We start from the raw sequence: 144,179 nt of genomic DNA, 5'->3' as shown, positions 1-144,179 counted from the left end.
TGCCAAAGAGTGTTTCATGCACCCTGACGACTTGACTTTTTACATTCTTGTGCTTACTACAAACATTTCTTCAGGTAAAAGTAAGCTTGAATCCTCAAAAAGAGGATTAGTGAAGGACCAAGTTGGCATTTAAGGTTTCTTTTGCCATACATGTTTTATCATCTTTGAATCTGCATTCACATTGGTTGGGTTGTCCTTCTTTGAATGTGAAGACTCCATTATTTGTTTGATTATCCAATTTGGCCTATTAATAGGAGTCTTTGATGTTGTTGTAGGCATCTGTTGACTGTCGACATTTGGCTTTTGAGTAGTAGCATTGGAAGACTTAGGAATCCAAATCTCTTGATGACCTTTCTATCTCCATTGTTGACTTTGTTGAGCTCTAGGTCTTGTTGAGCTCTTGAGATCTTTATGCAGGTCCGGTGTAGTTGTAGTTGGCTTGTGGTTGACTGATAGCCAAATCTTTGTATACCCTGTGTAGAATCCTTGTCTAAGAGGAAGATTCTTTGAGATCCGTGTCTGTTCTGTATCCTCTTGAGATTTGTGGTAGACTTTAGCATCTTTAGATGTTGTTCTGTTGTATATCTGCTGCTTAGGTATCCTGGGATATTGTCGAGATTGATCTTGTGGGCCTTCTTTCTTGGGAGGGACTTGAAGTTACTTCATAAGACCTAACCTGCGGTTTTGGTACCCAATACTCCTATTCCTTTAAGCTTCATTGTGATGCTATCCATCCCATGTGTTTGTCTTTTTGTGTTGATTTCCCGTCTCTAACCCAAACCGGATCATTCACTTTGACTAAACTGCTTGGAACAAACACTTGCTTGACTATCTTTTTCTTTCTTGAGTACTTTGGTTGACATATCTTTGCTTTTCTGGGTGGCTCCTTATAGGTTTCAGTTGGGTCAGCAATTGACTTGAAATTTTGAAAGCCTGACTTGCTTGAAGAAGCTGATCCATGAGGGTTCTTTGATATAGAGGCATATGTTGCCACATCTTTTGTGCTAATCGAAGGAGGTTCCACTTTAACTTTACCTTTGTCTATCAGATTTGTCGATGAATCTTGTGTCGTTTGCAACTTTGATTCCATCATTAATGGTACATGTAACTGTTGTTGGCTACCTCTTGGAGAAGAGAGTATTAGCATTGTATCTTCTTTGTAGGCCTCATGTTGGTCTAACCACTGATGTCCAAGGATGACATCTGCCTGCATGTCTTTTGAAGGCTTCACCTGAAACTTTACCTGCTCTTCATGATTTTGGATGCTAAGGTAGCAACCATTTCTTTTTGACTTGCAGCCTTACCCATGATTTCTTTATTACGCGGCTTGCCGTGAGTAACCTCTAGAATCCTCTGGATGTTCTCTGCAACCATAGTGCAATTTGCTTCTTTATCCAGTAGAGCATTTCATCTGACACTCTCTCCTTTTGTACTACTGAGAACTATAGCTATTCTCATTGTTGGCTCTATTGAAGATTTCTATCCTGCTCTTGCCATGGTCTCATCTTGATCTAACTGTGTGTGTATGGAGAGTGTCTTGAGACCCTGTTTTCCAATCTGACCAGTGACTTGCATCTGCTGATTCAACTGGTACAATCTGATTGATCTTTGGACTTCCTATTTCTTCCTGGTTGTCTGCGACCTCATTCTTCTTAACTTTTGGCTTTGGTGGCATTCTTTGCTCAATAGCTTTCGTGGAACTTGCTCTTCCCGAATTTTCTTTAAGCTCTTCTGAAGTTCTCATTGATGGATATGAATCATCTTCAATAAGATCTGCTTCGATATAAATCTCCATTTTAACTATGCTTGAGGACCTTGTGCTGTTGTCCACGGGTGACCAGTCTTGATCTTCATTATTTGTTGTCCATGATGACTCCGTCATGTTCACATTCTGTCATAAAATATAATATCTAACTTTACCAAATGATTTTCTCATAACTAATCACTTAATATGGAAAGATAAAAGGGAAACAAGAGTTGGTATATATATCTATATATATATATATATGCTTCTAGAATTATCTCAATAGGGGGCCGAAAGGAGAAATGGTTGCATCTCAATAGGGGTCCAAAAGGAGACGGTCTACCAAAGAGCAATGTGCAATAAGTTCTTCTAGATTTACCTCAACAAGGGGCCAAGAGGAGAGATGGTTACATTTCAAAAGGGGTCCAAACGGAGGTAGTCTATCAAAGAGCAACGTGCATCTAATGGAGCTTAAAAGACCTTAGAGTTACCTTCATTAAAGACCTCCAAAAGTTAGTGTTAAAAAGTCCTTTGACCTTACGCAAGCTAGGGCTAACCTTAAGGTGGGAATCGTACCCAAGCATGAGGTGCTAAGATGCTTAAAGTGGTTGTGGAAACCTTGCCCAAAGCTTGAGGTGATTTTTATGATTAAATTACTAAGCTTTTTGAAATGTTAAATTCAAAGATAAATTCTCAAGAGGCATGAACGTCTATGCTTGATTGACTAAGGCTTGAAGTATTCAATTCAAAACAAATGACTTAAGAAGAATAAAAGACACATGCTTGCTTAATTGACTAAGTCCTTGAAATATTCAATTTAACCAAATGACTTAATAACCGTAAAAGACATATGTTCAAATGATCCTCCACATGTGGCCCTCATGATATGCCTGAATGCTATTGCTTAGGTTTTAACGGGGTCCAATGAGAATTTAGATACATAAAAATATATAATTAAGTTCTTTCTCTCAAAGAGGAAAAAGAGGACACATGTCCAAATGAAGTAATAAAATAATACGAGAGAGAGAGAGAGGTGTGGACCAAGTATGAGAGGGGGGGGGTTATACTCTCCCACACACACACATACACACATATTCTCTCATTGTGTGAAGTGAAAAATGCAAGAGCTCCATGGATCTCCTTCTCCAAGTTTGTTGAGAAGTGGAGAGCCTACACCAACACTCTTGGCTATGGAATGCAAATCCAACCAGGAGCCATGCTTCAATGCTTAAGCTTTGCCATCTTCTTCATCTTTATTACTATGCTATTATGCTATACTAAGCAAGAAGAGTGATAATAAGTGAGGAACTATTTTTTTCTCGTATGAAATGTTTCTTCTTCCTCTTCCCTACCCTCATTCCCCACTAGCTCTCTCCACCTTTGAAGGTGTTTGAGGCCTTGGGACTGAGGCTTGGGATAGTTAATGTTTTTTTCAAAGTTTATGTTAAGCTCGTTATACATGAATCTTTCCATCTTCATAGCATCACCAAGGTCACAAGGAACACAAAGATTGTATTGTAACAAAGTCTCTTTTGTTGATGAGAGAATCTATAATACAAACGCCTTTTGGAGGGGGGACCGGCTCCAAGTAATTCAAGTCCTCATCTATTATCGTGTTCTCTAATACTGTCTCTCTTGAAAAAGTATTGTTCATGCCAAGTTAATTAAGTACTATGTTTATGTTGCTACCATCAATTAAGTTCACCCTCAAGTTCTCAAAGTAATCTCATAAAAATGCTCACTCTAATTTTCTTAATTCCGATATTCTCAAAGTTCATAGGCCATTTCCATTACAATAGTATCAGAGCATTTGGTTTCTCTTTTCTTGCTTAAGAAGAGAGGTCCTTAAGTAGCCTATTAATGGTTGATTTTGTTAATTATATTAGGGTAATGGAACTTTGATCTATTATCGATTTCGTGATTAGCATGGCTGACAATAACCAAGAGAGTAGAATGAACATTGATAACTTTGATTTTGCACATGAAGGTGCTAATGATGATGCCTCCATGTTTATCAATTATCTTATTACTAGGTTGCATCAAGCTATGGGCAACCCTACTTTGCAAGCTAAGGTTACCCAACAACTTCGTGCTTACGGGATTTCCCTTCCTCTCCAAGAGGAGAGAGAGTTTAGGAGGTCTCTTGATGAGACTCCAAAAGAAGACTCTCTCCCATAAGAGAGGTGGAATCCAAAGAACGAGAAAGAAGTGAATCCCTAGCTCCTCTATAGATGTGGCTCCATGAAGACGGCGGTTTATACTATCACAAACTCCTCCCAAGAGGAAATGGTCAACCCATAGTCCTTCTCCTCGTCACTCCAAAAGGGAAGAGATGAAACAAAGGAAGAAAAGGTCAAGAAAGAGGTCACCCTCTTCTCCTCCTTCTTCATCTTCCTCCTCTCTCGACCAAAGCTATGGCTATTCTCCTAGAGAATACAAGAGGGGAGGACATTGCAAATCATACTCTACATGTCGAAGATCACAAAAGCTCAAGAAGTTCAAAGAGGGAGGAAAGAGTATCTCTTTTCTAACCTATGATGTAACCTTTGGTGCCACTGACAAAGTATTGGCCTTCATCCAACAATTTGATGCGGCCTTTGGAGACGAGGGTTTCACGGAGTCCTCCAAGCTATGCCATGTAGCTCTGCACTTCCAAAAATCGGCTCGTCAATGGTGGGCTAGCCTTCATGGCAACAATGAAGCCCCAAAGACGTGGAAAACTCTACGAGTCTCCATCAGGAAGGAATTCCTTACAAGTGATGCAAAGGAAAAAGTACTTACCGAATGACGCAGTCTGAATCTTCTCTCACATAAGTCTATTCACAAATATGTGGACAACTTTTGTGATTTACATCTCAAGGCTACTGTCTTCCAAAAGATAGACTTTACCGAGCAAAAGCAACAATTTTGTGTGGATGTCAACTCACAACGGCCTAGCACTACGACCGAAGCCATCCACCACACTATGGTTGCTTCAAGGATCAATTTCCAACAAGGGTGAGAAGAAATTTCAAGCCCATGGAAAACAAGGATCGAAATGAATTGTAAAGGGAAGAGCAATGCTCAAAACTCTTCTCAAGGCAACACCAACACCAACAACAATAAGGCCAAGGAGAAAGGATCTTAGAAAGGTAAAAAAAATAAGCTCTCTCTCAAAGAATTAGAGGCCTTTCGTAAAGACCATAAATGCTTTAAGTATGGGAGCAAGGGCATGGTTATCGTTCTTGTCCCAAAAGAAATGTTTGCAATGACACTCCTAGAGCTTCCATGGTTGAAGCTCCAAAAGAGGATACTCATTGCAAAGGCTCATTCCTCTCCTATGCTTGGGGGAAAGTAAGGGAGCATGATGCCTTCATCTTGTTTGACCATGGCCCTACTCACAACTTCATATAAACGGAGTTGGCCACCAAGTTGGGCATTCAAGCTTTTGAGATGGGAGATACTGTAACTGCTGACACAGATTTCAAGGGATAGCAAGCCTCCGTTACTCCCTTGATTGGGAAGTTGAGGCTTCATGTCCAAAGCTACGTCGACAAAGAAGACTTTTTTGTAATCTCTCCTCTCCAACATAAGGATGTTATCCTAGGGGCACCATGGTTCAATCGCATGGCTGCCAACATGAAGCTCCCTGAAAGGAGAATCTACTTCACCTACAGGAAAAAGAGCATGTACATAGATGCTAACGAGTTGGGGAACACCATATCCCTGGTAAATACTCTTGCTTTTGATAAGTCAATGAAAAGATCTATTTTTAAATATATGTTTTTTGTTAGAGAATCTGTAAATGATTCTAATGTTTTCACAAGTAGCAATAAAGGGAATCAAGAGGAATTAGAGTTATCTAGTTTCCTAAATGGATTCCAAGATGTTTTCAATGATGACATCCCTAGTGAGCTACCTCCAAAATGAGGGGATGATGAGACCATGCAATAGAGCTTCTACTAGGAAGCTCGCCTCCTAATAAACCTCCTTATTGAGTTTCACAAGATCAACAAAAGGAGATCATGAGGCAATTGCATGAATTGATGGAAAAAGGGATGGTGAGGCCTAGCTCCTCTCTATTCTGTTCACCAGTACTTTTAGTGCAAAAGAAAGATGACACATATCACGTGTGTTGACTTTAGAGCACTAAATACGACCACTGACAAATGCTCTAGCTGCATTTAAACTTACGATGGACAAAAATCTTCAGGCCACTTAAATTCTCTTGAGGAATACAAGTGAAACCTCCAGGTAATCTTTCAAGTTGTGAGAAAGAATACGCTTTTCATTAATCAAAAGAAAAGTGAATTTTTCCTACAAGAGATTCAATATTTAGGTCACATTATCTATCAAGATGGTATATTTATGAATCCATCAAAGTTGGAGGTAATAAAATCATGGCCTAATCCAAGGAATCTACATGAGCTAAGAATCTTTATTGGTATGTATGCATACTATAGAGCTTCATAGAAAATTTTTCTCAAATAGCAGAACCATTTCATGAATTAACAAAGAAGAACGTTAAGTACTCATGGACTGCTAAAGAACAAAATGTTTTTGACAAGCTCAAAGAGAAGCTTACGTCTCAACCAGTCTTTATGCTTCCAGGTCTCTCAAAGCCATTTGAGGTCCAATGTGATGCTTGTGGTGATTGCCTTGGAGTAGTTTTGCTTTAAGAAGGGCATGCCATACCATATGAGAGACGAAGGCTCAATGCCGATGAACAGGTCTTGGGCATATACAAAAAAGAGCTTTTAGCTATTCTACATGCCCTAGACACATGGAAGCCCTATCTCTTGGGGGCTCCATTCATCCTACGAATGGATCACAAAGTCTCAAGTACTTCATGACAAAAACCAAGCTTTCTGACCAACAAATGAGGTGGGAAAATTTTCGTTCGCAATTTAAATTTCATATTACTCATATTGCTGGCAAGCACAATCAAGTGGTTGATGCACTTTCACAATGGCCAAGGGTAAATGTGGTGTCTATAGCAACTCATAATGATCTGTCTTTTATGATAGATGAGTATGCTACCGACCAAGACTTTAAGTAGGTAATTACAGCCTTTGCATTAGGGAAGAAAAAAAGAACCATTCACCTTGAAGGATGGTTATCTTCCAAACGGCAATAGGCTATGTGCTACTCACCCATACAATAAGAAATTCATGTATGAATCCCATGCTTCTCCTTATATAGGTCAAAGAAGGATTCCATAATCTACTCTTCAAGGAGTAGAAATGTATTTCTGTTGGTCTGCCATAAAAAGTAAACATACAAGAGTATGTTTCAAAATGCATGGTGTACCAAAAATTGAAATTTGATCGAGGGAAGCAAATTGGATTGGTTCAATCAACAGGCTTAGCAAGAAAACACACTCTATGCATGTCAAAAAGACTATTAAGGCACATCAAATAATAACCCTCTCTAGATCTCAAATTTTCAAGTATCATGGCTTGCCAACATCCATAGTGCCGGACAAAGATCCTAGAATGACCAGTAATTTCTAGAAGGGTCTCTTTGAAAATCTAGGAGTAGACTAAATTTCTCTTTTGGCCTATCATCCACAAATGGATGAACAAAGTGAAATAACTAATCTAACGATTCTTGAATTTATTAAAAGCCTGTGTCATGGAAGTAGATCAACGTTCTCAATAAGAGAAGTACCACCTCATATAGAATATGAGTACAATGACATTATAAATACTTCTATGGGGAAAGCAGCTTTCAAGGTCAAAGAGGGAAGATCCAAAACTCCCTTACTACTTAAAGTATATGGGAAGATCTTCGTTGCTGCTGAATATAGCTGAGACTCACAAGAATCTTTTCCAAAGATTAAAGAGGTTATATTCATCTCAAAGCAAAGGCAAAAACGGCTGCTGCTAATAAGCATAGAAGAGCCTTAGCCTTTAAGAAAAATTATTGGGTCTTGCTAAAGTTTCTCAAGGCTCATCTAAGGTATACTACGGACAAAAATCCTATGAGCCACCAAGAGTATTATGCCAAACTAGAAAAAAGATACTATGGTCCTTCCTTTTTAAATTCTTAACCCAATCAATGAGATGGCTTATCAATTAAAGTTGCCCAACCATTGGCTCATTCACAATGTTAACCATGTGACCCTACTCAAGCCTTACAAAGGAGAGCCACAAAAAGAACCAACATGGAGTACCCGCTAGAGATCAAAGACCAAGAAAAGGTGTTGCAGCCCGAATTGATTCTTCGACACATGAAGACAAGGTACTAAGAAACGGTAAGATTATCCAATGATATTTTGTTAAGTTTAAGAATTATCCTTTTAAAGATGCTAGATGGATAAGAAACCTAGCTTAAGGATAATATGAACCTTGTCAATGCTCACAATGCTACACTAGAGTAAGCCAATGAAAATGCATTTTAAATGAACAACATTTTTGTCTTATAAGACTCGTTCTCTTTCTTCTATTGTGCACAAAATTTAAGAAGTATGCATTCTTAGGATCATGTTTCTGGTGACGACGTCTCCCAAACACCAAGTAGAACTTGTCACTCTACTTTGGAAGTATGATATGAACTAAATAGCAGACATGCTTGCAGCAGGTAAGTCTCCCTAGCACCAAATGGATTAGTCATCCATTCTGGAATGATGTCGTAGGGTAAAAAGGGATCCTCTACCCACTAAGAAACATAGACTAATGACTAGGCTTTATTTTCTCTACCTCATAGTAGTCGAGGACAACTATGATTTCAAGAGAGAGGTAATGTCATAAAATATAATATCTTACTTTACCAAATGATTTTCTCATATTAAACTGATCACTTAATATGGGAAGATAAAAGGGGAATAAGAGTTAGTATATAAATATGTGCTTCTAGACCTATCTCAACAGACGACCGAAAGGAGAAATGGTTGCATCTCAATAGGGGTCCAAAAGGAGACGGTCTACCAAAAGAGCAATGTGTAATTAGTGCTTCTAAGTTTATCTCAACAACGGACCAAGAGGAGAGATGGTTACATCTCAAAAGGGGTCCAAATGGAGGTAGTCTATCAAAGAGCAATGTGCATCTAATGGAGCTTAAAAGACCTTAGAGTTAGCTTCATTAAAGACCTCTAAAAGTTAGTGTTAAAAAGTCCTTTGACCTTACGCAAAGCTAGGGCTAACCTCAAGGTGGAAATCGTACCCAATCACGAGGTGCTCAGACACTTAAAGTGGTTCTGGGAACCTTGTCCAAAGCTTGAGGTGATTTTTATGCTTAAATGCCTAAGGCTTTTGAAATGTTAAATTCAAAGATAAATTCTCAAGAGGCATGAACATCTATGCTTGATTGACTAAGGTTTGAAGTATTCAATTCAAAACAAATGACTTAAAAAGCATAAAAGACGCATGCTTGCTTAATTGACTAAGTCCCTGAAGTATTCAATTCAACCAAATGACTTAATAAGCATAAAAGACACATGTTCAAATGATCCTCCACATGTGGCCCTCATGATGTGCTTGAATGCTATTGCTTAGGTTTTAAAGGGGCCAATGAGAATTTAGGTACATAAAAATAAAAAATTAATTTCTTTCTCTCAAAAACGAAAAAGAGGACACATGTCCAAATGAAATAATAAAATAATACGAGAGAGAGAGAGAGAGAGAGAGGTGTGGACCAAGCATGAGAGGGGGGGTATACTCTCCCACACACACACACATACATTCTCTCATTGTGTGGAATACAAAATGCAAGAGCTCCATCTCCTTTTCCAAGTTTGTTGAGAAGTGGAGAGCCTACACGAACACTCTTGGCTATGGAATGCAAATCCAACCAAGAGCCATGCTTCAATGCTTAAGCTTGCCATCTTCTTCATCTTCATTACTATGCTATTATGCTATGCTAAGCAAGAAGAGTGATAATAAGTGAGGAACTATTTCTTTCTCGTATGGAATGTTTCTTCTTCCTCTTCTCTACCCTCATTCCCCGCTAGCTCTCTCCACCTTCGACAGTGTTTGAGGCCTTGGGACTGAGGCTTGGGATAGTTAATGCTTTTTTCAAAGTTTATGTTAAGCTTGTGATGCATGAATCTTTTTATCTTCATAACATCACCAGGGTCACAAAGAACACAAAGATTGTATTGTAATAAAGTCTCTCTTGATAGGAGAATTTATAATACAGTTTGCCTTTCGGAGGGGGGACCAGCTCCAAGTAAATCCAGTCCTCATATATTATCATGTTCTCTAATACTCTCTCTCTTGAAAAAGTATTGTTCATTCCAAGTTAATTATGTACTATGTTTATGTTGCTACCATCAATTAAGTTCACCCTCCAAGTTCTCAAATTAATCTCACAAAAATGCTCACTCTAATTTTCTTAATTCCACTATTCTCAAAGTTCATAGGCCATCTCCATTACACATTTTGTATCTCTGACATCTTATGGGCCATTGGCATTCCCATCATGATGTCGTCTGGCATATATTTTGATCACGTGGAATTGAGCTATGATGATTTGTGAACTTAGTTCAATGGTGGTGGAGATGATTGCACAACATTCTGCTCGTTTGTCTCCTGATATGCTCACAAATCACAAACGCAGGAGCATCTTCCAGCTCTGGTTGGCCACGTCTTTTCCAAGTGCAAAAAGACATGAGGTTCTTGTTTAAGTGAAAATCTAGCTTGACTTTACTTGAGAGTTTTTCTTCATTCTCACCAACAATGTTGCACTTGATTGTCTCAGGATTTGTGTCTGAATTGATTGCTTTTGCTATGGCAGCATCCTTTGATTGAGCTTTATCTCTATTTTCTTTGCTTTGATCACTTGCTTCATTTTCTTTTGCTATGGTAGCATCCTTTGATTGAGCTTTATCTCCATTTTCTTTGCTTTGATCACTTGCTATGGCAGCATCCTTTGATTGAGCTTTATCTCCATTTTCTTTGCTTTGATCACTTGCTTCAATTGATGTTGACTCCATTGTCTGTAATATTGCACCTTTTTGCAATTGTTGAGCATTGTCCACTTGCATCTGAGTAAACTTTGATCTTAGAAGATCCATTGTATTGTCATGCAGAATCTGTCTCTTTGGAGGAGATTTTGGTTGTGACCTTTGTATAGCTTTTTGGACTTTAGCTTTCATTGATTTTGAATTTTTTGGCAGCTTGAGGCTTTGCATCATCTTCACATAGTTTTTGACTTCAGTCGGGCCATTCGTAGGGGTTTGTACAAGGTCATGATCTTGCTGATATTCGTTGCCATTTGCATCTAGATATGCATATTGTCAGGATAAGAGTCATGTAACCTAAGAACTAGGATGGTCATGGACTACGGCCAAGGGTCGGGCTAGACAGTGTGGACAGGGGATCCGTTTAGGGCAAGGGGCTAGGAGCCCGCCTATATAATGGGAAGTTGGGAGGAGGATCTTCAGTCTAGTTTCCCCTAGTTCTTACACTGGTATCAGAGTTTATGTTGGCTAGGAAGTCTCTCTTCCACTCTCTCTCTAAGCGTGCTCACTTTTGGCTCCTAAAAATAGGGCTTTAAGGTGTGAACCATGGCTTTTTAGGAGATTTTACCAAAAATAGCAAGTTGGCTTGCCTAAATCAGGTAAGTTTCCTGTTTTGGACGGGGGTGTCTGGTGCACAGAACTGCGCGCGCCCAGGCTTGACAGGAGCGCCCTAGTGAAGAGGTTATGGTTCCAAGGGCTCATGGCCTAGTGGTGCCTGAGCAAGCCGCACACAACCTCCTTCTTGCTCGCGTTCTTTGCTCCACGCTTCCTGCGACGTTTTCCTTCAAAAAATTGCCTCATTTCACATGGCAAGGCCAATTACCACAAAATTTTGAGCCTTGGACCTTCTTGGTGGTCCTTCCCACAAGCAAGGCAACTCACAAACCTCAAGCTCTGTACTCGGTGTAAGAATCAAGCCGTGTTGGCTTTCCCTCGAGCCTGACGGCTTACGATTCCGCTCAGTTCTTGCAGAAATTTCCAGATTTCTGCATATTTTTACAATTGCGACAGCTTCAATTGGAGTTCATGCAACATAATCGTTCGCCAATTACGAAAGCTTTCAATAATCAAGCTTCTGCACAACGGTGACAATTCGACCATCTCCATTACAAGATTTCAGTCGTCTTGTGAACCACGGGCGATTTTGCGAAGTTCGTTCTTTACGCCGCTTGTGCAAGTTCTTCCTTTTTTGACAGTCAGGTGCTACGACGCACAAGTGGAGTTAGCTATACTTCGCGAGTGCTCTCAACATCAAGTATTTTTTTCTGAGTACTTCTTTCACTGCACTGTGTAGCCATGGATTCGGATATCAACATGACATTCGATTTTGAGCAAAGTACTCCTGATCCTACCAATGACAGCTCGCGATCGGATCCTCTCAAGGAGAGTACCCGCGACGCTACGGTAGGAGAAGATACTTACGAATTGCTCGATATTCAAGAATTTCGTGCACTTCAGACACGCATGATAGTCATGGATGAAAATTTTACTAAACTTTCCACATTAGTCATTCAATTAATTCAACATCATTCTAAGAGTCCTGTTGACATCCACATGCATGAGCACGTTGCAACACAAGGGCAAGGCCCAATTAATGAAACACTGCATACTCTCACTGCCAAAGAGGTGGATGACTTGTTAAAGAACTTTAAACCACTAGTTTTCAAGGGCGAAGACCAAGACCGCAATAAGGATGCAGTGAACATCTTTCTCAGTAAATGGGATGGAATTCACGCCTTACGGTGTACTTCGGATGCAGTCAGAGCTCTGCAAACGAGCTTAACTCTGGAAGGCAAGGCCTACAAATGGTGGATGTCTCTCAAGGAGAAGAACATCATACCACAGAGTTGGGCAACCTTTGGAGCAATGTTTAGCAAGGAATTTTTGCCTACAAATGAGGCCGATCAGAATTGGACCGCTTGGGACACATGTTCCATGCGCCAATACCCATCACTCCTTGAATATATCTCTCACTATCGGGGCGTTATGCTCAAGTTGGAAGGCTTGGATACCTTTCAACAAGTACGAGGGTTCATACACGGTCTGACTCCAGAGCTTAAGAAGTATGTCAAGACCCAAGACCCTAAAACACTTGAGGAAGCCATAGTGAAAGCACATATTCATGATGACCCTGATGATAAGAAAACACATAATCGTAGCGTGCTTGCTAGTATACTTGGTAATACAGACACTCAGTACGAACACAATAAAAGAAAATTTCTAGTTGCTAATTCAGATGCATCTAAAAAACCAAGGGTCCAGGGGTCCTCTCTCTCCTGAGGATTTTGATAAAGCCAAGAAAGAGAAGCTATGTTTTCAATGTTTAGGAAGAGGCCATGGCAAAAAGGATTGTCCCAAGGGGAAATCTGCTGCTCAAGGGAAGGAGAAAGCAATGCACACGGTGCAACTACTGCCTCTTGAGTCTTCCTCAAAATTCTCCACAGTGGAAGTAACACACACTGAGGTGGTGCATGAATGCTGTCTCACGGCTTCCATGTGGCAACAAACCTTTGGGTCACATGAGTTCGTACGTATGCACGGATATCTGCAAGGGCACAAGGTGCGCATCTTTGTAGATGACGATGCTACTCACAATTTCATCAATTATAAATTGGTGAAAAAGCTCAAACTGCCTCAAACTCCGAGTACCCACCGCTACAAGGTAGAAATGATGAATGGACATGATACTGAAATATGGGATACTCAATGCCGAGCTGTTCCATTGGAAGTACAAGGGTACTCTACTTGTTTGGATTTTCAGGTTATGAACATGGAAAGGGTTGATGTGATTCTTGGTAGGGAGTGGTTGCATAGCCTAGGACCATCACTAAAGCGTAACTATGAGCACAACAACTTGATGTTTGATTCCCATGGCACACATGTGTTGTTGTTAGGAGAAAAGGATATACCTTCATCACCACCAATTTGTATTGCTGAGCTTATGCAACTCGTTTTTTATAATGAAATAGAACATGTTTTTTTGTGTTACTCACTGTCTCATTTTCTTTCTAACACTGAGTCTGTTGAACATTCCTCAACGCCACATGCTTCTCTCTCCTCTATTCCACCAATTGCTAATTCTAAACAAGCAAACGTTGCTAATCAATTACAAAAATTATTAAAGGAATTTCAATATGTCTTTCCTAATGATTTGCCATCAGGTTTACCGCCGACACGCTCAGTACAACATGGCATTGACGTGACTGCAAGCTGTAAACCTGTTAGTAAACCACCTTACCATATGAGTTACTCAGAGGCTGTTGAGGTGGAAGGTCAGCTTGCTGACTACCTTAGCAGAGGGTTTATACAACCCAGCTCTTGACCATGGGCTTCGCCTATCCTTTCAGTGAAGAAAAAGGACGGCAATATACGCACGTGCGTAGACTACCGGGGCTTAAATGCGGTTACAGTTAAGAACAAATACCCATTGCCAAGAGTAGATGAGTTATTTGATAAGATGACTTATGCTCGTATTTTTACAAAAATAAACTTGCGGTCAAGATATCACCAAGTCCGTATGCGGCTTGCCGATATACCTAAGACTGCATTCCGAACACGGTTTGGACACTACGAGTTTTTGGTGATGCCCTTTGGGTTAACCAATGCGCCCGCAACATTCATGACACTTATGGATAGTGTCTTGAAGCCATATTTGGGAAAATTTGTCATTGTTTTCCTCGATGACATTCTAGTTTATAGTGCTTCTAAAGAAGAACACTTACAACATCTCAGGCAGGTATTTGAGTTGTTACGCACAAACAAGTTATATGTCAAGGAATCTAAATGTGATTTTCTCAAGGATGAAATTCATTATTTAGGGCATGTTATTTCAGCTAGGCCTCTACATGGATCAATCCAAAGTGGATACCATCCGGAAATGGCCACCTCCTAAAAATCTGGAAGAATTACATATCTTTTTAGGCTTTGCAGGTTTTTACCGAAGGGTCGTTAAAAAATATGCTCACATTGCTGTTCCTATGACGGATCAACTAAAATGAAAAGGTAAAGCTTTTCAGTGGGGTTCCGCTCAATAGCACAGTTTCGAAACGCTCAAAGATGCATTAGCCACAGCTCCTATACTGGCTATTGTAGATCCTTTAAACCCATTCATTTTGGAAACGGATGCCAGTGATCGTGCTATTGGAGCAGTCCTGTTACAAGACGGACGGCCGATTGCATTTGAAAGTAAGAAGCTTGATGCAGCTCAGCAGAACTATTCTGCTTACGAACGTGAACTCTATGCAATAGTGTCTGCCTTAAAGACATGGCGACACTATCTGTATGGTGCTCAGTTCGAGATTGTGTTTGACCATGAAAGCATCAAATGGTTTACACAACAAACAGATTTAAAGGGTCGAAACGCCAGGTGGGCCGAGATCCTTCAGGAATACGACGCCAAATTAAGGTATCGCAAAGGCCGATACAATGTAGTGGCAGACGCTCTCAGTCGAATGCCAGAGATCAATTCGCTCTTGTCACAGAACTTCGTAGTGAATTTTCAGATTCTCTCAAGGGAAAATATGAGCAAGATGAAACATATTCCAAAGTGTGGAGCCATGTTCAAAAGAGGAATCCTTCTCACTCCAATACAGGTAGTGTATAGTTAACCTCCACACCTAGTTCTCCTTTATCAAGTGATGAACTACCGCGATGGAAGCATTTTACCATCAACAATGGGTACCTACTCCACAAGGGGAGAGTTTGTGTACCGACGGACACAGACATTCGGCGCCAAATTCTTTATGAATGTCATGAGAGTCCAAGTGCAGGGCACCCGGGGATTATAAAAACTTATTCTCTTGTACGAGGAAGTTTTACTGGCCAGGTCTACATGGCTTTGTTCAAGCTTATGTCTTGCATTGCCAAAAATGTCAAGTTAACAAGGAGGACTCTTACATCCTTGGAAATTCCCAATGGAAAATGGAAAAGTATCTCTATGGATTTCATTGTAGGTTTACCAGCCACTACACGAGGTCATGACTCAGTATGGGTGGTCGTAGACAGGTTCACTAAACTATGTAAGTTCATTCCGACCAAATCAACGGTTAAGACACTGGAACTAGCCAAGTTATTTGTGGACAATCTATACAAATTGTATGGGTTGCCAAGTAACATTGTTAGTAACCATGATCCCAAGTTTAACAACCACTTTTGGAGAGCTGTATTTAAACGATTGGGTACACAACTCAACCTCAGTACAGCTGATCATCCAGAAACGGATGGTCAAACGGAACGGGTTAACCAGGTGCTAGAGGATATGCTAAGAGCATACGTCAATAAAAAACAGTCAGACTGGGAAGAATACTTACCTATTCTCGAGTTTGCCTACAACAGTTCTAAGCATGTCACAACAGGTTTTAGTCCTTTCATGCTCATATAAGGGTTTCAACCTAGGTCACCAGTTACAATGGGGTTGGCAACCGAAAAACTCCAACAGGCTAAGGATTTTCTCTAAGACCACATGGATATGCTGAAACTTGCTCGTGAGAATGTTCGGCAAGCACAGGATCGGTATAAGAAATACGCTGATGAGAAACGTCGGCAAGTTACCTTCGAAGAAGGAGAGGAAGTATTTTTACGTGTGCCAGAACATTCAAAAAGTCTGAAAATTGGACCGACACCTAAATTATCTCCCCGATATTGTAGGCCTTTCAAAATACTCAAGCGAGTCGGTGATCGTGCCTACAAACTATTACTACCATCACATTCTTGCATTCATTCGGTGTTTCATGTAAGCCGTCTACGAAAGCGGTTACATGGGGACGACAACGTCATTGACCAATAGGATTTGGTTGATTACATTGAACCTCCTACCTTAACGCATGAACCTGAACATGTCCTGGATTATCATGAGTTGCGTACACAACATCACGTACGACAACAAGCCTTAATCAAGTGGAAAGACCGACCTGAAGAAGGTGCCACTTGGGAAAACATTAGTGTTCTTAAGAAGAAGTTTCCCGCTTTTGTTTTCGAGGACAAAAACTCTTCTTAAGGGGGGAGTAATGTCAAGACAAGGGTCCTGTAACCTAAGAACTAGGATGGTCATGGACTACGGCCAATGGACTACGGCCAATGGACTACGGCCAAGGGTCGGGCTAGACAGTGTGGACAGGGGATCCGTCTAGGGCAAGGGGCTAGGAGCCCGCCTATATAATGGGAGGTTGGGAGGAGGATCTTCAGTCTAGTTTCCCCTAGTTCTTACACATATGTAAGCTTTGTCACATGTAACTATTTAAACACTATTGGATTTGTCGGCTTTTGACTCTAACTTGTGGAGACCAGCTGAAACTTTTGTCCTTGATGATCTTCATAGAGGCATTTATCTGTAGATTCTGAGGGAACTTGGGTCAATTGGAAATTTCCTACAACCATATGATCTTTCAATGGTTTTTGCTTTGAAGAGGTCTGCTGGTTAAAGGCTCTAGGGCTTCTAACTGGTGTAGCATTTCCTGGTACATACGCTGAGCTTGATGAATTTACAGCTCCCCCCTTCCTAGGGTGATCACTATAGCGTGCTTCATTGTAAGAGTTCAAAATTGTCTGCCTGTGGTTTAATCTCACCTTTTGGGACTGTGAAGGTACACTTTGGGTGGCACTGTTGATGGTTGGTATCTGCAAACCTTCTACATAGTTTCCTATGTATCTTCGTGAAACATGACAGATTATTCCCCAAGTTAAGTTGTAGATAGAATTATCTTTGCCCTGATATTGTCTATCCCATGGGTCTCCTATGATATGAGATTTTGTGGTTTCAGGACCCAAGGCATCATAGATGCTAGACTCTCGTCTATATCTACCACTATTTTGGTCAAAGTATATGCTCGTTTGGTCACAATGTCGAAGCTTGATTTCCGATGGAGGAGAGTTTGGCTCTGAACAGATTTTTGGGTTCACTCGGGTAATATCCTTCAGCTCTGAGGAGATGGGCTATAATAGATTCTTTCCTCTGAAATGAACCATCCTTTCTAATCTATCACTGGAAACACTTCTATGAGCTAGTATGTGGGCCGTTCAAACACTGGTTGATCCTTTTTGTACAGTTTCCCTTTTTGTTCTGCATAGTGTGCATATAAATTATGTGTACCATACAATGCTATCATCATTGTGTTTGATGTGTCCCTTAGACTCGTGAGTGATTTCACACTTGTGGTAGTGGATGCAGAATCATTTGCAAACCTAACAGTCTTTTCAACATTTGGTGATATCTGGACACCTTGACCAAATTCATGCAAGAATTTGTTGTTCAAAGAATCAATTTTAATCTTTTCAGGTTACTGTACATCCTTATGCTGATTTTGAACTTGCAGTTCTTTTACTTGTGCTTCTAACAATAATGCAGAATCATCCGATTGCATTAAAAGTGACAAGTTAGATGCACTTACATCGAGTTGTCTGGATTTCTTGGACAACCTTCAGAAAAATGTCCACCTTTTCATCCACAATCTGAGCAATATGCCATGACTGATGGTATTTCATTTGGTTATGTCATGTCAAGCTCTAGCTGAGAACTTCTGCTTCTATGTTTGCCAAGTTGTCGGCATCTGCTTTCAGAACACTGAGCATCAAGTTGTAGATTGCTGCGTCTTGACCTTTGTACCGTCCTTGGCTTGGTTCACCAATTAGAGCGGCTTCAATTGGTTGATCTGTTGGATCTTTCATTACTGGCTCTCGACTACAGATCTGACCAGTGTAATCCATGTACAATGTCCCTGATTGCATATGCACCAATTGTATGTTTTGTTGGCTTATGCATATTTCTAGATAAACACTTGGGTTGACTTTTTGAACTTCTATCTGCACTTCATCTTTGAGCTTGCAATACCTGGCTCCACTAAGGTCTGTGAACATCTGGGAGTTCTTTGAATCTGGCTTCACTGTGATCAATAGGATCTTGGTTCCTGTGCTACTTTTACTGCACATAAGATACCTATGACCTTCTGTATCTGCATACAAAACCTATCCCCATTGTAGCCATATAGTTGTAGAATCTGCTCTGTTGCAGTTGTACCGAAGTTGCCACTGCTACTAGCTTGCTCAGTTGTACTAGAATTCTCGGCTCGATTTGAGTCCATGTTGACTGGTTCTGTAAAAACTGTCTCCTAGCAGATTTTGGTATTGATTAGCATAATTTTTTATGCTCATACTAGCCTAATTTGCAATCGCATGTGAATTGTGTCTCTGTTCGTCTGATTAGAAGCTAATTTTCAATGCAATTGCTTGCACTAGCCAATTTATAGCATGCACGTTCATTTCTAGCTTCTTGACTGAATTCTAGCTGCTCTTTCCAAACACGAGTACGAAATTTGTTTCTGATGCTCACAGCTTCGAGTTGGTCGATTTCAGTTGTTCTTCTACTGATTTGGTTCACTTTGCGTGGTTCGCTCGGGTTTGCGGCTCTTCTGGCTTTTTTCGCGGTTTGTTCGGTGTGCGACTCTTACGAGATGTTTTTTTTTTGCTTTTCTGGATCTTTCTGGCACTCTCGATGACTTCCTTTTTATTTTTCTTAAATTTTTATGAAATTTTGAATTTTCTATTTTTTTGTATTTTTATAATTCATTATGATTCTTTTGAGAAAATTTTGATTTTTTACAAATTTTTATGAACTTTCTTATTTGTTGGATTTCTTTTGAAGGTTTTATGAAATTTTTTATGATTTATTGTGTTTTTCGGTCAGTTTATGAAATTTTTGTCAGTTTTTTACTATTTTCGTGATTTTTTTTTAAATTTTTAGAAATTTTTATGTTTTTTTTTAATTCTGTTTTTAATGTACTTTTTTAATTCCTTTTTTGATTGACTGTTTTTTTTTTGAGTTTTTTACTCTTTTTTATGAATTTTTATTTTTATTTTTAATCCCCTTTTTTTGTGGTACTAAAAATTTTAAAAAAGGTTACCTGTGGTCTTGCGCTTACCTGGCTGACGAAGTGGCGATGGCGGGCGCGTTGACTTGTAGGGGCTGAAGGGGTAGAGTCCAGGCCTGCATGCGCTTGAAGGCGAGAATCGAGGACAACGCGTGGGATGCACCGCTGTTGCAGGCGGCTTGGGAGAGAGCACTCAAGAGAGAGACGAGACAGTTGATGGCAGCGCTGACGTGGCAGGGTCCGGCGCGCGCTGATTACGACACTGTGAGAGAGAGCAAAGAGTATGACAAGCGGGAGCAACGCACTGATGTGGCAACATGTGCAGGAGGAGAGAGAGAGAGAGGCGCGCGCATGCAAGCAGTGAGGGCTACATGACAGAGAAGAAAAAAAGGGGGGTGTGTCAGCGCAAAAGAGGGAGAGTCAGCGCCTTTGTAGGTTTGTGTGCTATAAAACAAGGGAAAGGACGCACGCGCGTGGACAAAGGCAAGAGAGAGAGAGAGAGAGAGCAGGCACGCTAGAGAGAGAATGAGAGAGAGAGAGAGAGAGAGAGAGAGAGAGAGAGAGAGAGAGAGAGAGTGGGGAAGAGAGAGAGAGAGTGGGATGATAATCGCTAAAAGGAAGAGAAGGAGGAGAAAGAGTTAGTGAGAGAGAGACAATAATCGTTAAAAGGTAGAGAGAGAGAGAGAGGAGAGAGAAAGTTAGAGAGAGAGTGAGGGTGCTGGGTGGGTTCACACGGAGAGAGAAGAAGAAGAAGAGAATTTTAATGTCTACAAAAACTATCGCAAGAGACCGTAAAGATCTAGTCGATGAGGAAATATTATGCGCCGCAAGGTAGACGCGTCAAAACTTGAACCTTTTATAAAAAATAAAATAAAATTATTCAATCATCCAAAACTACCAAAATTAGGCCGAAAATTAGCCAAAAACGATAAAATTCATCCAAAAATGGCTAGAAAAATCCAAACAATTCTCGAAATATTCTAAAAACCTTGGAAAATCATTGTCATTTACAATCGAACATTTTCGACATGCAAAAGCACACCAAAAATAGCAGAATTCGACAAAATCCTCAATCCGGCTTCCGGAAATAGTGAAACGCTCAAAATTTTGCGAATGAAAGCCCAATTGCACTCAAAATGATGCAAAAACACACATTCAAAACAGCTCGTAAAGATCGCAAAATATCAATTTTTTATAAAATTAAGCAAATATTAATGCAAAAATTAGCAAAAATTCACCAAAAATTTATAAAAATTATCCGAAAAATACCCAAAAAATTTCTAATAAATCTCCGCACATAGGGGAATAGTACAGCCAAATAAAATTACAAAAATCACATTAGTTTAATCGCCAATTAATTTGATCAATAAAATCCAGACGAGGCAATTAAACCGACAAAATTATCTACAAAATTATGTTAAAATCGGACGCAATTGAAGTGTGTAAATCCCTGTTTTGAGTTCAAAACGCAGCAATTAACCATTATACACATCAAATATGCAATAAAAAATGAATCAATCATACACATTAAACACTTTTTAGGCACACACACACTAATAAAATTGACAGTTTTTACCAATCTTTAGGTGCGCACACAAAAGGGTTAATCTTGTTGAAATTTAATGTGACTTCACAAATCATTAGTTGGACATGACCACAACACAAATCAATCATTACAATTGAAAATTCATTAAGCACACATTGATCTTTAGGTGCACAAACATGGGCATAATAGTGCACTCATAAAATCAAACATACACACACTCAATTAAAATGCACACACACTCGATTTTAGTGCACACACACTTGCAATTGACCATTCAAGCATGCAATTAACTCAATTAGGCACCCAATTAGCAACGCACATTCACCAATCAACAATTAAACGTGTCAAATTCATACGCCACCAAATCTTAAAAATTTCGGCATTATGATTGCATGTGAAAAGGTTATGTATGAATCCCATGCTCCCCCATATGCAGGGCATAGAGGTATTCAACCTACTCTCCGAGGAGTAGAGACGTATTTCTATTGGCCTACCATGAAAGTGGACATACAAGAGTATGTTTCAAAATGTGTAGTATGCCAAAAGACCAAGTATGATAGAGGGAAGCAACCTGGATTACTCCAGCCATTGCCTATTCCAAATTCACCATGGGAGAGTATATCCATGGACTTCATCTTTGGATTACCCAAGTCTATCCATGGGAATACAGGAATATGGACAATAGTCGACAGGTTTAGCAAGCAAGCACATTTTATTCCTGTCAAAAAGACTATTAAGGCACATCAAATGGCAACTCTCTTCATATCTCAGATTTTCAAACACCATGGATTACCCACATCCATCGTGTCAGATAGAGATCCTAGAATGACCAGTAATTTCTGGAAAGGTCTCTTTGAAAATCTAGGAACAAGATTGAATTTCTCTTCGGCCTATCACCCACAAACGGATGGCCAAAGTGAGATAGCCAATCTTACGATACTCGATCTACTCAAGACTTATGTTACCGAAGTAGATCAACGCTCACAATGGGAAAAGTATTTACCGCTAGTAGAGTATGCCTACAATAATACTGTACATACTTCTACGGGCAAAGCACCTTTCGAGATCATAGAAGGAAGACCTAAAAGTCCCTTGCTACTGAAAGTACATGGGAAGATCTTCGCCGCCGATGAGTATAGCCGTGACCTACAAGAATCTTTTCAAAAGATTAGGGAGGCTATAGCCATCTCTCAACAAAGGCAAAAAGCTGCTGCTGATAAGCACAGAAGAGCCTTAATGTTCAAAGAAAATGATTTGGTCTTACTCAAGTTTCCTAAGGCTCGATTAAGGCAAACGACGGGCAAAAATCCTACGGGCCATCAAAAGTATTATGCTAAACTAGCAAAAAGATACTATGGTCCTTTCCAAATCTTGAAGCCTATCAATGAGATGGCTTATCAACTCAAGTTGCCCAACCATTGGCTTATACACAATGCCTTTCATGTAAGCTTACTTAAGCCCTACAAAGGAGAGCCACCAATTGAACCAATTATTGAAGACCCTCCCGAAGTTGAAGACCAAGAAGAGGTGCTACAACCCGAAGCTATCCTTCGGCATGAAGACAAGGTACTACGACATGGTAAGATTATCCGACGGTATCTTATTAAGTTCAAAAATTATCCTTTTGAAGATGCTAAATGGATGCAAGGAGTAAACCTTAAGCCAACATCAAGGCACGGTTTTTGCCAGTCATTTGTGTCATTGTTTTCCTCAAGTGTAGGTATGTTTTCAAAACATATGTAAACGGATTATTTCAAGTCTTTGTAATTAGGTTTTTCTTTGTAAGTAAATAGGTTTTTGTTTTTGTGTAAAGAAGGTTTTTTATGTGAAAAGGTGTTTGTTTTTGTGTAAACAGGTTTTCGCTTTTGAGTAAACAATTTTCTCATGTAAACAAGTTTTTGTTTATGTTTAAACAAGTGTCTCTTTGTAAACAGGTTTTTGTTTCAACTTAATTTAGTCTTTCTCTAATTCAAACCTACTCTAGTTATTTCATGAAATGAAATGAAAACAAACAAAACCAAATAAAGGCCTACCTATGTATTGTTGTTGGTGTGAGAGAAGTTGAGTGAGGGGATGTCATAAAATCTAATATCTAACTAACCCAAATGATTTTCTCATATTAAATTGATCACTTAATATGGGAGAATAAACGGGAACAAGTGTTAAGATATAGGTGTGTGCTTATAGATCTATCTCAACACGGGGCCAATAGTAAAGGGGCCCAAAAGGGAGATGGTCTATCAAAGAGCAAGGCTAACCAATGGAGCATAAGACCTTAGGGTTAGCTTCATTGAAGACCTCCAATAAATGTATGTAAAAAGTCCTTTGACCTTAAGTAAGCTAGGGCTAGCTTGAGGTGGGAACCCGGCCCAAGCTCGAGGTGCTTGTCGTGCTTGCGGTGTTTGTCATGCTTGAGGTGTTTTTCATGCTTGAGGTGCTTGATTAAGATGCTTGAGGTGCTTGACTGGCTCCATGCTTGAGGTGCTTGACTTGCTGCATGATTAAGGTACTTGAGGTGCCTTGAGAAGCTTGCCTGAGATGCTTGTGGGAACACCCCCTAGTTCAAGTGCTTTGTCATGCTTGATGAGTAAGGTGCTTGATCACCTAAAGTCAAAATCATTCCTACAAGAGGGGGGGCGAGCCCTTTTCCTAGGAGCTAGAGAGAGAACACCCACTCACACACACAAGGGAAGCCCCAACTTGAAGAGGCAGCAAGGACACATGTCAGGCCCCTACCCATGTTACCTTCATGTGTTGCTTGAAGCCTATTGGCTAAGCTTCAAAGGGGTCCAATGATAAATTACTTGAATTATCTAATTGATTTTTCATTTATCAAGTCCTCTCTCTCAAAGGGGAAAGGGGGACACTTGTCCCAAGGCTACCCATGTTGCTTGTAATGGCTCCTGCTTGTGATTGGCTAGGCCTTGAGGGGTCCAATGAGCTTCAAGCATGAGCTACAAGGGGGGGTCGACCCAAGCTAGCTAGGGCCTTGCTTGAGGGGTATACTCACCCACACACACTCACAATCACTCTCATTGTGTGCTATGCAAAGTGCAAGAGCTCCCTCTCCAAGCAAGTAGAGGTTGAGAGCCTACACCAACACTCTTGGCTATGGAGTGCAAATCCAACCAAGAGCCATGCTTCAATGCTTAAGCTTGCCATCTCCTTCATCTTCATTACTATGCTATTATATATGCTAGCAACAAGAGTATGATAAGTGAGGAACTAATTCTTTCTCCTACGAAATGTTTCTTCTTCCTCTTCCCTACCCTCATTCCCTGCTAGCTCTCTCCACCTTCGAAGGTGTTTGAGGTCTTGGGACTGAGGCTTGGGATAGTTAAAGCTTTCTTCAAGTTTATGTTATGTTTGTGGTGCATGAAGCCTTCCATCTTCATGGCATCACCTAGGTCACAAGGAACACAAAGACTGTATTGTAACAAGTCTCTCTTTATGGGAGAAATCATAATACAAATGCCTATTGGAGGGGGGACCGGCTCCACATAAATCCGGTCCTCAATTGTTGTCATGTTCTCTAAACTCTCTCTCTTGCAAAAGTATTGTCTATGCCAAGTTAACTAATTGCTATGATTATGTTGCTATCTTCAATTATGTCTACCCGCTATGCTCACAAAATCATTTCTTGAAAGTACTCTCATTAAATTCCGCTATTCTCAAATTGAATAGGCAAATTCCATTACAGGGGATGTCGTTGTAATAAGAGGTGGTATGAGAGAGGTCGAGCAAGGGGGCGATGTAGCAATAAGGGATCAGAGTGTAGGCGAAGTCGTGGGAGAACAGATAGTGACCAAAGACCTCCCAATTTACATGCAAGATGAATGGAAATAGAAAACTTATCATCAAAATAAATTTTTTATGTATACCCATGGGAGCATAGGGTATGACATGGGTCATTGGGTGGCATAGGTCCTTATGTAGAGCATCTTTGTTGATATTAATTTATACCCTTAAAATGCACCTTGATGACCCTATGGCCTTAGCTTCACTTAAAGTGCACCTTGACTACCCTATGGCCTTAGGGCTATTGAAATTCTAAAAAACAAAAAGAGCACCATATGGCCTTAGGACCATAGAGTTTCTAGCTAACAAAAAGAGAACCATGTGGCCTTAGTGCCATACGGTTTCTAGCTAACAAAAAGAGTAGGGCCATAGAGTTTCTACCTAACACAAAGAGCACCGTGTGGCCTTAAGATCATAGGGTTTCTAGCCAAAAAAAATAGCACCATGTGGCCTTAGGACCATAGGGTTTCTAGCTAACAAAAAGAGCACTTTGTGGACTTAGCGCCACACGGTTTATAGCTAACAAAAAGAGCACCTTGTGGCCTTAAGGCCATAGGGTTTTCCAACTAACAAAAAGAGCACCATGTGGCCATAGGATTCATCACTGACTAACATACAGAGTACCATATGGCCCTAGGGTCACAGGGTGCTAGAGCATAGTCATTAATGTGAGCTTTACATGTAGTAAAAAAGTTAACTTCACGACCATATGGCCTTAGGGACATAGGGTTCCTTGTTAACTAACATAAAGAGCACCTTATGGACCTAGGTCACTAGTACAAAGGTGAAAAGGATGACCCTATGCTCCTTAGATTAAAAAAAGAGTACTTTATGGTCATAGGACTATCACCCTTGGGCCATTGGCTGTTGATATTGAGGCTATACATAAGAACCTAGGCCACCTTATGCCCTAAGAGACATTAGGTGTACTTTGTAGGCAGTACAAAATGCATATGGTCCTTAAGTACAAAAGAGAGAACCTTATGGTTTGGGCTTATAAGGCCTCTTTAATAGAGGCCATCCTATGCACTTAGGACCATAGAGTTCCTCACTAACATAGATAGCACCCTATGGCCCTAGGTTCTAGAGCCATTAGTACATAATTCTCTTGTATATATTACCTAAGTCAAATTGACAACCCTATGTCCTTTGGGCCATAGGGTTCCTTTTTAATGTAAGGATGCAAATAAATGAGATTATGATGATGGGGCTAAAAAATTTCAGTAGAGAGCCATTAGGTAATGTTTGTATGTAGTACAAAATTATTTTGTATGTAGGAAACTTGACCACCATATGTTTCTTGTTAACATAAAGGTGCAAAAATATGAGCATATGGTCCTTAGGTACAAAACAAAACACCTTATGGCCGACGCCTATAAGGCCTCAATAATAGAGGGCATCCTATGACCCTAGGGTCATAGAGTTCCTCACTAACATAGATAGCACCCTATGCCCCTAGGGCCATAGGGTTGTAGTACACAATAATGCTCTTGTATGTATTACCTAAGACGAATTGACCACCCTATGGCCTTTTGGGCCATAGGGTTTCTTGTTAATGTAACGATTCAAAAAGATGCGATTATGACCATGGGGCCATAAAATGCCAGTAGAGAGCCATTAGGTAATGTTTGTATATAGTACTTAAGGATTTTGTATGTAGTGCACAAGGAAACTTGACCACCCTATGGCCCTAAGGCCATAGGGTTCCTTGTTAACATGAAGGTGAAAAAATCTGAGCATATGGTCCTTAGGTACAAAAAAAAGCACCTTATGGCCTAGGCTTATAATGCCTTAATAATAGAGGGCATCCTATGACTTTAGGGCCATAGAGTTCCTCACTAACATAGATAGCACCATATGGCCCCCTTACGCCATAGGGTTCTCGTACAGAGGCACTAGTACATATTGCTCTGGTATGTATTACCTAAGGCAAATTGACCACCCTATGGCCCTAAGGCCATAGGGTTTCTCCCAGTTCTTGAACTTGTTTTTTAAAATTTGAGTTTACAACCTCTTCAAAAGCTGCAATTTCGGCTCTTCATCTTGGCTTCATAACATGCAATAAAACCTTCTAGATCATATCCTTGAAAATTGCGATACTGCTCCAATACTTCATCAAGTGCTAGCTCTACAGCATCATCAATCTGCCTTTTCATCTACATAGTTTTTGCTTCCTGTAGACATTCCTGAACTAATTCCAGCATTTTTGGTAATTCTTCAACTGCTAGATTTCTATCAAATCCATTGGAATTGAAATCGTCAATAAACTGCTTCAGTTGTTATGGCATCTCTATCTTTACCTCCCACCCTGGCTCGGTTTCACGTCGGGTTCACCAAAGATATCGGGGGATATGTGGTTGAAACATGAGCCGGGAAGGCACCGGGCCTCTGTCTATGAGAGGTGTGAGAGAGAATAAGAAAAACAGATGCATATGGCTTTGGCAGTCACCGTAACCTTCAAGTAATCGATTCAAGCTCGAGTACATTTTAATCAGTAGCCAAGGTGGGATGTTAGGAGCACCGTCAATCGGATTAATTGAAAATTAGGAGTTTAAGCTCCCTTTTTACAAGATTATCCGGGCCGTTAATGACACCAGCTAGTAAGATGATTAATCGATCTTCAAGTTGATGACAATGATGGAGTTTTCCTCCATGTCGCTCTTCCTGCTTCAATTTCCCTTATGAGCTCTGCAAACTAACTCTCTGTAGCATTCTTTGATCGCCTCTATCGTCCTCCTCATGCTTAATTGAGGAAAGATTGAGAGAGCTCTGCAAAATTCCCCCGTCTTTATCCTTGTTTAGCTCCTTCATAGATGCTCACTTTTACTCCTTCAATTTCCCTTAAGGGATCTCCCAAACTCACCGATAGCTTAGGATTCCATAGTTCTTGCTCTCATTCTTTGCTTGCTCTCTCCTTTTCTTAACCTCAAGGATTTACCTCCCCTCATCTTGTTCATCCTGCTCCTTTTTTCTTCTGTGTCCTCGCTTCACTAAGGTTGAGAGAGAGCATACCCCTTGCTTATCTACAGCGAGAGAGAGAAATCTCTCTATTGGAGTGAGAGATAAACCTTGCTTGTCTCCTATGTCGACAAAGAGAGAGAGAACTCTCGAGCTTCTTCTTCTCCGCCTTCCTCGCTTCACCAAGGTCAAGAACTTGCTTTGGATACCCTTTCTCCTCTTCGTAACCCTTCGTTCTCTTTTTCCTCTACACACCCTAAGTGCTTTTTTCTTTTTTGCCTCCGCCCTTCAGTCACGACGTCGTGACTGATGTGGCACATGAATAGGGGCTGATGATGTGGCAAGCTTGAAATCCAACCTGCACGATTTGTGAGGGGACTAGTACCAAATGGGGCACCCTGGCGAGCTGAGCAAAATTTGTTTCATAGTCACCACCGTCCGAGCTCGCTATGAGCCACTACGAGCTCATGTCCCCCTTCCTGCGCTTGTCCTCGCTGCCTGCCGCCATCTTGCCATGCCTTATGTTTCTTTTTTCTTTATTCACACCTCTTGCCTAATTTAATCAATGGGTGGCCAAGTCTTTGGCCCTTGGGTGGCCTCCCACATTTGGTCTACATGTCAACCAAGGCATTGCCTAGCACCTCATTCGGCATACACGTAAGGGCTTTCTGGTAGTTATTGGGAGGTTTGCACTGCTTGTTGGAAGGTTTCTAGCTATGACTATGTGGTTTTTTGCACTGAGTAGATGATTGGTAGTTCTATGACAAGGTGATTTCTAGCAAATGGTTTCTAGCTTTGACTAGGTGGTTTCGAGTAGCAGTTAAATGGTTATCGATAGTTCTTGGGAGGTTTCTAGCGGTAGATTCTTGTTTTCCAGCATTTCTTGGAAGGTTATTAGCAGCTCTTGAGAGGTTTCTAGCATTTCTTGTCAGGTTTCTAGCAGTTCTCTAGTGCTTTGTAGCATTGTTGTGCTTTGGTGATTGGACTACCGGGTTTCTAGCACTGAGTAGGTGTTTCTTAGTAATCCTTAACAGGTTTCCACGAGTGTTTTCTACTAGTCCTTGACTTGTTTCTAGTTTCTAGCACTAAGTATGTGATTTTAAATAGTTATTGGGAGGTTTGTATTGCTTGTTGTTGATAGGTTTCTAGCTGCGACTATGTGATTTGTTGCATTGAGTAGATGATTGGTAGTTCTATGACAAGGTGGTTTCTAGCAATGTGAAATATGGTTTCTAGCTTTGACTAGGTGGTTTCAAGTAGCAATTAAATGGTTATCAATAGTTCTTGGGAGGTTTCTAGCGGTAGATTCTTGTTTTCTAGCACTACTTGAAAGGTTGTTAGAAGTTCTTGAGAAGTTTCTAGCTTTTCTAGTCGGGTTTCTAGCAGTTCTCTAGTGCTTTGTAGCATTGTTGTGCTTTGGTGATTGGATTATCGGGTTTCTAGAACTGAGTAGGTGTTTCTTAGTAATCTTTGACATGTTTGTATGAGTGTTTTTTGGTACAGCTTATTGATAGGTTCTAGCTATGACTACGTAGTTTGTTGCACTGAGTAGATGATTGGTGATTCTATGACAAGGTGGTTTTTAGCAACGTGATATAGTTTCTAGCTTTGACTAGGTGGTTTCAAAACAACAATTAAATGGCTATCAATAGTTCTTGGGAGGTTTCTAGCGATAGATTCTTGTTTTCTAGCACTGATTGGAAGGTTATTAGCAGTTCCTAAGAGGTGTCCAACTTTTCTTGTCAGGTTTCTAACAGTTCTTGGGAAGTTTCTAGCTTTGATTGGGAGGTTTTTTTCATATTGATTGGGAGGTTTCTAGCTCTTTTTGGGAGGTTTCTAGCACTTTTTTGGTGGTTTCTAGCACTGATGTGCTTTGGTGATTGGACTACCTGGTTTCTAGCTTTGATCATTGTGTTGTTTTTTAGGTGGAGCTATTTGAAAGGTTCAAGGATGCTTATCCAGACGTTCAAATTCAACAATGATGTTTTGAGTATCTGAAGCCATATTTTGTGTGCAAGCTGAAGGAAAGAATTACATATTGCTGCATTGTGCATGTGCAAATGACATATTTAAGGGAAGCAATAAATCACATGCGACAGAAGTGTTTTGGCCTACATGGAGTTGCATGTGATTGCACATGCTCAATGTGTGCCCATGACTTACACACTACTTCTTGCAATGCTTCTAAACATACATACAAGAGTACTACAACTTTATGCGAATCTGTTTTGTGCCCCAAGTCCACAAATTCAGCTTTTCCCAAGCACAATTGTTTAATGGGAAACTGTGCTAATTGTGATACCAAAAAAATGGCCTTGTGTCCAGCAGATCTTGTCAAGAAGGATTTGCTGGTTTTCATCAAAGTTTTTGAGGATGTCAAAATAGTAGTCGATGTTAACGGCGTTACTGATAGCAATCAGAAAGGGAGAAAAAAAGAAAAGAAAGGATCTTTTGCACAAGGCGGTATATAACAACATGCCGATAGATCTTGAGGTAGACAATAGAGTAGCCATTGAGGAGGATGAGTGTTGAAAAATATGAACAATGTATTCAAATCTGTTCATAAGAATGTACTACATTTGGTTGTCGTCTCTTCTCTTCTCAAATCCGCTCATAAGAATGTACTGCATTTGGTTGTTGCCTCTTCTTCTCTCAAACCATCTCACTCTTTCTAAAAAATGTATGTTGTTTCTTGTCCATTTGCTTTCAAGAAGCTCCATGCAAGGTCTTCCGTCAATTAGGTTTCTATTGGTTTCTACTAGGACATGGTTTCTACCACAACCTGTTATGGTTTCTAGACTAGTTTCCACCAGGCTAGAACCAATGTCAGAATGCTTTCTACCACTCCATGAGTGGTTTCTACCATTAAAGAGGTGATTTCTATTCAAAAACATCGACAAAAGGAACAAAGCAGCAAACCTGCTAGTAGAAAACCTGCTAGTAGCCACATAGGTTTTCCCTCAAAAATGTCACATTGAACTGATGAAAGCTTTTGTATATTTAAAGGGTGATTCCCATCATTACAAAATCTTAAATTACATAAGCTATTAAGAGAGTTTACAAAAGGTTTTCTATTTTTGATGGGGTTCTGATTTTTTACTTTGCCGTGGCCGTTTGTAATTGACCTTTGGTTTCTTTGCTTCCTCCTCCCACCTGAGATGCTCTGTCTCCACTCTTTCTAGTCGTTCCATCTCATGCCTCTGAGCTTCTAGGTCTGCCTCCATTTTTTGTTGTCAGATCGCTTCCCTCCATTGGGCTTCTTCACGAGTTCTCTGATCAATTGCCAGTTGGCTTATGACTACATCAAAAAATGCATCCTTGCCGGTATCAAACACGAGTCTACCGTATAAGCATTACGGTCCTTTGATTTTAACCATAGAAACAACCAATCTTTTAAAGTGTCTGCCAAGAAGTCTTGTGATTGCTTTTTAGTTTGATGCTGCAACTTTGGAGCAAGAAGCCAAGTTCCTTCATCGTTCTGGTACACAGCCAAAACGCCCTTCTGCAATCTTGCTGTGACATAACACTTGATAGCAAAGGCTGCTTCGATTTGAAGACATTTTCTAGAATTCCTTCCACTTTAGGGGTCATGCAACTGATCCATATAAACACATTGAAAAATATGATGCACCAATTCAAGAATCTGTGGCTGTCTTTACAAAAACACACTTCTTGGGAGGGAAGACTACATGTGTGCTTTATCATTTCTCGTGCATATGGAGGAGGATTTTCACCAAAATGGGTCTCTACAATGGTAACTAAAATGCCATTCAAATCAATTATGAGGTCCCTCTTATCATATTCCTTCAGCTTTGGCACTTGTATTGGGTCTAGCAGAGGGTACCACTCGATAAAAATGACATCCCCAGCGGGATGTACATAATTATAGTAGGCTTCAATTTTCCTCATGCGCATAATAATGCGCTCCAGGCACTTCTTTAACTGAGTTCTCTCTCATTTATGTCGCATGGCCTTTCTAATTCTCCACGTTCGGGCCATTTCCTATGCAATGGCATAATTTACATCATGCAAGGGAAATAGTGTACGTTTCTCCTTCTTTGCAATGTCATCATTTCTTGCATCTCGGTTTACACCTTGAGCAAGATGGTGAAAACATAAATAAGGACAAGATGTATCTGTTGAGAACAACCAAAATTCCCATCTGTTCAGAATTAATTTCACAAACCAATTTAACAACACTTGAGTCAGACAAAAGAAATGGACAAAAAGTAGTTGTTCTATTCAGTTCCAAAAGGAACTACAAGGATAACACACATTGGAATTACAAGGCTTTTTAGTTTCACAATGGCATACAAAACTACACACTTATATTACAACACATAGATCATGCTTGCATGCTAATGCACAATGTGATGTCGGGCCTTTGCGTTGCACAACTACAAGCAGTTCTGTGTACAGAGATTTTGACAAGCATTTCACGCTTATGCGAAAAACTTTTTGCATGCACGGGTCTCGTGTGATTTGGATTTGCATTTTTTGTGGTCCGATGACGACTTCTCAGCCATCTCCACATTCGGCCCCTCCCTTCTTTAAGATCTCCTCCATGACTGTATTTGAGTGTCCTGTCCAAGCGTTGTCTCTTGGCTTCGCATGGAAAAAGAAAAACAATATTAAGTACATAACGCAATTTGTAAAGTTTTAGGGTAAAGGGTGGAGTACTGGTAGTACCACTATGCTGCACTCGAGTAGTGGTTGTCGAGAGATATAATTAGGTCCAGCAAAAGTATCAATTCTCATAGCATCACGACAATTCAACAAAGCTAAACATTTGTAGGCATTCACAACAGAATAAAATGAATGCATAAAAACCACTTATAACCCTCAATGAAAGCAACACTATTCACCTCAAATAACCTCCACAAGCATCAAAGCTTCTGCCTCAATGCCAATGAAAAGCAAAGATTGTGTGCCTAGGAAGGCTATTTGCACCAAGAGCCCCTGCTTTCGCAAAAGCTATAGGGTGACTGGCAGAGTTGAAGGTCAGTATACTTTGCGCGTGGCAGAAGAGATGGTGCGCACATTAGATTATTCACAGTCAGGTCTGGTAACTATTAGTAATTTGATTAGAGAGGAGATTTGTTATGCCGCATCACTTCAAATGACATTTCAAGATCCCCTCTCAGAGCTCTGTGAGCATAATATTGAGCCAACTGATAGGTTGTCCTCCATCTCGTCCACCTCATGGGAGCTCAGTTGCAAGGCCAATGAGATTGGAAATAAGAGGTCCTGTGAAAGGCTTCTTATCTCTGAGAGTTATCGAACAACTGAAGAGGATTCATGTAGGAAAGCTTCAAATGATTGTAACGTTGAGTTTTTAGCGTCATCAGAAGATGGAGGGAGCACAACTACTGTGTTTACATGGGTCAACAACTCCACTGATTCAATGGAATTTATTTATGAGAATGATGAAGAGCAAGGTGACTCGATACTTCCAGAGGGTGATTCAATTACAACCAGAGATTCCATGAACTCATTGTTGCCTAGTACTCTTTGCACAAAGCAAACTTCATTTGCGTCAAAGGAGGTTAAAAAAAAGAATGCAGCTTTGTAAGAGAATGAAGTAGTCTCGCATGATTTTGGTGCATTTAGAAGGAAAAACAACCAATTGGTGCCTTTTGGCAACAGGTAGTCTCCACCCCATTGTACCTCGAAAAGGTCTTCCAGGTTCAAGAAGCTTCATGTGGGAATTGACATTCTAATGAGGCTTAGTGAGCAGGGCCTTCGAAGGGCACGCCCTTCTTGTATAAATGCAGTTGCTACTCACCTCATCTAAGTCAACATCCACTTCACCATCAGCCTTCTGCAGCTAGCACACCGTGTCGTCCATGCCATGCAGCAACCTCTACCCTGTCCTCCTCAACGTGCAAAACAAAGCCAAGGCACAAACCATGTGCATCTCATTACAAAAGCACTAACTCCTTTGTGCTAACAACACTGAAAACATGTCCACGTGTTGCAAGCAAAGCACGACGTGCAGGCTTTGAAATGCCTGATCTGATGGAGTTTTGCTTACCTCTAGACGGGTGCATGCTGGAGAGAGAGGGCGTGTGGATATGCCCGTGGGCATGGAAGAGAGAGCTTGCACTGTGGTAGACAGAGATGGGCAATGCCCAGAAGAGGGCTTCCTATGAGAGATTGAAAGAGACAAGCTGCAACCACACGCGAGCTGGCGGACAGCGTCAGGTGACAGTAATGTAAACTAGCAAGCCTTCTCCACAGCGTTAATGCACTCCTCAATAGGCCTGCCCTTGTTTTCCTCCTCTATCACATCGAGTCATGTCGTCCTGTAGCCCCCGCCTTCACAAAAAGCCCTAAAAACCTACTGGCCGTCCACGTGGACACCATCCGTCAAAGGACGCCCAACCCAGCCAAACATTAAGGCCTTTCTTCAGCAGGCCAAAAATATAAGTATTTCCTGCTTGCTCGCTTGGAGCAAGGCAGGCAACCGCCATCTCCTTGCAGCTCCTCTACCCTGTGCGTGCGTTGGCTTCTCTCTACTCAGTCGCTCAAGCTTTACTTCTTCTCTTCTCTGCCTACTTCGACGCCCGACACCGGATCTGGCTTGATTCGATTTTTTTTCCCATTATTCCTAGTCGGGTACCCCCTACACATGGTTTACAAAAAATAAATTTAAATGGCCTTAGGACCTAGGGCCTAGGCCCTCAACTTTGTGTGTGTGTGTGTGTGTGTGCGCGCGCACGCGAGAGAGAGAGAGAGAGAGAGAGAGAGAGAGAGAGAGAGAGAGAGAGAGAGAGAGAGAGAGAGAGAGAGAGAGAGAGAGAGAGAGAGAGAGAGAGAGAGAGAGTCAAGTCAAAGAAGGAAAGGAGAGGCTGGAGAGCGCTCGAAAAGCTGCAACCCAATTTATTTATTTTTTAAGATTATAAAATTTGAGAGGAAAGGAAAAGTTAAAGATAGGAAGGATCTTGCTTTGTGCAAATATTCAAGTGGTTGGTAGAGAGAGAGAGCCTAAGTTGTGTTAGCGATGGCCTAACCCTAGACTAGACTAAGCAAGTCGTGTCAGGGGCATAACCCTCGAGGTTACGCCCACTACGTTAGTCCCCTCATGTCTTCTCCACTCAAGGTTGCATGCAACTTCACTTCGTCGTCCCCGAACGCTTGCCAACCCCCTTCCCCATCATAGCCTGGTGCTCGACAACTCCCCGCAGGATAATGTGCTACTGAAGACTGCCTTGTTTCACGAAGTACTGACAGCGCTTCCGCATGGCCTCACGTAGAAGCTCAAGGCGTCATTCGCAGCAGGCGACAATGGGCTCCCCTCCTCGTCACACCATCCCCAAAGAACTGCAGAAGGAGGTGAAGAAGCTCATCAAGCAAGCCCCTATCACCAAGAAGACAAGCTTCCTGAGGAGCTTTTCGGGAGAGAAGGCGAAGGAGCTGCTGGAGGTTGCTCTCAACGAGGTCTTGGAGGTAAGCCCTTCGTCACTCTGCCTGCTTCTTAGATAAGAAAGAAACAAAAAGATCTTGAAGAAAGGGCTCTGATAGGTCTCCTAGCTGGACCCCGTCCCCCTGTAGAGTCCCTCAGAAACTGGATTAGAAACCAATGGGGGCCCTTAGAGGCAGAAGTGGAAACGATCCAGGCGTTACCAAAAGGCCACTATCTGTTCGTCTTCAAAACAGCAGCCATGGAGTTTTTTCTGTGCTAAGCCATGGGTAGTGGGTCATTAGGTCTTCACCTCTGAGTGTGTTTCGCTGGCACAAAGAATTTAACCCAGAACATTCGGCTCTGGTCAATTACCCGGTCTGGGTCGAATTCCCAAACCTACCGATGCATTACCATGCACAGCTTGCTGAGATTGGGGCCCCCTTAGGTAAGATCCTAGGGGGTAGACAGAAGACTAACTATGTCCCCTCATGGCATCCCCAAGTACTAATTGAAATGGACATCTCAAGGGATCTCCCCACTGCCATTGACATCTTTATAGACGATGGAGAAATGCTCGACCAAGAAATCACTTATAAATACTTGCCTAATACGTGTTTTCACTGCGGGGACAAAACCCACTATGTCAAAAACTGTCCGATTAAATTTCCCCCAGATCCTGCTTCTGAACTAGTAGGAAGCAAGGATCAAGGCCCTCAAGAAGGGACTGGCAAGTTCACCACAGTCACTCACGGGAGAGGAAAGCATTCTCCTCAGAAGCAGAATAAAGAAAAACCTAGGCCCAAAACTTGGCAGCCTAACAGATTTTCGGTACTGGCTCCACTCAATGGGTTCTATGAAAAAGAGTTGCTTGAATCAGAGGTCTTCGAATCCGATGCTGAGGAATCTCTCCCTGCGGAATTAGAATCCCAGGTGAATAGAATGGACGAAGATTCCCTTATCGATCTTAATCTAGCCAACCCCCAACCTGCAGCAGCGAATAAGGAAAACATTCCCCCCTCTCCAGCCCCAGCACCTATGGAGATTCAAAAAGACAACAAGAGGACTCACGACCCTGTCGGTCAGAAGAATGTAAAATCCCCGGCCAACAAAGCCAAAAAAGACAAACTGGTGCATAGATGAGAGCCGTGAATTGGAATGTCAAGGGGCTAACTGACCCCACTAAATCCAAGAAAATTAAAGCCTGGGTTACTGACAATCCTGTGGACATTATATCTCTTCAAGAGATCAAGGTCACGGGTGAGGACTTGACCAGAAGACTCAACGAAATGTCGCAATCTTTACAGTGGTTCTCTTCATCGCATCAAAGGGGATCTGGAGGCACCTCGATAGGGGTTCCTCACTCCTTTCTCCCTCAGGTGCCCATTGTCCTAGGAGGGGAGCACTAGGTGGCTGTGAGTATCGTGGTGCTTGTTAAATGCATCTTGGTCTCGGTATATGCTGCAGGATCTACTGCCCAAAGAAGCAAGCTATGGGAGGAGTTGTCTCAGGTCAAAGGGGACATCCTCATGATGGGTACCTTCAACATGGTTGAATCATCTCTAGACAGGTTCCTTGGTAAAGGCACGGTCATCAATGGTAGCGAGAAGGCTGCATGGGACAGATTAAAAGATAGTCTTGAGCTGTGGGACATGGGAGAAGAGGGTTGCTTCTCCTGGCAGAATTACTTGAGAGGGGAGAATGCTAGGAAAGCCCGTCTCGACCGAAGCTACATTTCTCTTCCTTTGGCTAACTTGTTCACTAGGGTCAAAAGCAAAGTCAAGTACAACTCATGCATTTCTGATCATTATCCAGTGGTGTCCGTAATTGACCAAAAAGTTGGAAAGATTCGTAACCAATGGTTTCACACTGACCCTGCCCTTTTCAAGCTCCCGATGGTTCAAGAGGCCATATGCAAGGTTTGGCAGTCCAAATTTTCTTTAGCTAACAGGCCGGCTGCAACCTGGTCAGAAGCAGTCAGAGAAACACAAAAACTGCTCTCCAAATTCAGGAAGGAGGTCACTTCGATCAGGAGGAAGATAAGGGACCAGCTTTACAGCTCCCTAAACGAGCTTGAATCAGGGCCTTAGAATGAAACCATTCAGAATTCAATTTCCGAATTAAGGGATAAACTTAAGCAGGAAGAGGATCTTGCCCTTAAACATGACTCGTTTTTTTTTAGGGAGTGGTGGGCTGGAAAGGTAGACCGACCAACCAAAGAAATGTTCAAAATGCTGAGGAAAAAACATGTTAGAGAGGCCACCCCTCTTTTTAGTGACTCAGATAGTACAATTCAGACAGAAGAAGAAAACATCAGTTATACAAGAGGCCACTTTGAGCAGCTCTTCAGTCCCAAGGAGATGCTCTCTGAACCAGTTAGCCAAGCAAGGGAAATGGTGTGGAATCATAGGTGTAGAGTTATCCCTGAGACTACCAAACTGCAAGCCGACTCGCCTTTTTCTATCTCAGAAATCCAGAATACGATAGACGCCCTAGCCCCTCATAAATCTCCGGGGATTGATGGGCTCCCAGCAGAGTTTTTTCATATGTTCAAAGAAATCCTTTCCCCATTTCTTCTTCAGGTCTGGGAGGAAGCAGTCAAATTCAAAGCACTACCCTACTCCATCAACATGGGGATCATTAAACTTCTGCACAAAAAAGGTGCCAGGGAAAACCTTGCCAATTGGAGACCTCTTACTATGCTTAATACTTGCTACAAAATATTTGCTAAAGTGGTGGCAATCCGGATCACACCCGCTCTGATGAAGTGGATATGTTCGGAACAAAAAGGGTTTATCAAAGGGAGAAGGATCATTGAGGCGGTCATATCCCTCTGGGAGGGCATTGAACATGCCTAGAATATGGGAATCGGCTATGTATTTGTCAAGATTGACTTTGACAAAGCCTATGACCGCCTTGAATGGTCCTTTATCCTGAAAAGTCTGGATAAAATGGGATTTGGCCTGGCCTGATCCGGTTTTTTGCCACCCTATTTGGTCATGCTAGAGCAAGAGTTGCCCTCAATGGGGTCTTATCTGAAGTATTTGAACTGAACAGGTCCATTAGGCAAGGTTGCCCCCTGGCCCCTCTTTTGTTTGCAATAAGTGCTGATGGTCTTAACTGCTTAATCAAAGGCAACATTTCAGAAGGCAATATAAAGGGCGTCGCTCTTCCTAACAGTGAAAAACAGCAATGCCTCTCACAATTTGCTGATGACACGAATGCAGTGCTGTGCAATGATGAAAGAACTCTGCTGAATTTTTGGCAGGCTATGGAGACATTTTGTCTCGCATCGGGGTCTAAAGTCAACCACAGCAAGACAGGCATCAGAGCTTCTCTATCTCCCCTCCCGGACTGGCTTACCAGCCAGGGATGCAAAATCATTCAGGATGGAGAAGTGTTTAGGTTGCTAGGTATTCCGTTTGGTTTTAAGGTTAGTCTCAAACAGAGATGGGAATGGGTCATGGATAGGTTCAGATCCAAACTCGAAAGGTGGAAAGGATTTCAGTCTTCTTTAGCAGGCCGAGTATTGGTGATCAATCACTTTCTTGCATCCTATATTCTATTCTTTGCTGGAGACCTCCTGAGGGACACCTAGATCAGGTAATCAAATATTGCAGGAATTTTATTTGGGCGGGCAATCCCTTCAAAAAGGGTGCTGCCAAGGTCCAATGGGAGGTATGCTGCTTACCAGTAGAGAAAGGAGGGCTGGGGGTCAAAAACTTGACCAATTGGGCAGACAAAATAGCGGTTAAGGTGATCGTCCGAGCTTTGGAAGACCCGCAGCAGGAATGGGCCAGCCTCCTATTCAGGAAACTCCACCTTTTCTCACTGGTTAAATGTAAAAACTGGACAAATTTAAATTGGGTCACAGCTTAGGTGAATTTCTGATGTACTTATGTCAAGACTGCTTATGGATCTCATAGGATGGTATGTAATATGGTATGTAGGATGGTATGTAATGTGGGAGAGTCTCCCATCTCAGTCACCGTACTCAGTTCTGGGTCAATTGTAACTCTCTTTCGGTTAATATAATCTTCTCTGCTTTGTTGGAAAAAAAAAAGTTAAAGATGAAGAATATAAAATTATGGTATTCATTTATTTCCATACATTGAAGTTTGAACAAGAGAGAAAATGAAATTTGCGCATGGAAAAGGGTGTCAACTGTCCACTTCACTGAGTTGGAAAATCTAGAGAAGTCCACATTTTACCATGCACTTGTAAAGGATTAAAACAAGTGATAAAATCACGAGCCCTGCAAGTTAACTAAAATGGGTAGGTAGATGAAGTTGCCTAGGGTATCCTCATTAAATTTATACTCCCTCACAATTAAACGATTTCAATCCCTAGACACTCGAAAGAACCATATGAAGGTCAAGTAATATCCAAAAAGTTAAAAAGGCTTCAAATGTTTTCTCCTCTGCTTTCCCCTTCTCAATGTTGGCTTAGCTTGCGATCACCTATACTATTAACAGACATACACAATGCTACGAAATAAACATTTCTATACAACTCCTTGAGCAATCAATAGCTAAGCTACATCTGAAGTGCTTAAACTGACGTGGGTGTGTGCCATGGATGTTGATGTGGTCTACAACTTTGGAGAAGAAAGTTTTTTCAAATTCTGCACCGATCTTGAGTTATCGTTTGCGGACTGCGTACATGCCTGAAAAGCAGCTTCGCTTTTTGTTTTTGATTTTTCTCCTGATTGAAAACAATTTTGCAGAAACTACCCATTCAAGGCACTGGAATTGATATGGTCTACTACTTTGCAGAAGAAAGTTTTTTCAAATTCTGCACCGATTTAGAGTTATCGTTTGCGGATTGCATACATGCCTGAAAAGCAACTTCGTTTTTTGTTTTTTTTTGTTTTTTTCCTGATTGAAAATGATTTTGTAGAAACTAGCCATTAAGAACATCGGAATCGGTGTGGTCACAACTTTGCAGAAGAAAGTTTTTTCAAATTCTGCACTGATTTTGAGTTATCGTTCACGGACTGTGTACATACCCAAAAAGCAACTTTCGTTTTTCGTTTTTGTTTTTTCTCCTAATTGAAAATGATTTTGCAAAAACAGCTCATTGATACACCAGAATCGATGTGGTCTACAACTTTGCAGAAGAAAATTTTTCCAAATTCTGCACAGATTTTGAGTTATCGTTGGCGGACTGCGTACATGTCTGAAAAGTAACTTTCGTTTTTGTTTTCAATTTTTCTCTTAAATGAGAATGATTTTGCAGAAACAGCCTTCTAAGGCATTAAAATCGATGTGGTCTATAACTTTGTAGAAGAAAGTTTTTTCAAATTCTGCACCGATTTTGAGTTATCGTTGGCGGACTGCGTACTTGTGTGAAAAGCAACTTTTGTTTTTTTGATTTTTTGTTTTTTTTTTCATGATTGAAAACGATTTTGCAGAAACTATTTGCTTCAGTCCATCGGAATTGATATGATGTATAACTTTGCAGATGAAAGTTTCTCTAAATTCTGCAACGATTTTGGGTTATCGTTCTCGGACTGCGAATATGTTTGAAAAGAAAAATTTTACTTTTTGCTTTTGATTTTCCTCATAATTGAAAACTTCTCAATTATATTTTTTCTTCATCAATCATAAATTTGTTACTGACGTAACTTTGCTGCAGAAGCTAGTTACATATCGTTCCGATACAGTCGAGCCGTTGATGATTGTTCAAATTCTATCGAGTACTGTTGGTACATGATCTTTTATTATATGATATGCTCGTTCATTGATTCTTGTATAATTATTCTTCTAGAGATATAGTTTATGTCGTTTTATTGATAACATCTCGTTGATACCATAGTGATTTTGATGGTACCATGATGATGTTTTGTTAGTACTTTGGTCATGGTGATTTTCGTTGATACCATGATGATATTTCATTGATACCATGGTTATTCTTAGTGATGTCATGATGATATTTCGTTGATTCCATGGTTATTCTCGGTGATATCATTATGTTGTTTCGTTGATACCATGGTTATTCTCGGTGATACCATGATGATATTTTGTTGATGCCATGGTTATTCTCGGTGATACCATGATGTTGTTTCGTTGATACCATGGTTATTTTCGGTGATACCATGATGTTGTTTCGTTGATAACATGGTTATTCTTGGTGATACCATGATGTTGTTTTGTTGATACCATGGTTATTCTTGGTGATACTATGATGTTGTTTCATTGATACAATGATTATTCTCGATGATAGCATGATGCTTTTCGTTGATACCATGATGCTTTTCGTTGATACCATGATGCTTTATTCATTTTTATTGATACAATGATGATGTTTTGTTAATACTTTGATGATATTCATTGATATCACTACGTTCATAAATGTCGTTTTATTTAGTATATATACATGTCATTTGCATCACGTTATCACGCATCTTGTACTTTTACGTTCATACTTTATGTACTATATGTTGTCGTGCGTATATATGTCGTCAAAAGAGTGGCGTCGCGAACCATCTCTTATGGCATTGTGAACGTAATTATTTCAGTAATGATGCTAATAATTTTCATGACTATGTTTTTTGAGTCTATGATCTATGTAGGATTGATCAAAGAATTGATTTCATGAAGACAAACTTGGTGACAATAAAAGATTTATGAAGACATGTTTGGTGATGCCATATTAGTGGCAAGCTACACAACAAATTCACGGAGACACTTCTAATTACGAGCTAATCGATAGCCTTTACACCTCTTTATTGAACCTTTGTATTCATTATTGTATTTGATAGGATAGGAGTAATGTAGCTCCTCATAAAACATTCATTGTAAAAGGAGTGATATAGCTCCTCATGAACATTTGTACATTCAATGATTTTTATAATATAATAGAAGCTACTCAATATATGGCTTCTCTATATATGGCACCCAGGTCCCCTCTATATATACATCATCTCATGTGTGTATTCTACACACTTTGGGGTTCTATTTCTGTGCTCTCTCTTTGTCTCTCAACACTTCTGACCCTGCCATCTAGCTAGCGGCTCTTGAGATTGAAACATTGGCCCTACTACCAACTGATTGGGCTATCATGCCTGCCTTGAAGACCACGATCCATAGCATATATACCAAGAACGTAGCTTCATAAGCTTCCATAGCCACCTTGTATCCTGCAAATAATGATAAAGGTACTCATAGATCAGCTCAAGAGAATGAGTGCATGAAGCTTTGATGAGCTCACACTGAAAGATGGATATAGATGGAGTTGCAGGAAAACATGAGGTTCCAAAATGACTAGCTGGGGAATCAAACTTACGACATTGCAAAGACCTTATGAGAGAAGGCACCTTCCACTGATATCGAGCACACAAGGAAGTTGCAAGAAGATGGCTCCTGTGCCAATGTCAAAAGAAAGATCATTCCAGAGTATAAATAAATAAAGAGAGAGAGAGAGAGAGAGAGAGAGAGAGAGAGAGAGAGAGAGAGAGAGAGAGAGAGAGAGAATACAATGAGGTCAACACACTGATACACAACTCTCATTCTTTCTCTACATCTCTCTTGTGTCTTAGAAATAAAGCTCGGGCGAGCTTCCTGTGCAGCGAAAGAAGCTCGCGATAGGCATGGCTTGAATGCATAGAAGAGAGAGGGGAGAGGCGAGAGAACGTTGCAAATCAAAAAAGGGAAGACTTCCTAGGGAGCCATATTCGATGATAAGAAGGATAGTGATGTTCTCTGATGTTGCTATGTATTAAATGCCATTACAGGAGGGGTCCATATCTCTCTTCTATCTTCCACTTTCTCACTCTCTCTCTCTCTCTCAATCTCTTCGTGACAATCTCTATCGCAACGAGAGACTGAGCAGAAGAAGAAAGGCTAAGAGGGGAGAAGTTTGTGGCAGTGGTAGTCGGCCATGAAAGGCGGAGAGTTATTGGGCCTTCTGCTAACAAGGGCCGAGTCGCACCCTGGTGAATGGGGTGAATGGGGAGAAGGAGGCACAGGGGTCGGGCCAAGTGGGAGTGGGATGAGAAGAGAAGTTTGTAGAGATAAATCCGTTAGCTGCATGGCTTTCGATTGGTGGATTTTTTGCTACAAATGAGGAGAGATAGGCTCCTGCAGAAATATAGCTTAATACCTCGAAAAAGTGAGGTATTAACACAAAGCTAGGGGGGTTTCTACTTTCATGCAGGAGTTCTCTCCTTTTCTATTTTTGGAGAACTCCCTCTTCCCACTACCCCTGCTTGCACAGAGTGCGACTCAGCTATAAGACATGGCTGCCAGCTATGGAGGAAAAAATAGTGCAGCACAAATCAAAAGAGAGATAGAGAGAGAGTCTATATCTGTATGTCTGTGGTAAGTCTGGTGGACATAGAGAGAGAAACTTGGTGTTAAGTGAGAGACTATTATTAGTTAGTTGCGTTTAAGATGGGTGGACTCTGGTGAGAGAAACGCAAGGACACACAAAAGGTGCAAATGAATGGGGAGACCTGGCAAGCTCCTCGAGGAACGTCCGACTGAACGGGGAGACGCGGCGGTGGCAGGGCGACAAGAGCATGAGCAGGGACTAGAGTAGGCAGAAATAGAGGCCATCCCGTGCTGGAGTTTTTGAGAAGAGCACCGTCTACCAACTCAACTATGAGCGGCGGTGGTAGCGGCTTGGAGTGTACAATGTGCTTGAGCGTGAAGAGGTGGAGCACCTTCGTTTGCTTCCCATCTCCCTCCACACCCTTCTAAGGTGATTAGGTAAGTGATATTTCTAGGGGCACCAAATTTAGACTTGTAGGCACTAAAGACCTCACTCAGGATTCGTATCCCCTCCAACCACTAATTAAAATAAACGACCACTAACTTCATCGATCATGAGAAAGTGAATGAATTTTTAAAAATAAAAAAATAATTTTTTCTTTTTTCACTAACAAAAAGAGAACACATCACTATAGCCTTAGCCCTTTGCAAAGGCAAAAAAATATGATGAAATCTTACATTAGTGAGATGAACCCCCCTCTCCAAATCTATATCTATCTATCTATAATCTATAATATTATAACGGGGGAAGGGATTCCCCCCCCCCCCCCCCCCCCACCCCCCCCAAAAGACATGTGGCCTCACCTCGTGCATCCGGCCAGTGTGCCCTGCGTGAAATGGCGACAGGCGAATGAGCCAAGACAGTGTGCACAGTGCGATCTGTGAGCCGAACTTTAAAGGCTACGGACAAAATAGGAAATAAAAAAGCCCTCTATGGTGAGCACGTAACGACTGTCTCAGGTGACGAATACAACTCGCCTCCTTTTCTTGCAAGCAGGTAACGACTTAGTCTCTCTCTCTCTCTCTCTCTCTCTCTCTCTCTCTCTCTTTCCTTCTCTTTCTCTCTTCTGTTAATGGGGGAAGGGATTCACGCCCCTCCCCCTAGACATGTGGCCTCACCTCCTACAACTGGCCAGTGTGCCCTGCATGAAACAGCGACAGGCAAATGAGTTAAGACAGTGTGCTCAGTGCGATCTGTGAGTCGAACTTCAAAGGCTACAAACAAAATAGGAAATAAAAAAGGCCTCTATGGCGAGCATGTAATGACTCTCTCAGGTGACGAATACAACTAGCCTCCTTCTCTTGCAAGCAGGTAATGACTCACTCTCTTTCTCTCTTTCTCTTTCCTTCTCTTTCTCTCTTTTGGTCCTGTCTACATTTTGATACAGGCAAATGCACATTATATAAACATATGTGTTGCCACACACAACGTAGCGAGACAAGCTCTCTTGCAAGCACGTAACGACTCTTTCTCTCTCTCGTCCGCTCCTGTGTATTTTTGTTACCAGGAAGATGCACACTCTATATATACACAAACCACAAACTAGCTCACACCATTCTCTACGTGGATCTATATCATAGTGCTAGCCACTGCCACTGCTCACTACTTGCAGAGATCCTTATTGTTGGCCTATCACATGTACACACACACACACACACACACACACACACACACACACACACACACAGAGAGAGAGAGAGAGAGAGAGAGAGAGAGAGAGAGAGAGAGAGAAGAAAGTCAAGATTAGCAACTTGGCTTAGTTATGCTTGTGTGACATTGGGGTAGGTATTTTGTATGTGGCCATCAAAAAAACTATCACACTGAGCCTTTTTCAAAAGGTTGCCCAGAATATCCAAGTGGTAAAGTCGCATGCGGTGCACTAAATGGGATGTCATCTCTTGAAATGCAATGATTGTGAGATGGGCGGGGCCAAAGATCTGTGGGCGTTTTTCAGCGGATGAGAAGCGAGTGTGTCTCTCGAGATGCATGTTGTCTCATGGAGTGCATTGATTGCAGAATATGTCCAACAAGGGTTGTTGAATGAAAACATCTAGCTTGGCATTCCCTTGGTCGACATGTATGCTAAATGTGGTGCACTTCATAAAGCGCAAAAAGTGCTTGAGGTGCTTCCTGTCGTTTGGGATGTCGTCTCTTGAAATGCAATGATTGCGAGATGGGTAGGGCCAAGGAGCTATGGGAATTTTTTAGCGATGTGAAGCGAGGGTGTCTCTCGAGATGCATGTTGACTCATGAACTGCATTGATTGCAGGATATGTCCAGCAGGCTCAGGGTCACGAAGAAAAAGAGCTATTTTTAGCAGATGCAGAGAGAGGGCATCTCTCCAAATGCAATCACATACAATTGCACCTTGAAGGCATGTGGAATTACACAAGCGTGTCGTCGGGTTACACAAGCACTGCATGAATTGCAGGATATGTCCAAATGTGGCTTTTTGCAACGAATGCAAAGCAAGGGTGTCTCTTTGGATGCAATCACATATGCGCTCGATTGTTTTCGGCTGATGGAAAGCTAGGGTGTCTCTCCAGTTGCATGTTGTCTCATGCAGTGCATTGATTGCAAGATATGTCCAACTGGGGTTGTTGAAAGAAAGCATCCTTCTTGGCACTACCTTGGTCAACAAGTATGCCAAATGTGGTGCACTTCATAAAGCACAAAATGTGCTTGAGGAGCTTCCTGTCCGGGATGTTGTCTCTTGAAATGCACTGACTGCGAAATGGTCAGGGAAAAGGAGCTCTGGGCATTTTCAGCGGATGTGAAGCGAGGGTGTCTCTCCAGATGTAATCACATACACTGTGGGCTGTTTTTAATTGATGCAAAGCATGAGTGTACTCTCTCGAGATGCATGTTGTCTCATGGGTGCATTGATTGCAGGATATGTCCAACATGGTCAGGTTTAGAAAGAGAGATTTTTTTTTCATCAGTAGATGCAAGAAGGGATTCTGACCCCACCCCCCGGACACGTGCATCCAGCCAGTGTGCCCTGCGTGAAATGACGATAGGCAACTGAGCCAAAACAGTGTGCACAATGCAATCTGTGAGCCAAACTTCAAAGGCTACGGACAAAATAGCAAAAACAACGACCACACGCATTAACAGCATCCTGTCCTCTGGGATGTCGTCTCTTGAAATGCAATGATTGCGGGATGGGTAGGCCCAAGGAGCTATGGGTGTTTTTTAGCGGATGCGAAGCAAGGGTGTCTCTCGCGATGCATGTTGATTCATGGACTACATTGATTGTAGGACATGTCCAACAAGCTCAGAGGGCATCTCTCCAAATGCAATCACGTACAATTGCACCTTGAAGGCATGTGGCATTACACAAGCGTGTCTTCGGGTGACAAAAGGACTGCATGAATTGCAAGATATGTCCAAATGTGGCTTTTTGCCATGAATGCAAAGTGAGGGCATCTCTCTAGATGCAATCACATACGCCCTCAGCTGTTTTCAGCTGATGCAAAGCCAGGGTGTCTCTCCAGTTGCATGTTGTCTCATGGAGTGCATTAATTGCAAGATATGTCCAACTAGGGTTATTGAAAGAAAGCGTCATGCTTGGCACTGCCTTGGTCGACATGCATGCCAAATGTGGTGCACTTCATAAAGCCCAAAACGTTCTTGAGGAGCTTCAATGTCCGGGATGTTGTCTCTTGAAATGCAGTGACTACAAAATGGTCAAGGAAAAGGAGCTTTGGGCATTTTTCAACGGATGCAAAGCGAGGTTGTCTCTCCAGATGCAATCACATACATTGTGGGCTGCTTTTAACTAATGCAAAGCATGAGTGTCTGTCGAGATACATGCTGTCTCATGGGTGCATTGATTGCAGGATATGTCCAACATGGTCAGGTTTAGGAAGAGAGAGAGTTGTTTTCATCAGTAGATGCAAAGAGAGGGCATCTCTCCAAATGCAATCACGTACACCTTGCACCTTGAAGGCATGTGGGATTTCACAAGCATGTCGTTGGGTGAAACAAGGAGTGCATTGATTGCAGGATATGTCCAAATGTGGTGCACTTCATGAAGCACAAAAAGTTTTTGATGAGCTTCCTATCTGAGATGCCATCTTTTGAAATGCACTGATTTCTGGATATGCCTAGCTTGGGTAGGGCGAAGGAGCTCTTGGCATTTTTCAGCGGATTCAAAGAGAGGATGTCTCTTCAGATGCAATCACATACGCTCTGGGCTGTTTTCAACTAATGCAAAGTGAGGGTGTCTCTTTAGATGCATGTTGTCTCATGGAGTGCATTGATTGCAGGATATGTCCAATAGGGGTTGTTGAAAAAAAATGTCATGCTTGGCGCTACCTTGGCTGACATGTATGCCAAATGTGGTGCACTTCATAAAACGCAAAAATTACTTGAGGAGATTCCTTTCCTAGATGTCGTCTCTTGAAATGCAATGATTGTGGGATAGGCAATGCCAGGGAGTTCTGGTTTTTTAGCGGATGCGAAGCGAGGGTGTCTCTCCATATGAAACCATATACGATCTCGGTTGTTTTCAGCTGATGCGAAGCGAGGGTGTCTCCAGATGCATGCTGTCTCATGGAGTGCATTGATCGTAGGATATGTCCAGCAGGGTCAAGGTCAGGGCCAGGAAGAGAGAGAGTTGTTTCCAGTAGATGCAAAGAGAGCGCATCTCTCCAACTACAATCACGTACACGTGTACCTTGACGGCGTGTGGCATAACACAAGCATGTCGCCGAGTTACACAAGGAGTGCATTGATTGCTGGATATGTATAAATGTGGCTTTTTTCAGCTCGTTTTTCAACGGATTCAGAGGGAGGGTGTCTCTCTAGATGCAATCACATATGCTCTGGGATGTTTCTAGCTGATGCAAAGGCAGGGTGTCTCCCCAAATCCATGTTGTCTCATGGAGTGCATTGATTGTTGGATACTTCCAAAAGGCGTTGTTGCAAAATGGTCAGGGAAAAGGAGCTCTGGGTGTTTTTCAACAGATGCAAAGTAAAGGTGTCTCTCAAGATGTAATCACATACGCTGTGGGCTGTTTTTAACTAATGCAAAGCATGAGTGTCTCTAGAGATGCATGTTGTCTCATTGGTGCATTGATTGCAATATATGTCCAACATGGCCAGGTTCAGGAAGAGAGAGAGTTGTTTTCATCAGTAGATATAGAGAGAGGGCATCTCTCCAAATGCAATCACTTACACTTGCACCTTGAAGGCATGTGGCATTTCACAAGCGTGTCGTCGAGTTACATAAGGAGTGCATGGATTGTAGGATATGTCCAAATATGGTGCACTCCATAAAGCACAAAAAGTGCTTGATGAGATTCATGTCTGAGATTCGTCTTTTGAAATGCACTGATTGTCGGATATGCCCAACTTGGGTAGGGCCAAGGAGCTCTTTGCATTTTTCAGCGGATGCAAAGTGAGGATGTCTCTCTTTAGATGCAATCACATACGCTCTGGGCTGTTTTCAGCTAATGAAAAGCGAGGGCGTCTCTTCAGATGCATGTTGTCTCATGGAGTGCATTGATTGCAGGATATGTCCAATAGGGGTTGTTGAAAGAAAATGCCGTGCTTGGCACTGCCTTGGCTGACATGTATGCCAAATGTGTTGCACTTCATAAAACGCAAAAATTACTTGAGGAGATTCTTGTCCGGGATGTCGTCTCTTGAAATACAATGATTGCTGATGCGAAGCGAGGGTGTCTCAAGATGCATGTTGTCTCATGGAGTGCATTGATCGTAGCATATGTCCAACAGGGTCAAGGTCAGGGTCAAGGTCAGGAGAGAGTTGTTTCCAGTAGATGCAAAGAGAGCGCATCTCTCCAACTATAATCACGTACACTTGTACCTTGACGGCATGTGGCATAACACAAGCATGTCGCCGACTTACGCAAGGAGTGCATTGATTGCAAGATATGTATAAATGTGGCTTTTTTCAGCTCGTTTTTCAGCGGATGTAGATGGAGGGTGTCTCTCTAGATGCAATCACATATGCTTTGGGATGTTTCTAGCTGATGCAAAGGCAGGGTGTGTCCCCAAATCCATGTTGTCTCATGGAGTGCACTGATTGTTGGATACTTTGGAGAGGGGGAATGGGGAGCACGCCCAACGCGCCAACACGGAATGCCTCCTATAGCCCAGGGCAGACATTGCACCCCAATCCACTTTGCAAGCACCTTGGACTCGCTCTTTTCACCAAACCACCCACGCACATGCACTGACATAGACACACCCTAACTCACACAACCCGCGCACCTCAATGCAGTAGCTTTTATGCTCTCCCACACGCCCAAAAAGCTACACGCACTCTCTCTCTCTCTCTCTCTCTCTCTCTCTCTCTCTCTCTCTCTCTCTCTCTCTGTGTGTGTGTGTGTGTGTGTGCGCGCGCAACACTTCGTCGGGGCGGCACACACTTGTCGACACGCCCGCACGCACACACACAAGAGCAGAAGAGAAGGGGTGAAAGGGGAGACGAGACTACGCCAAAATCAACTGCAATGGGGGCTTTTCTTCTTCATTCACACCAGAAATAGGTACAACACCGTCGCCGCAACCGACGCACACCAAAAAAAACACCAAGGGAGAGCCCCGCTCCAGCCATACACAAAGGTTTTCATGATACCTGCTCCTCGTGAGCTTTCCCCAGCTTCTAACGAGCGAGCCCTCGAAGGCCTTTTCCTCTGCAAGGTGCTTGCTCTTTTCGCGCCGCTTCACGGACCATGCCTCTCGGCTTCGACTGCCGAGCCCGAGCGTATGAAGTTTTTCCCTTCCCTTTTCCTTCGCCAAGAAGCTCCTTCCTCTCGTGCGGCTTCGATTCGCCAAGCGTACACAAGAAAATCCCTTCACCTCCTTCCTCTTTCTTTTTCTCAGCTCCAAAGCCAAGGGCCCCAAAAAACTCAAGCCCGCTGCCCTTCTCTCTCCTTCTTTTCCAAGGCAAAAGAAAAAAATTAAAACATGCTTTTTTGGGCAATGAAGCCCGGCGCATCTGCTCCTCCTTGGGCTTTCCCTCCACCTTTCCTTTTTTCCCTTTAGCCTTTGAATTCCCTTCCCTTTCTTTTTTTCAACTCCAGCCAAGGCAAACTTTGCTTCTTTTATTTATTACAACCAAGGAGGTTCATGTGTTTGTTTCCCACATGGTCGGTGCTTTTGTGTGCACGGATTCTCCAAATAAGATTTTTCCAACCACGTCGGATGGGAACTTCGCCAGTAATTTCCAATTCTAGCTCTCGCCCACCACCCAATGTCACGCTAGCCTTGGACAACACATCCAAAAAAGGGAAAAAAACCGATTTTACCCCTGCCACAATATCCTACTGCCAAGCCCGCAAAGCTTGGATGGAAGTTTGCATCACCGACTTGCTTCAACACAATCACTATTGCTTCTCGACTCTTCCACGCTCGCAATCCGAGGCAACCCAAAATGGAAAAAATCATATATGGCCTTTCAGTACCCATGGCTCCCAACTTCATCTCGCTGTATTTGACCGACTGAGTATCCTATTGACGTGCAGTCGACTCGTGTTGACTCCACATAGCGCACACTATTACCAAGAACCTTGGCGAGGCCCAAAATATGCAAGACGACACATCCTCCAATGCGGTCAAGTGGGCTCAAACTCGACCCCCGGAAAATCTTCAAACGGCCATAACTTTCTATCCATAGCTCCGATTCGCAATCCGAGAAGACATGCATGCTCCGTAACTCGAGCTTTACGCATATATGCATTGACATCAGTCCGGGCCACCTGTCCCCAGCTACCTTGTCTGTCGGGGATCTGCTACACACTCGAGCTTTAAACCACAATATTTTGCACACCGGGGCTCCGTTTGACGAGCCGTCTGGACGAGCTTCTAGAGCATCTCGAACACTTTGACGTGCCGTGCCAATTAGGCTACTTCGGAGTCCCCCTGGCCTAAAAAAACACTTTAAGCCTGCATTTTCGTTGCCACTGTCCTGCCAAGGTCTCCCACACTGCCTTTAGCCCTCTACCATGCACCTGTTAGCACCCTTTGCACTGCATAGCATACTTTATAGCGCGGACCAACTTTGGCTGCACCATCATTGCCCACCCCCCTGTTGAACATTCATGTCCAACCAAAAGTAGCTTTATTGAACTTGAAACTTGCAACACTTGGCAAACACTCAAGCACGCTGGAAAACACACCACCATATGTACAATATGTACAATATATACAAAACTATATGTCTCTTACTCTTGAGTCTCTTCAAGTGGGTTGCACAACCCCCCTGGTCACCATTTGATGTACATCAGGCACCACTCCCCTATCAAAGTACAGCTTGAGCCGTACACCATTTACCTTGTGCCTAAGAAGCTTACCATTGGCTCTCACTAGCTCTGATAGGTCCCATTTAAAAAGGCCTTTTGTACTTTGTACGGACCCGTCCATTTATTTTTGAACTTCTTCTGGAAGGTGAAGTCCAAGTAGCTCTCATACTTCATTACTAGGTCCCCTTCTTCTATCTTTTTCTCTGGCAGACTCTCATTGACTTTGGCCATTCTCCTTTCCCGCTGCTTCACGTAGTAGTCTTCTCTGCTGCCTCTCTATCCATCTGCAATGCCTCAAGGTCGACAATCCTATCTTGTAAGACAGCTTGTGGAGTGGCATTGATGCGCCACATACCTTTCAAAGCACCCAACTGTGCATGCACTGGCAGCACTGCCTCCTTACCATAAACCAACTCAAATGGAGTAAAGTTGGTCGCCACTTTGTAGGACGTCCTGTAGGCCCATAGACACTTTTCTAAATTGATTTCCCATTCTGTCTCCTGCTTATATACATACTTCATGAGCATTTTGATGATTTGTCCGTTGGCACTCTCCACAAGACCATTGTATTGGGGATGATAAGGCGAAGAAAACTGATGCTGAATCTTTAGTTTTTCCACCAATGCCTGCATAAGCTTGCTTCTGAACCCTTGCGCTCTATCTGAAATGAGTACCCACGGCACTCCGAAACGGCAACAAATGTTATCGAAAACAAAGTGGGCCACAACCTGTGCATTCACTTCCTTCACAGCTTTGGCCTCGACCCACCTTGTGAGGTAGTCGATGGCAACCACGACATACTTCTTACCACTTGTAGACTTAGGGAGTGGACTGATGGCATCCAAACCCTATTTTTCGAAAGCATTTTGAGCAATAATCGCTCCCTGTGACTCAACTGTCAAACGCCTCTCTCCTATAGTCTGACATTCATGGCAGGTCTTGCACCAATAGTGCACATCGTTCACTACTGAAGGCCACCAAAAACCCGCTCTCAACACTCGAAACAGTACTTGAACTTTCCCCTGGTGTCCGCTCTCCTCATGACAATGCTCCAGCACCAAGTTAATCTCTTCTTTATAGAGCACTCTCCTTAGCACCCCGTCTCTGCCGTAAGTCATTAGGTCTTCACCTACTAGTGGAAATTTGCGTGCTTTCTGAACTATCCTCCTCCTTTGTAGTTTAGACAAACCTTGGAGACACTGCCCTGTATCCAAGAAATCTTCCACCTCCTTCAATGACTCCCTACCTGTGTATGTGGCCGGGGCCACATATATACTTGCAATATGTATATGCACCTTACTGCTTGCTAGTTGGTCTGCCTCTTGGTTGTGCTCTCTCTTCACATGCTTGAACTGGATTTCTCTAAAGAACTTCAACAACTTCTTGATGGAAAAGAACCAATGCTTTAAGGAATCTCGTTTTACCTGCCATTGGCCTAGCAGTTGCTTGATGACCAATAACGCATCACCTTTGACCACCAACCTGGAAATGCCGAACTCGACGCATTGTTTCAAACCTAGATGGAGGGCAAGATATTTTGCCTTATTGTTGGTATGAACATCCTCCAAATCATAGGCTTTTGAGAAGATTACCTTGCCGTGTGGATCATGTATCACCACACGTCCACTAGCTTTCTTTATCACCCTCCTATATGCACCATCAAACCACATGGTAAAGGCTCCAATCAGGTCGGGCTCCTCTTTGGCTTCATCTCGTACTACTCTTGGATAAATTGGCAAATCCACTGCTTTGCTGACCAGAATGTCTGCCAAATGGGACTGACTTGTGTGGTCAATTTTGAACTCAAACTCGAATTCCTGCAACTCTATCACCCACTTCATGATCCGCTTCCGTGGCTTCAAGTGTAGTACTATTTCCGGCAATAGATTGTTAGCCGTCAACACATAAAACTTACGCACAATGAGGTGCACTTTGAACTTTCTACAAGCAAAAACCAATGCCATGACCCACTGCTCCGCTTCAGTGTAAGCCACTTCTCTAGGACTTATCACCCTGCTTTCAAAGTAGATAGGCTTATAGCTCCTTCCTACCTTCTGCAGTAACACCGCCCCAATAGCCATGGTACCTACCGTCATTGACACATAGAAATCATCCTCTTGGCTTGGAGGGCACACAGCTGGCAGCTGACATAAAATTTCTTTCACTCTGTCAAAAGATTCTTGAGCATCTTCATCCCACTCAAAACCATGCACCTGTTGAGCCCTCTTTTGGAGAGGATACACATACTGTGACAGCATCCAAAAGAAACGCGACAAGTACTTTAGCTTATGTACAAAGGACGCCAAGCCTTGCGCACTAGAGGGAGGCTCCATCAAGACTAGCGCCTTGACCTTTTCCGGATTAGCTTCAATTCCATTTTGTGACACCACATGACCTAGCAACTGCCCTCGAGGTTGTGCTAGCTTGCACTTCTTAGGGTTTAATTGACCCCCTTCTTCGTCCAGCCTTTGAAAACATAGCCGGAGCTTTGACAGATGATCCACCCTTGAGCTGTAACACCCAATATCATCCATGAAAACCCTAATGGACCAAACACCCTATTCATCCAGTCTTGAAAGGTGGCGTAGGCATTCACCAAACCAAACGGCATCCTGCGATAGGCAAAGCACCCCCATGGAGAGATAAATGTCGTCTTCAGCTGATCTTCAAGAGCAATCCCTATTTGAAAGTACATTGAAAATCCACCCATAATAGAGTACCTCTCATGACCGGCCACCTGATTTAAGATTTCATCTTGGAACGGCAATGGGTAGTGGTTTCTCTTGGTTGCCGCATTCAATGGCTTGTAATTGACGCACACCCGCCATTTTCCATTCTTCTTAGGGGTGATAACCACTGGAGAAACCCACTCCGACTCCTTCACGGGGTACATGATACCTGCATCTAAAAACTGGTTAATCTCCTGCCAAAGAGCCTCCTTCTGAATCTCCCCTAACCTCCTTAGCTTCTGTGCCTTTGGTTTGCACCCTTCTTTAAGAACTATCTTATGCTCTACACCCTTTGCTCCTCGTAGATCCTCGTACTTCGTCACAAATAACTTCGGAAAAGAGGCACACAGCTCCACATAGCCTTCTCTCTCTTCCTTGGTCAAATCTTTGCTTAGCATAGCAGTTACCTCCTCCACACCTATGCCACCAACCGGTGGTTGTACCTCTCCTTTTACATGGGAGTCTTCAACAGTGACCCCAAACAAGTCGACATCTATCTTTAGCATATCATCCTCACTTTCCTCTTCTTCAGTATCTGTGTACCCATCATCATAGGCTGTCTCGGTCTCGTACTCATAGCTTGTTGTATCATCTTTATCTTTTTCTGCCACAGGGTGAAAACGGCTCTCTTTGGTCTTTAAATCAAGCACCACCTGTCTCCCTCTTTCCTTGTCAGGCAAGGTGAACACTCTGCTCCCCCAATCTTGCTTAGCCCCTATTGCAAGTAGCCATGGCCTACCCAAGATGATTGGATAAGCATTGTCACCCGCTTTCATCACAAAGAAATCGATCAGGCACTCAATGCCCATCACTTTCACTCTTACGTCTTGAGCCACGCCCAAACACCTGGCTTTGGTATGGTTAGCCATCCTCATGCGTACATTTGATTTAGCTACTGCTTTGACCCCTGTTTCCTTCATTGCAGCTTCTGTCATGACGCAAACTTGTGCTCCACCGTCTATATAGGCCTGAACCTGCATCCTCTTTTCAATGACCACATCCACTAGAGGAAGGACATCCGTTGGGCTACTCACTCTCAATGCCATGTTTTGTATTGCATGCAAATTCCCCTTAGCCTTTGGCAGCATCGTGCTGACACTTGTAGACCACTGTCTTCGTAGCTTGGAATTTAAAGCCAACAACTGAACAAAGGTTATGTTAGCCTTCTGATTTTGAACATCGCTTACCAAGTCATATTCGGGGTAGCCGTGCCCTAGCTGAAAGTCTGCTTGCTTGATTTTGCGACGCCTCCTCTTTTTGCTAGTTTTCGGCTGCTGCTTGCCTTCGTACACTTTCTCTTTACCTTTACGGGCCCTCGTCTCCCGCTTGGTTTCTGTCTCTCTTTCCCTCCTTGCTCTTTTGTTGGCCAAAACTTCAACATCCTGCTTATCCACTCCGATGATATTCACCCTAGGGACTTCACCACCATCCTGAGGAGCTGGCGGCACCTGATTCTCGACTACCTGCTCCCTCGGGACATTGAGTTGTGCTTGGCCTCTAACTCTGCCAAACAGTGGATAAATACCGCCTCTTTCTCTCAGCGGATGAGGGAAATCTGGCGCATAGTGTCCTTCTTCACCGCAATTGTAACACCGGCCAGGCAGTGGCCTTGCCCTGCCCCTTGCTCCTCTGGGTTGACCTCTATCCATCACGCTTAGCCGCAATTCCTGCATTTGCTCAGACAAATCCTGCACGGTTCGCACCCAATTTTGTGGCACAACGGCTACACCTCGATTTGCCTGGTTTTCATCATGAACAACATCCCTCGGACCACCCTGAGGTTGGACCACCGCTTCATAACCCAACACGCCTTGTTCAATCTTCTTTTTTATTTTCCTGCTTTTTGCCTTTCGATGGCCACTGCACCATTATAGTTTTCTGGGCTTTCAAAATCCACTTTCTCCCTCACTTTAGGATGCAAGCATGCCATGAATTTATCCAGTTTGAAGTAGTCGCCATTGGCCAATTGCATGGCACCCGCTAACTCTGCCCATCACACTTCAAAACGATCCAAAAACAAATTGAACTCTTCACTTACATCCTGCTTGAGCGCCTTCAGTTTGGCATCCATCTCGACTGGGGACGCCTCTTTGTGGAAGTCATGTAGAAAGCGCGCCCGCAGAGCCGGCCAAGCATGCCTCGGCTCACCTTCCAAAGCTTCGTACCATATCTTTGCCTTCCCGCGCATCACCAAAGGAAATGTCTACATCTGCTTTCCTCGTTCGGCATGCGCAACGACAACATATACAACTCAAAGTCTGCAACCCACTCATCAGGATTTTCTTCACCTGTAAAAATCGGCCCATAGCTTCGGGACGCCATATCGACCAACACCAAAATCTTCTTTTCTTCACTTAACTGGGAGCAATCAATGTGCTCCTTAGTGGGGGCACCAGAAGATGGAGAGGGGGAATGGGGAGCACGCCCAGCGTGCCAACACGGAATGCCTCCTATAGCCCAGGGCACACACTGCACCCCAATCCACTTTGTGAGCACCTTCGACTCGCTCTTTTCACCAAACCACCCGCGCACACGTGCTCACATAGACACACCCTAACTCACACAACCCACGCACCTCAATGCAGTAGCTTTTACTCTCTCCCACACGTCCAAAACGCCACTCTCTCTCTCTCTCTCTCTCTCTCTCTCTCTGCAACACTTCGTCGGGGCGGCACACACTTGCCGACACGCCCGCACACACACACACGAGAGCAGAAGAGAAGGGGGGAAAGGGGGGACGAGACTACGCCAAAGTCAATTGCAATGGGGGCTTCTCTTCTTCATTCACACCAGAAATAGGTACAACACCGTCGTCGCAACCGACGCACACAAAAAAAAACTCCAAGGGTGAGCCCCGCTCGAGCCATACAAAAAGGTTTTCATGAAACCAGCTCCTCGTGAGCTTTCCCCAGCTTCTAATAAGCGAGCCCTCGAAGGCCTTTTCCTCTGCAAGGTGCTTGCTCTTCTCGCGCCGCTTCACGGACCATGCCTCTCGGCTTCGACTGCCGAGCCCGAGCGTATGAAGTTTTTTCCTTCCCTTTTCCTTTGCCAAAAAGCTCCTTCCTCTCGTGCGGCTTCGATTCGCCAAGCGTACACAAGAAAATCCCTTCACCTCCTTCCTCTTTCTTTTTCTCAGCTCCAAAGCCAAGGCCCCCAAAAAACTCAAGCCCGCTGCCCTTCTCTCTCCTTCTTTTCCAAGGCAAAAGAAAAAAATTAAAACATGCTTTTTTGGGCAATGAAGCCCGGCGCTACTGCTCCTCCTTGGGCTTTCCCTCCACCTTTCCTTTTTTCCCTTTAGCCTTTGAATTCCCTTCCCTTTCTTTTTTTCAACTCCAGCCAAGGCAAACTTTGCTTCTTTTATTTATTACAACCAAGGAGGTTCATGCGTTTGTTTCCCACATGGTCGGTGCTTTTGTGTGCACGGATTCTCCAAATAAGATTTTTCCAACCACGTCGGATGGGAACTTCGCCAGTAATTTCCAATTCTAGCTCTCGCCCACCACCCAATGTCACGCTAGCCTCGGACAACACATCCAAAAAAGGAAAAAAAACCGATTTTACCCTTGCCACAATATCCTACTGCCAAGCCCGCAAAGCCTGGATGGAAGTTTGCATCGCCGACTTGCTTCAACACAATCAATATTGCTTCTCGACTCTTGCAGGCTCGCAATCTGAGGCAACCCAAAACGGAAAAAATCAGCTGTGGCCTTTCACTATCCACGGCTCCCAACTTCATCTCGCTCTATTTGACCGACCGAGTATCCGATTGACGTGCAGTCGACTCGTGCTGACTCCACATAGCGCACACTATTACCGAGAACCTTGGCGAGGCCCAAAATATGGAAGACGACACATCCTCCAATGCGGTCAAGTGGGCTCAGACTCGTTCCCCGGAAAATCTTCAAACGGCCATAACTTTCTATCCATAGCTCCGATTCGCAATCCGAGAAGACATGCATGCTCCGTAACTCGAGCTTTACACATATATGCACTGACATCAGTCCGGGCCACCTGTCCCCAGCTACCTTGTCCATCGGGGATCTGCTACACACTCCAGCTTTAAACCGCAATATCTTGCACACCGGGGCTCCGTTTGACGAGCCGTCTGGACGAGCTTTTAGAGCATCTTGAGAACCACATTTCGGGGCACATTCCACGCATCTCGAACACTTTGATGTGCCGTCCCAATTAGGCCACTTCAGAGTCCCCCTGGCCTAAAAAAACACTTTAAGCCTGCATTTTCGTTGCCACTGTCCTGCCAAGGTCTCCCACACTGGCTTTAGCCCTCTACCATGCACCTGTTAGCACCCTTTGCACTGCATAGCATAATTTATAGCGCGGACGAACTTTGGCTGCACCAACGTCCAAAAGGGGTTGTTGCAAAATGGTCATGGAAAACGAGCTCTGGGCGTTTTTCAACAGATGCAAAGCAAAGGTGTCTCTCAAGATGTAATCACATACGCCGTGGGCTGTTTTTAACTAATGAAAAGCATGAGTGTCTCTAGAGATGCATGTTGTCTCATGGGTGCATTGATTGCAATATATGTCCAACATGGCCAGGTTTAGGAAGAGAGAGAGTTGTTTTCATCAGTAGATATAGAGAGAGGGCATCTCTCCAAATGCAATCACTTACACTTGCACCTTGAAGGCATGTGGCATTTCACAAGCGTGTCGTCGAGTTACATAAGGAGTGCATTGATTGTAGGATATGTCCAATCATGGTGCACTCCATAAAGCACAAAAAGTGCTTGATGAGATTCATGTATGAGATTCGTCTTTTGAAATGCACTGATTGTCGGATATGCCCAACTTGGGTAGGGCCAAGGAGCTCTTTGCATTTTTTAGCGGATGCAAAGTGAGGATGTCTCTCTTTAGATGCAATCACATACGCTCTGGGCTGTTTTCAGCTAATGAAAAGCGAGGGCGTCTCTTCAGATGCATGTTGTCTCATGGAGTGCATTGATTGCAGGATATGTCCAATAGGGGTTGTTGAAAGAAAATGCCGTGCTTGGCACTGCCTTGGCTGACATGTATGCCAAATGTGCTGCACTTCATAAAACGCAAAAATTACTTGAGGAGATTCTTGTCCGGGATGTCGTCTCTTGAAATACAATGATTGCTGATGCGAAGCGAGGGTGTCTCAAGATGCATGTTGTCTCATGGAGTGCATTGATCGTAGGATATGTCCAACATGGTCAAGGTCAGGGCCAGGAAGAGAGAGAGTTGTTTCCAGTAGATGCAAAGAGAGCGCATCTCTCCAACTACAATCACGTACACTTGTACCTTGACGGCATGTGGCATAACACAAGCATGTCGCCGAGTTACGCAAGGAGTGCATTGATTGCAGGATATGTATAAATGTGGCTTTTTTCAGCTCGTTTTTCAGCGGATGCAGAGGGAGGGTGTCTCTCTAGATGCAATCACATATGCTCTGGAATGTTTCTAGCTGATGCAAAGCCAGGGTGTCTCCCCAAATCCATGTTTTCTCATGGAGTGCATTGATTGTTAGATACGTCCAAAAGGCGTTGTTGCAAAATGGTCAGGGAAAACGAGCTTTGGGCGTTTTTCAACAGATGCAAAGTAAAGGTGTCTCTCAAGATGTAATCACATACGCTGTGGGCTGTTTTTAAATAATGCAAAGCATGAGTGTCTCTAGAGATGCATGTTGTCTCGTGGGTGCATTGATTGCAATATATGTCCAACATGGCCAGGTTCAGGAAGAGGGAGAGTTGTTTTCATCAGTAGATATAGAGAGAGGGCATCTCTCCAAATGCAATTACGTACACTTGCACCTTGAAGGCATGTGGCATTTCACAAGCGTGTCGTCGAGTTACATAAGGAGTGCATGGATTGTAGGATATGTCCAATCATGGTGCACTCCATAAAGCACAAAAAGTGCTTGATGAGATTCATGTATGAGATTCGTCTTTTGAAATGCACTGATTGTCGGATATGCCCAACTTGGGTAGGGCCAAGGAGCTCTTTGCATTTTTTAGCGGATGCAAAGTGAGGATGTCTCTCTTTAGATGCAATCACATACGCTCTGGGCTGTTTTCAGCTAATGAAAAGCGAGGGCGTCTCTTCAGATGCATGTTGTCTCATGGAGTGCATTGATTGCAGGATATGTCCAATAGGGGTTGTTGAAAGAAAATGCCGTGCTTGGCACTGCCTTGGCTGACATGTATGCCAAATGTGTTGCACTTCATAAAACGCAAAAATTACTTGAGGAGATTCTTGTCCGGGATGTCGTCTCTTGAAATACAATGATTGCTGATGCGAAGCGAGGGTGTCTCAAGATGCATGTTGTCTCATGGAGTGCATTGATCGTAGGATATGTCCAACATGGTCAAGGTCAGGGCCAGGAAGAGAGAGAGTTGTTTCCAGTAGATGCAAAGAGAGCGCATGTCTCCAACTACAATCACGTACACTTGTACCTTGACGGCATGTGGCATAACACAAGCATGTCGCCGAGTTACGCAAGGAGTGCATTGATTGCAGGATATGTATAAATGTGGCTTTTTTCAGCTCGTTTTTCAGCGGATGCAGAGGGAGGGTGTCTCTCTAGATGCAATCACATATGCTCTGGAATGTTTCTAGCTGATGCAAAGCCAGGGTGTCTCCCCAAATCCATGTTTTCTCATGGAGTGCATTGATTGTTAGATACGTCCAAAAGGCGTTGTTGCAAAATGGTCAGGGAAAACGAGCTCTGGGCGTTTTTCAACAGATGCAAAGTAAAGGTGTCTCTCAAGATGTAATCACATACGCTGTGGGCTGTTTTTAAGTAATGCAAAGCATGAGTGTCTCTAGAGATGCATGTTGTCTAATGGGTGCATTGATTGCAATATATGTCCAACATGGCCAGGTTCATGAAGAGAGAGAGAGTGGTTTTCATCAGTAGATATAGAGAGAGGGCGTCGCTCCAAATGCAATCACGTACAGTTGCACCTTGAAGGCATGTGGCATTTCACAAGCGTGTCGTCGAGTTACATAAGGAGTGCATTGATTGTAGGATATGTCCAAACATGGTGCACTGCATAAAGCACAAAAAGTGCTTGCTGAGATTCATGTATGAGATTCGTCTTTTGAAATGCATTGATTGTCGGATATGCCCAACTTGGGTAGGGCCAAGGAGCTCTTTGCATTTTTCAGCGGATGCAAAGTGAGGATGTCTCTCTTTAGATGCAATCACATACGCTCTGGGCTGTTTTCAGCTAATGAAAAGCGAGGGCGTCTCTTCAGATGCATGTTGTCTCATGGAGTGCATTGATTGCAGGATATGTCCAATAGGGGTTGTTGAAAGAAAATGCCGTGCTTGGCACTGCCTTGGCTGACATGTATGCCAAATGTGTTGCACTTCATAAAACGCAAAAATTACTTGAGGAGATTCTTGTCCGGGATGTCGTCTCTTGAAATACAATGATTGCTGATGCGAAGCGAGGGTGTCTCCAGATGCATGTTGTCTCATGGAGTGCATTGATCGTAGGATATGTCCAACAGGGTCAAGGTGAGGCCAGAAAGAGAGAGAGAGTTGCTTTCAGCAAATGCAAAGAGAGCGCACTGCCTTGGTCGACATGTACGCCAAATGTGTGGCACTTCGTTAAGCACCAAATGTGCTCGAGGAGCTTCTTGTTTGGGATGTTGTGTCTTGGAATGCAATGATTGTAAGATATGCCCAACTTGGGCTCAGCCAAGGAGCTCTACGTGTTTTTTAGAGGATGCGAAGCGAGGGTATCTCTCTAGATGCAATCACATATGGTCTGGACTATTTTCAGCTGATGCAAAGTGAGAGTGTCTCTCCATATGCATGTTGTCTCATGAAGCACATTGATTGGAGTATATGTCCAATAGGGTCAAGGTCACAAAAAGAGAGAAAGAGAGCTCTTTTTAGTAGATGCAAATGCAATCTACAAATGTAATCAAGCAAAAGCAATGAGTTTTTCGTTTTCGATTGGACTAAAAATTTGTGTTCAGAAGAAGGATTTGTACCAAGCTAATAGGTTGGTACACACATTTGCTTGCATGTTTCCACTTATGACCTTGCTCCCTTACATATGTGCCTTTTGGAAATCTTCTGCAACAAGCCCCTACTCAATTTGTTTGCAAGCTTATCTATGCAACTACTTCAACAAGCCCTCCATCACCTATTCTAACTATGAAAACAACTCATTAGGGTCATATGGACACAATTTAGTTTAAGAAAGTTCCATTCACACCGTATAAATACCATCGTGTCATGGTAAGAGCGAGTGAGACTCGCCTTATTAGGTCAAATATGACATATGGGATTAAAGATACATGTGATATATACTATGTATGGGGTTGATAAGTGATTCTCGATGCTCCAAGATTTTGGTGATGGGAATATCAATAGAAAGCCCACACTGTGCCTACGATTGGAAGGTGTGCAGGTCTAAGTCGTGGCTAAAAATGTCAGCAAAATCTGAGCACTCTATTAGTGTGTGGTACTTAGAATCTCGAACTTGCAGTGAGCATAATGTGCAGAGTCAATATGATTCAACATTTTTGCTCCTCCACATCCCATCATCCCTTTGCTTCAAACCTCTTTTGCTCATACCATCCTCCTCTTGAAACTACACACACAACCTTTACACAACAAAGAGGTAAATAATAGGTTGTGATGTAAAAGGAGCTTGATTGTGCAAATTTGAAAATTTTAAGGGTTGTGTACTTCAAATCCTTTTGTGGATCTCTACATAACACTATCGGAGGCAGTGCTGCCGCCGAAGGTGGCACCGTTGTACTAGTATAAAAGGGGGATGGATTTTGGCTCTCCCCCCCTACACATGGCAGTTCCTCCTTCAATGGACCTGTGCGCCCTGTAGTCCCCGGCCACATAGCGATAGCGCAACAAAAAAGGTGTCGGGAGAGAGAGAGAGAGAGAGAGAGAGAGAGAGAGAGAGAGAGAGGGGTTAACATGGTGGGCGAGGCGAGGAGGGAAGAGAGAGGCACGTCGGGATAGCAATTGTCCAGACGCCGAGACGGGTAACAGGGTTTCTCTCTCTCTATGGCCTCGAATCTCGATGGGCTCCACCCGCAACTGTTTGCACACGCATTGGCCCCAAAGCTCCTCATTTCAAAAATTCCCAAAGCATCCCCAATGTTCTGTCACAAATTCCCAAAATGTCCTTCAATTTTTCCAAAATTCCCAAAATACCCATGGTCGTGGAATTAAATCTCTTGACAGACAAAAAAAAGTTTGTAGCTTTTCATAAGAAGACTTTATTGTCTATCAATACAAGACGCTAAAACTAGAATCTGACTGTTAAGTAGGCTCTCGAGATGAATTGCTTCATTATTTTTAGACATAAAATTTTCAAAATTCCCAAAACATCCCCAATATTTTGTCACAAACTCCCAAAATACCCTTCAATTTTTTTGAAATTCCCAAAATACCCAGGACGTGGGATTAAATCTCTTGACAGACAAAAACGTTTGTAGCTTTTCATAAGAAGACTTGGTTGTCTATCAATACAAGATGCTAAAACTAAAATTTGACTGTTGAGTAGGCTCTCGAGATGAATTGCTTCATTATTTTTCGACATAACAATTGCCATTTTTGCAAGGTAATTTGTGATTAATTACATGCTAAGCACTCAAAAACGGATCTTAATTGTCAATCAAAAAGGAATATATATATATATATATATATATAGAGAGAGAGAGAGAGAGAGAGAGAGAGAGAGAGAGAGAGAGAGAGAGAGAGAGTTTTTCGGGGTTTCACATTGTTTTTCTCTTTTTCCGGGCGGGGTTTCTCGTTTTTCCCTTGCCCTCAACCGGGAGTTTTGAAATTGAAAACGGCTCAAATTTGGAAGTTGATGACGTGGTTGTGTGTGTGTGTGTGTGTGTGTGTGTGTGTGTGTGAGAGAGAGAGAGAGAGAGAGAGAGAGAGAGATTTATTTATTAACATTATACATAACACATGAGATACAATATACAAGGACCTTTGCCTACAATACTAGTACAAAATCATGTATTTCTTAGACAGTTTATCCAAAAAATACACCAAAATTACAGGCCGAAATAGTAACATGTTCCTATATAGTATGAAAGTCAAAAGTACAAAGTACAACATTCCTTCTTTTTAATTAGTAGCCAAGGAAAGAGCACCCTTACCTGCATCCATACAAAAACATTGAGTTAGAACTGGCTATGTTTGTGCATTTTGCAGGTAACTAGGGTGACCCTAGTTGTCATCCATGTCACCTAGGCACTAGAAAAAAAGAAGAAAAAAGCTGCTAATAAGAAAATTATGAAGTGTAAAAACTTTTTGTAATATTTCCTTCAGATGTTTCTCAATAAACCAAGAAAATTGAAACCTATTTGTTCACTGAGAAAGACCAACAAGCTGCTTTGAGCTAATAATTTTCATGCAATCATTATGATACCAAAGCATATATCATGTAGACCAATAACATCAGTAATTTAGCTTATCCAAGTTTCAACAAGAAGTACAACATCGGCTTTGCTTGTTAGTTCATCAATGCCAACCCCCGCATTCCATGGGTATCCATTACAATTCCAAAAGCATATTTTCAATTGTAACTCGGTCTCATAGGTCACGCATCCCTATTTGCTTGAGAGACTTGCCTCCTCCTTGGGCACATTTTCTTCATGAGAGAGAGAGAGAGAGAGAGAGAGAGAGAGAGAGATTTTTGCCTTCTTTTGTGAAATTTGTCAAGAATGAGGAGCTTGAGAGTAAGAGGGGCATATTGCCGCCGAAGGCGGTGCCGTTTTACTAGTACTATTATAAAAGGGGGAGCGATTCCTGGCCCCCCCTTTGACATGTGGCAAGAGAGGGTTTTCCTGTCTTGACATTAGAGGATGTGATTGAGAGTGCAAATATTTTGGTAACCACTACTAGAAATATGGATATTATTATGGTTAGCCACATGAGAAAGATAAAGAACAATGCTATTGTTTGCAACATTGGTCATTTTGATAATGAGATAGACATGCATGGTTTTGACACTTACCCGGGTGTCAAGAAGGTGATCATCAAGCCTCAAACTGATCGCTGGATCCTTCCTAAAACAAAGAAGGACGTCATTGTGCTGGTAGAGGGAAAATTGATGAATTTGGGATGTGGAAACCCCAGGTTTCTCATGTCATGATCCTTCTCAAATTAGGTGATTGCTCAATTGGAGCTATGGAATGGAAGGAAGTCTTGTAAATATTCCAAGCAAGTATATGTTCTGCCCAAGCATCTGGATGAGAAGGTTGCTGTTGTCCATCTCGCCAAGATGAAAAACCTGTCCAAGGATTAGGTTGCATACATCAACATTAGTATGGAAGGCCCTTAGAAGGTGGATAGGTTGGAGGGGTCTTGAAAAGAGATACAATTTATTTTGAATTGAGAGAGAGAGAGAGAGAGAGAAAGAGAGAGTGTTTTAGGGCAAAACTACTCCCCTGTTCATACTCACGAGCACGACACAGACAACATACTTATCATCCGATGACACGACTAACCCGTAGGTGCACGTAGGCAATCTCGTTAGCTTGTTAGACTGAGACCAATCTACACATACGCACTTTTATGATGCATCAATCACTAACCCTGGTAGAATGCAACCCACTCTATCCCTAAACGCTCACAACACCGTTTACACGTCCAATGAACTCGGAATCGCATCAAACTTACTAGGCATCATCCTCTCACTAGGAAATACTTAGCTATAAGTCTAATCTCACCAGATTTGAACCCTAGCTATCTCGAATACTGTCGCGATAGACCAACAGGTCATAATCCAAAAGTGGGAGAAACTTAACTTTATCAGTATCTATGTGTAGCTAATCTCTTTCTCATTCCATGAAGCACTTGATTATTGAAAACAGACACCGTTTGTGCTACTTACAAGCAAAACAAGCTCGAGGAAGAATCGATCACGATCAACTCGAAACGGCGAATGCGTGGCGTGGGCGCGTAGCTCTCGGAGAGACTACCACGATGGTGTGGTCGCGTCGTGAATTCGGTGAGGGAGAAGCACGTAGCGAAGAGGATAAGACACACTCACTCTCTCTCTCTCCCTCTCAGATTCGTATGACACAGGATTAATATTCAAAAAAATGTTGTTCAAAAAATGGTTCTAAGGTGACTTTTATACTTTAGTCACCTTAACTCAAAAATGTACATGGGGTTCTCTTGCTCATGATTACAAAGTGGGAATAAATCTGAGTCCTGACTAACTGACTAATATTTACATAATCCAGACGAATGGATCAAAATGATAAGACGTCTTTGACATAAAAAAATGGAATTTGATATGCTTTACAAGATGGGCTCATTACAATAGTTGGACCAATGGGGCTCCAACACTCCCCCCCTCCTAATTCATGTCTACCACAACATGATCGTCTTTGTCTTCATTGTCGTTGTTGCCTTTCTTGGGTGATTTGATGTAGAAACGCATCATAGCGCATAGACTCACTTGCCATTAATGGGCCAAATTTTTTTGACTTGTACATGAAGAAGCCCGTGTAAAATGCTTCTTCAAAGGTTTGGAGATGGTAGCTTGGCAGAAACATCAGCCGTTTGAAATAGGCATACAATACTGGCTCTGTCGGTGGCCCACTTAGATCATATGACAACTCTGAGATGCTTCTTTCAGTATTCATATACTCTGATGTCCAGCTTTCTGAGAAGACTGTGAGACAGACCAAAAATGTTTGAGCTATCTTACATAGCATCTTGCAGGATAGGTCAGGAGAGCCTCCGAATTCTGCTATGGCGCCTTGTAGGGTTTTCACCATGTAAGAACCGGATATTCTCTCTCCCTCTGCTGGCCCTGGCATTACTGGATAATTCAGCCATGTTGGATTTCTGCTCTGTAGTGCTTTATGTTGGTTGTAGGTGTATGTTCGGGGAGTGGGGCAAAACGTTCTGTCATTCCTCAGCTCAGGCGGTGCGTTGACTAAGTGGATTAGGTTATTAGGATGATCCAATAGCCATTGACGCCTCCACTTTGGCTGGCTGTCCACTATTCTGTTTTGCTGTTCCCTATCCTGTACTTCTCCTTCAAACACTGGCACTTGTTCTTCTTTTTTGAGCTGCCGTTGATGTGTTAGAGTTTCGTACTTCAGCAGAGCATAGGGTAACATAGGTGCATTCCATTCCTTCCGTAGCTCTGCTGCTGTTTTGCCCGATCTAGAAAGCCCTTGTAGCAACTCCTTTTCGAGTTGCATAGCCTTGTACCATATCATTTCTGTTTGTTTTTCCATCTGCTCGGCCAACCTCTGCTCTTCCAATTTCGTGACTGTATCTTCTTCTGTCTCTTGGTCTTTGGAGCCGGTTTGATCCGTTTGCGTATCTGGTGCCTCCTGTTCATCTGAATCATCCTCGTACTCATCTTGGCCTCCATATACTTCGGCGAGTCCAGCCAAATTCGTTGTTGCTGGCTCCATGTGCACTCGTACTTGTCCTTGGTGCTGCCCTGCACTTTGTAGACTTGCGATTTGTGCGGCCATTGTTCTACTATTGATTTGTAGAGCTTGAAATTCCATTTCTTTTTTAGCGGCATATTCTTCTAACTGTTTTAACCTGATGTGCAAGTTTTCATTTTCTTCTCTGAGTGATTTGGAAACAATGCTTTCCATTTCACTGTCAGGAGCTGGTCCTTGTTGTTGTTCACTTTGCAAGTCTGAAATTTGTCTTTGTAGTTGATCTTCTGCTCTAAGCGCACTTTCAACAATCCTTAAATGCTGTTTTCTTTCCAAATCCAGCTCCCTCTTTAGTGCAGCCACTTCTTCTTCTGGGTGGACTACTAGTGTTGTTGGTAGCGACGTTTTTTGCTTCTTAGCGCGTTCGATTTCTCTTGCTTGGATATCTGTTACTGCTCTCAAATCTTTGACTTCAATTTGTAAGTCATCGATAACGACTTGCAAACTTTTGATGGTCTCCAGCGCATCTTGCTTTTCCTTTTCCAACTTTTGGATGTGTTCGTCTCTGTCACTGACATCTTCAAGGAATACGTTTATTGTATCTTCACATATGGCATTGAAGTCTTCCGACTCCTGTAAATTGTCTTTGAGAAGATTTACTGTGCCTTTGAGCCCCAATATTTCAGCATCTCTGATGCTGATCAGCTTTAGAGTGTCCTCCCTTTGCTCTTGCAGTCTCAGAACTTCCTCATCAGTTTTTTGTAGCTTCATTTTGTTGGACCGGTTCTGATCAGCTAACCATTGATTGTGCAGTTTTGTTCGGTTTAGTATTGTCGCCATTGACTGCAAATCTTCATCTATAGTAGCTTCCAGCTCAATTTCTTGAGAGGAAGAAGCTTTATCTTTAGTCTGATCCACCTCCTTTTGCTTGCCTTTATCACTTTGTGATATGGCTCCAGTGTTTGGGTGTCTATCTGTTCCTTCTTCTTCTTCCTCCTCTTCTTCCTGTTCACTGGGCGGTGTGTGAACTCTGTCATCACGATGTGAGTTTTCTGAATGCGAAGTAGATTCAGCAGATGGGCTAGATCGCCTTTCACTTGTATTTGGCCTTGGAGATGGCGGCGGTGTTTCCTAATCACGCAAAGTTGGCCTCAACTGATCTCTCAAAGTTTGGAGATCCTCCTCTTCTAGTAGCAATTCTGGTTCATCCCTAACATTTCTTTCTTGGATGTACCTCTCAAACGAGTCCAGCGGCCTCAGCTGATCTCTCAAAGTTTGGAGATCCTCCTCTTCTAGTAGCAATTCTGGTTCATCCCTAACATTTCTTTCTTGGATGTACCTCTCAAACCAGTCCAGCTCAAAAGCTGGGTTGTTTCTATTCTTTGTTCTCAGTGTGAAAGTGCTACTAGAAGGTTTCCAAGTGGCACCTACATCGCCTCGTAGAGATCTTTCTAGAGCAAACCCTTCTACCATCCTTTCCATTTTTGCTATCTTCTACAACCTGGTGTTGTTCTCCATTTCCGCTTTCCGCTTCTTTAGTCGGGCATCTTCCTCTTCAGTTCTTTTTTCTTCTTTCATCTTTTCTTGTGTACTTCTTGTCACTCTTTCCAGCTTGTGTCCTCCAATGGTGTTAATAGATGCCGGTACTTTCCTTTGTTATCTGTCTTCACTATTTTCCCTTAATACCAGCCAGTCGTTCTGATGAGGGGCAGGTGGCAAGTGATCTGCCACGCCTATGGCATGGTATATTACTCTGGCTAGGACTTCTCCTCCTGCAATGTAATTGGGTCTGTCCTGCCTTAGCTTTGTCATTTCTTCAAACAGATATGACGTGTGATCTATATAGAACTCACGGGTCATTCCCATAGCCCATGTCAGTGTGGTTGAGATGCTCCCGTGCGGTGTAGTGTATCTTGGCGGCCTTTTGCTGTAGCTCAACAAACACTGACTGTAGATCTGTGTCAGTTCTCTTACTTCCGGGTTTTCTATGAGTTCGAAAGAAGGTAGTTTGGACTTTTGCAAGTAAACTGTGAGGTTTTTCCTTCTTTCTCTAATGTTTGCTCCTTGATCTGACAATTTCAATGCCTCTTTGATGATCTCTTTGGTGATCTGGATCTCCATCACTTCATTATCCATGCCTGCCACTCTGCAAGTTCCATCTTCTTGGATAGTCTCTATTAGATGTTGTACCCTCTTGAAATCTATCCCTACTGGTGGTAGTGATACGAAGTTCCACAAGCCGACTTTTTTGAGCCATGACCTTTGCGGTGATCTTTTCAAGTAATTCTCTGCCTCCTTGGGAATCATCACTGTATCCACTAAGTTTCTTTTGTCATCCACATATGAACCTTGATATATCTGAAAGGCCGCTGCCTGTTGCACATCTGCAGGTATCCAGGTGGCTGCTGGCTTTAAAGAACTGGGTAGAAGTGCATAGGGTACTGCCCCTTCCGTTGCCAGGTTCTTGCCTTTTCTTTTTCCCGGAGAAGCCTCCATTGATCCTGTCATCACAATTATCAGTTAATGCACAAACATAGTACTACTCTCCTAAATTTATTACCACTTAATCATGCATCTAGATGAGCCTTCTTAATCCCAAGATTAGTTAAGATAAAATGTTAGCAGATAGACAAGCTCTTCCATTGTGCGACTTTGGCGGCTTCAAATTGATGTTGTTGGTGAAGGAGAACAAGTCCAAATGCCTTGAAATTTTGTGTGGTGTATGCTCTCATGGCATGTAAGGTCACTCCATAAGCCAAAGCTCAAAATCAGTCCATTTGCTACTTTTTCTCAGTCTATCGCGATAGACTAGCATTTTTTTGATCTGGGTCCTTTTTTGCAGTTGTGACTCCACCAATTGGTTTCCCATACCTTGAACATGATCTGACCCCATTTCTACCTCAAATGAATGTCAAGTGACCCCTTTTTGGATCAACTCCCATTTTTCCAGATTCCCTTCAAGGAGATGTTGGTCTATCTCCTTCATTTTGTGTTGTTTTGGGCTCAAACTTAGTGGGTGGTCATCTTGCATCATGTTGAAGACAACTACTAATTCAAATTTTTGATAAGATGGTCCAGTATCCCTCTGCTTGGTCTATCGCGATAGACTGGGACTTAGTGCCAGTTTGTCATTTTTTGGCTTTGTAACCATCTGTCTGCCTTCTCCCAGTTGATGCAAGGTTTCTTGACCCCTCACATGTAAATTTTACCTGTCTGCCCTTGAGATGTCCTGTTCTGACTCTGAGTTGTCTGCATGTCTTTCTCAGCTTGCCATATGAGACCATCTTGGCACCAAATTTGGTGTACTGCCTTCATTTGCTACCCCAAGTCTAGCTTGTAAAAATTTGAAAAGTCTTTCCCCCCAATAATTGTTGTAGCAAGTCTATCGCGATAGACTGAGTTTTTGGCCAAAAAAGATTTTTCTTGCACTTTGACTTGATATTGGTGGTTAACATTCCTTGTTAGCACCCCTCATGAAGCCAAAGTCAAAGTTTCCCTTGTCTAAGTGTAAGTTCAAGTCTATCGCGATAGACTGTGCACTTTGTCATTTTTACCAGTTTTTTGATGTTAGTTGACAATCATGGTTTTAATAGGCCCTCCTAGACACACACATCAAGTTTTAATCAATTTAGCAGAATGTACTCCCTGTTTGCAGCACTTAGCTGGTCTTGAAGTCGAAGTAGACCACTTAGGTGATGGTCGCGGTTCCTTTTGGTCTTTCTATGATTCCGACTGTCTTTTACTTCCTTTTGACCTTCCATCCAAGCAGTCAGTTGTTGTTTTGGTGTTTGAAACACCAAGAATGACCATTTGGACGTCTTTCTGGCCTGTTGCCGGCATTTTCCCTAGTGGAAGAACTTTTTTCCTGAGTGGACACATTCCATCTCGTAGTTGACCTCCTTTGGATGTTCCTTGTTGAATTTGGTGTAATTTTGTCACTTGGTCGGTCCGTTAGAGTATCGTGACGCTTTGTGCGGTTTTCGTTAGATAGGAACTTTAGGCTCCGTTTTGACGAACTTTTTCATAGTCTAACCCTTCAGTCGGTTTGTCGAGGTTATTGGCTTGCTGTCTATGAATTTTGGCTCAGTTTCAATCACCTTGGTTTTGTCGCCCTTTTGCAAGTCCTGCTAAATTAGGGTTTTCTGAGTGGCTTCCTTCACGCTTTCCGAGGTCATAGGCTCGATTCCTAAGTTATAAGCATTGTGCCTTTCACTTTTGGTCCCATTTGGTGGCCTCTAGGTCTCCCTAACAACCATTCTACCGTATGTGTGCACAGGTTGTGATTGTGATGCCGGCGAGGTTTTGCGACTAACTGAAGTAAACAACACTTAGAGTCAGTGTTGACGAGCATACCTCTCATATCTGATGTCGATCTGGTGACCGTGCGCGATGGATGAGCTCCTGGAAGTCTCAACTACTGTAGGGAGCTCTCTCTCTCTCACTATGGAAAATGACTCAAATGAGGGATTTCTAGCCTAGCCTCTCTATATGTAATCGAGACTCCGACACCAAATTTTCCCATCTTTTACCTGTGGCCATAACTTTTTGCGAGATGCGGTTTAGGCTCGAAAATTTCCTGATTTGGATTTCGGTTGCTTCAGTTTTACCACTTTTGCAGATTTCTCGAGTTGGAGGTCCCTTCATGACGGTGGTCATTTTGCCCTGTCACCTTTGCAGTCCTTATTTTTTCGGTGTCTTCTTTACCTTGCTCTGATCAAGCGTCTCTTCTTTTGTGTTTCCATCTGGATTACAGATTTTTTTCTATAATTTTTGCTAGAAAATGGTTAAAATAAAGCAAATAAATCCCAAAATAACCCGAAAATAGCAATTCTAACTTAGAAAAATACCAATGAAAAGCAAAACACTTTGTAGCTCACTTTTCTCTCGTCTATGTACAATCTCGCTCATTATCATCAACCTTGGCCTATTTTTTGCTGTTTTTAGACAGTTTTTGGCCAGATTTGACTCTCTTTATAGTCTATACACATCTCTAGGGGCTCATGAATGATGATTGGTCCCCAATTTTGATTAATTACGAGGGCATATTCTTTTTCCCAAAATCACACAATAAAACGCAAAAATGGTTGAAAAATTGCTCACAAACATTGCCCTCTAATATATGACATGAGTCCGCATTGGAATGCCTCCCCCCCTCCTAATTGGAGTCCTCCCGGACGACAGGGTATCGTCAAGGGTATGTGTTGTGCATGGGTTTGAACTCGTGCTAATGCAGGCCTTGTAATATAGCCCTATATGCATGTGCAGTCAATGCATGTAGAAAGAATTTATGCGGTGCAAGAGGAAGGTATAAGCGATGCGCTTATTGGCATTTTTCGTTGAGGTTTCCTGTGGTATCTTGAATTGGCTGGCAGATTTTCTTTGCAAGTATTAGTTGTAACTCTGCCGCTCGTTGTTTGATTGTTTTCCACTGGTTTTGAATTAGCGTATGTGGTTCCTTTGAAGTCGATATTGTCGTATCTGGTGGAACATTCTTTCTTTCTACCTTGATGACTTGTGTCTGATACATCCTTGTAGTTTTTTTTGTTGATTCTGTTTGATTCCTCGTGCTGTTTGCATGATGTTGCTTGACCTTGACAGTTGTAGATAGCTGCACGATTGTCATCTTTGTCCGCCCTTCTTGTGTTGTTGGCTTGTTTTGAATTGGCAATTTTGGCCGCCATACCAATATAGTCCGTTGCGTATTTGACAGATTGACTATGTTTCTTTGAAGTTGGGCTTGTTTTCGGTGTTTTGTCTGTTCTTCTGACTCTTTTTTTATAGGAATTAGGCTGTCGTGCCTTATCCAAACTTTGTATTTCTGCTTTTGATGTAATTGTGCCTCGGTCAGCTCTGTACGCCGTACCCAAACTTGCCTGGTTCCCTGCATGGTTGCTGATTTTTGATAAGACGTTGCTGGACTTGTAAACTTTGTTTGTTGTTGGGCAGATTTTTGCGGTTGTATTAACTTTTGTTGCCAAAGGGCCTTTTTATAGCTGTACAAGACCTTGGGTTAGGTTAAACTTGACTAGGGTAGGTAATTAACCATAGTTAGGTTCCCTTTTGACCATTCCTTCAATTATGCAAATAAGGGACTTATTTTTTTATTAAAAATATCCTTTTAGGTCATGGAGGCTCCATAAGGGTTGATAATGTATGTGGGCCCCACCATGATGTCCCTCCAGTGGCTCGTCTTGACATGAATTGGTTATATGATAAGAAGGGTTCTGAAAAGTTTTCCTTTCTGAACAGTGCCTCATTCGTATCCAAATCAATGAATACCCTGTTAGCTTTCATCCATGACACTGCTAAGATACACGGAGTTGCTGACCTACTTGGTGGAAGTACATGGAATTTTGTAGTGTACGGGTGTGCGTGCACTGTGATTGGTATTATAATAGACCACAACGTGGTCACCTCATCACCCGATGCTACTTTCAATCTGTGTGTCTCTGGGATCGTCTTCATTGGTTCAAGTTTCTGAAAGAGCTTAAAGCTGCTGACACTCATTTTTGCCCCAGTGTCAAGTAATGCATAGATTTCAACTTGTTTTGTGCCTGCATAAGCTTTTATGTAAGGACTACACCATGTATCTTCCAAGTTGTCGATGATGCTATCATCCTGAGCCCTAAGGTCTGTCATGGTCTTTTCTAATTCTTCGCTTTGTATATCCGCTTCGATTGTTTGGGATGTTGAAAGAGGATATTCGTCAGTCATCATTGGGGTGACCATGTTTATTGTCCTGAGAAACTGCTTTCGTTTAGCAATCCGTTCCTTTGCTTCTTGTTGTGCCTGGTCCTGAATTCTTTGTTGTTCCTGTCTATAGGTTTTTCCATAATGTAGTTGAAACAACATTTTCGGTGTTAAAGGTAGATGATATTTTTTAAAATGACACCCACTAATCCAGTTCGGCATTTCTTTTCCATCTAGTGTCGACAGTTTTACTGCTCCGCTGGACGATATTTCTTGGATCAAATAAGGCCCCATGCCCCTTTTCTTTAGCTTTTTGGCATGCTGTTTAAGGGTGTATACTAAGACATAGTCGTTCGTTTTAAAGTTCTTGTTCTTGACATGTTCGTCAAAAAACTCTTTCTGTTGTCTTTTTTTTGCATAGATGGCCGCTACAGCATTGAGTCGTAACTCATCTAATTTTTCAAGGTCCTCTAACCGTTCTGAAAGTTCATGCCCCGTCCAGTCTAATTGTTTTGCTACCCTTACTGTGGGGATTAAAAAATCAATAGGCAATATTGCATTTAACCCATATACCATATTAAATGGTGTAGCATTGAGTGTTGTTTTATATGCAACTCGATAGGCCCACAATGCCGAATAGAGCATCTGATCCCAATCTGTTCTTGTTTCACTAACCAGTTTCGTAAGAACCGTGCACAATATTTTGTTGGTCGCTTCCACTTGGCCATTGGCTTGTGGATGATAGGGTGCAGATTTGCGATGAATTACCATAAACTCATTTGAATTACCATAAACTCATTTAAGAGATGTTGGATAACTTCATTTACAAAGTATGTCCCTCTATCACTCACTAGCTTGATTGGAAGGCCATAACGTGTAAACACATATTCATATAAGAATTGTGCCGTGGTTCTCGCGTCTGATTTCGTTGTGGCTTTTGCTTCCACCCATTTGGTCATGTAGTCCGTGGCCACTATGATATATTGTGCTTGTGAACGATACGTTGGTGGAGTGATAGGACCAACAAAGTCCAATCCCCATTTGGTGAATGCTCGAGCACTCATCATTGGTCTTAAAGGCATTTCGTCTCTTTTAACTGGTACTTTAGTGTGTTGACATTCATCACACCTTTTCACGAATTCTGCTGCATCTTGAATCATGGTCGGCCACCATATACCTGCAACCATAATGATTTTTACGGTTCTCTCTGCTGAAAAATGACCACCTGCTATGCCTGCATGAGCCTGTTCCAATAATGGAAAGTATTCATTTTCATGAGGAACTAACCTCAGCTGGTCATCAGTTCCTCTTTTGTACAATTGGTCACTAATGAGGGTATACCTATTCGCTTCGATTTGTAAAGCCTTTTGTCTGGCTTTAGACCAATCTCCTGGCAGATCCTTATTAGTCAAATAATCCACAATAGCATGACTCCATGCGGGTGCTACTGTTACTTGGTATAACGTGGCATAATCCACAGTGGTATTGGATGTGCAAAAGTCACATTTCTTGATGTAATTTGCTACATCGCCTGCCATTCCTGGCCAATACACTCCAAGTCTTCTTAAATGTTCATACATCATTTGATTTCCTCTATGGAATCCCCCTGTTTGTGTGTGGGTCTCCTATAGATACGCTTCGTACTCCTCTGGGCCTATACACAACCTTAGAATCCCATCGTTTCCATGATGGTACATTCTTCCCGCAAGCATTGTGTAATTTCTTGCTTGTCTAATGTCTTCTACCGTGTGTTTGTCATCAAGATTCATTCCATATGTCAGCAACGGAACAATTTTCTCTGACCATTTCGGTACCATCTCTATATTAAACAGGTATGCGTCTGGGAGATCATCATCTACTCCGATAGCTTTTTCACCATGTAGTAATCGAGAAAGGTGGTCTGCTCTTTGATGAGTTTTTCCTTTCTTAACTACTACCGTAAAATCAAACTCTAGCAACACAATGAACCATCTTACAATTCGTCCCGTGTTGCAAGGTTTGTTTACTAAGTACAAGAGTGCCTGATGATCCACAAAGAATGTGAATTTGTTCGCGAGTAAGTAATGCCGAAATTTCTTTACAGCATATATCATACCCAATCCTTCTCTTTCAGTGGTAGTATAATTCTTTCTGCACTATTGAGTTGTCTACTAGCATAACTGATTGGAAAATCCGTCTTTCCCTCATCTGGTTGTGCTAATATACAGCCTATTGCAAATGCCGAAGCATCTACATGTACATGGAATATCTTTGACCAATCTGGTGCTTTTAGAATTGGTGCAAATACCAATGCATCTTTTAGTTTCTGGAATGACTCCCCACATTCATTTGTCCAAATGAAGAGCGTGATTAGACTATAGAAGGGTTTTGCGATTACCGCGTACATGTAGATAAAACGTCGGTAGTATCCACAATGTCCCATAAATGATTGTACCTCTCGTACAGTGTTTAGTCTTGGCAATTCTATGATCACCTTTACCTTGTCTTCATCAGTGGTAATTCCATTAGCCGACACTATGTGGCCTAAGATTTTACCTTGTCGTACCATGAATACGCATTTTTCTGGGTTGAGGCAAATCCTATACGTTCTGCATTTTTCGAATACCTTTCTCAGATGATCTATATGGTCTTCTCTCAATAGAGAATAGACACACAAGTCGTCCATGTAAATATCCAAGAATTTTCGCAAGTATTCTTTAAAAGCGTGTGTCATTAATCTCTGAAATGTGACTGGAGCATTGGTCAAGCCAAATGGCATTACCCTAAACGCATATATGCCCCATTCTGTTGCAAATGCTATTTTGTATTGATCTTCTAGTTTGACCCCCAATTGGTTATAACCAGAGAATCCGTCCATAAAGCTGTAGGCTTGCTTGCCTGCCACTCGTTCCAGGACGTGTTTAGTGATAGGAAGAGGGTAGTTGTCTCTTATTGTTGCTGCGTTTACCTTCTTGAGATTCACACACATTCGTAATTTCCCATTTTTCTTGGGTACCACCACTATCGGGGACACCCAGTCCGTGTGTTCTATCTCATAAATAAATTCAGCCTCCATAAGTTTGTCTATCTCCTCTTTTATCCTTTTGGCGAATGTCTCATTGTACGTGTAGGGACGTTGTTTGCTTCGCTTTGCATCAGACTTCAGAGGGATTGAATGTTCACAAAGGTTAGGATCCACTCCCTTCAAATCTTTGTACGACCATGCAAATACATCTCGAAATTCCTTAAGTGTTTTGATCAGTAAGTCCTCTTCTTCTCGACCTAGATCTGTGGCAATGTAAGTAGGTCGAGGATTTTCTCCTGGCTCTGCTAAGTCTATTTTCTTGGCGTTCTCTGGCCCATCGTAGGACTCGTTTGGTTTAGGCTCCCTCATTGGTTGCTGAACCACCAATCTTCTTTCCTGAATGGTGTACTTACAATAGTGAGGAGGTACATCTATCTTTTTACTCCCATCACTAGCGTTCGTTCCATCGCTACTTTCCATTTCAGTTGTCCATATATTTTTCATTTTTTGTTTCAACTCATTGTATCTCGTTTTCCGTTCAATTTTCGTCATAATTGGTGTCAGGCCAAGGGCAGGGCCAAGGGCCAAGATGGACATGCGGTCAAGGGGCGCTATATTTAGGGGCTAGGAGTCTATATATGGCACGGTTGGGTGGAAAGTTGCATGGTCCAGTCCCCCGCGGTCTTATATTGGTATCAGAGCAAGGTGGAGAGGAGGAGGCAGTAGGGAGCTATGGAGGAGGGAAGCATGGCGTTCTCTCTCTCTCTCTCTCTCTCTCTCTCTCTCTCTCTCTCTCTCTCTCTCTCTCTCTCTCTCTCTCTCTCTCTCTCTCTCTCTCTCTCTCCGGTCGTGGACAAGCCGGAAGTGCATGGCCGTGGGAAGGGTTGCTCCACAGGCGGGGAAGGCTGGGCCGAGACGCAAGCGGCGTGTGCAAGGCCTCTTGAGGCGAGAGGAGATGGCTCATCGACAGGCTCCAAATCGCTCGTGGTCAGCCTAGTTGGGAGCGCCAGGCGGAGCCGGAGCAAACCCGACTCAGCTGAGGGTGCATCCGAGCAATGCGCGGAGCCCGAACTCCCTTTCTCTCTCGTGGCGGCTCTGTGGAGAACTCCATCGCCCAGCGAGTTCACTGGTTTCACATCAAGATGCCCTAATGCCAAAGGCCTTGGGCAATTAAATTGAATTAGGGGATGCTGCCCACGGGCCAAGGTCCCCCCCTCGTCGCATGGGCATATGACCTCTCGACAGGCTGGTGCGTTTTTGAACAAAGATGACATGCGTGGGCTAGCTTGCATGCAACAAGAAACAGATTGCAAAATTTTCTGAGGACCGCATACACGAACCCTGCAAGACATAATGCCACTCACTGAGATTGGATCAAGGTCGTGGTGAGTACGTCACAAGATTTATCTGCATTATACGCACCACAAGCAAAGCATGGAGCAATTTGAGCATGTTCGGGTCTACAGTTATAGATATCAAATTCCCAGTTTTGGTTTGGAAATTTTTGATCCTCGACCATGTTTGCTCCTCCGGGTCAGGCAAGGCTTATGCCATATTGGTACAGGCAAGGCCTGTGGCATTTAAGATGCAAATATTTGGCAAGGCCAACCGCTGATTACACTTTCACGAAGTTGTAAACCAAGTTTGCTAGGACATGGCTCCTCGGCTAGTTGTTGTTTATTGTTGAAATTAGGCAACAACAGGATCTTCCCATTCTCAATAAGCGTGCTTAGACGAGTTTTCTAAGCAATCCTGGGAGCAGAACTCCATTTACAAATTATCGGGACTACCATAGTCCAACCAAGCAGGTACAAGGTACATACTTTGCATGAGTTTTTTCTTTTGTTTTTTCACTACATAATACAATTCGACATGGTCGAGTAAGCTGTGAATGCCATTGTCAACTGGCAAGCGTAACTGGTGGCTCCCCGCATCAGAACTACATAAGAACTCATGTGCAGCAAGGCTTCCTTCTCATATTGTCTTGAGTATGACATGGTTATGATGTTTCTAACAGCAAGGCTGTGTATTGCTTAGGACACTCAAATCAAGCACGGCTTGAATCCCAACCACTTGGCTCCGAAGCACGGCTTCTCAACGGTTGACTTTGATGCAAAAGCATAGCAAATTTGCGATGCTTTATAATCTCAAGGAGATTGGCACATCCTACTGCTAGACTTGATGCGGGGGGTCATGTTGCTCGGCATGGCCGACTTCGTGTCACTGTTTCTCGAAGCGGACAGGGGATGTTTGCCACACAAGACTGGTTACTTTCAATTGAAATCACTCGACAAGGTCAATGCTTTTTGTCATGATATCTATGTCTCAACAGCTGACTTCGTCATCTAGTATCACAACATTCTTTATGCGAAGCAAGGCTTCAAGCTAGGTATATTGCATGGAAAATTCCCACGTTCGGCTTATGCTATGAGCATACAAACTTGGGAAGGATTTGGCAAAATGCTTCCAGCTTATTTTATTACGTGACAGACGAGCGTATATCATACAAGGGATGTATATTTACATCCAAAAGCTCCTATCCGTGCAGCAGATATGGCTACGAGCCATTTTAAGTGAGTTTTGTTCCACGGACTTTTGAGTCAACTGGTGACCGCAACGACTAGGTTAGCCAATTTTATGTTCTTATTATTTTTCCATGTTTACACTTTACTTGGCAATTACTGTCATTGTGCAAAGCAAAGTGCTTTGGCAATTTTACATGAAGCACGGCTTCTCCCTTGTGCCAAGGAACTGCCCAATGACTTGTAATCAAGGGCCGTGGCACACAAGTTTGCAAAAACTGGCAAAATAGGGAATATCACCTCACAGAATTCCGACCAGTTTAGATTGTGCAAGGCACTTCTGGTTTTGGTTCTCACGCTTGAGACCGTTATAGTAGCCAAGGGCTTAAGTTTTTTCATGCAAGGCATGCTACGCAGGTGGCATGGATTCCACCATTTTATGCATTATGCTTCCGCTATCACACTCGCAACTCTGTCAAGGACAGACTAAGTGATGGATTGTTGAACCTCATGGTTGGTTGCTATCAACACCCAACAACACTAAAAGGAACCTAAATCTAGGACTTATTTCACAGGCAAAGTGCCAATGCTAAGTCATTTTCATACAATCATGACCCTGCAAGGCAGGTAGATCAAGATGTGGTTGTGTTTTTCTATTACCTCTCTCAAAGAGAGAGTCATAGTATAAACTTGTTGCATGCTCTTAGGATACGCTGCACGTTAGGCATAAGATGCACACGAGCATGGCAATCAACTATACACGTCATAGTCGTTCAAGGAAAGTTCCACAGCCCAGCATGGTTTTCTTCTCTCTTGTTCTCTCTCTTTAAGGGAAACATGAAAATCTTCCGAGAAGCTTTTGATATGTGTTTTGCTCGTGAGTCAGCCTAAGCCAAGGTGCTTCAACTCTCATCTATAAATCGACTAAGATGTCATCCAACTTAGTTTTCATCGGTTTGTCGATTGAACACTAACTGACATAAGGGCTATGAGCCACACAGGCTAAGAGCCATTGTCAGACCTAGGGTAAGATCCCAATGCTCACATTCTTTGGGTGCTTGTTTTCAAGAGTGAACAGATCTACCCAGGGAAGTATACATCGACATTAATGGACAAGCAAGGGTCTTGTCATTCAGGATGTTTACAGTGTCATTTTTGCACTACATGATTTCAGTGCGACACTCAAGTTGAGTTTTTGATAAATCTTCAACTCATAGCAGTTGATCTATACAAGGAAGTATAGATGAAACAATCAGTTGTGACAGCATGGCTGTCCACCAGAGCTAGGCAGTCCACTTGTGTGGATTCCATGTTCTCTCTATAGCACTACGGAGTGTCTATGGACATATTGTTTTGGGGTACGACCCGGCGGGTGGCTGCTACATCATCCCATAGGCATTGAGGATCACAGTTTGATCTCTCCCAGTTAGCCTTTCAAGGAACGAATTTCGCAATCTACCACGCGGTAGTGGACAAATTCAACTTTTGGTTGATTCCAATCAATATGTATACGATTGACTATGTTGATAACCGTTACCTGCTAGTTGAGCAATTTCTACACAGGTTCTTACCAAGTGGTTTGACAACGTAGATTCTATACGGTTGACTATGTTGATAACTGTTACCTGCTAGTTGTGCAGTTTCTACAGAGGGTCTCACCAAGGGGTTTGACTACGTAGATGTTAACCAAAGGGGTTGGATTGCGAGGGCAACACCCATGGTTTCCAGTGCAATACTGTTTGTTTTTTTTCAGGTAGGAGACGTGCTCCTCTCCGTTTGAATACAGGTAAGTGAACATTCCGTTCAAATCTCCAGGTACGCATCTATTGATTTGGTGTTATTCCTTTTTCAGTATGCTTTACTTGGTTTTTCAAGACGTATAAGTACGCTTGAATGTTACAGATCCATGCCAAGGGCATGTCGGCACAAAGTATTTTGGGCCAAGTGTCCAATCTACCTTTTTGCCTTCTGTTGTTACGAACCTACTTGTAGGGTTCGATTTGGCACATGTTGTCACATGGGATACAACATGGTCTAGGAACTCAAGGAGCTTGGTTTAGCCAGTGTGGAGCATGATAATGAGGGTCCATCTCACTCGCGTCGCAAAGTGTTCGTAGTTACCTCCACACATAAGTACAGCTCGTACTTGATGGATGTCACTTTTCCTGGCATCCTTACTTGAGACATATTCCACATGTGGAGAATATGAGTCTCTAGGACTGACACCGGCGCCCAATTCGAAATGATGTGTCGCGACGAAGTCCCTAGGTGCTGGTTGCATCCGTTCATTAGACCAATTGACGCACACAGTATCAGGAACAATTTCAGTGGCCAAAAATTGACGGGTACTAAGTACAGACTTGTTGTGATTACAAGTGCTGTGAAACCAATTTAACGGAGGGTCGTTTCTACATATAGCAAAGTATGCTATGTTCATGAGAACGTCTCATGGTTGGTTCCTAGGTGTGACCGGGTTGTCACATTCTATTATGGTCCAACTTTTGCTACAAAGTATGCTACGTTCATGAGAAGGTCTCATGGTTGGTTCCTAGGTGTGACCAGGTTGTCACATTCTATTATGGTCCAACTTTGTTGCAAGATTTTCACGTAAGTATCGTGGAAAGTCTCGTCATGGAATTGCGGCTTGGATATGTTTGTGTTAAATGCATGCACACTAGGTGTTATGGTCCCTAGTGTTTAACACAAATTTATTTGGAGCGGCATGCAAATCCATGGACTTTATTCTTTCTGCACCCTTTTTCATTGCTAGTGCAATCTCTCTTGCAGATTTTGTATGAGTTTACACCCTGCCATACAAGGTGATGGCTGAGTATGGATGTTAGTGATTGGTTGCTGGAACCTCCAATCTACATTCAACCTAGTTGGTTGTCTCCATTCCATATCGAGTATATGGCTGGATACTCAATGGTTGAGTCATAGTTTGTCGTCAGTCGTGGAAGATTGTCTCTAAGTGGTTGGGGAAAGAACCTCACTCTTACTGCTGTTATTCATCCCACGTTGGATGGGCAACTTACAAGTATTCTATTTAGTACTAAAGGATATGCTAAGCGCATACGTTAGTAAACCGTGCTAAAGGATCTTCTAAGAGCATACGTTAGCACAATGCATTCTGAATAGGTGATTCTCTCCTTATTCTAGAATTTTCTTCGGTTAGGTTTTCAACTTTGAACACCTGTTGTGGTGGGGTTGGATACCGACAGTCTCATAAGTCAAGGACTTAGTAGGTGTGCTGACAGAGTATGTTGGCATGTAACCTTTGTTAGGGGTGAACATGTGGTTCTGTGTGTTCCAAAAGGTTCAGAAGTTTGACATGAGGACACTCCCTATTCTATCTTTCAGTAGCTATGAGCTTTTCAAGATACTCACATGAGTTATCATGAGTTACCATTTAGATACTGGTGGTTGCAAAAGGACAACAATGTTGAAAATCAAGATGTTGCTCTTGGTTTCATTGAACCTCCTCATTGCACCAGGTATCGGTCATATGGACAATTGGCCCGTGTAGAGGATGCCAATAAGGAAAACATCAGTGTTCTTACGAAGATACTACCACTTGTGTTTTCGAGGACGAAAACGCTTCTCCAAGGGGGGAGTAATGTCAGGCCAAGGGCAGGGCCAAGGGCCAGGATGGACATGCGGTCAAGGGGCGCTATATTTAGGGGCTAGGAGTCTATATATGGCACGGTTGGGTGGAGAGTTGCATGGTCTAGTCCCCCTCGGTCTTATAATTGGACTACCACAGACATTCAGTTTTTCTGTTGCAACTCTTTTTTTTGGTTTGCTGGTTTTCTTAGGCTTCAACAATCTGGACTTAAATCCTGAGTCTTCAGCAACCTTAAGAAATCTTCCTGACACTTTATCCTTAGCACAATCAACAACATGAATGTTCATAAGGAAATGTGTCTTACCCTTAAACTCTGGCATGGGTCTCAACCTGGTTGGTGTACTGATGTGGTGTCGTTTACTCTTGTATTTTTTTTGGCGTCTCTCACTTTGGTTTGGGAAATTGTAGAAGACGTCATTGTCTTGATCTTGATTGTCGTCTCCCTCTGTATTTTCCGACTTCTCGTCATCCGCGTTATCCTTGTTTTCAATTTGATTAGAAGAATCATAAAATTCTTCTCCTTCTTGCTTGATTTCTTTAGTGGAGATGTCCACATAGCCCACTATCTTAATCTCAAGTTTCGTTTCTGTTTTGTGGATCCTCATATTCTCAGTATCTACCTCGTCCTCGTCCTCGTCCTTCTCCACAATTTTTCTCAACATGTAGTATGGTATGATATCGTAGCCATTCTCATCACAATATTTGGTGGGAGTGACTTCATTGACGCATACATCCAATGTAGCCAAAATTTGAGACCATTCTAGGGGTTCGATCTTCTCTTCAGGAAAAGGTTCTCGTATATAGGCATCATCTTCGAAGACCCTCTCTAGTGTCCTTTCATCGTGGTCAAATTCACTACATTGAGATGCTCCACACATCCATATCTCTTTTTTCTTACAAAGCCACGCTGGGACTTTTGATCCACTAATGGTGGCTGAGTCAAATTCTTCCACAGGGGTTCTCGTGACATCATGGTAGCTATGATTTTTCATGTTTACGCGTGTAGTAGTTTCAGCATGTCTTAGATATAACTAATCATACCCCCAGTCCTGCACCATTTTGAGTTGCCTCATGAACGGCCTACCAAGGATAATTTCATAGTTGTTCTTCTTGCCGAAATCTACTATGGCAAAGGTATGTTCGTACTCTATGCCACAGGAAGATACCACAATTGCCTCAAGAAATCCTATAGGCCTTTCTATGTGCCCATCCGCCAGTTGCAATTTCATTCTAGTTGTTCGTATTGCTGGTTTTCCCCATTTTTCCCATAGCAATTTGGTCGCAATGGCAATGCCAGCTCCACTATCAAGTATTGCCTTAGTCTCTATGCCATTATACTCAACTGGTAGGGTCGTGTTGCCGTCTTCACCCTCACAATACTCTCCTACCTTGTTGAGTGGCACTGGTCTAGTGTTGACTTTCTTCGGTTCTGTGTCATTAAGCTCGGTTTCGAAGAACTTAAGAGGCGTCCTTATGCCAAATTTTTCAAGACATTTTCCCACTTCCGTCCACCTGCTTGGCCTAATTTTTAACAATTCTGCCAATGTGATTGTACACTTGACCGGAGTGGTCAACAAGTCTGTCAGGATTTTAGTGTCCAATTGATTCGAACCGCCTATTCTCTGAGAAGGTACTCTTCGAATTTCTGACCTTGCCTCATAGTCCCCCATATATGATGGTAAAGTTCTGAGAGATTGTGGTCCGCTATCTTCGGATGCAACTGAACCATTATCCCCTTGAAATGATTTAACGTCCAAATCCCATGGAGTCTTATTCAAGTTCAGCTCCGAGAAAGGCGTCGACTCGACTGTTTTTGTCTCATATTTTTCTTGAGCTTTTCACACCGTTTCCCATAGCTCTTCAGGCCAATTTTCTTCCACAATAGGAGAATATGGTGGAAAATCTTTCAGTGATTCATCAGTGCTATTAGGTACGTCTTTTGCATCCTCTACATCCGGCAAGGATTTAATGTTTTCTATCTTGTCGGGTATCCTTTGTTCGGTTTTGTGAGGTGTTTCATTGTTTGGTGGTTTGATTACTCTATCTCCTGCTTCCATAGATGGAGGCTCCAGTAAAGCTTGTGCAGTTTCAATCAGCTGTTTGCACATCTCTAGTCTCTGTTTTTCTATCTCTGGATATGGATATGTCATCCACCTTTGATCTAGGGTCTGTCTGTTCTTCAATCTTGCTTCATATGCTTGCAAGATTGCATCTAAGGGTTTATTGATCTTATCTACCAATACCGACCCTCTTGAGCTTGCACTCTTTGGTCCTTCCGTTGATTTTAGAGAGTCGGACTCTCTTTGCTGTTTAAGTTGCTCTCGAGCTATCATTAGCTCAGCTTCTACATCTTTTTGTTTTTGCTCACGTCTAGCTTTCATTTTCGCTCTTCATTCTTTCCAAGGATTATCAAGACTGACGCTAGACTTGTCAGTCTTGATTTCTTCTTGATTTTGATCGTTACTCTTGGGCTTATTGTCATTTTTCCTTGCTTGGGCTCTCGTCAAGACCTTAACAGGAGTTGGAGTTTCGTTTTCTGACCCTCCACTGGACGGTAGTGCTTCCAGCATATTCAAGATAGTTTTTGCTCCTTTGCTCAAGTTTTTAGGGCAATCGGGGATCAAGTGAGTAATTCCACACTCCGTGCAATATGCGTTGACCCTAATGATTTCTTCATGAGGGAAGTCCCTCAGCCAATGGTCTCCTCCACACTTGTAGCATGGTCCTTTAGGTTGTTGAGGTGCTCCTGGGGCTCCTCTTTGTTGGTGTGCAATTCTTTGCCCGCTCATTCCTCTGTTGGCTATGAACAACAGTGTTCTTTCATCCAGGCTATATCGTCCTTCTCCCGCTGCCTGTGAAGCAGTTGGTGGTCCTGTATTTCCTATCATGCTCCATGGTTCTGGTGTAGAGGGTTCGTTTGGTGGATAATAGACAGAGTTCGCCGCATATCCATTGGGCTCGTCGTAGTATGCATACATAGGTACCAAAGCCTTCTCGTCCGACTCAGTTACTGTGGGTGTGTATCTTATGCCGACTAGTCGTAATCCTGGTAGAGGTGGTTGTTGTCCCAACACTGGTTGTGGTCTTTCTATGCCTACAGGTCCTGGTAGGTTGCCTATTTGATATCTAGGCATCGGTGGGACTTGAGGAGATGTCGCCTGAGCTTGCGGAGCATATGGTCATTCTCTCACATATCCCTTGTTATAATAACACTCCTCCGTCCCATGGTTTGTCCATTTTTGTTCAATCGCACACCATTTTGGTTGTTTAGCTTGTGGTTTGGAATACAAGTTAATCTTTTTAAGCACTTCCTCTACAAGCTGCTCTTGGCTTACCGCTACTTTCCCCTTCAGTGTTGTCGTAGCAGACTTGCCTCCGCTTTGTTGTGAGGAAGAATCATCGTCAAGATCCTTGAACTCACCCTCTTTATAGACCGCAAAATTGTCCACAAGGTATGGAGCTTCCTTGGTTAAATCATTCAACGTAGTGCTCCTTTTCATATGTAAATCCTTTTGAAGATCTGCATTCCTTAGTCCTTGGATAAATATAAGCATAAGTCTGGACTGAGTTGGCAGTTCTTCCACGGGACAGAACTTAACATATCTTTTTAATCGGAGGGTGGTCTTCTGCATGGACTCTCCATCTTTCTGTTTGAATTTATGGATTTGCGAGACTATATTATGAGCTATCCCCCTTTGTGAGAATTCCTCGATAAACTCGTCAAACACTTCCTCCATAGACTCAAAGTCTCTTCGCTCCACCGAGTCAAACCATGTAGCCGCATCATCCTCTAAGGTTAAACCGAATCCTGCAAATTGGATAGGAAAGTCTAGCACCTCTTCCGCTCTGATTACACACACAAAGGCTGCTACATGATCTCTTGGATCCCTGCTTCATGTATATTTCTTGTTTACCCATTTTTGCACTTGAGAAGGTCTAATTCTACGATGGTCTCAAAATTTCATCATGGGATCTCCCCGTCCTAGTCGATATACCTCCTCTGGTCTCCTGTAGTGGCCAGGTTCCTCTCCCAATGGTGCTCCTAATCCATAATTTCTAGCAATTCTCGTGAGAGATGGTTCATCTCTCCAAACTTGTTCTCGGGGTGTTCTTCCAAGCTCAGTTGACCCCTGAGTGTTTGGCTTACTCTCTCCTTGATACTGTGCATAGAGTGGTGGTTCTTGTAAATCCCTTAACCCTCGTGCGGTTTGATAACCCTCTCGGGTTCGGTCTTGTTCTAATGTAGCACTCTATTGAAGCCATGCCTGCAGTGATGGCTGAGTAGCTGGTTGGTCCTGGTAGTTGGACATCGGTGGTCGGGTAGAATGTGAGGTAACGTCATACTCTTCTGAAAAGGGATTAGTCGACTTGCTAGGGGTGTAGGTGGCTCTCGGTACCTCGTCGGGGCCATAGGTTGATACTCTCGAAACTATTGCCTTTTCAACCTCTTCTGGGAGAAAACGTTTGTATTCTCGCCCGTATCTGTCAACAAAAACAATATCCTTCCCCATAGCAGTTTCATAAGAAAATAAGTAAAGAACCTTGTCTTTGCTTAATTCATTTGGGTAGGGTTCCTTGCATCGAAAGTAAGAGAATATTCCCTCACTTTCATGCTTGTAAATCCCTACATTCTCATTATAGGTTGGGACCCTGGTTGTTTTCTTATCATACATAAAAAGCGCTCCAGGTCGATCAATGTTAGGAGGCGGTTCTTGGGTTTCTGAAACCATTTTCCCTTTTGCCACGTTATCCCCATATCTGTTGTAATCCTCAGGGTTACTCACTATTAGATAGTGGTTTCCCTTTTCGTCTCTGAATCTGTCTCCATCATCGTAGACTTGAATTATCTCTAGTCACTGAGCCGGTCTTTCTTCAATACAAATACACTTGCGTCCCCGATAGTCAAAACAAACTAGGGCTCCCCTTGAGTTAGTTCCTTCCAAGAAGATTATAGTGAACTAGGTTTCGTTTAAAGGATGTAGGGAGGTGCTCCCTCCTGGCATTGGTCCTTCACCGTTGAAACCTACTGGTTGTTGACTCCCCATCATGAAGAAGGACTTTTCCGACGAAGTGTCAGTATCACTACCCTCTTCAATGATTGGTGCCAATGGGTCTAGTTTTGTCTGAGTTACACTCTCTTCTTTGGACGTGGTGCTAATTTGACTTTTGACACTTTTAGCTCCCGACTTAACAAAGGCTCCTGACCTTAAATACATAAGAATGAATGTTTTGTTGCAAACTTAAAGCTTACCTGGACTCCTTTCTTCCTGTATAGCTTTGTGATGACCTCCTTCTGGGATCTACACAAGGATGGTTAGTCTGTTGGCAAGTGTTTTCCCTGAATTACCAAAAAATCTTTCAAGTATATACAACAACCACTTAGTCAATCTTCTGGTGGTCCAATTTCAATTATGAAATGACGGCTGGGATCTATATAGAGAGTATGTCCTAGCAGTATAGTCACAAATTGCAAAAAGTGTATGATTCCCTACTTCCTTAGTCTATCGCGATAGACTGACAGTTTTCTCTGGCGCAAGTCAATTCAAAATTGTGACTTTACCCTTGAGTTCCAGTTACCCTCTATAGCCTATCCCCCAAGTTTTGTGAAGTTTGGACACTTGGGTTGGGTTTTGGTCCCATTTTAGTATTTCAATCAGAACTTGATTCTCTATCTGACCCTCAGCTTGACCTTCAGTGATCTAAATGCCTTGAATTTTGGTGTGTCTACTATTTAGGCCCTGATAAAGCTCTCCCTAGGGAAAATTTGAAAGAAAAGTTCCCCAGCAGAAATTTCATTGGTCTATCGCGATAGACTGAGCACTTTCTCCATTTTCAGCTTTTTTTCCAAAGTTTTCTCCACAGTTAGTTTAGCCTCCCCTTGTGTAGTGCATTGACCAATTTTGGCACTGTTTGGACATTTGGTCAAAGACTTCTTGCCCTTGTCTCTGAATTCAGACACCAAACACCATTTTTGAAGTTTTGGGGTCAAAATTGGTGTTCAAATTCACTCAATTTTTGTGAGCACCCTTGTATTGATATGTTAAGCTTGTGGTATAAGGGTTTTTTGCTTGTTGCTAGACAAACACCACCTTCACCAGTCTATCGCGATAGACCAGGCAGTGAGCAATGGGGACTTAATTTTTTGTCTGTTTTTGCATAGTCTTGTTCCCTGTGTCCATATAAGTCTATCCCCCAAGTTTTATGAAGTTTGGACTTATTTTGACCTCAAACTCAAGCACTTCACAAATTTCACTTTTCTCCGACAATTCACAACTCCATTGCACTTGAAGTGATGCAAATTTGATGACACTGCATCTTAAACTTGTGCACATCAGTCATACCTCATGACACAGTCAGTTTACCCTTGGCTAATGGTTATATCTCATCTTGGCCTCTTTAGGTTCACTTAGTGTTTCCTTATGACAATCACTTGTTTCTTTTTTTGTTTGTTTTTTGTGGTTTTATATTGTTTTTCTACTCTATTTCTTCACAAGTATAACAAGCACTCAAAACCTAAAATCATAACTCAACATTATCCTATTTAACTAAATCTAACTAGTCGCAGACCTTCGGCAAGACACAGGCTTCCTAGCTATCCACTAGACCTCAGGATACTCTATCCTGGATCTTGTTCTAAAAGTTTAAGCTCTCTCTAGTCAAAACTAAAGTAAGCTATTCATCACACGAGTGACGTAGATCTCCCTACTTAAGGTCTTGTGTCCCCGGCAGCGGCACCAATGTTTTAGGGCAAAACTACTCCCCTGTTCATACTCACGAGCACGACATAGATTACATACTTATCATCCGATGACACGACTAACCCGTAGGTGCACGTAGGAAATCTCGTTAGCTTGTCAGGTTGAGACCAATCTACACATACGCACTTTTATGATGCATCAATCACTAACCCTGGTAGAATGCAACCCACTCTATCCCTAAACGCTCACAACACCGTTTACACGTCCAATGAACTCGGAATCGCACCAAACTTACTAGGCATCATCCTCTCACTAGGAAATACTTACCTATAAGTCTAATCTCACCAGATTTGAACCCTAGCTATCTCGAATACTGTCGTGATAGACCAACAGGTCATAATCCAAAAGTGGGCGAAACTTAAGTTTATCAATATCTATGTGTAGCTAATCTATTTTTCATTCCATGAAGCACTTGATTATTGAAAACAGACACCGTTTGTGCTACTTACAAGTAAAAAAAGCTCAAGGAAGAATCGATCGCGATCAACTTGAAACGGAGAATGCGTGGCGTGGGCGCGTAGCTCTCGGAGAGACTACCGTGATGGTGTGGTCGCGTCGTGAATCCGGTGAGGGAGAAGCGCGTAGCGAAGAGGATAAGACACACTCACTCTCTGTCTCTCCGTCTTAGACTCGTACGACACAGGATTAATATTTAAGAAAATGTTGTTCAAAAAATGGTTCTAAGGTGACTTTTATACTTTAGTCACCTTAGCTCAAAAATGTACATGGGGTTCTCTTGCTCATGATTACAAAGTGGGAATAAATCTGAGTCGTGACTACCTTACTAATATTTACATAATCCTGACGAATGGATCAAAGTGATAAGACGTCTTTGACATAAAAAAATGGAATTTGATATGCTTTACAAGATGGGCTCATTACAACAGTTGGACCAATGGGGCTCCAACACACACACACAGAGAGAGAGAGAGAGAGAGAGAGAGAGAGAGAGAGAGAGAGAGAGAGAGAGAGAGAGAGAGAGAGAGAGAGAGAGAGAGAGAGAGAGAAGGCCATCGCTCGCAAGGCAAATAGCAAGGGCAAAATGCATGCAGGTTGCATGCGCGCACACACACACACACACACACATAGAGAGAGAGAGAGAGAGAGAGAGAGAGAGAGAGAGAGAGAGAGAGAGAGAGAGAGAGAGAGAGAGAGAAACCTTTTGATATTGGAGCTATATATACCAACCCCTATGCTATATATAACTAGGAGTCCCCACTATATATATGTACTTAGTGCGTGCTCTACACACACTTTGGGGTTTGCATATGATGGTGTCTCCTCTCTGTCTTCTCATCTAACTGCACTCTTTGCTTCCAGTTCAACATGGTATCAGAGCCAATCTACATGCATTCTCTATCAAGATGGCTATGGAGAGCTCTTCGTTATGCTTCAAGCACAAAGATAAGTTTTACTTGTTTCTTCTTGATTTTCTATCTTGTCTTTAATTGTAGTTGTTTTTTTTTTTTTTTCCTGAGTTGTAAGTTCAAGATGTAGAGATTGGTTGCAAGGCTTCAAGCCGAGATCATGGAAAAAGAAAGTGCGCCTACAAGAAATAAGCACAACAGAGGAGGGATCTTTTGAGAACCACAAATTAGGACTTATGTGCTTATCGCTATCAGAAATCTGTATCTCGGTGAATAAGGTCGAAGTCATGAGGCTAAATAAATAAATTCTATATTCTGTCATGAGACTCAAGATCAGAACAGATCTAAACCTATAACGGTGGCGCTGTGCATACTACAGTTGCAAACTGCATAGAGCCAAAGTTAAAAAGAAAAAGAAAAAAAAAAGCTTTTGTAAAGCCGTACGTAGCTTGCGCATCAATTTTTTGATTTGTACAGCCGTAAGTAGAATCCAAAAGAAGTGTTGCTGGTCGCTGTCGTTTTGTGTCCAAAATAGCCGACTAAACCTGACTGCAAGCTCCCCTCGCACCTTCCATACTGGTATGGGTGGCTAATGGCGGCAGCTGGTTGCAGCCATGTCTAGCTGCTGTCATGTCTAGCTACCCGTGAGCAAGAGTGGGGGCAGTTTGAAATAACAAGCAGCCATGGTGCAGACTAGCTTCTGCTTACGAAAGGCTTAGAAAAGCTGAGCGCCAGCTTGCACAACATCTTTGCTATTTGTGGCGTCTGCACATGCTTTTTATTATTATTTTTATTTTTCATAGACCGATTTACCGCTGCCACCAATTAATTACAAAAAGCAGTGTTTGCTCATCCCGCTAGCCTGATTAGGCGCTATTTTAAGAAAATGCCTTGTCCTGCCTTATATATATGTTTTACAGTTGCATATCAAAGAAAGCGGTTTCATTGCAGCAGGCAGCTTTGAAGCACGCCTTCAACCAGAGGCAGCTCTGCTCGCTTATTCAACTTAGCACCCCGATGCTTTTGACAGCTTGTTGCATGCTACAAACTGCTAGGATCTGACCATCTTCCTAGCAAGCATATTGGCGGAATAAACTCTTCCTAGCTAGAAGAGAGGCTTCAAAGCAAGCTGCAGTCGCTCATGTGTAGCGAGAAGCGTCGTGTCAATGCTGAAAGAAGGAAGCTGCAGTCGACGTGTAGCAAGAAGCCTCTCGTCTCAATGATGAAAACAAATAAAAGCCTAGTTGACACAGGTAGCCGAGTTCTGATATCCATGGGTTGTCCACTTTGTCAAACACAACTGAAAAACCAATCTCTATGTTGCCTGTGTGTGGCTTGTCTGCTCTGCACCCTATTGCGTAACTCTAGTGGATGGCTAAAGGCAGCACATGGTGATCAAGAGTCGAGACTAAAGCTCCTCGAAGACGAGTCAGTTGTCGACGCCATGCTTTAACACACTGCTGCCGAGAAGCAGCTCTTCCCAGGTTTCCTAGTGGTTACTATTCAAGCTAGCGCTAGCTAGAGTTACATTAGTAGTGTTATTGTTTGTGAGTGTATGCTGGTGTTGAACGTGACGAGAAAGATTAACCATGGTCTTTGCACACAAACCTACCCATCAAGAGTATGTTGCTGCCCAGTTTATCGTATCTCCTATTAGCCCTTGACTGATGCTAGAATTAGATGCAGAGACGCGCACAGGCCGACTCAGAAATAACGCGATAACTTCTTCTTAAAATAAGGTGATATCCTGAGTTTAGAATATTATTACCCTGTTCTTGCACCATATTATTCTATTTCCTTGCGCTATTTATAACTTCCAAAAGTCGGGCAGGTTGATGTATAGTGTCGTCCTACTTTCATACGCACCTGTGTGGCTTTTATAGCCAAATAGCAATCAGTTACATAGCACTTTTGGCCTCACGTACAAGGCTAGAATGACAGTGTCAAGTGTAAGTTTAAGTGCAAAATCTTCAAAAAAAATTTGACCCAAAAATTGGGAGAATTTCAAAAATAAAAAATAAAATAAAAATCTTATTTTAATCTAGCTAATTTCTATAGCAAGGTTTCTTATTTATTAATGCGTTATGTCAAGGTTTATGATACATGGCTATGTTCGTCAATGTCATAAGGATTTCTCAAGAAATGGTACATCAAGTTTGTCATTGATAAGGATTTCTCAAGAAATGGTACATCAAGTTTGTCATTGGCACCATGACGATAAAATTTCTCGTCTCATGAGAAGCATATAAAGGTATGAGGCAGGTTGTTTGACTAATACTGACATCAGGTTTTCTTATTTGCTAATGCTTCATGGCATGTTTTTACGATGCAATACCACGTTCTCGATGCCATTATGATTTCTTAAGACATGGTACATTAGATTTGTTGTTGATACCATGGAGAGTTTCATGATGCCATGGTACGTGAGACCATGATGATTACATAATTTGAATTTGTCTAGGCCCCATCATGTTATGTCAACCTATCGAGCTTGCGGCATGTCGGATGATCTAGCATAGAGATTGATGGAGATTGTGGCATTTCAAGATAGTAGCAGGTAGGCACGATTGATCAAAGTTGTGCAAGCAAGGACCAATTTAAGCGGCAATGTTCTGAGATGAGACTGCACACCTGGATTCAGGCGCAACAAATTTCACCTTTGTTCTCTACCTTGTAGCTACCTACCTTGACCTCGTTCTGCAAACATTATTAGTAAGAGACTCGTGAGACCAAGGACCATGGCGGCAAAAAAATAAAATAAATACAAGCTCATCGCTTTTGAGATTTGGAAGCTATGAGAACACGCGGTGGCAAAAGCAAAAGTGTGTGCCCTTTTTTTTTTTTCACGATGATATTAGCACATCTCTAAAATCTAACTACTCTATATTTGAGTGATAACAAAATTAGAACGTCAATAATATACGGATCAGTAACTTCATACAAGCACATGTTGTATAGAGACTCTATCTAGGGATCCCACGAGTATGGGCTATTATTAAAGCTACCTATGACCTACTGCACCAGCTTCGCCTTTGTCTCTTTAGGTTGCATCTTTGTCTCAATGTTTTATAGGGAATCGATGAAGCTTCTCTATAATTAAGCATAGCTTCTCTACTACTTCAGCTTTGTCTTTGCTTCTTGTGGTTGTGTCTTTATCTTGATGCATAAGGGGAATGGTCCTGCATGACAACGAGGCTTGGGTTTAGCGCATGGTAATCATAGTGGATGGTTCAATGCATGGTAATCATCGCAAATGGTTCAATATATCATTATTATATTGCTTATTTTGGTGCTATTTCCTTTTATCATGCTCAAGTTTGCATATACTCTTGCGTATTATGATAAAGTCTCAACAAGTTACAGTATTTGGAGAAATATTATTCATGGTTCTGGTCATGAAAATGTCATTTGATGTGCAACATTAATACATGATTCGTGCAATTTGACACATATGCTTTGTACATAATGACTTTACTAATAATTTTCTTGATGATATGATAGATTACCTCCAATCACTCACAAAGTTTATGTTGGCGCCTATTGTCGAGTTCATTGCTATGCTTGTGATTATCATATCTCACCTTTCTAATCAGTATTAGTTCCTCGATATCTAATGGCACTATGGTTGTTATCGTCTCAATGCTCCCTCGTCGTCATGGTGCTATCACTCTTCTCGTCTTATTACACCCTCGTGGTCATTACCATCATCGTCTTTGGTCCTATGAATATTATCGTCTTATTGCACTGGCCTCGTCATCATTGGTGCTATGGTTGTTATTGCCTTATTGCACCATCATCGTCATTGGTTCTATGAATGTTATCGTCTTATTGAATACACCCTCGTCATTAGTGGTGCTATGGGTGTTATCGTCTTATTGCACCCTCGTCGTTATTGATGCTATGGTTTTTATCATCTTATTACACCCTCGTCATCATTGGTGCTATGGTTCTTATCATTCTTGTCATTAGGGACTTGGCAGTTGTGACTATGCACCACTAGTGTTTCATAGCATTTATGTACAGTCTTAGTGCACATATGATTGCATCGACATAACATGTGTTTCTGTGTCGTCTCTAAAGAGGCATGGTGAACTGTCTCTTAGGACAATCTGATGTGATTATTTTTAACCTTCACATTTTGCTATGTTTCTTGAGTTGATGTCATTTACAGGATAAAAGTCACGTCAAGCAGCATGTACAGGGGCTCAAAGATATTGAAGCTACTCAAAGATATTGAAGGATTTGCATCAATTCAATTATAGGGTTATTAAACTTCCAAAGACGCTTGAAAGCGCACAATGTATATTATGGAGTGATGTTGCTCCTAGAAAAAAAAAAATTGTAAACTTTGATAATTGTTAATATAATAGTGCATGTATATGGTGCTGTGGATTTTTTCCCTTGTTCCCCCAAGGGTTTTTTCATCCACAGCTAGGGACCCCTATTTGAGTGGGGGTGTTGGAGCTATATATACCAACCCCTATGCTATATATAACTAGGAGTCCCCACTATATATATGTACTCAGTGCGTGCTCTACACACACTTTGGGGTTTGCATATGATGGTGTCTCCTCTCTGTCTTCTCATCTAACTGCACTCTTTGCTTCCAGTTCAACATTTGACACTCATGTTCCTTTTTTTTCTTAAAGCTCTAGGTTAGGTGAGATCTTGCGGGGGCAAGATAATGCACAGCTTTGGTGGCACTCAAAGACTGTAAACAGAGGGACAAGGTATAATATCATTATATAGAATTCCAAAGACGGAATGGAGGATGTCCAAAACAAAGTACACACGTATACATATATAATGGGGGAGCGATTCTGCCCCCCTTGGACACATGGCAAGAGCTCCTTCCTTTGATGAGTGCACCTTGCAGTTCCGGCGACACAACAAGCGACTGAAAGAGAGAGGGAAAGAAAGGTGGTGGCGTATTGAGCCATGCCGTAGGGCCACATTGACTCACAAAAATACAATAATTGATGCGCATATATATATATATATAGAGAGAGAGAGAGAGAGAGAGAAGTGAACTAAACTGAGTCGTGAGGCTTTGACCATGCTGTGGTGTAGGCGACCGCCGACGCGACCACCGACTCTAGACTCTCGAATTCAAAAGAGAGAGAGGCGTCGGCCACCGACTCTAGACTCTCGAATTCAAAAGAGAGAGAGAGAGAGAGAGAGAGAGAGAGAGAGAGAGAGAGAGAGAGAGAGAGAGAGAGAGAGAGAGAGAGAGAGAGAGAGAAAGAGTCTCTCTGTGTCGCTCGCAGTCACCTGCTATGTCACTAGGCTGCAGTGCTTCTTGGATTGAAGATAAAGTGCATGGCTTTTGGAAGATGAAAATCCAAAATTTTGAACTGTCATTTAATCTCTAAATCGAGGCACATTTTTCCCCATTTCTTTTACTCTAAATTGTCATTTTTTGAATGTGAAAGCGACTCAATCATATGTTTCATGGGGATACTTTTTCTCATGCCAAGGGAGAAGGGGGGGAAGGAGGCTTGACATTGCTGTCATTGTTTCCCCTCCCCCCACGTGGAGAAAATGATCTGCTTACATGCGTGACCTAACATGGAGATGCTGCTTGTGTTCCTCCAATGACTTAGAGTAGATGATGATATAATCAAAGAAAACTCCAGTGAATTTGCAATAGGGTCTAAAGACTTTCTCCATTAAATGATTGAACGTGGCTGGTGCATTAGTCAAGCCAAAAGTCATGACTAGATATCCATAAAGACCAAACGTTGTACGAAACGTGGTCTTTAGGATATCTTCATTCACTATCCTTATTTGATGATAACCAATTTTTAAGGTCGATCCTATTGAAGTAGGTAGAGCCTTGTAGCTTATCAAACAGATCTTCTCGTACCCGCAGCACGGGAAATTTGTTTTTAATAGTGATATGGTTTAGTGCTTGATAGTCGCACAAACATGTAGTATTTACCATCTTTCTTTTTCACTAAAAGGATTGGAGAACAAAAGGGAGAATAGATAGGCCTCACCATCCCTTTGTCTACCAATTCTTGTACTTACCTCATGATCTCCTCTTGTTGAGCTTGGGAAACTCGATAAGGAGGCTTGTTAGGCGGTGAGATTCCTGGTAGGATCTCAATTTGATAGTCATCATCCCCTCGTTTTGGAGGTAAATCCATAGAGATATCATTGATGTAACAATTGTTGGAATCCATCTAGAAAATTAGACAATTCTAACTCTTCTTGATTCCTATCATTTACATTTGATGAAAAATTAGGACCTTTTAGGGAATCTTTGACAAAAATCATGTACGCAAAAACTGAGCGTTTCATTGATTTATCAAAAGCAAGAGGATTTACAAGTGGTATAGTACGACCAGACTCACTAGAATCTATATACTTGCGCTTTTGCCTGTAGGTGAAGTAGATTCTCCTTTCAGGGAACTTCATGTTGGCAGCCATGCGGTTGAACCATGGTGCCCCTAGGATAACATGCTCACGTTGGAGAGGAGAGATAAAAAAGTCTTCTTTGTGATGTAGCTTTGGACATGAATCCTCAACTTCCCAATCAAGGGAGTAACGAAGGCTTGATGTCCCTTGAAAAATGCACAGTTCCAGTATCTCCCATCTAAAAAGCTTGAATGCCCAACTTAGTGTCCAACTCCGTTGATATGAAATTGTGAGTAGAGCCACGGTAAAACAAGATGAAAGCATCATGCTCCCTTACCTTTCCCCAAGCATAGGAGAGAGGTGATCCTTTGCACAATGAGAATCCTCTTTTGGAGCTTCGATAGTGGAAGCTCTAGGAGTCTCATTGCGGGCATTTCTCTTGGGGCAATAACTATAGCCATGTACTTGCTCCCCACACTTAAAACATTTGTGGTCCTTGTGAAAACCTTCAAGCTCTTCAGGAGAGAGTTTATTTTACCTTTGTAAACTCCCTTCTCCTTGGACCGATTGTTGTTGTTTTTGTTGTTAGAATTGCCTTGGGAAGAATTTTGGGCATTGGTTTTCCCCTTTGCATCACTTCTATCTTTTCTTTCCATGGGCTTGAAATTCCTTCTAGAACCTTGTTGTAAATTGATGCGCAAAGAGACCATAGTGTGGTGGATTACTTCGGTGATAGAACCAAGCCATTGGGAGTTGACGTACTTGGCCATCTCTTTAGTTAATCCCGCACATAATTGTTGCTTTTGCTTGGTGAATTCTATCTTTTGAAAGATAGTAGCCTTGAGATGTAAATCCCAAAACATGTCCACATATTTGTGGATAGACTCATGGGAGAGAAACTTCAAACTCCGCCATTCGGTAAGCACTTTGTCCTTTGCATCGCTTGCAAGGAATTTCTTCATGATGGAAACTAGCCCATCATTGACGAGTACATTTCTGGAAGTGTATAGCTACATGGTGTAGCTTGGAGGACTCCGTGAAGCCCTCGTCTCCAAAGGCCACATCAAATTGTTGGATGAAGGCCAATACTTTCTCGGTAGCACCAAAGGTGCCAAAGAGATTATCTTTTCTCCCTTTTTGAACTTCTTGAGCTTTTGGGATCTTCACCATGCAAGGTAAGATTTGTGATGTCCTCCCCTCTTGTATTCTCTAGGAGAATAGCTATTACTTTCCTCGAAAGAGGAGGAAGGAGAAGAAGAAGGAGAAGAGGGTGATCTCTTTCTTACCCTTTTCTTCCTTTGTTTCCTCTCTTCCCTTTTGGAGTGACGAGGACAAGGACTATGGGTTGACCGTTTCCTCTTGGGAGGAGTTGGCGATTGTCTAGACCGCCGTCTTTGTGGAGCCACATCTTCAAAGGAACTTCGGGATTCTTTTCTTTCTCGTTCTTTGGATTAGCTAAATTATCATTGGGCCCCTTGGGAGGCCAACCAATAGGCTTTAGGCACATTATAAGGGCAACATGAAGAGGAGCTTGATAAGTGTCCTAGTTGCTTTATTTATACCAAGATTGCCTTGTGTAAGGGCGTGTGTGTTCTGTCTCTAGCTCCTACAATGAGCCCCCCCCCCCCCCCCCCCCTTGAGTAGGGATCATGTTGACTTTGTGGAACACCTCAAGCCCCTCAAGAACCTTAGTCATGCAGCACCTTAGCACCGTAGTCATTAAGCACCTTAGTTAGCAAGCATGACAATCACCTCAAGCTTGGGTCAGGTTCCTACCTCAAGCACAACCCTAACTTACCTAAGGTGAAAGGACTTTTAACGCTAACCTTTGGAGGTCTTTAATGAAGCTAAACCTAAGGTCTTTAAGCTCCATTAGTTAGCCTTCCTCTTTGACATACCATCTCTCATTTGGACCCCTTTACCATTGGCCCCGTATTGAGATAGATCTGTAAGCACATGTCTATATTCTAACCCAAATATGATTAAATCATATGGGTTACTTAGATATTAGCTTTTATGACAATTTTTAATGCCCGCATGGGTGAGAGAGTAAGAGTCGTAATCGGAAAGTGAGAGAGAGGGAATTTATGGATAGAACTAATGATGGGCGACATTCAAATTTACTTTGCACGACTGCTTCAAGGAGAAGGAGAAGGAGAGAGAGAGAGAGAGAGAGAGAGAGAGAGAGAGAGAGAGAGAGAGAGAGAGAGAGAGAGAGAGAGAGAGAGAGAGAGAGAGAGAGAGAGAGAGAGAGAACTTTTTTGATCTACTTTTATGAAATTTGTCAAGGGTCAAGGGGTTTGAGGGTAAGAGGGGACATGCCGCCGCCAAAGGTAGTGTTGTTTTACTAGTAACAATCACCCCTCTCATGAAGTGAGGCTTGGTTCAGACTACTCGATGAAGGAGTCCAAACAAGGGCGAGCTCTTGTTGTGGCATGCCGAGGTTGAATAGCAAAAAGGTTATTAACAATTTTCAGACCTACCAGGTGCATGGGCTGTGTGTAATGCTCAGAAACATAACACTCTACCTTGCAGATGAGCAAGAAATCCATCAACAATAATCAACTTCTGACACAAGCTATAGAGCCATGAGATATAATAGTTTAGGTGAAGCCTGTTGGAGGCAGAGAGAGTAACATTGTGTAGTGTGAATGTGAAGCTCGAATTGCCTTCAAAATGTAGCCTTAGATGATGCCCCCATGGAGAGGATAATTGTTATGGATTACCTCCTCCCTTTTTTGCCCGTGTGTGTGTGTGTGTGTGTGTGTGTGTGTGTGTGTGTGTGTGTGTGAGAGAGAGAGAGAGAGAGAGAGAGAGAGAGAGAGAGAGAGGAGAAAGAGTTTACCTTGTCACATCATGTTTTGTCAATCAAATCTTAAAAAATACCCCTTCCCTTGGAGGCCCCCTCCTACCCTCGTGACCAAATGGCACGGGGTCATAAATGGCCCCCCAACCATAGGATCAATGGCGCACGATTGAGGGCTTCGATCTTGAGGAAATTGAACGACGACCAAAAATCAGGCAGCGGGTGTGGGGTCGAAGGTTTGAACTCGGATGCGAACTCGGACAGGTGGTGTGGTAGATCAATGGACTAACCAGGCACGCATACGCATTTCACTGAAAAGTGTGTGTTCACATTTATTTATGCTTGTTTGAGTTTACACTTTGGATGTCCGAGTTTATAAAATGTATTTGAGCTTACTTTTTGAAAATCGAACGGCTCCCGGTGTCGTGCAGCTTTGCTCCCATGCAAAGAAAGATGCCAGAAAAATGCACATCAAGTTTGTTTGAAGCTGAACGTATGCCGAGTTCAATGCTGAACGTATGTCAAATGCGGCTGAAATGGCCAAAACATGCCTAATGATGCTAAACAGTTTCATGCTTGAAGTGTTTATAGCTGGGATTATATCAATCAAAGTTGAAGTACTCGATATGATCTACCAGCCTGTCTTTATAGCTCATAAATCATAGCTACGGATAGGAAGTTATGGCAATTTTAAGTTGAGTCGGTAGCAGATCCGTACCAAATTGGCCAAATGCAGCTAAAGGGACAAGAATGAAATAGTGAATGCGTCAGGCTGAAGTGCTCACTTTGTGGAGCGCGTCGGTCTTTTCAGATCAGTGTGATCGGATTTACGGTTGTCAAGTTATTGACCATTTAAGATGCACCGGGGGCCGGTTTCGTACCAGTCTGGTCGGCTCGATCGGAGTGCTATTTTGAGTTTTACCTAGGTTTAGGAATACGCATATTGCAGGGAAAGGCCAACACTACTGTGGCTTGCTATAGAAAACTGAGTTGCTTGGCAGAGCCTTGGTCGATATGTATGCAAAATGTGGTGCTGTTACGAAGGCACAAAAAGTTCTTGTTGAGTTCTCTGTCAAAAATGTCGTCTTTTGGAATGCAATGAGTATGGGCGATGCCTTGGCCGGCATGTATGCCAAAGGTGGTGCTTATTAAGGCCGGCCGCACAAGGAGCTAAGAAAAGGGCTGCCAAGGCAAATGAATAAGGGCCGCCGTTTCACAAATTAAGGGTTTTTTTTAATAAAAAAAACCTAATGTGGACCACTAAGCAAAGCCCGCCCAAGCCAAACAGGCCGCCCACCTCAAGGGCTTGGCCACTGCCGCCCAAAGGGATTCAATGGGCGCCCAAAATAAGCAAAAGGGCCGCCCAACATATTCAAAAGGGCAATGGTCACCCAATAATAAGAAAAAAAGAGTGTGAAACAAAGATAAGCATGACGTGCAAGTAGTGAAGAAGAGGGCGCAAGAGAGAAGATGCGCTCATAGGGCGCGCTAAGATGCTCGGTTGAGCCCGCTGAAGAAGCGAAATACGCTCAGAACGCCGGCATGATCAAATTCAGTGCCACTTCTGCCAAAAATCGTGCTGCTCGAAATCGGCCCTGTCACGTCACCAAGCGAAGGGACCCATTAGCGACGTCGCTAATGGGTGTCGCTTTTTTTAGCAAGAAAAAAAAGGCTGCATGCAACCTACAAAATCGTGGGATTTGCTTATTCTTGAGGGATCATCTTGTGTTCTCTGCGGCTCATAATCTTTAAGCGTGGAAGCCACTCATAAGCCTTAAGCTCTTAAGCTCTTAATCCGGATTCTTAAGCTCCTGATAATCTTAAGCTCTTAAGCTCACTTAATTAAGCTCTTAAGCTCCTCATGATCTCCATATTCGGAATATCCTCATAAGCTAGAGGCTCATAAGCTCCATATTGTGAAGCTCCTCCTCGTAAGCTAGAAGCTCTTAATCCTCTTCATAATCTTGAAAGGCTTAAGCCCCTCATAATCTCCATATTCTTAAGTTCCTCAAAATCTATAAGCCCTCAAGCCATCCTAAACCTTGCTATTCTCCTTAAACCTAATCCCTGTCGAATTCATAAGCCAAGCTATCATTAAACCATCATTAGCTTTGTTAACCATAAGCTCTCCGAGCGAATTTTTCTCCTAATCTTATTGAGCAAATATAATTGAAAGCTCAAAAGCCAAGCTTCTAAGCCTCTTAAGCCATTCGAAACCTGCTCAAAGCCCACTAGTAAGCAGAGTTTCATCATCTTCTTGTTTAAGCACCTGGATTAAGCCAGGTTTCTTCTTGTAAAGAGAATTTAAGCTTCATTAGTAATTGATTAAACATGGATTCTGTCGATTAACTGGAATTAGGCGAACTACTTGATTTGAATTCTGGTGTTGTTAATTGTGTCTGCTGCATATTTTTTTTCCCGCACCTCTCACAACCAGGGGCCCGGTGGCTTCCCGGCTCACCTTTCGCACAATTATCCCTTGACATTCTTGGTGAACCTGACGCGAAACAAGCTGGGGTGAGCAGTGAGGTGAAGAAGGATGTCGACACCGCAAGAGGCTGCTATGCAGCAGATGATACAGCAGTTTGCTGCTTACATGCAACAACAGCAGGCTGCCCAACAACAGTACAATTTGCTAGAGAGGATCCGTAAAGCTCGGCACACAGTTTTACTGAGAAATTGCATCGATTTGAAAGCCGGGATTTTAGCAAGTTTTGCAATATCTATGAATAGGCAATGGAAGATAATGGAATTGATGATCAAAATGTAGTGGAAGGGTTCCATTTGATTGCGGAGCCGGAACTTAGAAGTCGAATTACAGAGATTCAGGTGCTTCAAGGCCCGAATTGGCAAGATTTCAAGAAGGCGCTTCAGGAGGAATACTTCCTGGAGGATTCACAAAGAGAACCAGGCAAAGTTTCATGAAGTGGGTGCAGAAGAAGAACCAAAATCTATCTGCACGAGAGTTATTGCGGGAATTTGAGAAGAAATTCAAGCAACTGTCCTCGACAGAGCAACGTTCAATGAGGGATCAGAAGGTTGAGCTGTTCATTCAGGCTGTTGATCCTCGACTTCAGAAGAGTTTAGTGCAGTTGCTAGAGGATCCAAGTGGAGAATTGGGCTTAACATCCGATTGGAAGGTAGTCACCGAAGCAGTCAACATGATCGTAAAACGACAGATGTGAGTCGATAAGTTGATCGTGGATGACATCATGGATGTTGCGGAGGAGGAACCTAAAGAGAAAACAACCTCGGAAATACCGAGAGTGGAGGAGCCAGTTCTTGACGAATTGGTAAAAGGTATTCAAGAATTGAATTTGAATTTTAAAGCTGTTAAATTTGATGGACTAGCTGCAAAGGGGTCTACAGATGAGCCTAGACAGCGGCCACCAAGCAAAGGCAGGGACCGATGCATGTGGTGTGACAGTGAAGACCACAAGTATGTTAACGAATGTGATGATTTTGACGAAGCATATAAAAGGAACGTGGTGTTCTGGAAGGACAAGAAGATACACCTTAGGGAAACAGGTGAGATGCTCTGCCTGAACTTCGGTAGAGGCGGCATGAAGAAGATAGTTGAAGAGATGCAACATAATGTTGCTCTTGTGGAGGCAGCTACATATGGGCTGCAAGTCTGCGGGAAGGGTGATGAAGATGGTGCAGGTACCAAGGGTCAATTATGGCCTTATGCTTTGAAGACAACAGAAACTGGACATGTAACTTATGGGAAACTGTGGCAAGTAGGGAATTCAATTCGAGAAACCACAAGGTGGACTGATCCAGTGGATTCCCTCTCGGTGTATGCATTCATTGTTTGCGAAGTCTTAAGCTAATGAGGCTATGGTGGAGGAAAATCGGAAAAGAGATGAAGAAGCTCCTGGGACATCGAAAAGGACAACGAGGTTCAACAGCAAGAAAGAAGAAAGTCCTTCTCCTAAGCCCGCTCCTGAAGTGGTGATGGAGGATGTACCTAAGGACAAAAAGCAAGGTAAACCCAGGGGACCCTCTTATAAGCTCAAGTCTAACATTGAATTAGCTATAGATTTAAAGAAAGTCTTTGAAGAGAGAATTCTGAATAGCAAAGTGGACCTCACATTGGGTGATATATTGGGCATTGCCAAATGTGAGTTTCATGAGGAGATAATAGATATCATCAAAAGGAAGCGGTAGATACCAAGTGAACAGGAGCCGGAGTCAGTGAAGAGCCAGGCGGTACGCCATATTGAAGCAATTCTAGACGACTATGAAGAGTATTTGGCGAATCTTGAAGAATAAGAAGAGTCAAGGTCTGTGGTGGTGTCAAATCCAACCGTACCTGAGGTAAGGCATGTTCATTTCAATGAAGATGAAGAACATGAAAGCATACCAAGGAGTCACTTTTCAAGGACTCATTGGGCAAGAGCAACAACCGAAACTGTTGTAAAGCTTGGCGACATCGAAGAACCGGTCTTAGCACTCATAGATCATGGATTGGAGATGAATTTGATGGCCAAAAGCTTGCACAAAAAGGGGAAATGGCCTATTGATGTGGACCATGGTTGGAAGATTCGAGCTGCCAATATGCTTCCAGGGACCTCTATGGTGCATGTGCCAATGTTAAGGTAACTATAGGGGATGTCTGTGATGAGCAAAATTTCTTTGTCCAGGAACATTCCTCTTATCCAATTCTGGGGCAACCCTACATTACGGTTGTGCGAATGGAAACCAAAGTGTTGGATGATGGCTCGGCCTATGCCAGGGTTCGGAGCCGAGATGGTAAGAAAGCATTGCAATTCTTGACTGTATGTGTTGACCATGCCAGGAATAAGGACAGTCTACGTGATCATCCAATGCCGAAGATACACAAGGAGTTAAGAGAACACAGGTTTGCACAGGATTTTCTCGGAGTGACATTATAAAGCGGGACTATGGTGGTACAAGTGAGGAGAAGTTCTCGCAAAGAGAAGCTTTCTCTTCGGGGTTTTTGGGGTTAACATCTGAAGGTTCGGTCTCTTTCAAAAAATTTAATGATTTGCCAAAGTGGGAAAAATAGTATGTTTCAGGTATCCAAAGTGAATTGCAAGGTTGTGATGTGCTTGAATCCGATGATGTGATTTCAGGAGTCTTTGAAGAGGTATCTGATGTAGATACTATGTCAGTGCTTGAAGAGATCATGCAAAACAGGTTACAAAGCCGCACTGAAGTGTTCAAGGTCCTTTCAATGGACATGTATGATGAGTTAAGTATATATGAAGCCCTTATGCATATTGAAGATAATTCAGGTGAAACTGTTGAAGCGCAGGTAGAGACAAAATACAAAATTGTTGCAAAGAAAGTGAGGCCAGTGGCTACACCGCTACCAGAAGGAAGTGATGGGATGATAAAAAATGCTTCTCGACAGCCTATACTCAGAGATCCAAAGAACATAGGGCATAAGTTTACTAAGGAGACACTACAACAGTTGAAGGTTAAGGAAGACGGTTTCCTCAATGAAGAGGAGATCAAATGTTTTCAAGGTATGCTCAAAAAACATAGTAAAGCTTTCGCTTTTGAGCCAAGTGAGATAGGGTGTGTGGATCCAAGTGTTGTTTCACCAATGGTTATTTTCATTGTTCCACACATGCCGTGGAGCTTGCGTCCTATTCCAGTTCCTAAAGCTCACTTGCCAAAGCTCATCAATTTGCTTAATGAAAAGATTCAAATGGGAATTTTGGAGCCGTCATGTGCTCCATATTCTAATCGATGGTTTACTGTTCCGAAGAAAAATGGTACATTAAGATTCATTCAAGATATGCAACCGGTTAACAAGGTAACAATCCGCAATGTGGGTACTGGCCCAATTGTGGATGAATTTGTTGAGGCCTTTGCAGGTAGATCTATTTACTCCATGGGTGATCTTTATTCAGGATATGATCAATTCCAGTTAGCTTTGGAGAGCAAGGATCTTACTACAATGCGTACTCATCTTGGTTTGGTAAGGATGTGCACTCTGCCCCACAGGGTGCTACTAATTCAGTAGCTCATATGATGAACGACATGAATAAGGTATTAAGGGACTTTATCCCACATGTTACTATGCCTTTCATTGATGATCTACCAATTAAGGGCTGTGAAGAAGGCTCAAAAGATGAAGCAAAAGACAAGAGGGGGTGCTGACAGTTTGTTGCTCAACATATTGTTGATTGTGATGCTATATTATCAAGGCTTGAAGAAGTTAACTTAACACTTTCAGGTCGAAAATCGGCTTTTGGAGCTAAGGAGGTCTTAATTGTGGGACACATGTGTAGTTCTAAAGGAAGAAGACCAAGTCCAGCAAAAGTCAAAGCAATCCAAAAGATGAAGGATACATGTTCTTCAATTATTGAGGTTCGTCGATTCTTAGGTGCATGTGTGTTCTATCGTATTTGGCTGCCACACTTTGCTCATGTTACAAAGGTGTTGTATCAATTGCTACGAAAAGGTAAGAGGTTTGTTTGGGAAGAAGTTCACACACAAGCTATTAAGAAATTAAACAAGATTCTTCTTGAGGCTCCGACCTTGAGGAAAGTTGATTATAAATGCAACAGGCCAGTTATTTTAACAGTTGACACTAGCCCGACAGGTATTGGATGGGCTATAGGTCAAGATGATGCTGAAGGACACAGGTATGCAGTGAGATTTGGAGCCAAGGTGCTCAATGCTCGTCAACAACGAGGATACCCACAGGTTAAGAGGGAACTTTGGGGTGTTGCTACTGCTTGCCACTGATAGGGATGATTGCAAATTGCTCTACTCCGGACATTGCCATGCTACGATGGATAGCCTATATTAAGTTTCTTAACCCTGAATTTTTTCATATTGCAGGTAGAGATAACCCTGTTGCAGGTATGTTATCAAGAGGCAAGTTTGAAGATGAAGAAGAGATGTTGACCACAAGTGATGATGTTGTCTTGAAGTTCTACACGTCTTCTTATCTACATGCCAATTGTGGTGGTATTGCTCATGTTTTTGTGGTCTTTTCTGAAGAGTTTTATGATGGAGAGTGGCTTATGATTGACAGCTACCTAAATACTCTCACTAGACAAGAAGGATGGAGTGATCAAGAATTCAAGAAGATCACGAAAAAGGCCTATGTCTATTTCCTGAAAGACAGACATTTATGGAAGCAAACAAAGCGCCCATGAGGAGTACCACAATGAGTTATTTGTGACAAAGCGACCCAACAACAGGTGATTAAAGAGTTTCATGAAAGTCTATGGTCTGGACACAGAGGAGCTTGGGCAACCTTTGTCAAGATTAAAGACCGATATTGGTGGAGAGGTATGTATAAAGATGTGGTTCAATTTGTGGAATCATGCTTAATATGTCAACAGTGCTCTAATGTGCGACATAGAGATGGGTTGCATCCCACCTATCCACTGGCAATGCACTACAAGTGGGTGGTGGACCTTATTACAATGCCAGTAGGAGTGTGGCAGATGAGATATATTGTTCTTTCCAGGGAAGATCTTACTAATCAGGTTGAAGGCAGAGCTTTGCGTACCAAAGCTACCAGTTCAGTATGCAAGTTCTTGCTTGAAGATGTTATCTCTAGGTATGGATGTGTTGGCAGAATTACTGCAAATAGAGGGGAGTTGGATGCAGATGAAGCTCGAGAGTTTTTTGCTCGTATGGGCATTAAACTCGCCCTCACCACAGCATGCAATCCAGAAGGTAACGGGAAGAGTGAAAGAGGACATCCGCCTATTGTTAAAGCTTTAGCAAAGGCGTGTGAAGGACATATTGGTGATTGGCCTCAACTCTTGCCATTTGCTTTGTGGGCTGATCGCACTACTCACAGTTCAGTTACAGGATTTATGCCATTCGAATTGATGCATGAGCAGAAACCCATTATGCCTACGGAGGAAGCAGTTACAACTTGGACCATAATGCCATGGGAAGAAGGTATGTCTACTGAAGACTTGCTTGCTCTACGTATTCGACAGCTTGAGAGGTGTCAAGAGGATATTGAGCAGGCTAAAGAGAAGCTTAAGGAGGCAAGATTGAAGAATAAGGAAGCATTTGATGGAAAGCATAGACTACGACCACATGCTAAAGACTGGGTACTTGTCTATGACAGTAGCTTGGAGAACCAATACTCTGCTATGCGGAAAATGGTTAAACGGTGGTTTGGACCATACGTGGTGCAACATGTTTTTGATAATGCGACATATCAATTATGTGAACTAGATGGTACTATACTTAAGGTGCCTATTGTAGGGAAAAGGATCAAGCTATTAAAGAAGCGAGAAGGCGAGATTGTTCTTGAAGATTCTCATTCAGATCCGCCTCCAGAGGATCATGCTATGTATACATCAGATGATATGTCTGATGATGATTTTAATGAAACTGATTAAGTGCAATTGGCACACCGGAGGCTGTGCAGATTCAGAGGGGGTGAATGTCATGTAGCTCCGCTCCCATGCAAAGAAAGATGCCACAAAAATGCACATTAAGTTTGTTTGAAGCTTATATGTTTAATAAACATTGATTAAGGGCTGGTTGTAAGACGACGAGTTCAATGCTGAATGTATGTCAAATGCGGCTGAAAGGGCCAAAACATTCCTTAAGGATGTTAATAGCTGGGATTATATCAATCAAAGTTGTAGTACTCGATATGATCTACTAGCCTGTCTTTATAGCTCATCAATCATAGCTACGGATAGGAAGTTATGGCAATTTTAAGTTGAGTCGGTAGCAGATCTGTACCAAATTGGCCAAATGCAGCTAAAGGGACAAGAATGAAATGAATGCGTCAGGCTGAAGTGCTCACTTTGTAAAGCGCGTTGGTCTTTTCAGATCAGTGATCGGATTTACGGTTGTCAAGTTATTGACCATTTAAGATGCACCGGGGGCCGGTTCCGTACCAGTCTGGTCGGCTCGATCGGAGTGCTATTTTGAGTTTTACCCAGGTTTTGGAATGCGCATATTGCGGGGAAAGGCCAACACTGCTGCCGCATGCGGTAGAAAATTGAGTTGCTTGGCAAAGCCTTGGCCGATATGTATGCAAAATGTGGTGCTGTTATACGAAGGCACAAAAAGTTCTTGTTGAGTTCTCTGTCAAAAATTTCGTCTTTTGGAATGCAATGAGTATGGGCGATGCCTTGGCCGGCATGTATGCCAAAGGTGGTTCTTATTAAGGCCGGTCGCACAAGGCGCTAAGAAAAGGGATGCCAAGGCAAATGAATAAGGGCCGCCATTTCACAAATTAAGGGTTTTTTCTAAGAAAAAAAACCTAATGTGGACCACTAAGCAAAGCCCGCCCAAGCCAAACTGGCCGCCCACCTTTAGGGCTTGGCCAATGCCGCCCAGAGGGGTTTAATGGGTGCCCAAAAAAAGCAAAGGGCTGCCCAACATATTCAAAAGGGGAATGGTCACCCAATAATAAGAAAGAAAGAGTGTGAAACAAAGATAGGCATGGCGTGTAAGCAGCGAAGAGGAGGGCGCAGGGGAGAAGATGCGCTCATAGTGCTCGCTAAGATGCTCGATTGAGCCCGCTGAACAAGCAACATACGCTCAGAACGTCGGCGCAATCAAATTCAGTACCACTTCCGTCGAAAACCGCGCTGCTCGAAATCGGCCCTGCCACGCCACCAAGGGAAGGGACCCATTAGCGACGTCGCTAATGGGTGTCGCTTTTTTTAGCAAGAAAAAAAAGGCTGCATGCAACCTACAAAATCGTGGGATTTGCTTATTCTTGAGGGATCATCTTGTCTTCTCTGGAGCTCATAATCTTTAAGCGTTGAAGCCACTCATAAGCCTTAAGCTCTTAAGCTCTTAAGCTCTTAATCCGGATTCTTAAGCTCCTGATAATCTTAAGCTCTTAATCCGGATTCTTAAGATCCTGATAATCTTAAGCTCTTAAGATCACTTAATTAAGCTCTTAAGCTCCTCATGATCTACATATTCGGAATATCCTCATAAGCTAGAGGCTCATAAGCTCCATATTGTGAAGCTCCTCCTCGTAAGCTAGAAGCTCTTAATCCTCTTCATAATCTTGAAAGGCTTAAGCCCCTCATAATCTCCATATTCTTAAGTTCCTCATAAGATATAAGCCCTCAAGCCATCCTAAACCTTGCTATTCTCCTTAAACCTAATCCCTTTCGAATTCATAAGCCAAGCTATCATTAAACCATCATTAGATTTGTTAACCATAAGCTCTCCGAGTGAGTTTTTCTCATAATATTATTGAGCAAATTTAATTGTAAGCTCAAAAGCCAAGCTTCTAAGCCTCTTAAGCCATTCGAAACCTGCTCGAAGCCCACTAGCCATTCGAATTAGGGAGCAAAAGGCAGTGTAAGCAGAGTTTCATCATCTTCTTGTTTAAGCACCTGGATTAAGCCAGGTTTCTTCTTGTAAAGAGCATTTAATCTTCATTAGTAATTGATTAAACATGGATTCTGTCGATTGACTGGAATTAGGCAAACTGCTTGATTTGAATTCTATTGTTGTTAATTGTTTCTGCTGCATCTTTTTTTTCCCGCACCTCTCACAGGCAAGGGCTCGGTGCCTTCCCGGCTCACCTTTCGCACAATTATCCCCCGACACCGGTGTCTCTGCTTTTGTGTGTGCACTTCTCCTCCGTGGATCCCATGGCTGGGGGGTCATTTAAGACCCTGTGTTCTTTAGTCCTGAGGCCCTCCTACCTTTGCCTGTGGGGCAGTGGGGTGTACCTTGAGGTGTAGATGGGCAATCTTCTTTTTCTACTTTACTTGCCACCTACAATGCCATTTTTCATTGCTTTAAAAAGGCATCTCCTTTACTTCTCCTTGCAAGAATTTGATCGACCACGGATGATTTCTATGCCATTTCAACGTTGTTAGGCCATTGTGGCTCCATTGTTTTACAAGAACAAAACTGGTATAAGACCATCTCTCTCTCTCTCTCTCTCTCTCTCTCTCTCTCTCTCTCTCTCTTTCACACACACACACACACACACACACACACACACACACATAGTCAACCCATAAACATGTAGTGCTTCCATGATACATTGAATGTCCTCTGGTCTATTTCTAGGCCAAAACATGGAGTCATTTGCATATGCCTACGCCACAAAATGATCACGAGGCGGTAGTTCCAATCCATGCAAATGGACAGATGCTGTTAAGGAGTCTAGATACAACAGTAGAGGATGTGTAGTAGTAGCATACCACATAGAACTCAAAGGGCATCCTTGCCTGATCGATCTACCCAGATCCCATGACCGAGTCAACTCACTATCAAGAATTCCAGCAGATTGACTATGCTCATACTATAAAAAATAGACCATTCGACACATTTTAGGCCCAAAGCCCTCATGATGTGAGGAATGAAGTCCCAATGAACACTGTCCAATGCTTTCTCTATATCAACCTGCATGATAAGCACATCTTGTCCAATATATTTTGCATATTTAATTCCAATGAAAGCATTAGCGATATTATCCATAATTTGCAGGTGAGGGATGAATCCATACTGAGTTGAGTGTATGCGAGAGAACAAATGGTCATTAATACAAGCAGTTATCATTTTTTATAACAATTTGTAAATGATCGGCATAAGCGTGATCAGACAATAGTGTGAGAAGTATTCATATAATGTCTGCTTTGGTAACAACTTCACCAATCCTTTTTCCCACAACTACGGTAGAGATTGCATAATCCATGCATGCTTTATCATGAAAAGCAGAGGTTTCTTAAGGGAATCCCAAAAGCGAAGGAAAAATTCAACCGTACATTAGGAAGGGAATGGGGTCTAAGGGGGCCGCTTTATTTGCCATGGGATTAAAAAGGAGATTATGGAAGGGGAAAATGGGTGGATGCCTGTGGACTGAAATGGTGGATATGGCGGGGTCTAAAAGTAAGTGGTCAAACTTGTACTCTTTTATAAAATATACGGAGAAAATCTCCTATAAATTCAAAAAGCTGGACTTTTCTCTAAATAGTTGAGTAAAAACCAATCCTTTCTTTCTCTAGTGGCTATCAGTTTCTCCCCTCCTCTCTTCTAAAAAGGGGTCCCTCCAAAAACGTAATGATCATTCCCTCCCTCTCTCACTACTGTACCATCTCTCACTTCTCTTCACTTCACCTTGCAAGAGTTGCTTCTCTTTCCTTCCTTTCAGTTTTCCCTCCCAAAAGCTCTGTAGCAGAAGATTTCCCTCCTCAAGCTTACTTCATTCTCCTCAAGCTTGCTGGATTCTCCTCAAGCTGAAGTTGTCCATTTCTTCATGAGCCTCACTAAACACCTCTACCTAAAGCTTCTGCAGCATATCCTTCTGCTAGATCATCCCTCTTTCTTTCCTCAACAGGTTTCTTGCGCCTTCTCCATTGTGCTCTCTAGAGAGGATCTACTTTCCTCCCAAGAGTTGCAAAATTATATTCCCCATTAGGCCAACAAGCAGGTAGAGCAGTATAGCAGTAAGTGGCATCCTTCGTCTTTGTGTACCATCAAGAATCTTGCTCTATACAACTGAGAACATGGATGTCCAATGTCTAATCATAAGCGTTTGTCTGCAAGTTGTGCCACTATTCCCCATGGCATCATCAGGTACTCGACGACCTAGGAATGTCATTGAATCGATTTCATGCAGCAATGTACAAGACGACAATGGATGTTGGGTGACAATGGAGTTCAAACGATGGATGTGGGTGACAATGCAGTCCAGCTCAAGAGGTGCACACAAGGTCTCAAGGAGACACATGGCTTCTCGAGCACACCATTGTAGGGTAAGGATCATGGATTTTAAGCAAACCCATGACGACAAGCGACTTGCAAAAGTGCAACATGTGCATGTTGCTTCACAACTGAAGCTAGAGACTGTAGTGGCTCCATTGAGGTTTTTTGCAAACAGTAATTTCACTCCTCTGTCAAGTTTTTAGATTTTATATTTTGTATTTCTGTTGTATATATTGCTTTGATGTCTATAAGTTTTTCATTTCTTGTTCATGTTTGTAGATGCATTCCCATCTGATTTTGTAGAGTGGGAGCCAATAAGTACTTCACAGGAACTTTTGAGGCCATCCACGTTGACATTGGCAAGCTGCTCTATGCTGGTTGTTCATCCGCGGAGCTTGTCTCATGGGACATTTTTTTTAACCATACTTATGTAATGCCTAGGCAAACTGGGTATGGTAATCTTTCTCCATCGATCCACCAACCTTGTAGAGTATGGAATGGCCTAAGCTTGATAGTGTGTTGATCATAGCAACCAAAAGGATAATTGAGGCGGATGTGCATTCAGCAATGAAGTGCATCTATGGTTCCCACAAAGCTTCCCTAACTTGGTTTATGTCTCTTCTTGTGTTCATGTTTATCTTTCAACTATAGAGTGTTCACAAGAAACCAACAATGTGGACTTGCAAAGGGGGAAGTGCAATCAACGGCTTCCTTGCAGTTGGATGGGAGACTTAGGTGGTCAACCACCAAAGAGATACAATCAAGTGCTCTGTAGTTGCTCACAATGTGGCATGCATGTACCATATTGCGAAGAAAAGCTTGTCAATTGTTTTTCCCTATAGAAGATGGAAGCTGAAGAAGGGAGAATGGGAGGCACTAGAATCTAATGTTGCTCCTAGAGAATCAATTGATCTGCAAATATGCCTCTACGACAATGCAGTGTACAACATCTTGGTGAATAACGAGTGGAATCTCAGTCACCTTTGCGAGTATCTTAATCTTAGATATACCTTGCTCAATCAATATGTTTTTGTAATCAATGAAAAGGTTGTTCGTTCCAGAAAAGAGAAGAGCTTTCTGTGTGAAAACATTGGTTTTCTTTGATGTATTAATGTAAAAGCTTGTAAGTGAAGCGATTTCACTCCCATTAATACATATGGCATTTTGAATCTCTTTTTTATTTTTAATTTGTTCAAGATTTTGTTTGAAATGTGCAAGTTTTTTTAATTTGGAGCATGAATACTTTCAACGCTAGTGTCTTTCAATGGCTTGTTGCATGATTTTGTTTATAATTATAGTTTTAAGTTAATTTGACGTTTATTTTAAGTGATTTCAAAAAGTGACATTGAGTATAAAGGTGACTTTCTAGGTTTTAAACTTCATTTCTCACATTCACAAAACACTAGCTTTCAGATCTCTTCCCATCTTCTTCGCGAGCAAACCCATGGCAACATCTTCCGATGCACTTATCACATAACTACAAAAGATAGGACTTGCAGATCATGCACATGAACTAGTCAGTGTGTTTGAGGGGACGATCAACATGCATGCCATTGCTAACCTTCATGTAGAGGGATTCCAAAGCTTTTTTCACTACATGATGGAGCACATGGAAGAATATGCAATAGTATTTGAGGGATTTGTCATGGCGTGGTTGCTAGTGGATTTTCTCAAACACCTCTATGCGGCTGACAAAAACTTTCGCTTCGCTTGTTGAGCTTTATAAAAGGGCTTACTGAGCGGGACTACAGGACAAAGGATGAGGATGACGTCATAGACTTGGGCATGGGGTGCATAGACACCCAATTCATCTCTTGGGACATGGTTTTGGTATTGCTTGTGCTTGAGGGCATGGAGAAGGGAAATCAAAGGACAAGGCCAACCAAAAACCTCCTGTAACCATTGTGGAGGAATCAAATGAATTTACTGAAGAGGTTGATGAGCAGGCTGAAGCATCTATGGCACTCGTCCTCCTGCAAGATCTGAGCTCCACTAGGGAGGAAGATCGGATGATGGAGGGAGACGAGGTGTTGGAGGAAGTCCTGACCTCCAAATTCTCTCTTTGCATGCAGTGGTGGTGGATGGTTGTCACTTCTTGTTCCTTGATGGCATTGCAAAGACATAGGACTCAGAGAAGATGAGTCACTCTCAGTGCTCACTACCTATGCGGGCATGAAAGATCATAGTGGAAAGTAAGAGAAGGTCAACTTTCAAATTGACTTTGACGACCAAGGTCTCCCACCAAGCCTCTCATTCCTCCCTAGTGAAAATGAAATTTTTTTGGTACAAACCATGGAAAATATACTTATGGAAATCAAATCATGTGCCTCATTTTATGAAAGCATCCTGAAAGCGCTTTTCATCCACACCAACTGTGATCATTTTGGGTGGACAAGATTGCTCTAGCATCCACCTTACAAGGAAAACTCTTGAAGAGATGGATGAAGAAATTGAGGTAACCACTTTTTAACCTTATCGATAGTCTATTGTATCCTATAGAAAGTGTTGAAGTTGTTTAAAATGTTTTGCAGACCGCATACCAGGTTGATAAGTTTGCAATGCGTACTGGAGGTTCGTGCAACGTTCCTATGGGTAGAGATAGCTCCCCGTGGCACTACCTTGGCCATCTGGGTCCATCCATGCTTTGAGTTTCTCACACAGAGCTCTCCAAGCATGCTTCTGTGGAGCTGCTCAAGTGCAAAGCATTAACACTAGGTTGGTAATGGGATAATTTTATGTCCTGGGACACTTTTATGTCCTGTTAAGTGACCATTTTCCTTGAATTATGTCAAGAGTTTCAAAATGAATTTTGAGGTTCTATCTGTCTAGAAAGTTGTCTCATGAGCTGAAAACAACTCGACATTTTTTTGAAATATCAATTCCATCTTTTGCCTTGTCCTTGCACATCATTTCACAACCTAAAGTGTGTGAAAAAACGGGTCCTGTTTTTTGCTTTTTTTCAACTTTTTGCAACTATACCACTCTAGAATTCATGTTTGTGAGGTCTAAAATGCTAGAGAACTATCTTTAGTAGTCCTCAACATGTCCTGATGCTTCTAGGGAGAAATAAATGTTAAAGTTGTAAGTTATGACCAAATTAAAAAAATTGTCAAATCCTGTTTTTTAGCCAATTTTAGCTCTTCTATGATTTTTTTGGTGGCTTTCATGATATCCAAATGCAGTTTTGATTTTCTATGTCGTATATTGTAACATAAAGCTAATATTCCTTGAGTTTTGGGACACCTAATACCCTATTTTTCATAGTAGACAACGATGGTTGATTTTTTCAATTATAGAAGAAAACGAAACATTCTAGTATATCAAGTATAGCTTTTTCAATATTGTTAGTTTCTTGTGACAACTACATGCATTTTGTAGGTAGTAACCATATCTAGTCATAAGGATCAAATTTGGTTAAATATTGAATAGTTTCTATGGGATTCTACAACTCATAATGTTGAACCCAGTTTTTTCATGTTTGCTGTATTTAGCACTTCATCTTTGTCCCCAAGATTCCCCTTGGTAAGAGACATAGTAGTCTTTTGACATGCTCCATGGATCCTTATGAACCTAAAGGACAATAGGGAACTAAGAAAACATGCATATATTATTTGTATTGAGCGTGGCTATAGAAACTTTGATGATAGGTTTGCAGAATGGTAAAAATTCAACTTTTTTGTACCTATTTCTTTTGGCAAAACAAAAAATAGTGAGTGAGAAGCAATCATATGTTCTGATCACCAACCCATTGAAGTTAACTAGGGAATTTATCTCAAGTCCTACAAAAATCCCTAATCTTACTTTTATGCAACAAAACGTAAGAAATGATTGTTTTGATGAAAATGTACTGGTACATCAACTTTGGAGGCTTGGTGTGACCAAAAGATGAGAAATTTTACAAGTTTCTTATTTTTTACATGTGTAGTAGGCCTTGAAATATAACCTCATGAAAGAATTTTACAACATGAGTGGATCTACTATGGTTTTGGAGGTTTTTTTCAAAACCCTGAAAGGACACTTTTATGTCCTGTTAGGTTACCAACCTAGTGTTAAGTGCCATCCTTGATGAAGATTCCCTTACCCTTAATGCTCACAAGTGTATCTTGGTGGACCAAGAGACAGCATTGTATGCCTTTACAAGAAAGCACCCTGGGTCAGTCCTCTCTCATTGTGCCTTAAGCCTAGGTCAACGGGTGACAAACCTAGAGGATATTGTCAAAACCTTTGGTGTCAAGTCTGTCATTCGCCCTATATCTACATATGTAATTTACAAGAAAACCAACCAGCCATGATGTAATATACAAAGTTTGATACAATAATATTTTGGCCCGTTCGGTGCCGCTTGTCATAGTCGTGCATTTTGGCGGTCCCATGGACTCCGTACGCACACAAATGGCTCCGTTTTGCAAAATGTTCATCGGTAGACTTCCCACGTCCGACTGGTGCTTGGATGGTCAAGGAGGTGAAATCTAAGAACTTGATTAATTCAAAATACTATTAGAGTTACATCTAATGGTAGAAATTCGACTCGTTCATATTATATGGAAAGATTACAAATCTCATAAACAGAGGTTATTTTACTTAGGAAAAGAGTGAAGTTTGGAAGGTTAAGTGGCAGGATCCACCATTCTAGGATTTTCTATTCATAAATTTCCTTGTGTACACATAAGATGCTTGGTGACATCACGGGCCCTTGAGGTATCCTGAGGTGTAAAGCTCATGTGGTGCATAATGGAAGACTCCAAAGCAAGGTGCATGTGATCTGGGCCACCTTCCCCTTTGGCTCATAAGGAAAACAAGAAAAACAAGCCTTTTTTTTAAATCATTTTTTCCAATAGTTTTCTAAAAGTATGGATCCCATATCATAAGTAGACCCCCCTAGGACCCCCTACACACCCTCCCCTTGCCACCTACCCTCAAAATTCGGATGGAACCCTTTGGGAACCATATTGGAGCCATTTTGGTGGAAAAACACCTATTTTGGGCCTTTTTTCCTATCACCTAGTCTTCACTTATCTTGCCCTATTCATGTTCTTGCTCACACACACTTAGTTTTTCACAAAACTACCTTCCCTCTTCATTCCTAATCAGCCCTCCCAAGCTTCCATGGCTGCACTTCATCACCTTCCCATTTCTTGTAAGAATGTGCACTAGTTAACTACACACATGCACTAGTTAACTACACACACAACCACACAAGTATGGATTCAATATGATTCCTATCTTTCATCACAAATCCCACTTCACCCCACTAAAATCAACCATAAAACTCAGAAAAATCCATCTCTTCACTTCCCACTCTCACTCATTCTCATATATATACATCTACCTCTTTACTATGCCTCATTAATCACTTTCCTCTACCAACAATGGTGAGATGAGAACTCAATATATTCAAAGGCTCAAGGGTAAATAAAATTTCTGCAAGTGGGTGATAAAGAAGAACCATTACAAGTGTCAAGGAGAAGCTTCTAGGAGAAGCATCTGACAAGGTGGTGGCTCCCAAGGCAGCTCAATTTGCCCCCCCCCCCGGTTTAGCCTTGTAAATTGTAATTATCCCTAAATATAATAATGCAAGAAAAAATATATAAAGAACCCCAATCTCAGCCAAAGGGGGCTCTTAAATTGTATATATCCTTCACTAAGTACTTGAGGGCAACACTAGGACACCACTAGTGTATGGGGAGGTGGGGTTTTATGTATATCTTGTCATTAGCAAGTTATATTTGTGTGTGAGCTTTGCTACTTGAAACCTTCCATTTGATGGAGTTGTGATGCTTACCCTTATTCCACTCCACATTTAAGTTTTCATAATGTCTAGTCTCTTTTCTTGTGAGTATGTGTGTAGAGCATGAGTGAGTATGTTGCAGATTGTGGAGGCTTGAGACTATAGTGAAGCATTGCATTGTATTGTCATTGATCCTTATTACCTTCATTCTCTCCACTCTCCAACACATTTCCATTACCCTCTCTTCTTATTCTCCTCTCTCTCATCCTCTCTCTCTCTCTCTCTCTCTCTCTCTCTCTCTCTCTCTCTTCCTCAATCACATACACACGCAATTGCCCTTGCCATTGCAGCCATTTGACAGAGTTGGTCAAGAGAGGTCTTGAATAGGCACCCCTTCAAGCCTCCACAACACAAGAGTGGTTCCCTCATACCATCATCCTTCCATTTAGATTTATTTCATGTGCGCATTCTCACTTGGGTGTTAGAAGTTAACCTGATGAGGCTGCAACATGAGTGCGTATCCCAATGCCTTTGTGCATTTGTACTATGTGTCGATTCTCACTTTGTGTCCTAGCCGCACTTTTAGCTAGGTGGTGCCCCAAAGTTTTTTTGGCCCTCCCTTGATGAGGTCCATGTGCATCGTCTTGGTGTAGAGGCCACCAAGTTTTTTTGCACGCTTCAAATCCCAGTGTCAAGGGAAGGGTGTTCCATCCGGCTCATCAGAATCTGCTGTGGTGGTTAAAATTCTGAAGGAACTATGGTGTACTCAGTGCCGAAATCCGGGACATGCTGCTCAAGAGTGTGCAATGAATCAGAAATGGTGTGCGATCTGCACGGCCAACACTCACAATACAGTGGAATGCTATTTCAATGGTCGGGGCCGTAGGAGTCGGGATTCTTCTACATGGCAATGGCTCATGCTCATACATCAAAAGCGCCCTTTCAAGGACAAGCAGGGGGATGGGGTCAAGGAGGGGGTCGAGGTCACGGAAGAGGTGGCCGAGATCCTAATCGACTGAAGACCTGCCTTTTCTGTTTGGGGGATGGGCATTGGCGGTCAGAGTGTTCAGAAGCTATGGAATATGATCGGAAGAAGCAGGAACGTGCTGTGCAAAAACAGCCTAGTGTGGCTATGGTTTAGATTGAAGGGTTGGAGGAGTCAGATCCTGTGGTTTCACTAATCACATGATCTGGTAAAAATGTGGTTCCAACAGCCAATGTTAAGCTTCCAGATTGGACGAATCAAGGAGATGTACGAAAAAAGACTGTGACCTAGATGCCATAGTCAGCACCACCATTGAAATCATCAGGACCATCGACCGTTGGTCTGGAAACAAATGAAGGGAAAGACAGAAATAAGGATGATACTAGGGAAGGGGATAATTGGAATTCAGTTTGGAAAGAGGTCCTCAATTTTCCAATACAAGTACCTTTGGGTTCATTACTGAAATTGGTTCCGAATTTTCATAATGCCTTGCTAAGTCAGAAGTCCAAAGAGCTGAGGGAAGTGGACATTGCGATAGCTAAAAGCGAGGGGGATGAGTCAGCCCCGTTGCCGGCAAATAGGATCACGGATACCCGCATTCCGGAGCTTTCAGTCGGATATCATGATACATACATCGACAAGGTACTATTAGATGGAGGAGCGGGAGTAAATATTATTACTCAAGCAGCTTGTGAGCGTTTTGGACTCAGTGATTGGGAACCTGCACCCTTTGTAGTCCGCATGGCAGATCAAAGAAGAGTGCAGCTAGTAGGATTACTTTGGGGCATTGTCCTAGATGTAGCTGGCTTATCTTTTGTTGTTTTCTTTAGTAGTATTGAATATTGAGGATCATAGTCAGGATTATCACATTATTTTGGGGAGACCATAGTTAAGACAAGCCAGGGTAAAGAACAATTGGGAGGGAAATATACTTACAGTTAAAAAGGGTCGCAGGAAAGTTCGGGTAATATTGGGAACATGTAGGCAACCCGTTCAGGCAACATGGCCTATGATAGCTGAAATAGTAAATATGGTAGAAGGATTAGAAGAAGATGAAGAGGAGCAATTTTTGAAGGCTAACCCATATTTAGTTTCTTTATACCTTGCCGATATTTCTATGATTCTGGAGGGAAAGTCTCTCGAGGCTACAGGAATTTCACCCAAGACAGGGGTACAATAGAAATCTTGGCCTAATCCTGAATCATTGGAGCATATTATTAAGCAAGAACGTGCGTTTGAAGCACAGATGGGGAAAATTACACGGGTGAAGGAAGATGAGTTGGAGCAGGTATTTCTAGGGGAACAAGCGGAGTCTCAGCCCATTTATATTAATGAGCAACTTGAGGCAAGTTTCCGAGGAGACTTGTTTGACTTACTCAAGATTTAAGGATGTTTTGGCATAGGAATATGCGGATATGCAAGGATTGGATCCAAAGTTTTATCAGTATACTATTAACCTGAAACCAGATGTGGTGCCAGTGAAGCAACATTCTTATAGGATGAATCGGAATGTGCAAAGCAAGTTAAGGTGGAAATTGATCGTCTTTTGGAAGTGGGTTTATTACTCCTATTGATAATCCCGAGTGGATTTCTCCCATTGTGGTGGTACCAAAGAAAAACAAGCAAATTTGCATTTGTGTGGATTATCAAAAGCTGAATGCAGCTACAGATCCAGATCCTTTTCCTCTTCCATTTCTGGATTCTATTTTGGATGATGTGGCAGGGCATGAGATGTATACTTTTCTGGATGGGTTTAGTGGATATAACCAAATTCAAATGGCATTGTGTGATCAACCTAAAACAACTTTTATCACAGCATGGGACATTTTTGCATGCACAGTGATGTGGTTCGGAGTAAGGAATGCGCCCTCAACTTTTCAAAGGGATATGTTTCAAATTTTTGGTCCCTATTTGACAGATTTTATGCGGGTTTTTTTGGATGATCTCAGTGTTTTTGGAGCGCAACTAGAGCATTTGAAACAATTGAGGTTATGTTTTATGAAATGTCGAGAGGTAAAATTCACTTTAAATCCTCTCAAATGTGTATTTGCAGTTAGAAGTGGAAGGTTATTGGGTCATATATCTCTGAGGATGGCATTTCCATGGATCCAGATAAAATAGCTGCAATTATGGAAGCGCCTCCATCGGTGAATTCGAAATAGTGTCAAGTTTTTCTAGGTCAAGCTCGTTGGCAGAGGAGGCATTTGAGGTTTGTCGCACATTTGGCAATCCCTATTAATCAGGCAGCACATTCTAAGGATTTCGAATGGACGAAGGAATGTGATCTGGCTTTTCGGAGATTAAAACTTCATGTGTCCAAAGCTTCGATTATGATCCCTCCGAATTGGGGTCAGGATTTTCATGTATTCGTGGATGCTTCTGGCCGGGCCATTGGCAGTGTGCTGATGCAGTAACAAAGTCAAGGGTGGTTCCGACCTGTCTATTACGCCAGTAGAAGATTTCATCCACATAAAGAAATTATATAGTGACAGAAAGAGAATGTTTAGGGTTGATTTATTCAGTAAAAAAATTCCGGCATTATCTATCTGGTTGGCGATTTTTCTTTCATGTGGATCACTCGGCTCTTTTATATCTGGTGCACCAACAGAATTTGACTGGTAGATTGGTCAGATGGGTGTTGCAGGAATTTGATTTTGAGGTCATACATTGTCCAGGAGCCCAATATGCGGTAGCTGACTACCTATCCAGGTTAGATTCCGCTGAGCCGCAGATGGGGGTAGCTGATGAATTTTTGGATGCATCTCTAGTTTTAACTGGAGTTGTTGCGAATGATCTTACAACTACACAACAACCAAGGATCATCCCCAACGTTCCATGGACTTGGTATGAGGAGACATTTCATTTTCTCGACAGTGGAGAAATGCCTTCATTGTTGTCCAGTCATCAAAGGAAACGATGGCTATCAGAAGCAAGAATTTTGAGATTATCATGGGGAAGCTCTATTATCGCACGGTTGTGGAGGTCATGCTCAGATGTGTTCTACCACAAGAACAAGAAGCGGTTTTGGAGGAAGTCCATACCGGCATTGCAGGGGGCCATTTTGCAGCCTTGATCACGGCTAGGAAAGTTCTACAATCAAGATTATGGTGGCCTACATTGTTTCAAGATGCTAGAAGCTATGTGCAACAGTGTGATGTGTGTCAGCGGTTGGGAAAACCCACTAAAATGTCCAGAATGCCTTTTCAGCCGGTATTGCCTTTGGAACCTTTTCAAAAATGGGGATTGGATTTTATTGGACCTTTTAAACCAGTGGCAGCTCACACGGGTAATAAGTATATTTTGACAGCTACGGATTATGCTACCAAATGGGTGGAGGCATGGCCTTTGAAAGATAATACTGCAATTTCTGTGGCTGGGTGTTTATATAAGGATTTTTTTTCCAAATGTGGTTGTCCTATTGAGCTGGTTAGTGATCGAGGTAGCCATTTTTTGAATAAGGTGATGGAGAGAATGCTACGATTTTACTTTGTATTGCATATGAAATATTCTCCATATTACCCTCACGCGAATGGGCAGGCAGAATCAACTAATAAGAAATTGGTTCGTATTCTAACAAAGTTAGTGAATATGCATAGAACGGATTGGGATGTGAAACTTCGTTCCGCATTATGGGCTTATCGGACAACTTATAAAGTGGCTCACGATTGACTCCTTTCAAGTTGGAATTTGGTATGGAGGCAATTACCCCAGTGGAGCATGTGGTTCAGAGTTTGCGGATGCTTATTGCGGATAAGCTTCTTCCGGAAGATTCCATAATTTATGGTTTGGATGTTTTGCAGGAACTAGCTGAAGAGCGATTTTGCAGTTTTGCAGTGTTGCAAGATCTACAGTCCAGGCGAAAGAAATGGCTGGATCGCCCTAAAGCACGACAATTTTTACGAGGACAGTTGGTCCTGGTATTTAATTATCGCCTTGGAAAGATGCATGGGAAGCTAAAATTACGATGGTCAGGACCATTCAAAATTTTCAAAGCATGCGGGCCCACTTATTTTTACTTGGCGAATTTGCGGGGGAAGGTGATTTCTGTGCCGGTGAATGGATTTTGACTATGCCATTATTTTTCACCTACCTTGATTCAGTGTCACTTTGTTGTGGTACAAGAGCCGGAAGCCGCCTTAATTATGATTGGGTATTCTTTTGCATGCAATCTTGGAAAGCGGGAAAAGGGAAATGATGATTGCGACACCGTGGCACGCCCTATTTTGAGAACTCTTTGTGAGTGGTTTAGTGCATGTAGTCAATACTTCATACTATCCTCACATTTTTTGCATCGCGCTCACAAGATTTTGCTACCTCATTTCTCTCTGCGTCTGTGTCTTTTCGCTACAATGACAGCCTCCCTACTGCAATGCATCCCATTTACTCTAGTGCAGCAGCTAGCTCTTCGCAGAGTGAATGCTTGGCTGCAAGATTTGTGCCTCCAAGTGTTTGCCAACCTGGATTGGCAAGGAATACTTGTCCACCCGCACGCCACAACGTTGATCGAGAAACAAGCTACTGGGGACATGGTGCAGATTAACAACCAAAAAATTCAGCTGCTGACAGTAGAGAGAATTTCAAGATACTGCTGTTTGCCCAGTGATGGTGTTGCGCGAGCATCACATGTTATCCCTGTAGAGGCCGAACAAGAGTTTGGTTTGAAAGTTAAAGGAGAATACAAACTTTCAGGGCTTACAGATATAACGATAAGGGAAGCCTATCGCTGGTTTCTAAAGGCAATTTGGCTGCAAGCCAAAACATATACAATCTCGGCCAAAGCACGCAATGTTTTGCATTCGGCCAACTTTGGGCCAGTTGCGTGGGCAGCGATTGTCAGAGAGTGGTTGCTTGCAAAGTGTCAAAGAGTGGTTGCACAGATGGGGCGAAACACCCCAACAAATACGGAAGTCGGCCAACTGCTTACGTTGGTGTTTCCATTGAGAGAGGTTTTTCCTCTCACCCTACGCCCTCTGTGTCATTTTGAAGATGACAGATTTGTAGTACATGGTACTGCAACACCCCTACCACAAACTCAGAGTCAGGAAGTGCTAGATGTTCGGGTGACTCAAACCCCTGCTCGTATTGTGGATATGCCCGAGACATCGACTGCATTGGTAGCCCCTAGTGCACAGGAGATGGCCACTGCAGGAACATCGAACCGGAAGCGAGGTCGAGAGGAGAACTTGTTTCCCACGCCACCTCCTGCTTCAACATCCACCGTGCCGGAGGATTCCGTTGTTGCAATCTAGAGATGCAGAATGCAGGAAAGGGTGGGAACCTCCACTCTAACTGGGACTGGCTCTACGGATGTGGACACTTCCTCGCAACCAGGAAATTCTGGAGTCACTAACACAGCTGCTTCGACAGAAGGAACCCTTCCTGCAATTTTGCCCTGGGAGGCAACGGCCGCAAACCCCTCTGACCAACTCCAGGCGTGTGGCACTTTTTGTAGCGTCTTGTGGAGTCTATTCGTTCGGCCTAGCTTGCTCCCGCAAACGGAGGCAGGAGTCACAGAGATGGAAATGCAGGTAACGGCTTTGTAGGCTAGTATCGTCGATTTAACAAATCAAAATGTTGAATTAACTACGACAGCTTGGTGGAAAACGGAAGAAATACAGTCACTCAAGGAGGCTAATTCTGCGTTTGTGGCTTTCTATTCAAGATGAATTGCTCCAATTGCGAACGTAGAATAGCCTTGCCACTTATTTAGCATCTCATCCTGGTGATGTGATGATCAACATGAATGATCTGGATGCCTTAGCAGTGGAATGCAGCAGAATAGCCTTGCCACTTATTTAGCATCTCATCCTGGTGATGTGACGATCAACATGAATGATCTGGATGCCTTAGCAGTGGAGATGCAGCAGGACCTCCACAGTTTTTTAGAGAATCAAATACAGAGTTGGAGAACAAGGCAGTCTACTGAGGTGATAGTGCAACAACCAACTCAACAGGTTGTGATGAGGCAACCTGAGCCATCGAATACTGACAGAGGTAAGAATGTTGTTCAAGAAGGTTTTGATATTGCTAATTGGGTGCAAGCTACAGAAGATTGTGCTGAGGCCTAGGCTCATGTCTCTCATTTGCAGCGAGTGATTCATCGCCTTCGTAAGGAGCGGCGTAAGTTATGTTTCTGGGTGGAGACTTTGGCTCATTCCTTCTCCCTTAGTCTTCCACCATGTCCTTCTTTTTGGCCTGCTCTAAATAGATACCTGTCTTGATATTATCCTTTGCATACGCCTCTTGCTCCTTTGCCGCAGGTGCCTCAGTTTATTTCTTTGCCAACACAATTTATTCCAAGGGATCCCTGGCCGGAGCACACTGAGATAGATCCACACCTATTGGCCGAGGTGTATCGGGCTCATCGTGCAGATTTTTGAGGATTTGGTTACATCGACATTTCTTCCTCACCAAAGCAGGTCGAAGAACAACAACCAGAACCTTCCACACGGAGGGGCTAAGGTGTGGGTTCGCGCAATCCACCGTGCGTGCTAGGTGTTACGCCGTAAGTCGCACAGTGCGGTCCTGCGAAGGTCTAGACATTGCAGACTAGGAGTCATCCGGCTTTGGGGCAGTTATTCACAAGATATCATAAGATAGGACGGGGTTTTTACACTGTTCCCGATCTACGCTGGAGAAACGGTTGTATATGGGGGGGCATACCTATCTTTGGGAATATCTTTGATATTCACGTTATCAAATACATCTTCTCTCTTGTACTCTGTGTTCAGTTATATATCAATGAAGAAGGCAGTGTTCTATTTGCTGTAATCTGTCTTATGTTCCTTCTTCCTGTGTTCTGTTATTTATATAATGCAAGACAGTGTGCGGGTAATCATTCCCGTAATGCTTATTTCTCCTCTGCGGACAATAGACAATACACTTGTTGCTCTTTAGGTGTGAGCTTGTCCATTTTCTTTTTCGCACATTGTTTTTCTCTCTGAGGAATTTTTGAAGGTTTGGAGCTCCTAGTCTTTGCTTGTTGGTCGGCCTGAGCTCTATCCTCTTCTGCTCTCCTCTCTACCTCTGCTCGTGCTTGTAAATTCGCCAAGTGGGCTCTCTCTACCATTCTTCTTGCTCTCTCTGCCTTCTTTGTTCTTCATGCAATCTCTATGCTTCTCTATCAATTGACTCTTTCTTTTCTCACTCGCTCATTCTCTTCCTCCTCTTGGCATCTCGTGCTATTGAAACAGGATCACCAGGTATTACTTTGATCACCCTTTGTTTGACCCATGGGGAGGATTTTTGCAGCGTAGTAGCGGCTGCTTGAGCTTCAGGTGCAGCCGTTGCTTGAGCTTCATGTGTTGCCATTGCTTGAGCTTCAGATGCTGCCATTGCTTGAGCTCCAGGTCCTATTTCTTGTGTTGGTTTGTTTAGAGTTGCGAATGGTCCGAGATCCGGCAGAGGTGTGTGATTCGCATGTAGTGGCTGGGGATCACCAAAAATCTACTGCATGGTGTTTTGATCCTCTATACTCGAAGGTTGGGGGAGCGGTTGGGTGTTTGGAGTTGGCTATTGTGTTTTGTTATCCACTCGTGGTTGAGGATGTGGATTTGAAGCGGTGGATTCTGTATGAGGTGCTGGTTGCGGATTTTCAGTGTTGTTAGTGGCGGTGCTGTCATGGTTGTGCATGGTGGTGTGCTCTTGTGTATCATCCATGTTGTGTAAGATATGAGTGTGTGTACGTTTGGGCTCGAGAGGATCTTCTAAAATGTGAAAACAAGAAATGAACGTTAAGTTGTGAGTTTTGACTTAAATAGTACTTAAACTTAGAATTAAAGAAAAAACTCAATAAAATCACTCAAATTTAAAAAAGACTCTAAAATAGACCAAACTTGACCCATGGGACTAATACTTATTGCTTTTACAAATCACTTTGTATGACAATGCATGCTTACAATAGAAATAGTTAGTGTCAAAAAAAGTTAAAGTTCCACCCAATGCCTGTCATCACGCCACCTTGTCTCCAACCAGCATCTAAATTAATCTTTTGCACTCGAAGCATGATATGATTGTAATCGCCTCAAGCTAACCACTTTTCCTATTCTACATTTCAAACTTCTTTGTTCTCTTGTCTTCTTTCTCTCTCTCCCTATTAAAACTCTACATAACCAATTGAACATCTCGTGAAGAGCATTGCTCTTTTTTTTTCCACCTCCATGTCGTGAATTTTTTAAATACAATGCTTTTGCTTGATAGTATGAGCGCTCCATTCCTTGGCTGCTCCAAATGCCTAATGAACCATTGGTGTCGAGAAAAAAAATGCACTATGTGCAAAAAGAATGCGCTGCAAAGAAAAACTTTAGTTTCACATATAGATGTATTTCGATTGAAAAAATCAAATGTTCAACACACCATGTAATGTGTTATGTGTGTCTCCCCCCAAGCATCCACCATTTGTAGTGTAGAACTATTGTTTACAAACTTTAGGGTGGATATCTCATCATTGGTTAGCTTTGCCTTTTCGAGAAACGAAAAATATCATCAGTAGACTGCCACACACGAGCACGCTTAATTCCTAGGGCTACTTCATTACCTTTTTAGGTGGTAATGTCACACACCTTTTTCCACAACTCAAACTCATTGGGACTTTGGGAGTTAGAATAGTTTGAAAGTAAATGCCTAGCTTTACCCATATATACTTCATTAGGGCAATCTTGTGTGCTTCCAGATACCTTCTTGTCCTTTGATAGCTCAACTGCACCCCCATGTAGACCAACGCTCGATAGAATAGATTCAAGTTCTCGTGTACACTCTTCTCTTCTTTCTGCAGGCTCCATATTCCAAGCGTAATTAAGATGGAGCATAAGCAACTTGTCAAGAATTCATAGACGGGCATGAAGGGTGAACACATGCACATTTGTCAGTGGTATCGGAAGAATAGGATCCCAATTTGAATCATCAATGTTTCGATTAGGGGGTACTTGCTGGTCACAACTGAGGATACCTTGAAACCATTGTTGTAGTGCTTTATCCACTGCTTGTGTAGTGGGTACACCTTTTGCAGAGTTGACTGTAACTTTGCCTTCCTTACCCTTACCACCTTTCGACTTGCTGGCCTTTGCACCCTTGCACTCAATTCCCATTAAGACTTTACTGTGGCAGCAATAAATGCATGGAAAAAGGGTCATTGAACCTTGCTTGCACCCTAACATACACTTGAGTGTTTTCAAGTCTCCTGCCAAATACCACTCAACTTGGAACGTTCCAAGACGTGAAACCTGCAATCTCTGTCCTTCTTGTTGCTGTTGCCGAATGACATCAACAATTGCGGTGAGATTGAAATACCATTTCAGAGTCTCGTGTGTCTCATGTGGGAGATGAAAAGCTGCCAACCACCAAATATTTTCCTCTGGTTGAACACCTAAACAAGTGTTTTCCTTCTCATTGGCATTTAGCTCCACATCCACACCCACCAAGGCCCTGCTCATCAACGTAACGCTTACGCTTTCGAGCCATTGACCTTTAACAACTTGGCACTCATCAAGCTTCATTACAAATATCACTTTCCCATCACACTCTTCTTGTGTCAACCCATAACATCTTATCATTTACTCTTGGAGCTTCAACAAGTCAACATACACATTGTTGAACTCATTGTAGTGAAAGAATTTGTGTTTTCTAATGGCATGTCATCCTCCACATACTGAAATCCACCCAACTAGCTTGCAACATCATTATTGACGCACTTTTTTGCAACATTGACATTGTAAGGTGTTGTCAAAAACCGAAACAAACCTTTTGTCCGATGATCGAGTGTGACACTTCTATACAAAGCTTCATAGGCCTTGAAACTTATTCCTGCGGTGGCATGTCGATCGGCTCCAAATCACGTGTTGTAGAGCTTGACAGGAGCATGAGGCAGAGCTGAAGGGAACCCGTCACTGTGGTGAGCGCAATCGAGCAACGGAGAGGCGACCCTCCCTCTTTCTCTCTCTCTCTCTCTCCGCAGCTCTGCTGTGAATGCCATTGCCATTTTTCTTTCTTTTTTATTTGGGGGTCCATAAGCAGGCACCCAAGTTGGGCAACCTAACCATAAGGGACTTAACCCACCGGGAGAGACCCCTAGTTTGGTCGATTGAAGGAGAGCATCAATGCGAAGCCTTGGGGTTTCGTAGCCTCGACAAACCAGATTTTTTGGTTTTGAGTCATAGATACATGAGATGCTAAAGCCTTTGGAATTGTGTGGTTCACACAAAAAAGGATCGACAACTCACGGCATGGTAGGGGTTGTTGAGAACCATCGACATGCAAACGTTTGTAGATATATAGACTTCAACCCAACAATGGCTTCAAGGAAAGCAAGGATTTTGGTTATCTACCATTGCCAACAATGTGGATCCATGACCTCCACGTCAATAATCGCTTCATATTTGATGGAGATGGCTCTATAGATGTTTTTGATGGTCGACAAGTACAATAAACTTGAAATTGATGTTTCTTATTCATTTCACTTTTGCAGAATCTTTTGCATTAGTAAACACAAGCTTCAAGACCATTGCTTATGGTGGAAGGGGAGCTTGTTCCAAGAGATGTTTGTCAAGGACAAACGTCGAGGTGTAAGTATGACCGACACTAAGTGCAAACAAAGTTTTTTAGCAGTACATGCATGTACAGGCATGGCCTGTGGCTTGAATGATAAACCTTTGATTGTATGATCAAAGTAATTGGCAAGATCGATCATTAACTGCAATTCCAAGAAAATGTCAAGCAAATTGCTTGGGCTTGACTTCTAGGCCAGTTTTCTGTCGTTCATGCAATCAGGCAATGACATGATCCACACATTTTTGGAAAGCGTGATTTGACATAATGGGAGCAAGGCTCCATCTAGAAATCCTCAGGATACCAGTACTCATGCCACACAGATACAAGGTCCATCTCCTGCAATTATTTTTTTGTTTTTCAATATAGTGTACAATTCGACAAGGTCAATTATCTATGAATGCTTGACATGGTTGACTTTCTTTTGCTATGCCATTGTAATCGGCACGAGTATCTGGTCGCTATGCACACCAGAACTCCTTGAGTACTTATGTGACGCAAGGCTTTCCTTTTGGTATTCGGCATTGCGATTTCCATCGTTTGAAATATGCTCTTAGCATACGCACTTGGCAAAACTTGCCAAGATTTTGCAGGTTTTTCCATCCCATGCGGGTGTATATGATACATACGCCAACTCACCCGAGCAGATTCAAGCGAATTCTCAAAACCCTGGCTACAAGTGGGCGCTAATCAAAGTGCTTAGGCAGACTCCATACCAAGCCACTGTACAAAGCAAAGTTTTTTGCCTACCTTCATATGAAGCATGGCTTCTCTTATGTGCCAAGGTATTATTGATTGACTTTCGATCAATGATAATGACACGCATCTTTAGCACTACATGGATATAAGTTCACAGTTTTTGCAATGCTGCATTGTGATGTATCCATGCCAATGTAATTGTGCAAGGCACATATACAAGGGAATAACATGGTTGAGACCGTCATTCTCTCCAAAGGAAACACCTTTGTATGCTTGGCATGCCCATGAGGTACATCAGCTTTTACCTCAGTACTGTTAACGTTTCCGCTATAAAACTAGCTACTCTGTCAAGGACGAGCTCAGTTGTTGATGTTTTCAAACATTTTGTTTTCACGTTTATTCATAGGAAACATGCCATACATCTGCACCCTGATACAGTCATGATCACATATACAGTCAGTGTGTCAAGATGTGATTTATAATACCTCTCTCTACGAGGGCGTGGTACAAGTCACAGTTCTTCGCTTAGGATAAGCTAAGCCTCTCTCTAGGAGGGCGTGTAGTTGTACGCTTATAGGATAAGATAAGCCACAGACATGGTCTGCATGGGATCATATGTAAGGGGTTTTCCTCAACCCAGCATTCTCTCTCTCTCTCTCTCTCTCTCTCCAACTTCTTTGCGGGAAAGATGACATGAAACTAGGCCTGCCTTCATTGGCATATTTCTATGTGAATACACTAACAGAAAGGGCTAAGAGTCCTCTATTGTCACTTATTTTGGAATGGCTAAGAGCCATCTTTTTGTAATCCATTAGTGATTACTTTCAAAATTGACCAACTCTATTCAGTTGAGTACCCATTGCTTTTCATGGACAAGCAAGAGTCTTGCCATTACTGAATTTTTTGGGTATTTTTTTTGCAATCTATACCTTCAGTGTGAAGTTCACGTTGAGTTTTTGAAAGACTTAAACTCGTAAAGGCTTCTCTCCACTAAGGTGTATAGATGGAGCAAGCATTTCAGCCAACACGACTGTTCACAAAAAACCAAAATGATGGATTTTTGGGTTTAGAGCAGATCCAGTGGTGAATACGACTCAAACTTGAGTGGATCTTTTATAGCACTAAGAGTGTCTACATGAGTAGATTTTTGGGGTAAGACCCAACTCGTGATTACTAATCACCTATTACAGTGTTGATGGTCAATTCTTGGAACCTTCACACTTGCATTTTCAAGGAAAGAAGTCCATAGACTGCTAAGGGGTAGTGGACAAATTGAAAATTCCAAGGAATGTCAAGCCGCGGGCAAGCCCAAGAGGGGTCACAGACATAGGCCAAGGGCTGGCTTCTAGTTCAACATTTTTTTTGCAAAGTTTAACCAAGGGGTTTGACAATGTTGAGTTTAACCAAGGGGTTAGACAATGTTGATTTTAACCAAGGGGTGTGGTTTGCAAAGGCAACACCCAAGGCTACATGTGCAATACTACTTGCATTTTACTAATTAGTGTTCCTAGGCCTTTGCAGGCGAGAAATTTGGGTAGGTGATTTTTCATTACGGATTAGTAAACACTATGTTCAACCTTCAAGTACACATCTGATTTGGTTTTGTTTCTTTTTGTTTGCTTTTTCTACGTAGGATTCACACACTCTTTTATCATCCATTTTTGCTCTTAAGAGAAATGACAAGGTCATGTAAGAGCCAAAGGTTATAGACCCACTTGTAGGGTTTATTTGGCACATGTTGTCGCATGGGATACAACATGGTATAGGAACTCAAGGAGTTCGGTTTAGCTAGTGTGGAGCAAGGCTAATGAGAGTCCCTCTCACTCCCTTCGTAGAGTGTTTTCACTAAACTCCACGCACAAGTACATCTTGTACTTGAAGGATGTTATTTTTTCAGACACCCTTACATGAGACATATTCCACATGTGGAGAATATGAGTCTCTAGGACTTACACTGACACCCACTATTTCAAGTATGTCTCATGACAAAGTCACTAGGTGCTAGGTAAACCTGTTTTCTAGACCATTTTCAGTACGACATATTAGGAGCAATTTTGGTGGCCAGAAATTTTTCGATACTTAGAATGACTTGTTAAGGTGCAAGTGCAGCTAAACAACATTACATATGGTTGTTTATGCATATAGCAAGGCTATGAGTCATTAATGAAAATGTTTCATTGTTTGTACCCATAAGTGATTACTGTTTCAACTTTTATTATGGTTCAAACGTTTCAACAAGGCTTGCAAATGATTGCAGCTGAAAGTATCTAGTTTCTTTTTAGAACTATGTACATTCCTCTTTAATGTGTGCTAGGAGCGTCACATTCGCCATAAGTACTGGCAAGGATGATCATGGATATACAGATTCGAATCTGTTTTTTGCTAAATGCATGCACATAGGTGTTATGGGTCCTAATGTTTAGCAAAGGTTGATTTGGACAGGCATGCATATTCATCACATTAGTTGCTTATGAAGCATTTTGCACTCTATGTGCAGTATCTCTATGATCTTACTTTTGGATCTACCAATCACCAATAGAGGTCATGGCTCGGTTTGGGTCCTTGTGGAATTTTCAAGTTGACCAGAGTGGTTCTTCATGACATTGTTGTTTGCTTAGCAATGTTGTATAATATTGTGATCATTTCAATATTGTCAGAATCCAAAGATGATAGGCAGATTACAAGTTACAAGTGTACTCTTGTGCTGAAGGATATACAAAGTGCGTACGTTAGCACCAAGCAATCCAATTAGCAAGAATGTATCACTCTAGTTGGCGTTGCCTACAATAAGGTAAATCATGTTTGCGACTCAGTTTAGTCCCTTCATGTTTAAGTCAAGTTCTCAACCTTGAACACTAGTTATGGTGGGGTTGTTTACTGATGAAATTTGCGAACAAGTCAAGGACTTAAACTTGGTTGATAGTTATGTCAGCAAGTTACTTTCATGGAACGTGAAAAGAGGTACTCTTTCGGGTACATCTTTGTGTGATAACTTGTTTAGCATGCTCATGTACGTTCTAAATGGAGTCTACATACTATGATTGGGGAGGAATCGGTAACACAAGATGGTTGCAAATGGACAACAATGTGGAAAATCAAGATGCTACTCTTGATTTCATTGAACCTCCTGCTGAACCGTGTTCGGTCAAACAAACAGCTGGATCCATGACGGATGCCACTATAGAAAACATTAGTGTATCATCACTCTTGTTTTCAAGGACGAAAACACTTCTCCAAGGGGGGAGTAATGTCATGCCAAGGGTAGGACCAGATAGGGCCAAGGACGAGGACGAACATGCAGTCAAGGGGGTCTCTATGTTTAGTAGGCCAAGGGCCTATATAGAGCATGGCTAGGTGGAGATTAGCATGTTCCAGTTCCCTATGTCTGAAATTCTTTCAAGTTCGTGGAAATCCGACTAATTCCACCCAAACTGGACACTATGTCGAATCAAGCTCTGATAATCTTTAGTGAGCACCCATGGCAATACATGTATTATTTGCATATTGGAAAACAAAGGCGACATTTTCAACAAATACAAACGAGCGTTCATGTTTGACAATAACACCTCATAAAACCCTTGAGCGTCAAAATACATCGTTCGGACTGCTTGTCTTTTCAACAAAAAATCAACCCATTGACCTACATCTTGTGTCGAGGGCATCTTGACAAGGAAACACATAATAACCGCATTCAATGCATATTATGCAACCGGATCTATAAGCTGCTGAATCGGAATAACCATTTTAGTGGTAGGTTGCTGGCCATCCCAAGCATTCTGAACATCTGCGAAATCCTCCGACAAACACTCTTTAATGATGTTCGCAACATCCATGGATGATAGATGAGTCTGTTGAGCATCCATCGAAGATAGATCAACCCAATCCCTACGCTTATATAGAGCTTGTTTTGCCATGACCAACCAGAAGAGACGAAATTCTTCTTCAAACAAAGAGCACTCACTACTTGAAACACACTAGACTATCACACACAGCAGGCAGCAGGTTCTTCTGAGGGCGACTGGAAGCTCGCGAGAGTGCTCCTAGGGTTCGCGCAAGAGGGCAGGGGCGCTGAAAGGGCACACGCAGGGAGCAGACCCGCCTTCACCACCTCTCTCTCTCTCTCTCTCTCTCACACACACACACACACACACACACACACACACACACACACACACACACACACAGACCGTGCATTAATTAGCATGGCAAGTGAATTCGACCGGTATAGACAAGCCTTCCAGCAACACTTGCATGCAAAGTCGGGCGACGTCGGCAAGAAGCCCTTCCATGATCGTGAGCTGCCAATGCATTGGGCAGTCAGAGCAGTGGGTAACCGCGCTAGAGAAAAATTTCTGGAAAAGGCGAGCTTGCAGCCCCCTCCACAGGTACGCCTGATCGACTGCAAAGCCACATGTGAGCAGGAGAAAGTCGTGTTAATTGATTGGTATGTTGAGCAAGTGGGTTTCAGTGCTATCTCCCATACCTTTGGTATGGAAGTTTACAACGTGTTTGACTGCGAATGCACATCAATTTGCTCGGCACAAGTACCTCGGTGTTCCGGAAAACCTTGTCCTCAGCATCTTGACAGAGCGGATCCACGCAACAGAGTAGTCACAGATATCTTGAATATGTGTGCAATTTTGTACCGGAAGGCGGGTGTCGCATATGCCTGGCATGATGGTGTCTGTATTGCACAGCATAACTCAACTGAGGTGGGGGACACCATCAAGAACATCGGTTGGGTTTATGCATATGCAATGGAGACCATCATTTTTTTGCATTACGTCGGTAGGCCCATGGCACCCATCAGGCACGATGGCGATCTCGAATCTCGCTGGCAGACCAGGGTATGGACACTTCAGGAGGCTGCATTGTCGAAATGCCGTCGATATTGTGTGCGTGTGGGTACCAGTGAGCTTGGAGATTGCCAGAGTCTACAAGAGCTTGAGGAGAAGATAGCTCTTTGGTACAGGGACGACTCTAGCGAGATCACAGTCATTGAAGAGGACAGCTTTTGGAAAATACTAGAGGAGCTGTACTCTGTGATTGTGCCCTTATGTATGCAAACAACAAATCCAAAAGCATGGAGGTGGTGTGGTTGCATCCTCGATTGCATGGATACATTGCGTTATACATGCTTCCAATTTCCTTCGATAGCCATAGCGTTAGAGATGTGCTCTAACCGCAACAGCAAGCATGAGGGAGATCGTATTAACAGCATTCTGGCTCTAGCAGGGGTAAAGGATTTTGTGGCTCCAAAAGATGTCAATGTTGAGGACTCAACAATCGAGTTCTTCAGAAGGCAGGGACAGCAAGGTCTGGCAAGGGCTGTGTTTACAACCAATCTTATGTTCAACACCATGGATATGGATGGGAAGTTCCATACATGGGTGCCCAATTTGGCAAATCCGTTGAAGTCAGTCTACGAGACGGCATACATGGGTGCCCATCTTGGCGACATCCTTGGTGATGGTGTTAATGGAGGGAATATATATACAAGTCTTGTGGAGAATTTCATTAGGTTTACTGTGCAGGACAATGGTTGGATCGAGCTTAGAGGAGAGCTGGCATGCGTGGCTGTGAAATTTACAGTGAGCTCAATTGCAGCAAGAAGAGAGGCACAGCAAGAATCACAGCAGTACGAAGGCCCTCTAGTAGTTTTGGCAAGGGCTGAAAGGCCAGGTTTGGCCATGGATCTCAGGCTAGACATAGATGGTTTAAAAGCTTCCCTTGCACAAGCAGCATCGTTGGAAATGGGCACGGCGGTTGTTCCGATACAGGGTCAAAGTTGGGTGGAGGAATCTCCATTGGAGGGAGATTGCTGCAAACCAGCTAGCTGGAGGAGGGTTGCAAGTACACTCATGTGGAAGGCAATCAGATTTTTCTTGTGTTATAGCGACAATGGAGAACATGGAGGATCTTCAGCTGCAGCAGGAGGTGCAACACAGCCACGAGGAGCTCTCTTCCCATCATTTTACTCTTATATGGGGTTCAACATCATGAGCTTGTGCTGGGGAGGGACCGCATGCCTAGCTAGGTGCGGTTGGGGGCAAGAGAACAGTGCAGAGGTGCCCCCAACCGCATCTAGCAGCTAGGCATTTGGTCCCTCCCTTGCATCGTGAGCTCATGATGTTGTGATACTCCCCAATTTGGGAATCGATAATGAGAATGTTGTCTAAAACTTGTTATTTTCGGTTGCAGGACGAGGTGCCAGTGCACAGCAGGTGGAAAATGCAGTGGCATCACTGGTATCCAGCGGTGAGTTCGCCAGAGCTTGCAGTTCCATGACAGAATCGAGCGGCATGGCAGTCATTCCAAGTGTGTCGACCACGGGTGCTCTAGCAGCGCTTACTGGAGCTCCGGCCATGGAGTTGGGCATGCCAGTCCTTCCAGTACTATCAGGTCGTGCCAACTTCAGACCTCTGGTGGGGGGACGCGAGATCCAAAATGGAGAAAGCTTCTACGCTCACTTGGTGTTTTCTGTACCAGCTCTGCAACGCCATCAAAATAACACAGACAATAGTATGGAGCGTGACTGGAGCGTGCCGGGTCTGTTAGTGCAAGGTAAGAAATTGAAACATCCCGTTTACAAGATTGGCTGCTTGGAGCTTAACAAACAGCTCAAACATGTGCTTACAAAGCTTCTCGCTACGAATTCCCTCGCCATTATCGATAGCCTTGTTGTTCGATGAAGTAAGGGCTTTTTGGCCCGGGAGGCCTTAGGCCTAGTGATGCCTCCCCTTTTTCATTACAAAAAGCTCGCAGTTTTTTCTGTTTGCCGGACAATGATAATTTTACGTGGTGGATGAGATTCTCTTGACTTCGTTAAACTTAATGAGATTTTCTTGAAGATTTTATGTTGATTTCTTTGGAAGAAAACAATTACTTTACTAAATAGTGAAGTCTATGACTTTTCCTTGAGCGTTGAAATCAAGTGCTTCCTTAACGTACTATGTAGACAGGAGTGCATTAACTGGCTCGTTGTGGGGTGCCCATCAGACAGTGTTCGAGAAAAATGTGTCTCAGCTTAATATCGTGCCGTTTTCAATATCAAAAATGCCGGTTGAGGGCAAGGGGAAAGGGAGAAATTCTGTCCCAAAATAGACTAAAAACCTGCAAAATAAGCCTAATTTTCTAAAATTTCCTCTTGGCAAATTCAAGGAAAGGAATTTTGTATGCGCCCCCTCTCAAAGACTCATATTTTTTCTAGGAAATTTCATAATAATTTGAGGTGTCTACAATATATAACTCACTATACACATCGCTTAGAGTCTAACTTCCCAAGGTCTAGTTTGCTTACTATTAGGATGCATTACGTGTACAATTCACAATTCATCACCTGCCGTCAGTTTTGGCGGTCGAGCTGTAGAAAACTGCAGCTAGTTAGCTAGCTATCTACCCTCATGTATAGTAGATTATTAATCATGCATGGAGTCCATGCATGTTACTGTTGCTACGAGTTGTAGCATCGATGACATTGACCATCGTCTTCTTTCAAGCACTGACAGGATGATGTTTTTCCATCGTTGAAGAATTTCTTGTGAAGTTCCCAAAAAACTCTTAATGTCTGGCCTAACTGACTTCAATGGCAAGCGTGACCTTTGAATATTTTTGAGGTTCTGCTCTCATGATCTAGATATTATTTACACTTGTCAATTTCCAGAGCAGCTCGATGGTACCCAATTGGTTCATGTCTCTTTAGGATGATGATACAACTTCTTCACATGCTCAAGTAGACTGATTTCTCCTCTTCTATTATGTTTTTAGTGGTGGACAACCTTGCCTCTGCCAAGTCTTTGGAAGCGGTGGTGGGTATTCTATCGTTGGGCCTTGCACAAGGTAGTGTTGTGTTCCTTGTGGTGTATTTTCTTCCTATCATGAAGCCTTTGCTACATGAGTCTCACAATGGACGTTGCATCCATGTTCCTAGCCCCATGAAAGAGGAGCTGGCTCTCTTAGCGTTCTTTTGCGGTTCAAAGATAAGTCTTTTGAGCCTGAGGTTGGTTTGACCAAAGTTATGTTTCTTTTTTTTGCTAGGCTTAAACTTGAAGGGATACTAAATACTAGTATGATGTCTTGGGAAGATGGGGGTACTAAGATATTGCAGTGATTGAAGAGGCTTGATGGCAACCAATTGCAAGAATCTTAGTTTAGCAAGTGTCACAAACTAACGTCATTTTAATCTCTCTCTCTCTCTCTCTCTCTCTCTCTCGCTCGTTTATTTCCTGATCTAGGGCATGTTTCATGCTCATCACTAGCATAATGTCCACTACAAAGCCAATCGAGTTATCGTAGGCCAACTAGCAACAACAAATGCTCATGTTTTTTATACTCTCCCTTTTGTGTGTAGACGAGGATATACTATGTAGGGAAATCAATAGAAGAGGGTCTACCTTAGAAAGAGGTGAGATTAGGTTGATAGCTAGCCTCGAATAATAGAGTTTAAACATACAACTTGGACTATATCTACATCAATCTCCACAAAAACAAGCACGTTGTCGTGCCGCTCCGCTTCCATGACAAGAAAATGAGCAATGGGATGCCAATCAGGCTTATTTGAATCCTACGTGATTATTCAACAGTTATAAGGGCTTGAGAACAAGCCAATTTTAAGTTAAAAGTGTGCAAGATGCAGCTCTAAGGTCCAAAGGATGTCTTGGTAATGCTAAACAGTGAGTATGCTTGAAGTGGTCATAGCTAGGATTTTATTGATCAAAGTTGAAGTACTTGAAGGGCTCTACATGCCTGTCTTCACGGCTCATCAATTGGAGCTACGGATAAGAAGTTATGACAATTTTAAATAGAGTCAGTAGCAGATCCGTACTGGATTGAGCACCTGCGGATAAAGGCCAAAGATGATAGGAATGCATGGGTCCGAAGTGCTCACTTCCATGGCCAGGAGCATATCGGTCTTTCCAGTTTGTCAATCGGGGTTTCGGTTGGCAAGATATGGCCAATTTAAGTATCGCCGAGGGTTGGTTCCTAACCGCAATGGTCACCTTGATAAGTCAAGTTCATCTCGTAATTTTTGAGCTTCAGACAGATTCTGGGAAATGGAGCCGTCAAAGCAGAATTGGCGGCAATTGAAGGCCCATCTCCACTAGCAGTGTATTTTCGAGTTGGCCAGTATACAGGCTTAATGTAGTGTGGTGCCAATATCTATGCCAAATATGCCGCCCTCAATGAATTAGCAAGAAAATTAGTTGCTGTCGTGGCCTCTGGGCGTCTGCAAGACATGGATACAGGTGAGAGAGTTGACAATGAGATCACTATGCAGCTGTTCGAGAAATACTTTGTGCTTGGCAGTGTTTTTTGGAAATATGTATGCCGAATACAATGTGATCATGGAAGCATAACAAATTCTTGATGGTCATCTAGCCCAGTCAAGTAGATGTTGTACTTGGCAGGGCTTCGATCGATATGTGAGCCAAATGTGATTCCCTTCAAAAATTATCCAAGGGGCCTCAACCTATGGCCGCCCGAAGGCAAATGAAGGGAGGCCACCCACCCAATATTAAAAGGGGCTGGGCCGTCCAAGGGCCACCCACAAGGCAATGGAATGTGAAGCCAAGGAGGGGGATGGCGAAGGCAGCCAGCGAGAGGCGTAGAAGAAGGAAGAGGAGCTCGTAGCGCGCGCAACGAGCTCCAGTGACACCGGCCAAGAAGTGAAAAACGACCACCAGACCTGTGCGCTCCAGTTCGTTACCAGCCGCGTGGGGCTTCGTGCAGGTCGAAAAACGGCAGCCACATCATAGGGTGGCTACCCATTAGTGACATCGCTAATGGGTAGGCTATTTTTAGCAAGGCAAAGTGCCATGCAACCTATAAAGGAAAAGGGGGGGGCTCTCTTGGAGTCTCTCTCGTGTTTTGATTGTCTTCTTCTCTTCTCAATGAGCGCTCTCTCTCCGGGGAAGAAAGCCAGAGCTCTTAAGCCAAGCCTAAGCCCGGATTATCAAAGCTTTAAGCCAAGCTTTCCTAATCTCTCTAATCTCTCATAAGCCAAGCCAAAGCTTCTCAAACTCATTGGCCATATTCCTAAGCTCTCTAAGCCTAATCTCGGATGTCATTAGCCTTGATAACCATATTCCTAAGCTCTCTAAACCTAATCTCGCCCTCATTAGCCATATTCCTAAGCTCTCTAAGCATTATCTCGGATGTCATTAGCGTTGATAATCATATTCCTAAGCTCTCTAAGCCTAATCTCGGATGTCGTTAGCCTTGATAACCATATTCCTAATCTCTCTAAGCGTAATCTCACCCTCATTAGCCACATTCCTAAGCTCTCTAAGCCTAATCTCGGATGTCATTAGCCTTGATAACCATATTCCTAAGCTCTCTAAGCCTAATCTTGCCCTCATTAGTCAAGCCTAAGCAATCTTTAATCGGGATTTTCTTAAGCTCATAACCAAACCATAATCTCTAATCTCTCACGAGCTAAGCCAAAGCTTTAATCTCATTAAGCCAAGCCTAAGCCTTGATGATCAGAAGCTCTAAACCAAATCCCTAAGCCTCTTAAACCGGAATCAAGTCGTAAATCTTAAGCCAAATCAGACCGCCTAAGGCCATTCAAAGTTGAAGTTCCTAAGCCATAGCGAGAAGAAGCAGAAGGCAGTCCAAGGCATTTCATTATTGATTGTCTTGATTAGCACCAGGATTAAGACATGTTAAACCTTGTAAGGAGCATAAATGCCTCCATTAACATTTGATTAAACAGGGATGCTGATGATTATTTGGTTTAAGTTGAACTGTTTGTTTTAAGCTCTGTCTCCATTAATTGTGTCTATTGCAACCCTTCTCCTCGCACCTCGCACAGCCAGGGGTCGTGTGCCTTCCCGGTGAACCCGACCCAGAACGAGCCGTGGTGACCAGTGTTGTGGAGAAAGATGTCGACACCGTAAGAGGCAGCCATGCAACAAATGATGCAGCAGTTTGCGGCATACATGCAACAACAACAAGATGCCCAACAATAGTATAATTTGCAAGAGAGGATCCGTAAAGCTCGACACACATTTACCGAGAAATTACAACGATTTGAAGGTCGGGATATTAGCATGTTTTGCAATATCTACGAGGAGGCAATGGAAGATAATGGAATCGATTATCAGAATGCACTGGAAGGATTCCATTTAATTGTGGAGCCGGAACTTACGAGCCGAATAAAAGAGATTCAGGCAATTCAAGGCCCGAATTGGTAGGACTTCAAGAAGGCGCTCCGGGAGGAATACTTTCTTGATGATTCACAAAGGGCAACCAGACAAAATCATGCGACAAAGCATTGAAAGACATGAACATTGAAAACATTTGTGCTCCACATCAAAGAAATTGCATGATTTAATCGAAAACTTGAGAATAAACAAGTATGTATCGGAATGAGATTCAAAACATCGTATGTAATAATGGGAGAAAAATCCCTATCAGTTACAAGATTTTACAAAAATACATCGCGGAAACGGAACGTTCTCACACAGAAATCTCTTCTCTTTTCTAGAGCAAACAACCTTTTCATTCATTACAAAGAGATATTTCTTGGGCAAGGTATATTTGAGATTAAGATACTTGCGAAGGTGACCGAGGTGCCAGTCATTGTTCATTGTAATGTGGTGCACTGCATCTTCGTGGAGGTATATTTTCAGGTCAACTGATTCTCTAGCAGCAACCGCAGAGTCTAGTGCCTCCCATTCTCCCATCTCAGCTTCCATCTTCTATAGGGAAAGACCATCGACAAGATTTTATTTGCAATATGGTATTGAACACCACGTTGTCAACAACTACAGAGCACTTGCTTCTATCTCCCTTGTGGTTGACCACCTTAGTTTACCATCCAGCTGCTGTGTCATAATAATATATATCTAATTCTCCTAAATGATTTTCTCATATTAAACTGATCATTTAATGTGGGGAAGTGCCAGGGGAGAAAAAGCTAGAATATTGGTTAAGCTAGCAGACCGGCCACAGTAGGGATCCAAAGGAGGGAAAATAGGGATCCAAAGGGGGGGCCATCTGCAAAAGAGCCATGTGCAACAATGGGCTAAAAAGACCCTAAGGTTCAACCCATTAAGACTTCCAAAATGCTAAGGTTCCAAAATTCAAAGGTTGTGTCCAAAGGGTTAAAGCTTAGGGGGAATTGGATGCTTTGTGTGCTCTCCAAAGTCAATGCACATCCCTACATGGGAGGGGGCGAGCCCTTCTTCTAGGGGATGAGAGAGAAAGCCACACACACACACACACAAGCCCCTTTACACAAAGGGAATTAGGGACACATGTCATCTCCCTAGCCCAGATGCCCACAAGGTGTGCCCAATTCCTATTGGATGACCCTTGAAGTGGACCAATGAGAATTAAGCTAGAGTAAATCTAGTTTAATTAATTTAAAAACATTTAATAAAAGAAACCAATAAGAATTAAGTCTCCTAGAAGACTATTGGGCAGTCTCCCAAAGGGTCCAATGAGCATTCAGGAGTCCCGTGGCTTGCCTGATTCCTATTGGCCAGGAGGCAAAGGGGTCCAATGAGAGTTTA

At 42.6% G+C, this 144,179-nt stretch overlaps 1 protein-coding gene and 1 long non-coding RNA gene across 2 annotated transcripts; both read left to right on the top strand.

The window, feature by feature from the left end:
• The first annotated feature begins 44,530 nt into the window (after positions 1–44,530).
• Positions 44,531–96,444, top strand: LOC147442640 (uncharacterized). The gene is made up of 2 exons (XR_015190204.1): positions 44,531–44,835; positions 91,841–96,444. It is a non-coding gene; the product is annotated as an uncharacterized LOC147442640 (long non-coding RNA).
• A 39,197-nt stretch (positions 96,445–135,641) lies between these two features.
• Positions 135,642–138,524, top strand: LOC147442639 (uncharacterized). Its single transcript, XM_086528752.1, has 2 exons — positions 135,642–137,598; positions 137,863–138,524. Exons 1-2 carry the CDS (start codon positions 135,864–135,866, stop codon positions 138,351–138,353), a joined length of 2,226 nt encoding a protein of 741 aa, XP_086384878.1. The 5' UTR covers positions 135,642–135,863; the 3' UTR covers positions 138,354–138,524.
• The last annotated feature ends 5,655 nt before the right edge of the window (positions 138,525–144,179 follow it).

This window comes from Adiantum capillus-veneris, chromosome 14, assembly GCF_014529385.1.
Source record: "Adiantum capillus-veneris isolate H3 chromosome 14, ASM1452938v2, whole genome shotgun sequence".
Lineage (NCBI taxonomy): Eukaryota > Viridiplantae > Streptophyta > Polypodiopsida > Polypodiales > Pteridaceae > Adiantum > Adiantum capillus-veneris.
Note: the sequence above shows the minus strand (reverse complement) of the source record. Positions and strands in the feature narration are given on the sequence as shown.

Excerpts from the sequence above, each read along its gene's own strand:
- LOC147442639 (XM_086528752.1), top strand. The coding sequence starts at position 135,864 with ATGGCAAGTGAATTCGACCGGTATAGACAAGCCTTCCAGCAACACTTG. Across the intron at positions 137,599-137,862 it reads ATCTTCAGCTGCAGCAGGAG|GACGAGGTGCCAGTGCACAG; the intron begins GTGCAACACAGC and ends TTTCGGTTGCAG.